Source organism: Gigantopelta aegis, chromosome 4, assembly GCF_016097555.1.
Source record: "Gigantopelta aegis isolate Gae_Host chromosome 4, Gae_host_genome, whole genome shotgun sequence".
NCBI lineage: Eukaryota > Metazoa > Mollusca > Gastropoda > Neomphalida > Peltospiridae > Gigantopelta > Gigantopelta aegis.
This window is the reverse complement of record NC_054702.1, coordinates 37,905,372-38,049,550: the sequence shown is the minus strand read 5'-3', so window position 1 is coordinate 38,049,550 and position 144,179 is coordinate 37,905,372. Positions and strand designations below refer to the sequence as shown.

At 37.6% G+C, this 144,179-nt stretch overlaps 4 protein-coding genes across 8 annotated transcripts; 2 read left to right on the top strand and 2 right to left on the bottom strand.

The window, feature by feature from the left end:
• Positions 1 to 48,394: 48,394 nt before the first annotated feature.
• Positions 48,395 to 53,500, bottom strand: LOC121370506 (frizzled-4-like). The gene has a single exon (XM_041495789.1). The coding sequence runs from the start codon at positions 53,181 to 53,183 to the stop codon at positions 51,444 to 51,446; it is 1,740 nt and encodes a 579-aa protein (XP_041351723.1). The 5' UTR covers positions 53,184 to 53,500; the 3' UTR covers positions 48,395 to 51,443.
• A 5,408-nt stretch (positions 53,501 to 58,908) lies between these two features.
• LOC121370505 (reticulocyte binding protein 2 homolog b-like) lies at positions 58,909 to 84,434 on the top strand. 2 transcript variants are annotated; one of them, XM_041495786.1, is made up of 15 exons: positions 58,909 to 59,011; positions 60,307 to 60,504; positions 61,122 to 61,220; positions 61,930 to 62,088; positions 63,709 to 63,807; positions 65,058 to 65,172; positions 66,178 to 66,210; positions 68,005 to 68,210; positions 69,736 to 69,807; positions 70,958 to 71,023; positions 73,020 to 73,129; positions 78,295 to 78,355; positions 79,170 to 79,402; positions 82,527 to 82,632; positions 83,481 to 84,434. In XM_041495786.1, the coding sequence occupies exons 1-15, from the start codon at positions 58,919 to 58,921 to the stop codon at positions 83,541 to 83,543; spliced, it is 1,713 nt and encodes a 570-aa protein (XP_041351720.1). In that variant the 5' UTR covers positions 58,909 to 58,918; the 3' UTR covers positions 83,544 to 84,434. The 2 variants fall into 2 exon arrangements, with proteins under 2 accessions (XP_041351720.1, XP_041351722.1); XM_041495788.1 differs by lacking the exon at positions 66,178 to 66,210.
• Positions 84,435 to 86,918: 2,484 nt separating this feature from the next.
• On the bottom strand, positions 86,919 to 123,860 carry LOC121370503 (testis-expressed protein 11-like). The gene is made up of 30 exons (XM_041495781.1): positions 123,759 to 123,860; positions 122,234 to 122,307; positions 120,983 to 121,119; positions 120,469 to 120,553; positions 119,838 to 119,917; positions 117,864 to 117,894; positions 116,251 to 116,300; positions 115,382 to 115,510; positions 113,376 to 113,456; positions 109,626 to 109,763; positions 106,894 to 106,989; positions 106,144 to 106,225; positions 105,285 to 105,366; positions 103,924 to 104,075; positions 102,967 to 103,052; positions 101,569 to 101,709; positions 100,382 to 100,484; positions 99,494 to 99,600; positions 99,044 to 99,180; positions 97,994 to 98,031; positions 95,157 to 95,243; positions 94,384 to 94,454; positions 93,570 to 93,686; positions 93,251 to 93,332; positions 92,381 to 92,530; positions 91,866 to 91,974; positions 91,124 to 91,247; positions 89,424 to 89,494; positions 88,330 to 88,423; positions 86,919 to 87,131 (listed from the first exon to the last, which is right to left on the bottom strand). Exons 2-30 carry the CDS (start codon positions 122,280 to 122,282, stop codon positions 87,060 to 87,062), a joined length of 2,781 nt encoding a protein of 926 aa, XP_041351715.1. The 5' UTR covers positions 122,283 to 122,307; positions 123,759 to 123,860; the 3' UTR covers positions 86,919 to 87,059.
• On the top strand, positions 123,494 to 138,157 carry LOC121370504. 4 transcript variants are annotated; one of them, XM_041495784.1, is made up of 8 exons: positions 123,524 to 123,542; positions 124,371 to 124,467; positions 125,340 to 125,493; positions 126,116 to 126,371; positions 134,199 to 134,326; positions 135,869 to 135,908; positions 137,580 to 137,619; positions 138,047 to 138,157. In XM_041495784.1, exons 2-8 carry the CDS (start codon positions 124,436 to 124,438, stop codon positions 138,150 to 138,152), a joined length of 756 nt encoding a protein of 251 aa, XP_041351718.1. In that variant the 5' UTR covers positions 123,524 to 123,542; positions 124,371 to 124,435; the 3' UTR covers positions 138,153 to 138,157. The 4 variants fall into 4 exon arrangements, with proteins under 4 accessions (XP_041351719.1, XP_041351718.1, XP_041351717.1 ...); XM_041495783.1 differs by lacking the exon at positions 123,524 to 123,542 and adding an exon at positions 123,962 to 124,088; XM_041495785.1 differs by lacking the exon at positions 124,371 to 124,467 and having other exon boundaries at positions 123,494 to 123,542.
• The last annotated feature ends 6,022 nt before the right edge of the window (positions 138,158 to 144,179 follow it).

Below are 144,179 nucleotides of genomic sequence, written 5' to 3'. Positions count from 1 at the left end.
TTGAAATTAATAGTTGGCCGCGTGTGCGTGATAAAACAAGGTGTTATAATTCACGTGCCGCCATGCTACATCGATTAATAGAACTGGTTTCCACTGTCCTGCTCACCGCACGTGTTTCCGACTTGTTTAAGATGCAAAAACCTAACAACCTAACACCGATAATCAGTGAACCTCGCTGTCACATGTTATCGTTGAATACCTGTCCTGCGCAACTACGGAATGAAAACCACGTGGAACGGAAAGGCTCATGTTTGTTTAATGGCACAACAGAACATTGTATGTAATCGACGACTATATTGTTTTTAATTTGGTATAGATAATGAGAGAAGAAACCTGCTATAGCTGCATACAGGCACAGCGGAAGCAAGTAAACGGTTAAGAAGAGAATTTTGTTTAAGTTTCTATAATTTTTTCCGGATTTTTTTCTCTCCCCCCCCCCCACCCGCTAGCTACGGCCCTGGAGAGGGGAGGAGAGCTCATTGAGAAGAAGGGCGCAAAGCAAAGTTTCCAGGGGGTTCATGGGGTATGCTCCCCCGTAAAATTATGAAAACTAGATGTCCTGAAATGCAATCGCCTTAAGATTTACTACCAATAATATTTTGGTTTTATTCAGAATTGCCTGGCTGCGTATGCCACTGTTACTGACTATCATCGAGCTAGGGTAGCACAAAGGCGGATCTAGGGGGCAGGGGCCCGCCCCCCCCCCCCAAATTTTGCGACAGTTATTCGCCTCATATTACCCCCCCCCCCCCCCCAACTTGATTTTCTGGATCCGCCACTGTAGCACATTCCGGTTTTTTGTCATTATTATTTTTATTTTTGTTTGTTTGTTATTTGATGCACCAGTCTTGAAATACTGGGATGCACAAACTGAAGCTCCTATAACAACTTAGGGTCGAATCCAGGGCATTTGTTTTGGAGGGGTGTGCACCTCCAACATCCTCGAGGGCATTTCTTACGATTATATTAATGCAATAAACTGAATTAAAACTGAACTGAATTAACCTCACGAACATTTCTTGAACATTGTTATATTAATATGCATAGGGGTAGCCAGGGTGGAGGATGAGGGACATGGTCTTCCAGGGGCGGATCCAGGAATTTTAGCAGGGGGGGTCCAGTCTTGAGCCTTTGAAGGCCCCCCCCTCGATAGGAAATTTTCATATTTGAAGATAGCTTTAGATGGATTTGAAGTATATTCCCGTTGTCAAGATTAACTCTCTGGTCACGAGCAGGGGGGGGGGGGTCCAGACCCCCTCGACCCCCCTGGATCCGCGTCTGTCTTCCTCAGTCACACACACACACACACACACACACACACACACACACACACACACACCTATACACGCGCAAAGAATGTGGGTGTCCCCTCAATATAAAACCCTCGCTATGCCAGTGCCTACGCACACCAACTCCGACTTGAACGGTCCTGATAAACATTCAAGCAATAAAACAAGCAAGCACTTACCTCTATTGATATATCCACTCGACACTGGTAGAAAACATTGCAATAGAACAGCACAATAGTTAGCTTTCGTCATTAGGAAGTATTAGATGTATGCATATATTTTACATTTATACACATTTAACATAAATATGATTATTAAATAACAAACAGCGATTCGGTTCGCACATTTCTGAAGTTAAAACAATAGTCAAATGACTGTTAACGTTTTAATGGTAACGTTTTCGGCTATTTTCGTAACTTAACGGAAAATGTCGAAATGCCATTGAAATGCACACCCCGGCACCATCCATTTTGATCGGCGCCTGATGAGGAATAAAAATAGAGCAGGGCAACATAGAGTAATCAAACATCGTCAACGGTAGCACTGATTATATGCAAAGAATATAAAGTACATAAAAATATTCGTGCATTACATTAACAGACCTTTTTTTTCTTTTCTGCCAAATTCAAATTATAGCGTCACATATTAATCTGTCGGTCATCACTATTGAGTGTTTCAATAACACAAATTCAAAACAAACAAAAAAGAAGAAAATATAAATGAAATTATTTGTATGTATTTTTGTTCACCGGCGTAGCCAGAAAGGGGCATGGGCCAATCTCCCCCACCCCAAATAACACCTCTTCCCCTCCACGGTATACATATATTTTCCTGTCATCACATAACATGACTCAAAGACAGTATGGTTGTCCCCCCCCCCCAGTTTTAGTGGCCCCCTCCTGATATAAAACCCTGGCTACGCCAATATTTCGTTTTATTGTTGTTTTTATTCCAGGGAAGGGGGGGGGGGGGTGCATGTAATTCAAGGTATAATCTTTACACGTCACAAGAAAAAATTATATTTTGGTTATTATGCAACTTTGAGACTGTTATGTCGCTTTAAGTGACTGTATTTTAAAGCTGCACTCGCGAGGTTTATATGTGTTATACAACCATTTAGAATAGACTACCAACAGTAATCTTCTTACTGTCAACAGCTAGCATTTGGCTACACTCGTTATATATCATCCTCAAACAAAATTTCTTCTCCATTATAAAACCGTTAAGCGGGCTGCCGTTTCAAGGATTTCGTCTACATCGGCGAGTGTCTATGATTTGCAATATAGAAAACAAAACCAAAACAAGATAAAAAAAAACACCACCCAAAAACAACAACCCAACAACAACATAACAACCCAAGATGGAGATCTAGCGTAATTTTAATGGGATTTTTAATTTAGGTGCTTGCTCATTTTGTTGAGCCTAGACCATTGTAACAAACAATATTTTCAGACGTTACAGCAAGCTTGAGACATTTAGGGTTTTTTCAAAAGGAGGGGTCACGGGACCCCTGTCACACCCTCTAGGATCCGCGCCTGATGGTCAATTCTTTATTCACTCAGACCACATACATGGTACATGAGGTAATATAATAATATAATATTTACAAAGTGTGCAAGCTACAAACATATACAAATAACATTTGGAGAACAATAAAGAATAATAAATAAATAATATAGTAAATACATGTACTCATGTTCATTTCTAGATCACATTCTTGTTAAATCTTGGTCCATATATATGTAAGTCAAATCTTAACCGACTGTGTAGTCAAAAGTTTATCTGTTATACAACCGATGATCGATGGTGAAATTCCAAACCATTTCCAACACTAATTACGTATCTCAAGTTCAAGTTCTTTTATTGCTTTTATTGCTGTATCTAGAACGGCATGCTTGACTACCATCTGAAAATGAGAATTAAAAATATTAAAGCAGCGGCATTTTTATTAGCTAAACATTGTTACGTTTTAACAGACTTGGCCATTAAGTAACTCTTTTTTTTTACCTCGCTACATATAATTTATACATACTAGTATAGTATAACGCGCAGTGTCAACAACTAATCATTCCCAGCAGCACTGGAAATTAGCGTAGTCCTTTCAAAAGACAAAACTACATTATACTCCGTTATCGCGTTCCCGTGTGATCGCAGAAAACATAAACCACTGCACGCCTGACTTGCTTTACAAATTAATTCCCGTACTTCTGGAGGCGATTTAAATGCTTGGAGCCTGCTTTTGACAGATCCATATTAATTAATTTTGCACAAAAGCTGCGAAAAGTAGACCGGTTTGCTGTCAGTCACACGTCCTCGTTGAAACAGCAGCAGCCGCGTAGGTAAGGGAACCAATCCATGTTGGTATGATCTGTCTTCAACGGAGCGTAGCAAAGCTGCCATCGTTATTCATCTGTGTTTTAAAAGAAGTAAATCTTTTCTGTAGACAAATATGAAAACCATTCTTGTTTAGAAGGGATCTGTGTTGTGCGAGTACACGTGATACGCGTTCGCTTGTGGTAAAACAATAATTATATATGCATGCGTTTGTCTATGTTTGTATTGATGTATGAATATCTATATATTGCATATATGTCGAGGTTGACTGTTACATACATATATATTAACGCAGTGGCGCAGGGATTAATTAAATCATTTCTGGCCTCACAAATTATCCCATACTGCTGCTGGGACTCGAACCTATGGCACCGAATCGCCCGCAACTTGCAGACTTACCACGATACCTTTTGAGCTATTGAGGCAGCCATATGTATGTATGTGTGTGTGTGTGTGTGTGTGTGTGTGTGTGTGTGTGTGTGTGTGTGTGTGTATGTGTGTGTGTGTATGTATGTGTGTGTGTGTGTATGTGTGTGTGTGTGTGTGTATGTGTGTGTGTGTGTGTGTGTATGTGTGTGTGTGTGTGTGTACACATACATGTACATATGTATTAGTTTTTGTTTTGTTTAACGACACTAGAGCACATTGATTTATTAATCATCGGCTATTGGATGTCAAACATGATAATTTTGACATATTGTCTTAGAGAGGAAACCCGCTACATTTTTAGTAGCAAGGGATCTTTTATATGCACCATAGTAGTTGTAGTCCATAATAATGACATATACGCAAAAAGATAATATTTGTGATGGGGATGAAGCAATCTAATTAAAATTAGCTCCACTATTACATGTGGGTCTAACAGCAGCCCGTTGGAGCTCATGTCCAATTAATCTTTCATTCGACCAATCAAAACCTTACTTGCAAAATCATGCCAGTAATTTGAAAAGAATTTGAATACATTCGGGATTATGCCGAGTGTATACGAAATGATTCGGGTGAATTACGAAGTATGCCGGAAACTAATTTCAATATAAAATTCGTTTCAAGACGAAGAAAAAAAACCGTGATGGTATTGCCATAAAATCTGTTTATACCAGTATACAGTCCAGAGTTTATTATTGCACTTTTCCCTCTGTTTTTTCAATGTTGAAATAGACCAACAAGTTCGCCTATTGCATAAATAGCTCGACCGATATTTTTAGAATTTTATGCTCCCGAATAACGTTATAAAAGGCGAAGTGTAATTGGTCAATATTTAAATTGTTATTTATAAATGAAATATAACCTGGGCATGGGAGTCCACGCAATGCTGTTAGATCTACTGGCGAGACCAGTAGAGCTAATTTTAATCAGATTGGGAATGAATATGCACTAATGTCACGGTTCCCTTCTGAATTAAAATCTGGGCCTGTGCTTATAAAGTCCAGACTCAATCTTTGATGACGTCACACGCGTACAATTTGTATGGCGTTGTCATGACATTAGTGTCTCAGATTCTATTAGAGTCTCGAGTCTAGACTCTAAAAGTTTTATAAGCACCCGGCCTGCTGGTCTCCCACCCACCCCCGAACCTTTTCCTGTCCTGGACGGAGGAGCCGGCGAAAGTCGACACATGCGCCCATGGCAGGCGTGTGCTACAGCATATTGTTCTGAATGTGCACTTAAAACTCTGCACGGCTATTATTAAGTCTTTAGTGGTTAGTGTTAGACTCAGACTACCAACTGCCATCACAAAGTTGGCCAACTGTATTCTGTCACGACTTCTACGACTGTCCAGTTGCTAGTATGGGTGCTCTTACAACTCGATTCTCGTCGTGTAACAAAAAAATCAAACTCCACAGAGGGGATTCGAACCACAGACTCTCAGTACGAGAGTCCAGCACTCTACAAACTGAGCTAGTAGGGAAATTCCCACTAGCTACTGCCAGCAGGAGCACTTCATACCAACATTACTACAGTCGTATAACCAATTAGTTGTTAATATGAGTGCACCCGTCGTAAGTCGGGAGTTGGGGAAATTACAACGCAACCGTCGAGTTGGCCAACTTCGGTGTAACAGTTGACAGTTTGAACCTAGCATAACGGGCAGTATTTGCTTTAATTGTTAATAGGGGCGGGACGTAGCCCAGTGGTAAAGCGTTCGACTGATGCGCGGTCGATCTCCGTCGGTGGGCCCATTGGGCTATTTCTCGCTCCAGCCAATGCACCACGACTGGTACATCAAAGGCCGTGGTATGTGCTATCCTGTCTATGGGATGGTGCATATAAAAGATATTTTGCTGCTAGTCGAAAAGAGTAGCCCATGAAGTGGCGACAGCGAGTTTCCTCTATCAATATCTGTGTGGTCCTTAACCATATGTCTGACGCCATATAACTGTAAATAAAACGTGTTGAGTCAGTCGTTAAATAAAAACATTTCCTTAATTGTTAATATTAGAGAAGAAACCCGCTTTGGACTTCTTTTTTTTATATAGACACCAAACAGCAGCAAAAAGGTGTGTTATGTGTACCTTACCATAAGCAGGACAGCACACACCGCAAGATTTAATACCATATTCGCGGATGATTGGTTGTATTAGAAATTAAGATGCCTGCAATTGAGGCCAGGTCAGAGACAATGAAGACTTGCCTGGGGAACATTAAACAACATTATGTAAGTTTGACACGAGAGGTATTCAATTCTTAACTCCAGGTTCCGCTGTTCGCAGCATTTCATAATAACGCCAACAAAGGGAAATACCTCGCCGTTATCTCGAGACACAATAACACATATCTGAAAAGTTATTTAAGGAATTCACATCCGCCTGACACGCAATCACTGTTTTGTAAGTGACAAAAGATAAGACATACTGTTTTGTCACTTATACACGCAAATTCCATTTGTCCATAATCTGTGTACGTACAGGAATTCGCAATGCGTAGTCCGTAACAATCACTTTCTATGAATATAATTTAGCTGATTCAATGTCGTGGTTAAGCCATCGGTCACAAGACTGGTAGGTACTGAGTTCGCAGCCCGGTACCGGCTCCCACCCAGAGCGAGTTTTAACGACGCAATGGGTAGGTGTACGGTCACCACACCCTCTTCTCTCTCACTAATCACTAACAACTAACCACTAACAACTAACCACTAACAACTAACCACTAACAACTAACCACCCGTGCTATTTGTGCTATTTATTCTAATGATGGCACTAATGATTCTGAGGAATGGTGCTCCCTCACATCTTTTATATTGATATCATGGGTAATTAAGTTGGAAGCCATCTGGGAGGCCATATATGGGATAAGATAAAGGGATAGATCTGAGGACATAAAGAGAAGGGATTATCCTTTGAATGGGTCAATTAGAGAATGGCTTCGTTAAGGCCTTCTCAAAGACAATGATAATTGAGACATTTAAAGAACCCATTGGATAGGTCAAGGACTCAATGACAATTAAAACTCAATTGGGTAAGTTAATTGGGAAATATTATATATAAATAAATTTTTAAAAAAATGGAATTTTAGTAAAAATGTAGTGTTTCTTTCTTTCCGTTTCTTTTTTTCCTGTTACTTTTTTTCCGTTTCTTTCTTTCCTGTTTCTTTTTTCCAAGATGGAAGCCTGTTTCTTTCTTTCCTACAACCGGACAGATAGCATAGATAGCCGAGGTGTGTGTGTCCATGACAGCGTACTTGAACCTTAATTGGATATGAGCACGAAATTAAATTAAAATGAATGAATGAAATGAATGAATCATGTATGTGTCTCTGAACGCATGTGTGTATGTGTCTGTGTATCCGATCACTCCATGCATTCGGTCGGTCTGGGATCGATCCCCGTCGGTGGGCCCATTCGGCTATTTCTCGCTCCAGCCAGTGTACCACGACTGGTACATCAAAGCCGTGGTATGTGCTATCCTGTCTGTGGGATGGTGCATATGAAAGATCTCTTGCTGCTAATCGAAAAGAGTAATCCATGGAGTGGCGACAGCGGGTTTCCTATCTTAATATCTGTGTGATCCTTAACCATATGTCCGACGCCATATAACTGTAAATAAAATGTGCTGAGTGCGTCGTTAAATAAAAACATTTCCTTCCTTCCATGCATTATGGTATATTAAAGTTCTCATCTCTACTGAAGGCAGAGTCCAAAAGACGCTTTAACACGATGCTGACGACATGCTTCCATAAATCAGGCGCTTTGAGTCTTGCTACTATTAAGATTCGCCTCTAGGAGGACTGCCACTACCAACAATGGTTGACAAATTTCAACCAGTAAAAGACATAACGGAAACCAATAAATGTATTAAAAGCTTTAATGAGATATACTAATGAATCACTGTAAAGAGATGGGTAATACTAGTTGTTAAAGGTTTTTTTAAACGACACCACTAGAGCACATTGATTTATTAATAATTGGCTATTGGATTTCAAACATTTGGTAATTTTGACATATAGTCTTAGAGAGGAAACCCGCTACATTTTTTTATTAGTACAAGGGATCGTTTTTATATGCACCATCCAAAAGACAGGATAGGACATACCACGGCCTTTGATATACTAGTGGTTGTGCACTGGCGGGCACGAGAAACAGCCAATGAGCTAACGACGGGAATCGATCCTAGACCGACCGCGCATCAGGCAAGAAATTTACCACTGGGCTACGTCCCGTCAAAGTATTACGTCACTTTCTTACACACCCCTTGGTGAGAACATCATGCGTTATTTTTAATAGCACATAGTTGTTTACACACGTATATGTGTTAACAATTTCAAGACATACGACTGGCTGCTCCTAGTTGATGGCCAGGTCACCAATGCCATACGTCCAATAAAAAAAAAACCCAGCGCGGTGGAAATCGATTACACCGTGACGTATAGTTAACCTGGCAATCATGTGTCAGTTACGCGTAAGTCAGCTACAAGTGCAACGGCTGTAAATAACTTTTAGTCAGAAAAGATGTTAAAATATGCTTAAAATCTGTTTTTTGATATGTAAGAAATAGAATAATACATTCGTGTCCGTTAGATACCATTTATCTCACCACTCATTGTTTAAAACCATATCAAACTCGCTTTCGCTCGTTAGATATATTTTAAACCAACTCATGAGATAAACTGTATCTAACGGCCACTCATGTATTTTTCTCTATATATACTCTTCAAAAGAAGAAACGCAAAACCACATTGTCGTAACATTTGGAGAATTGATTTAATTATTGAATGGTGAGTCCGATAATTACCAAATGTTGCAGGATTGTTCACAATTCACTCTAGTCCATTGTGAGTAAGTGATAGGACACACCACCAAGGTCAAGGTCATCTGGAGTCAATACCGGGTGTGGCCTCCGCGTGTGTTGACAACTGCCTGGCACCGCCTGCCCATTGAAGCAACCAGAGTACGGATGACGTCCCGGGGGATGGTGGCCCACTCGGCCTGCAAGGCTGCTGCCAGCTCGGGCAGGGTCTGGGGCTGTGGTTGTCGCTGTCGGAGGCGTCGGTCCAACTCGTCCCATAGATGCTCAATTGGGTTCAAATCCGGTGATATCGATGGCCAAGGAAGGACATTAATGTTGTTGTTCTGTAGGAAAGCCATTGTGAGACGTGCTGTGTGAGGCCTGGCGTTGTCATGTTGGAACACTGCGTTGGCGTTGGCCATAACTGGAACGATGTGTGGCCGGAGGATCTGGTCAATGTAGCCCTGTGCATTCAGGTTGCCCTGCACGTGGACCAGGTCAGTTCTGCCAGTGTGTGAGATGGCTGCCCACACCATGACACTACCCCCGCCGAATCTGTCCACTTCCTGCACGCAGTTTGCCGCATAACGTTCACCACGACGCCTATACACGCGACATCTTCCATCATGACGTCGGAGCAGAAATCGGGACTCGTCACTGAACCACACCTGTCTCCATCGCAGTTGAGGCCATTGTCGATGAATCTGGCACCACTGCAGTCGGAGTGGACGGTGTTGTGGTGTTAAGATGACACCTCGAACTGGACGTCTGGCACGAATTCCTACCTCACGTAGGCGGTTCCGTACGGTCTGGTCGGATATCCTGCGCAAACCTGGTATTGCTGCGGCTGTGGAGGTGGCAGTAGTCAATCGTTCCCGAAGGTGGCGTACCCGGATGTAGCGGTCCTGCCCGGGGGTAGTGACCCGTGGTCGACCGGATCTAGGGAGGTCACGTGTTGATCCATGTTGCTGGTAACGGTCCCACAGTCTGGAGATGGTGCTTGGGGACACATGGAATGCCCTGGCAACGGCCGTTCTGGATTCGCCTGCGTCTAGTCGGCCGATGGCATTGTTTCTCTGCGGTTCACTGAGACGTGGCATGTCCTGGATTGTCAACTGTCGGCCAGATACAGAGGCCAGGCAAGCGAACACCCTGCACTTTTATACTGTCGGTGTTCATGTTGCACGTGCAGACAACGCACGTGCAGTGGTGACATGGTTTGCACGTGGCTGCGTTTTTGCGAATATTCACATTTTGGAACTTTATTGTACAGTAGCTGCGTTTTATCGAATGTAACCGTGGGAATGTGTTTGGGACATGCAATGACCTTATATTCACAAAGCATGAACCGGTAGGAAACATAAAATCGGAGTTATAACCCATTTGTACCCTTTTGCGTTTCTTTTTTTGAAGAGTATATAATAATATTGTTACATGCACAGTTATAAATGAAAGCTTGTGTTGTTTGAACACACTTGTAGAAGAGTGGTCTAAATGAAGGGACCGCCACGGGGATAATATCTCGCTACAATTAATCAACCTCGACAGTCGATCTCAAAGTTCAAGCACGCCTGTGTTGGATACACATTCAAAGTTCCCATGAGAAGTCTGCTTAAGATATGATCTAACGACACGCTCGGTACTTTCCGATTGGGAATTCTGTACAGTGTTCAGTCTAATGGAGTTAACGCTAAACCTTTTAGTCCAGAAGATATTATGCACACAAATGACTGAATCGTGCACTTTTTATGATAAAAGCATGAAACTTGGCACACGCATTCTAGTCATCATAGTGGGCGGGATGTAGCCCAGTAGTAAAGCGTTCGCTTGATGCGCGGTCGGTCTAGGATCGATCCCCGTCGGTGGGCCCATTGGGCTATTTCTCGTCCCAGCCAGTGCACCACGACTGGTATACAAAAGGCTGTGGTATGTGCTATCCTGTCTATGGGATGGTGCATATAAAAGGATCCTTTGCTGCTAATCGAAAAGAGTAGCACATGAAGTGGCGACAGCGGGTTTCTTTTCTCAATAACTGTGTGGTCCTTAACCATATGTCAGACGCCATATAACCGTAAATAACATGTGTTGAGCGCGTCGTTAAATAAAACATTTCCTTCCTTCTAGACATCATTGAGAACATTTTAAAGATTGGAGGCATTCTCAATATGCCCTGTGGTGGCCATGGCGGTCATTTTCCAAGATGGAAGCTGTGGATATTTATTTAATAGGATTGTCAAATATTTTACTTAATGAACAACAATAACCAATCTATGGCCACAAACATTCTTTAGGTTTGAATAAATATCAATGTTTAGAAACGATAAATACTGACGTGTTAACCACGTGTTCAATTTCTTCCAGGCAGTGCACCATTACTACTGTATCAAACGCCGTGGCAGCCTATGTGCTATCCTATCTGTGGAATGATGCATATAAAAATACCTTGCTACTAAATGAAAAAATTTAGCGGGTTTTCTCTCCAAGACAATGTCAAAATAATCAAATATTTGACACCCAATAACCGATGATTAATAAATCAATGTGCTCTAGTGGCGTCGTTAAACAAAACAAACTATAAGGCATGAGCGTCAAACCGGCTTTAAAAGTGTGTGTGTGTGTGTGTGTGTGTGTGTGTGTGTGTGTGTGATAAAGGAATGTCAATGAAAATCATAAAGCTACATATTAGTGGCTACATTTTTAATTTTTGTTTGTTTTTGTTAGTTTTATTGTTGTTGCTGTTGTTGTTTTTGTTGGTGGTGGTGGTGTTGTTGCTTTTGATAAACGAAAAAGTGGGGGGGGGGGGGGGGAGACACCTATATAGATTGTCCCCCGGCGTTGAAAAGTGAGGGGGACGCGTCCCCCCTGTCCCCCACCGATCGACGCCCATGCTTTAACGTCAATTTTTTTTTTTTTTTTTAAACTATTGAATTTCAGACACCAAGACCAAGAAAGAAAAAAGAAAACAACAACATATATTATAATCTTGACACATGGTATGGCTGGTTTGCGTGTTTGAAGCTAATTTTGCAAACAAAAGATCAACAAAATGTCTCTCGCCATACAACACTAATGGGCTGGCAGAGGCAGAGGCAGACGACAGTGACGTCACCAATTCGGACCGAGGCTGCCACAGATTTGTTCCCATGAATGGACTTTTTGTTCTGTGTGTTTTAAAAAATATTCTACGTACGTGTGATTTGCGGTCGCGTACGTTTCTCAGATTGTCCATAGTTTGAGTTAGCCAGCTTTTTGTTGGGCGTGTGGGTTTCTTTTTTTTTTCTCTGTTTTTTTTTTGGGGGGGGGAGGTTCAGTGTTTGATGACTGGAGGTTATGTTTCACCGTTTCATGATTACACTATGACACTACCACGACTGGTGCTATCCTGTCTTTGGGATGATGCATATAAAAGATCCCTTGCTACTAATATATAGAGCTAGTGCTCCCTTGCACTTGCCAGTGCAGGCGTCCCTTCTCTACCCCCCCCCCCCCCCCCCCCACACACACACAGTCTTTCCTGTCCTGGACAGAGGGATCCGGCCAAGGCCGGTCCCTGTGCCCAGTATAGGCGTGCGCTACAACAGCTTGCTCTGAATGTGCACGTAAAGTCTTTCACTTCACTTAATATATAGAAAAAGACCGGCCTCGGTGGTGTTGTGGTTAAGCCATCCGACATAAGGCCGGGAGGTACTGGATTCGCAGCCCGATACCGGCTCCCACCCACTGCGAGTTTTAACGACTCAGTGAGTAGGTGTAAGACCACTACACCCTCTTCTCTCTCACTAACAACTAACCCACTGTCCTGAACAGGTAACTGAGGTGTGTGTCCAGGACAACGTGCTTGAACCTTAATTGGATATAAACACGAAAATAAGTTAAAGAAGAAGAATGCAAAAAAGTAGCGTGTTTCGCCTCTAAGACTGTCAAATTATCAAATGTTTGACATCCAATAGCCGACGATTAATAAATCAATGTGCTCTAGTGGTGTCGTTAAACAAAACTTTTAAACTATGACACGATGCTAAGTCTGGGGCGGGATCTAGCTAAGTCGATTGAGTGTTCGCCTGGGGTGCTTTGGTCGCAGGATCGAAACCTCTTTAGTAGAGCCATTCTCTGATCGGGTCCCCGACCCTCTGCATATAATAGATCCCTTGCTAATGGGAAAATGTAGAGAATTGAATGAATCATTAACAAATGTATTTCATTTATCCATCCATCCATCAACTCACCCACTCGTCCGTCCGTCTGTCCGTCCGTTCGTCCGTCCACCCAAAACCCACTCAACCATCCATAACCAAATACGGGCCCACCAGCACACCCGCCCGCTCGCCCGTCCGTCCGTCCACTCATCCATCAATCCATCCATATATCCATCTGTCCATCTATCCATTCGTCCGTTCATCCATCTATCCATCCGTCCATTTATCAATCCGTCCATCCAATCATCTATCCATCCATTTTCCCAGCTATCCACTCATTGTTCATTGAGAAAAAATATCAAGATGTCTGCTTTATTTTCATATTCCCGCTGAAAGCGACACTAATAATATATAAAAAAAATTTAAAACCCAACTTTTAAATGATCAAAATTACCAGTTATAATGATATAAACAGTTTAAAATAACTTTCTAAGTGATCTAAGTTACTAATTATGACATTATGTACCTGTTTTATTTTGATCAGTACAATGTATATGCAAATACTAAAATAATCAAAATCACACTTTGAAATTTTTTTTCTCTTTTTATTAAACATTAAATTATCCAAGACAATATATATGCATAGTATTATGTATACTGGTATGAATTATGTACATGATATGCTTTTTAAAAATAAATTTATCAAAAATCACATTGTAGTGGTAGTATTGGGGAGGGGGACCCCCCCCCCCCCCCCCCCCCCCCAACATCATAGTAAAACTTAAAAACGTTAAACCTCATAATTTATTGATTCTTGGTGGGGGGAGGGTTTTTTTTTTTTTTTTTTTTTTTCTTAAAGCAGCAATGGTGGAGAATGGAAGCGCTGCCTTGTTTGTGTTTAAAATTGACCAAAGGAAGAGGAAACTGGATGTGTGGCATTGTTCCCTCCCCGAGGTCGACCGGAGCATGCGAAACAGGCTTTGTTCTGCCGGAGGATTGTCATCCCTGTGTAGGGTGTGTAGAAAACAGCTCCATGCAAAATGTCCACCGCCGTGTTTGTTCCCAGTGTAGCATGTGTGCCTTCTGCCGTGAAGAAACAAGCTTTTCATTTCTTCCCCTTCAAAACAAATGGAACACTTTAATTCCAATGTTCTCCCGTATTTGTCGTGTAGCCGTCCTCGTACATGCCACACGAAAGAAAAAGAAGGGGGGGGGAGGGGGGAGCAGACGAACAAGAAGAAGATGAGAGAGTAAAAAAAAAAAAAAAAAAAAAAAAAAAAAAATGTTTAGCAAAAATCGTTTTGACGTTCTGCGAGTTTTCGGAGTACATTAAATTGAGAGACGAATCGTGTTATTCCGGTATCCCTGTCTTCCGTTCGGCTGCCGTGTCTAAACAGTTCGTCGGTCGATTTTGTTGACACGAATCAACAATGGGAATAAACTTGTACAAAGCCCCGTGGATCGACGGTAAATATTTTGCTCCTCAATATTTGGTGGGATCACGAGGTTTTTATACCAACACTGTCCGGCGTCAGGTTCCGTATTCGAGACAAGTGAGTGAGTATTTCTGTCTGTCGGCAGACGGATGTAGCTCGGTGGGTAGAGCGCACGCCTGAACTAGCCATCGGATTGTAAAAGGAAAGGAATGTTTGTTTTAAGGAGAGTTAACGAGTGAAAACGACAGTGGAGTAGGAAGGTGCCAAAAGGTGTGTGTGTGGGGGAGTGGGGGGGGGCACACTTTTATATTTACACACTTTTACACTATTATAAAGCAAATATAAAGCAAAATATCTGAAAAGTGTGTGTGTGTGGGGGGGGGGGGGCACATGCCCCCCTTGCCCCCTCGTTTCCTACTCCAGTGAATGTGTTCTGTTTAAGGAATACCACTAGAACACATTGATTTATTAATCATCAGCTATTGGATATCAAACATTTGGCAATTATCTTATGTCATTTTCTTACAGAGGAAACCCGCTATATGTTTTCCATTACTACTAAGGGATCATTTATATGTACTTTCTCACAAACAGGACATCACGTAGCGCGAGTACTCTGACTGTGACTGTGAGAGAGCTAGACGGACATTCGGACGGTTAGGACACTCTCGTTACAGGTGCGGTATTTAGCTCAGTCGGTTGAGTATTCGCTTGAGGTCGCAGGATCCAACCACCTCGGTGGATCCATTCAGCTGGTTGTCCCCCCCCCCCTCGTTCCAACCAGTGCATTACAACTGGTCAAAAGCCGTGGTATGTGTTTTCCTGTCTGCGGGAAAGTGCATATTAAATATCCATTGCTGCATTGGAAAACATGTAGCAGGTTTCCTGTGATGACTATGAGTCAGAATTACCAAATGTTTGACTCCAATGATTAATTAATCGATGTGCTCCAATGATGTTAAACAAAACAATCTTTAACTATCGTTACAATTGTAATGAGAGCTTCATAACCATCCAAATGGCCGTCTAGCTCTCTTACAGTCAGAGGACCGGCCTCGGTGGCGTCGTGGTTAGACCATCGGTCTACAGGCTGGTAGGTACTGGGTTCGGATCCCAGTCGAGGCATGGAATTTTTAATCCAGATACCGACTCCAAACCCTGAGTGAGTGCTCCGCAAGGCTCGATGGGTATGTGTAAACCACTTGCACCGACCAGTGATCCATAACTGGTTCAACAAAGGCCATGGTTTGTGCTATCCTGCCTGTGGGAAGCGCAAATAAAAGATCCCTTACTGCCTGTCGTAAAAGAGTAGCCTATGTGGCGACAGCGGCTTTCCTCTAAAAAAAACCAGTGTCAGAATGACCATATGTTTGACGTCCAATAGCCGATGATAAGATAAAAAAAAAATCAATGTGCTCTAGTGGCGTCGTTAAATAAAACAAACTTTACTTTACTTTACAGTCAGAGTACTCAGGCTAGATATCTCGAAATTTCCGGACATTTTAAGGCTGCGACTATCTGGGGCCTAATTCACTAAACTCTCGCAACTTTGCGATCTCGCAGTGCAATGCTTAAAAGACTTGCAAAGAGGATGCTGTGTTGTCTAGCAGAGCCTAAGAGACCTTTGCGAATTAGGCCCCTGGTATCTAACATATAGTTATTTCGAGAAACCCTGCAGCCCCCACAACATAGGGTGTTCTTACCTGGAAAACAGCAAATGATCTTTAACATACACTTTTCAATATAGGTAGTGCTAAACCAAATAACTTCCGGTTGGGTCAAAGTTCGAGGTGCACCGAAATTTTGATAGAGAAATTAACACCACAAGTCCTGTGATTGGTGGTAAATGTGAGTGTGTTGTTTGTAAAACAAAGTGGTTTCATCTCTGCCAAAAATGTATGCAATTTTATTTCATCTAGTACCACTGTGTCAAGTAGCCTTGTGCTTGAAACATTTTTACACTAGCTTGTAAAAAAAAAAGTACGCAAATTTTGTGCGAAACTAGGGGTGTTGTGAAAACATCTGGTTATACCGAAAATGAGCCACGAAAAGTACCTTTCTGCACTTTATACTTTAAGGTAGGGGTTGTAGTACTGATATTTATGGGTTATAGTTTGATTGATATATTGCATAATTATAGTGTTTTTAAACACAAACGTTAACATGGTCGCCTATGGGATTTTATATGGTATAATACAACCTAAACAGGACACACCGTGGTCTTAAATGTGTCAATTTAGGGCACTGGTTGGGACGGGGGGAAACCCGAGGTCCATGGGTTGTAAGATTCATCCGACTCAGTATCCAAATCCATATGATTTTTTCCCGTTCTAATTAGCGCCTGTCGACTGGCATACCAAATACCGTGATATACATGTGTTACACTATGGGGAAATTCAAATGAACGACATCTATATTCTGCCAATGAATACCGGCCTCGGTGGTGTCGTGTCTAAGCCATCAGATATAAGGCTGGTAGGTACTGGGTTCACAGCCCGGTACCGGCTCCCACCCAGTGCGAGTTTGAACGACTCTGTGTAAGACAACTACACCTCTCTCTCTCTCTCTCTCTCTCTCTCTCTCTCTCTCTCTCTCTCTCTCTCTCTCTCTCTCTCTCTCTCTCTCTCTCTCTCTCTCTCTCTCTCTCTCTCACTAACAACTAACCCACTGTCCTGGACAGACAGCTCAGATAACCGAGATATGTGACCAGGACAGCGAGCTTGAACCTTAATTGAATATAATAAGCACGAAAATAAATATTAAATGAAAATGAATGAATAAAAATGAATGCCAGTCAGTAAGATTGTTATGTTATATGGCGGCAACGGGTTTCTTCTCTCACTTTCTCACTCAATTGTCACAACTGCCATTAAGTCCAAGGCTTACTAATAACACGGCCGTTTTTCAGGTGTGCACCGTTCTGAACGCGGAATGCTGAAAACGGACACGGATTATGTGGTGGTTATCAGTAACATCGTTGGCGAAATTTATAAATGTAATTTGCCAGGTTTTAAACGTCCTGGTAACTGAATAACTCATGTCACAATCAAAACTGGTTCCTAGCTATATTACAATTATTATTATTATTATTATTATTATTATTGTTATTACTGTACCATGTACTAAGATTTATAATACTACTACTGCTACTACTACTACTACTACTACTAGTATTATACTACTACGACTACCATTATTGCTACCACCATTATTATTATTATTATTATTATTATTATTATTATTTGTTATTATTACTACTACTGCTGCTACTACTGCTACTACTACTACTACTACTACTACTACTACTACTACTACTACTACTACTACTACTACTACTACTGTTACAGTTATTATCAATTGATATCATATACAAGTAAATACATGTATTATGTATTAATATATGTTATTATTTCATCCTCCTGTAAACCATCTTGTCACGTGTATACTATTTATTATGTATGTTCCTCTAACGCCGTAGTGGAACGGCCTGAGTGTAATAAAGTTCTGTTCTGTGTCAAAAACCGTGCACATTGAACGCGGTTCATAGCCGTTGATTAAACTGTGCTGGGGCGTCAATAAATAACCCATTCCTTACCTCTCCGTGTCAAGGGAAGTAAGTATTCTTGTGTTTCTGTGGCCTGACAGCTTCTATCTGCATCTGGAGAGAAAAAGAAAAAAACCCCCGCGATTTATGACCTCCGAAATGACGCAGACGTATAATACAGTACACGATTTATTTGCTGCTCACCGCTTTGTGAAATAGGTTCTTGGAGGAAATGGAAGTAGGGGAAGTCATGGCATTTTTCTAGTGTTGAAGTTGGCGGAAGCAGGCACGTTTTAAAATACAAGACTCGTTTTTTAATCGAAATGAATGGTTGGGAGTTTAGCTCAGTCGACAGAGCGTTCGCCTGAGGTTCTTTGGTCGTAGGATCGAAACCCTTTAGTGGATACATTCTTTGATTGTGCTTTTCCCCGGTCTCGACCAGTGACACCCCCCCCCCCCCCCCCCCCTACATTTTTTTCCATTAATAGCAAGGGATATTTTATATGCACTATCCCATAGACAGGATTGTACATACCACGGCATTTGATGTTCCAGTTGTGGTGCACTGGATGGAGCGAGAAATAGCCCAATGACGAGAGTCGATCCCAAACCGACCGCGCATTAAGCAAGCGCTTTACCACTGGGCTACGTCTCGCCCCCCCCCCCCCCCACACACACACCCCCACCAGTGACCAACGACTGGTATACCATAGGCCGTGGTATGTACTGTCTTGTCTGTAGGAATATAAAAAGATATCTACATGCGACTGAGAAAAAAAGTAGTGGGTTTCCTTTGAAGACTGCGTGTCAGAATTACCGAAATTTAATGTTTGACAATTAATTAATTAATTAATCAGTGTGCTCTTGTGGTGTCGTTATTTTTTATTTTATTTTTTACTTTAATCGAAAGGAGTAGCCTTTGCGGCGACATTGAGTTTTACTACATACAATTAATTCAGTGGTACATGGTTTGTATGCTTGTTCGTTTTCGTGAAGACATTATTACAGCAGGTTTACATAGCAGGCTGTCAGAATTGTCAGATGAAAATAATATTGTTACAAATGTCTTGTTGGATTAAAAAAAGGAAGGAAGAAAGGAAATAGTTTATTTAACGACGCACTCAAACATTTTTATTTACGGTTACATGGCGTCAGACATATGGTTAAGGACCACACATATACTGAGAGAGGAAACCCGCTTCATGGGCTACTCTTTTCGATTAGCAGCAAGGGATCTTTTATATGCACCATCCCACAGACAGGGTAGTACATACCACGGCCTTTGATATACCAGTCGTGGTGCACCGGCTGGAATGAGAAATAGCCCAATGGACCCACCGACGGGGATCGATCACAGCCCGACAGCTTATCGAGCGGGCGCTTTACCACTGGACTACGTCCCGCCCGAGAGAGAGAGAGAGAGAGAGAGACAGAGAGAGAGAGAGAGAGAGAGAGAGAGAGAGAGAGAGAGAGAGAGAGAGAGAGAGAGAGAGAGAGAGAGAGAGAGGGGGTGGGGAGGGGAGGGAGACTACACCCGTAATCGTATTCGTGTATGAATACAAAAGAAACAACCACAATGTATCAGCAGTGTACAAACGTACCGGTAAATACATTCCTAGTGCAACACCGTGTATCAATCTATCTATCTGCCTGTGTGTCTAATGAAATTGGATAAGTTGAAATTAAATGCCCCGGGTTTCGGTTTGATAGTCTTACGGAGCCAAAGAGCACGACAGAAACATCCCTGGAGGACCACTTGTACGCCGAACATCTAAGCCGCGCACAAAGGAGCTTTTAATGATTCATCAACAAGCGACAATGGTTTTCGTTTTCAGAATAAAGAATCACAGCCTCTGGATACCGCCGGGGGCAGGAGATGAGGTTCAAAGCTTTATGTTTAGAGTCAGGACTCGCGGAAGTTCTCTATCGGTTTCCCCTGCTATCCATTACCTGGAGGAGAATTCGCCCATTGTGTGTTTGTCAGGGCGATCTCCTTGCCCCGGTCTCCAACACGCACCGGGTATACAGGACCTCGACGAGGGATCCTCCTATCCAGTAATAAGATGATCGGGCATCACAAAGGCATTCATTCCCAAGCTGGCTTCGCGATATATCTCAGCGAGATTTTCTAGAGGCGCACGTTATAGCAGTAACGAGAACCAAACAATTCCGGCCAACGTGACCGCGGCCGCGAAATGGGCGGGGCTGTAGCTCAATGGTAGAGCGATGGATTGGACCCCCCCCCCCCATCCCCCCCCCCCATTCCCCCCCCCCCCGGACCCAGTCCATAGCAGTGCCACACAACTGATATACAAAGGCTGTGGTATGTACTCTCTTGTTTATGGGGAAATACATATAAAAGATCTCTTGCTGGGGGTTTTCCCCCGGCGGATCTCCTCGCTCATTTAGGACCAGTTAACCATATGTTACACATATGTTTGTTTTGTTTAACCATAACACTAGAGCAATTGATTAATTAATAATCGAATATTGGATGTCAAACATTTGGCATGTTGGTCATAGATTAAAACGAGAAAGATATTCCTTTCCTTTCCTGAGAGCGCGACAGAAAGAGCGACCCGGCACGACAGCCATCCCGGAGCAGACAGCATCAAAGCGAAATGGCGGGAAGCGCTGAATGTTTGTATGGGCGAGACAAAATGGCACAAATTTCAGCCCGGTCTGTCAGCCGTTTGAAAGGAGATAGAATCGAAAAACAAACAGAGCCAACTGAAACGTAATCGAAAGCCAATGCACTGTTCGAACAATATTGTTTCATGTGCTGGGACGCGATTCATAAAAAAATATACACGTGGTGCAAGACCATTGTATTGGAGAAATGTGAAGGCGGGAAGGAAAATGTTGCTTTTTTTAGTCTTAAAGGTGCTATATCATATATAGTTACAAGTGCCATATTTTGCTATTTTTATATTTATTTGTCATAAATAACTACAAGTTAATCTAACCCACACAAAATCTTTACATAAATTACTTTTTAAAAATTAATAAATCTGGATTGTGTACGCCCGATAAAGAAGGAAGGAAATGTTTTATTTAACGACGCACTCAACACATTTTATTTACGGTTATATGGCGTCGGACATATGGTTAAGGACCACACAGATATTGAGGGAGGAAACACGCTGTCGAAAAGAGTAGCAGCAAGGGAACTTTTATATGCACCATTCCATAGACAGGATAGCGCTTTACCACTGGCTACGCGCTCTAGTGAAACAAAACAAAACGAAACTTTCTGATGCCTGGTGGGTACGTACATATTTCCTCTATGCATCTATGGTTTGAATAAAATATAAAAATATTTTGTTTATAAACAAAAACTAAAAAGAATAAGGCATTTGTTGTTTACAATTTAAACATGCATAAATATATTTAAGGATATGCCTACCAATAGTACCAAGAAATAAAAACAAAACTGCACATTATTTTTACCATATGCGATCAATTCTCAAGTGGTTCGAACCTGATACCGCTGTGATTCTATTGCCGTACGTACAGACGCCTACAACAAACTTCTATAACGTTCGCTGGCTTTAAAAAAAAAGTAAAATATTCCGAAGCAGTTGGTTAAAGTGTGTCAATAAAAACAAAATAATGGCACTGAATATGGCGGTGACGTGGAGTCGGACGTCCACGCTTTATATTCCCATTGACAGCGTTGTGTTCATGATCGGCCATTTTTATGACTCTTCTGTGAATTAATGCGCACCTCAGCTTGTATAAAGTGTCGTCTGTTTCGTGGGTACAGTGCGTTTAATGGCCGAGTTAGGAAAGGTTAATATCAAACATGAAATAAGCATGGAAGGGAAATGCGATAAATATTTCATCAAGATTTCTACAATTACGTGGAAGCCAGTTAAAGTGGCAACCTTGTCTTGTCGTCTGATATAATAGCATCGTCATAGGCGACTGAACGGAGGGTAACAGCAACTGGGAGGCGAGGGGTAGGTGGGGAGAAGCTATGCATATTAATTTGATTTTTAACTGAGAGGGGCGCAGTGTATTATCTTCAGAATTGGGGGGGGGGGGGTCGGACAGTCTTAGCAAAGGGTATTTTATCCTCGTCTTGTCGTCTGATATAATAGCATCATCATAGGCGACGGAACGGAGGGTAGCAGCAACTGGGAGGCGAGGGGTTGGGTGTGGGGGAGAAGCTATACATGTATATTAATTCATTTTCAACTGACAACACATACTAGTACCATGACTTTTAATATAGAAGTCGTAGAGCAGTAGTTGTAATGAAAAAAAACCCAGGGTAGCCAGTGAGAGTAATCGATAGTAGCAGACCTGTAGAAACCGGGGGGGGGGGGGGGGGGGGGGGGGGGGGGGGGGGGCTGTGTTCCCCCACTCCCACTCGAGGACGACTTTATTCGTATTCTATATAAAGGTAAAAATACGACTTGTGCTTCCATTCCCATTAGAGGATCTCACCCCAACCCCCCCCCACTAGAGATTGCCCCCCAACACACAAACACACACACACACACACACACACACACACACACACATACACACACACACCAGTTCTCGTTTCTATGGGCCTGAGTAGCGCTACTATCCATCACACCCTAAGTACACGTTTCGTTTATTGACCTACATTGCACATCTTATATTAGAGCTTATATTAAAAATATTGCATCTTTACTTTCTTTAATTTGTTTAAAAAAAAAAAAAAAATGGGGGGGGGGGGGAGGTTTGGGTTGGTTTGGGTTGGGTGCACATGCACTCATCGCGCCAAATTCAAGATACCTCTCTTTTTTTTTTTAAAGTACAAACACTTGAATGGTTTATCACGGTATGTGTAGCCTGTTTGTGTGAATGGATTAGCCGCAGTAGCGAACTCCCAAACACCAGTTCGTATTGTTACGTGACATACGCCGAGTTTCAAACGTCGAGTTCGGTAAATACTTGGATGGGTGACCATTTGGGAACAGTGTTTTAAAATCATTGGCGGGCATAGGCGCAGGTAAATACCGTAAACGCAAACGGTGGGCGCATGTGGTGAGGGTATAAGCTATATATTATTTCGCGTTTCAACTGGGGTGTAGGGTGGTACTGAATAATCGTCGGAGTTGGATAGGGCAATGATTCATATGACATTTGAAAGTCCGCAAGTTTAATCTCATGGCATCCATACCTTGGTCCTTTGCTTCTTTTTGGCAGTATCTCGTGTGGCTCAGATTTCAGGGAACACTGCTTCACAAAAAGTATATCAAAGATCGTGGAATAAAGTTTACTTTGTTTAACAACACCACTATAGCACATTGATTAATTAATCATTGGATGTCAAACATTTGGTAATTTTGACTCGTAGTTTTCAGAGGAAACCCGCTACATTTTTCCATTAGCAGTAAGGGATCGTTTATATACACCATCCGACCAGACAGGATATCATATGCCACGGCCTTTGATAATACCAGTCGTGGTGTACTGGCTGGAACGGAAAAACCCCCACCAATGTTCCACCGACGGAGATTGATTCGAGACAGACCGCACATTAAGCGAGCGTTTTCCCACTGGGCTAAGTTTGAACAATGTCATCATCATTGGAGTCGAGTGTTGCGTCATCCAATGATTGCCTTTTTTTCTTTACGTCTCCGAGTATTCCCCAGGCATCTCCACGAGGGAGATAACATAGTCAGGACCAAAACTGATAAAAGCAGTCTATTCTTTCATGGACCATATCGACGGAGTAAAGCAAAAGCTAGCAGGAATATAAAAGGCAATAAAATCTTATATTGCCTTGTCCGTCGACCGTCGACTGCACTTTACTGCCACAAGCGACGGACGCGTCTGTGAAGAATCTATACGTGTATTAGTATGGATTGCAGACACACACACACACACACACACACACACACACACGCACACACGGGCATACACACATATATTCACACCTCGCGCGCGCTCATACATCACATACATACACACAAATACATACATTCACACCTCACATATATACAGCATTTTTCAGGACAGAGACAGGGAGAGACAGACGAACAGACAGAGGTGCACAGGGACAGAGAAAGAGAGAGAAAGAGATAGAGAGACAAAGACACAGACACAGACAGAGAGAGGAAGAAAGGGGGGGGGGGGGGGGGGGGGAGAGAGAGGGAGGAGGTGTGCTGATGGCATAACCACTTAACCAGTGAATCATTAAAGCTCGCTGTGGATTGGACCCGGTTCTGGGATGCGAACCCAGCACCCACCAGCCGTAGACCCAAAATGTTAACTACATTACCACTCAGCATCTATTGCCTGGTATCGACATGTTACAGTGGTCCCTCAGTTCTGTGTAATAGCAGCCGATGAGTGTTAAGTACCTAATTAAGCAACTGTGATTGCTCGAGTAATGCTATCTCATTAGCCGGGAGTGTGTGAAGTGGCTCTCCAAGCCTCGGGTTGAAGGAGGCAATTTGTCAATATTTGGCGATACCAATCGATGCTATGCGTGACTGGAGCCGAAATCCGCTACCTCCATTGTCGAGGTAGCGGTTAGCAAAAAAACCTCCTATTCTGCCCTTCTGTGGCGTCACTGAACCGTGCCAACACGAAGGCCCTTGGTGCAGAAGGGTTTACAAAACAAGACGGCAACAAAACAGGTCCGATAGGATTGAAAGCCGATCGGCTTTGCCTTAGCAGACGACACTTTGATCGCGCTCCACGCTACCGCCACTGGAAGTACAGAAGGAAGGAGGGGGGAAAAAACACTCTGCCTGGTTGCTGGCCTGCCTGCTGGCCTGCCTGTCAAGCCTCACTGATGAATATCCCCCTTTAACCTTTAGTGGAAAGATTTATCCCCACATTCTGATTCAGAAGTGTCGGGTTATCGAGACTGGGAGACGGGCTTCGGTTGCATGTCACAATCCAGAGAAATGGCCTTGGATAAGGACGTGCAGAATCGAAACCAGCGTACTGGATGGGCTGAAGTCTGTGATTATAAAAGTTATAGAGGATCACGAGGGATGGGAGGACCGTGTGTACATCTATGTATCACTATTCAGTGCTTATAGAAGACAAGAAGAAGAAGAGTGAATTCGAGGCATATTTAGAGTTAGAATCTACGCCCAAAGCTATAGCACATTGATTGATCAGCCATTGGATGTCAAACATTTGGTAATTCTGACATATGATCTTAGAGAGGAAACCGGTTTAAAAACAATTCCATTAATAGCAAGGGATATTTTATATGTACCATCCTACAGGTGTATGTATGTGTGTATGTATTGATGTATGAATATCTATATATTGTATGTATGTCGAGGTTGACTATTACATACACAGATATTAACGCACTGGCGCAGGGGATAATTAAATCCTTTCTGGCCTCACAAATTGTCCCATGCCGTTGCTGGGACTCGAACCTGTGGCACCGATTCGCCCGCAAATTGCAAGACTAACCACGATACGCTCTGAGCTATCGAAGCTTCTATGTATGTATGTATGTATGTATGTATTTTTATATTTTGAATATCTCTATTGTATGTATGTCGGGTTTTGACTTAAACATACATATATTTAATGACGCACTGGCACAGGGCATATTAAAATCCTTTATTGCCTTCACAAATTTCCTCATGCCGTTACCGAGACCCGAACCCGTGGCACCCAATTGCCCGCAATTGTTGGGCCGGAATGCTACCAATCAGACCAACTACGTATGTATGTGTGTGTGTGTGTGTGTGTGTGTGTGTGTGTATGTATGTATGTATGTATGTATATACAATCTATATGATAATGATGAGTCCAGATTTTAAAGGTACGATGCTATTTTAGTCCAATATCAACTTTTGACTTTAAAGATGCATTGTCATAATTGCAAGTGCCATAATTCGCTATTTTTACATTTCTTTGTGATTTTTTTTGTTTTTTTTTGTGGATGGGGGAAAAAAAGAAAAAAAAAGACCCCACCCATCTAATTAATCTGACCTACATATTATAATATTTTCATAATTACTCGTGACTATTGAAGTTGTAACATGTTGTAACTCAAAGTAAATAATGGTCTCATCCAAAATCTTGGGTCATTACAGAAGAAATAAGCTGAAGAATGGCGTATAGATCTATCAAAATGGCCAACAAGTAATCTTGTTGAAGAACATGTAGTCAATCTATAGAAGTTTTGATAGATTAAAAAATTATTTGGCCGTAACTGTAAGTTGTTCAAGGTATAAAAGAAAAAATACATTATTAATAATTTTGGGCATTATGCAACTTTGAGTCATCCCCTTTTAAAATGTGACTACATAGATTTCATTGTTTAAAGTATTAATGTCTAGACACAATATATTTTTTGCTTTGTTATGTTTGTTTAGCTTGTGTGTGTGTGTGGGCGCGTGTCTCTCTCTCTCTCTCTCTCTCTCTCTCTCTCTCTCTCTCTCTCTCTCTCTCTCTCTCTCTCTCTCTCTCTCTCTCTCTCTCTCTCTCTCTCTCTCTCTCTCTCTCTCTCTCTCTCTCTCTCTCTCTCTCTCTCTCTCTCTGTCTCTGTGTATGTGTCTCTCTCATCGAGCAAGCGCTTTACCTTTGGGCCATGTCCCCGCTCCCTGTTTTTAACGAGTGTCACACGACTAGTTTGTACATTAAAATACCTTAGTAGGTAATATCCTGTCATAGGGAAAGTGCTTATAAAAGATCCATTGCTGGGTTTTTCTTCTTTTTTGGGGGGTAGTAGACCCAGTGGCAGCAGCTGCCACTTCTCTCTGTCTGTCTGTCTGTCTGTCTGCCCCCCCCCCCCTCTCTCTCTCTCTCTCTCTCTCTCTGTGTGTGTGTGTGTGTGTGTGTGTGTGTGTGTTTTATGTTTTAAGTGGTATTTTATGTGGGTTTTTATGTGGACTTTTTTTATCGTGGTTATTTTTTCATTCTTTTCTCCCCCCCCCCCCCCTTCTTTTTTGTTATTGGGTTTTGCGTTGTATAGACACAACTTTGTATATTATACAATTGAAGTGACCAGATTAATGCGTATTTTTATTATAAAGCAGAACCCTACATATTACCTAACGGTAGGCCTACCTTTTAATGTAAACTTCAATATTACAGTCTTTGTAATTCCCACCACCCAGCAAGATGGCTACATGGTTTTCCTTTCCCCGTGTTAGTTCAGTTGTATTTGCTTGTTACCAATTATTGTAAATGTTCCCGTTTGCCTTGTAGCTAGACTGTAAACGAGCAATGACTATTTCCAGTACATGTATTTACTTATTCACTGCTACCAGTTATCCTTCTGTCACACACGCACGCCTGTTAAGACGCCGAGTATAATTGCCAGGGCGTGGTTATTTCAATGAATGAATGAATGAGTGAATGTTTAACGACACCCCAGCACGAAAAATACATCGGCTATTGGGTATCAAAACTATGGTAATGCAAATAAATAAAGTGATGATCAACATCAATATAAAAATTCAAGGTTTAAACAAAAACAGTGTAAAGAACTGTGCAAAAATACAAATACAAATATCACAGAATTTTACGGACACCGAATTTTACTCTAAACTTCAATTTGTGCTGTATTGGCCATTCTCAAAGAGAATGTTACACCCCTGCACCACGGTGAGGTTACAGCACGCGCAGGGGTGGTTATTTCAAATGCTGTAAGGAGTTTAGAGGAAATATAATACACCTGGTCCTACCTGTCCCTGCTGCGTGACTCGGATATTAATGGTTGATTAATTGATGATGACGGCAATAATGCTGCTGATGGTGGTGATGATGGTGGTGTTGATGATAGTGATGATAACGATAATGCTGCTCATGGTGATCATGGTCGTGGTGATGATGATGGTGATGATGATGATGACGGTGATAATGCTGCTGATAGTAATGATGGTGATGATGATTGTGGTGGTGATGGTGGTGGTGGTGGTGGTGATGATGATGGTGATGATGATGGTGGTGGTGTTGGTGTTGGTGAGATGCTGCTGCTGCTGGTGGTGGTGGTGGTGATGGTGATGGTGATGATGATGATGATGATAATGATGACGATGGTGATGATGATGATGGTGGTGGTGATGATAATGATGATGATGGTGATGATGATGATGATGATGGCGATGATGATGATGATGATGGTGATGGTGATGATAATTATGGTGATGGTGATGATGATGATGATGATGATGGTGATGGTGATGGTGATGGTGATGGTGATGATGGTGATGGTGATGGTGTTGGCAATAATATGGTGTATAGCTCGTACATGATGATCAAGATTATGTACGATTGTGCTGGTAGTGGTAATGAGAATGATGCCAATGAAGAAGAAGACGAAGAAGATGATCATAATGATGATTATGATGATGATGCTGGTGATGATGATGATGGTGATGGTGATGGTGTGGTATAGCTCGTAGGCCTACACGGTGATGGTGCTGCTGATGGCGATGGTGATATGGTATATAACTCATACATGATAATGATGGTGATGGTGATGATGATGATGATGGTGATGGTGATGATGATGATTATAATATTAATGATGATGATATGTTATATAGCTCGTACATGAAAATGATGATGATGATGATGATTTCGATATTTGGTTTAGAATGAGAAAGGAAACCCGCTGCTACCACATAGGTTACTCCTACAAAAAGATATCATGGGATATTTTTTGTATGTATATTCATTTTCCCTTTACTGTAGCCGGCACTGGTCAGGACGGAGGCAAATTGAGCTACACACCTCCACGTAAAATGTACTGGGTACTCTGTCTAAAAAAACAAAAACATATAAAAACACAATCATGCAGTCGGTGGCATAATATATATAAGATGTATTACCTATTAAACATGCATGCATTGGATACATTTTTATATTAATGTAATATGCATGGTCTGAAAGCGCCTTTATTTACTGCGTAAAAATTGTGGTATGTGCTATCCTGTATAGGAGATAGTGAATTTGTATGTATGTATGTATGTATTGATGTATGAATATCTATATATTGTATGTGTGTCGAGGTTGACTATAACATACATAGATATTAACGCACTGGCGCAGGGGATAATTAAATCCTTTCTGGCCTCAAAAATTGTCCCATGCCGTTGCTGGGACTCGAACCTGTGGCACCGATTCGCCCGCAAATTGCAAGACTAACCACGATACGCTCTGAGCTATCGAAGCTTCCATAAAAAGGAAGTTTCTTTAACTCAACCATATGCATGGGGCCTACAATCTACGCGGTCGATCCCGCTTACGTGCATGAAACAGTGGGCAGACCTGGCACTGGCTAGTATGTATTGATGTATGAATATCTATATATTGTATGTGTGTCGAGGTTGACTATAACATACATAGATATTAACGCACTGGCGCAGGGGATAATTAAAATCCTTTCTGGCCTCAAAAATTGTCCCATGCCGTTGCTGGGACTCGAACCTGTGGCACCGATTCGCCCGCAAATTGCAAGACTAACCACGATACGCTCTGAGCTATCGAAGCTTCCATAAAAAGGAAGTTTCTTTAACTCAACCATATGCATGGGGCCTACAATCTACGCGGTCGATCCCGCTTACGTGCATGAAACAGTAGGCAGACCTGGCACTGGCTAGTATGTATTGATGTATGAATATCTATATATTGTATGTGTGTCGAGGTTGACTATAACATACATAGATATTAACGCACTGGCGCAGGGGATAATTAAATCCTTTCTGGCCTCAAAAATTGTCCCATGCCGTTGCTGGGACTCGAACCTGTGGCACCGATTCGCCCGCAAATTGCAAGACTAACCACGATACGCTCTGAGCGATACGTTTGTATGTATGTATGTATGTATGTATGTATGTATGTATGTATGTATGTATGTATGTATGTATGTATATGTATTGATGTATGAATATCTATATATTGTATGTGTGTATGTATGTATGTATGTATGTATGTATGTATGCATGTATGCATGTATGTGAGGAAAATAGAAGAGAGATATAGATATATAGATAGATAGATAATCCATTCTTTAGATGAAATTTCGCATTTAACAGGTATGTTGAACACCTAGCAGCATCTGGTTAACCAATATGCTTCGGTACACGAACACATTATACTTTCCCAACACCTTATATAAAGTGTACTGTCTGTAACATACATAATCGAACAGTCAGCTATAATACGCGATGTATCACATGTTCCGCATGTTACATTAAAATCGATCTCCCGCTGTTGTGGAAACATCTTGGTAACAATGAAAAAAAATTCTGCTAAAAAAGTTCACTCGGTACGTGTCTGCATAACATTTCTGGTATTGAGTCACTGTTCTCAGTGTGTGTGTGTGTGTGTGTGTGTGTGTGTGTGCGTGTGTGTGTGTGTGTGTGTTTTGCGTGCATTGTACCCTCAATTTATTGCCCCCCCCCCCCCACCTCGATTTAACACCAACCCTGCCTACCGCCAACTTCTTTTCAAGTACCGTTTGTATCCCTGTTTAATTCCCTCAATTTACTGCCACTCTCGCCATCCGCCATCCACCAAAGTCCTTTTTGAACCGAATTCCATTTAGTCATTATAATTCCCTCGATAATACCACCAACATGGTGGTCAGCAGTTATTCGATTAAGGTTCAAGCATGCTGTCCTGGGCCTTGACACACCCCTCAGCCATCTTGGTTGTCTGTCCAGAGATGAATGGATTGTTGTTAGTGGTTGGTGCAACCATCACTACACCTCCCGTACATATCTGTTGAAATTCGCTTTGGGTGGGATCCTCTATTGGGGTGCAAACTCAGAATCCATCAGCCTTAAGGCCGATATTTTAACCACTACACATCAACGTAAAACAAACTTAGTTTGCTTAACGTCACCACTAGAGCATATTGATTTATTAATTATCGGCTATTGGATGTCAGATATTTGGTAATTCTGAGTATTAGAGAGGAAATCCGGTTACATTTTTCCATTAGTAGCAAGGGATCTTTTATATGCACCATCCCACAGACAGGATAGCACATACCACGGCCTGTGATATACCAGTCGTGATCCTAGACCAACCGTGCATGGGGCAAGCAATTTACTACTGGGCTACGTCTTTGACTATTATAACCTTTTTGAACAACTAGAGTTCGTCGTTAAATAAAACATTCCTTCTTCTTCCTCCTCGTCTTCTTCTCCTTTAAACAACTAAAACTACGTATAAAAAGCAATAATCTTATTTTTAGTATAAGTATCCATATTATACGTATTGTTAGTCATCCGCCCAAATTGGATTTGACCTCTTACACTGGCAGCAGACTCAGAACAATGTCTTTAAAATCTGTCGTCAGTCACCGATCGACGCAGACTGACGAAGACCAAAGAATTGTTTTTATGGGAACCAGTCGCAGGCGTTTGCGGCGAATCTGACAGCAGAGGATCTTTTATATGCATTTTCCCCCACAGACATGACAGCACATACCATGATATTTTATATACTAGTCGTAGAACACTGGTTGGGACAGGGAAAACCCAAACAGAGAATGTGGGCCCATTGAGAAGATTTGATCTTTCAACTAAACCGACTGAGCTAGAAGATCGCGTCCTATGGGGCTAGTTATAATAAGGGTTCACTCGGTGCGGGTATGATATTGGAATTGATTAAATTAAGTCGGACTATTTACTCGGACGGATTTCTCCCCTATACATTGACCGGCGAGTCTTGACCGCCCCTGTTTGTCCAGTTCACACCTGATCGTTAAGCTACCAGTGTCACGGCCGACCCGAAAACTCGTGGTGAGATTATCCGGTGATTTTGTTAAATGTTCGACGTATGAAGACTGTCGACGCTAGCGTTTTGCATTCGCGCGAGAGTCAGGCCTTAAATTAATTGTCTTCGTGCCAGTCGTCGCCATCATGTCTCACGACACCGCCGCAACCCCAACACGCGTATCCCTGCGTCTACCTTCCAATCAGAGGACGGATTTAGCTCAGTCAGCCTGGATCCATTCAACTGATTTGGGTTTTTTTCTTGTTGCAACCACAACTGGTCAAATGCCGTGGTATGTGCTTTCCTGTCTGTGGGAAAGTGCATATAAAAGATCCCTTGCTGCATTAGGGAAAATGTAGCGGGTTTCCTCTGATGACTGACTACGTGTCAGAATTACCAAATGTTTGACATCCAATTAATCAATGTGCTCTGGTGGTGTCGTTAAACAAAACAAACTTTAACCTGTGGCCTTTAAGAACAGGTGGTCTACATGTACAGGTTGAAGTAATATGCAAACAGTGAATACAATCTGACAGAAGCCAAATCTCAGATCAGTTTTATCCGGGGTTTTTGGGGTTTTTTTTCTTATCCTCGCCCGCTTCCGCATAAGTGATAACCTCGTTTTGTGAACTTATTGACATTATAAATAACCACTTGACCTCCTGAAAACCCATTTTATATAGTTTAATCTTACTTATTTGTTTGTTATAAACACTTGTCACTTAACGTATGCGTGTATATGTATATATAATGTATATAATGTACTCCTCTGATGCCACCGGACGGTGTCTTTGAGTGAAATAAAGTTCTGTTCTGTTCTGTTCTGTTCTGTCACGGTTATGCCAGCGGTAGTTTGATTGGTCTATTGAAAGGTCACAATGACACGCGGTCACCTTGGCTTTGGTGAGATCTCTTAACGGAGCTTGCACATTCCCGTAGGATCGAAGTGTGTGTGTGTGTGGGGGGGGGGGGGGGGGGGGTGTTTCACAGGGGCGCACAAGCCATATTTTTACTTTTCTTTATACAGAGTACCGGTGAAAAAAACCCACGTACATTTTAGTCCTCGAGCCACCCACCCCTGGTTGCTACGAACCTGTTACAGTCTGTGAACCCGTCGGATTTTGCCCTCCCTTCAGTTAATTGTACTACACACTACACAAACAGTGATCTACGACTATTATATTAAAGACTGCCATTCAATAACCCTAACCCTGCTAACGACAGCGTAATACTAAATACAGTTACACACCTAATAACAGCGTATTAAACAATGTTCTGGGGTGATGACGTAAAACTATGCTCGTATGCTCTAGTGTGTACACATCAACTGAGCGGGTCCAGTGTTCCTGTAACTCGTCATGTATACTGTAGGACAACCCAATAGGGTCTAAGTAGGAAGGAAGGAAAATTGTTTAACGTGCACATTCAGAGCGAGCTGTTGTAGCGCACGCCTGCCCTGGGCACAAGTGCCGGCCTCAGCCGGCTCCTCCGTCCAGGACAGGAAAGGGTTGGAGTGGTGGATGAGGGACAGCCTGCACTGGCAGGTGCAACGGAGCACCAGCAGCCCGACCGTAGCCGGTAACAGGCGGAGGGTGGTATGGTGCTATGGAATTTGGAATATCCCGTAGGATTAAGCCTAAGAGAGGGTCCAAGTCAGCTCGGGTTGTCTTAAATGCAGTCTCCCGGCTTATGGCGCTGCGAGGAAGGTTACGTTAAATACTTTAGCTCTCTCATACCGCTGTAATCTGGGATCTAATGTATCTGCCTCGCAGATATTAAACTTTGCCCACTAAACTGGAGGGATGAATAGGAGTGTTCAGTGATGCACCTGGTCAGGAACGCCTATAGGATTAAACGTTCTTGAATAGGGCGGGTGTGGTGTGGTGCGTAATATTTTTGTAATGTGTAATTCGGTGGTGTTGATAAACAAGGCTCTTCACCTTATATACAAAGATAAAATGAATTACTTCAGATTTCGCTGTGGAAATTTGGAAATGATTAATCAGTGGCGGATCCAGAAAATCCATTTAGGGGGCCCCAGTGACATGAGATGGAATGCCAAGGGAACTTTGAGGGAGGTGTGGAGGGGTCATAATTTTTTTTTTTTTTTTTTAATATATAATACAATTATAACTATCCCCCCTAGATCCGCCTCTGTTAATTGTTCCTCTAACGTAGATTATGGAGAGCCATTTAAGATACATGTTGTATTACCATACTGAACGTTGATATTTAATCCTTTTGTAGTGTTAAAAAATCAAACAATCATATGCTAAGAAGAGCTAAAAATTACTCGCCTGATGCGCGATCGGTCTAGGATCAATCCTTGTCGGTGGACCCATTGGGCTATTTCTCGTCCCAGCCAATGCACCACGACTGGTGTATCAAAGGCCGTGGTATCTGCTGTCCTGTCTGTGGGGTGGCGCCTATAAGATATCCCTTGTTACTAATGGGAAAATGTAGCTGGTTTCCTTTTTAAGAATATGTCAGAATTACCCAAATGCTTGACATCCAATAGCCGATGGTTAATAAATGAATGTGCTCTAGTGGTGATGTTAAACAAAACAAACTCTTCTAGTTTCAAGGTTATGATGGGGATCCAGAGTGACAGCTCCCCTCAAACGGCGAGGTCAGGTCAGGTCAGGTCAGGTCAGGTCAGGCCAGGTCAGGTCAGGTCAGGTCAGGCCAGAGTGTTTAACGTGCACATTTAGAACAAAGCGATCACTTGATACGCGGTTGGTTTCAGATCGATCCCCGTCGGTGGGCACATTGGGCTATTTCTCGTTCCTGCCAGTGCACCATAACTGGTATATCAAATGCCGTGGTATGTGCTATTCTGTATGTGGGGTGGTGCATATAAAAGATCCCTTGCTACTAATGGAAAAATGTAGCAAGTTTTATTTACAATGTTTACACTTTATAACTTACTGGAATAAAATTAAATCGGGAGGTATATTAGTGTCAAGGATGGGTTAAGGATTACTAGTGGCCAACTATTTGTTAGTGAAATGTTACATGTGGCATCATATCGAAATAAGTTACTTGTAGGTGTTTCTTTTGTTTTCTTACAATCGGGCTAGATCAAAGTAATTTTTGGTGGCCCGGGCATCGGGCCACTGTATTCTAGAACCTCTGGGCGATCGAGGCTACTGTAAAACCTTACTGCTCCTTTCGTTGTAGGAAGGGGCCAGACGTAACCCAGTAGTAAAAGCGCTCGCTTGATATGCACGGCCGGTTTGGGATCGATCCCCGTCGGTGGGCCCATCGAGTTATTTCTCGCTCCAGCCAGTGCACCTCGACTGGTACATCAAAGGCCGTGGTATGTGCTATCCTATCTATGGGATGGTACATATAAAATATCCCTTGCTGCTAATCGAAAAGAGTAGCCCATGAAGTGGCGACAGCGGGTTTCCACCCTCAATATCTGTGTGGTCCTTAACCATATGTCCGACGCCATATAACCGTAAATAAAATGTGTTGAGTGCGTTGTTAAATAAAACAATTTTTTTTCCATATAACTGTAAAACAAATGTGTTGAGTGCGTCGTTAAATAAACTATTTCCTTTCTTTCACTGTAGAAAAGGTTTTCGTAAAACAAAGAGTCGAGAGGGTCGAATTTACGAAGCCTGTTTTTGTTAAACACACGTGTTTAATCATTGTAAATACATGTGCGTGTTGTTACACGAGTCTAAAACATGTTTCGTAAATTTGACCGGCCTCGGTGGTGTTGTGGTGAAACCATCGGACATAAGGCTGGTAGGTACTTGGTTCGCATTCCGGTACCGGCTCCATGCAGAGCGAGTTTTAACGACTCGGAGGGTAAGACCATTATACCCTCTTCTTTCTTACTAACCACTAACAACTAACTCACTGTCCTGGACAGACAGCCCAGATAGCTGAGGTGTGTACCCAGGACAGCGTGTTTGAACCTCAGTTGGATATAAGCAGGAAAAATGAAATAAAATTTAAATTTGACCATGAGTGTAGATGCTACTTTCTTCTAGCCCTGCTTGGTTATATATATATTTTGAAATAATAATTGAATAATATGTTTCAGAAAGATGTGCACTCATGAACCACTGTCAAAATCAATTTGTGAATCAGAAATACTGTATGCGATATTCCAATTATGTTTTGTCACAAACCACTTCTTCGGTGTCTCGGGTTTTCCATGGGATATTTCTTGTTTTGTTTCTGTAATGTGAGCGTTAAAAATAGTTAAAGACACCACCACCACTGCCAGTAGTACTATCATCCGAAAATCTACCCCCAAAAACAAAGAAAACATAATCCCGCCAAAACCCATGTCACCCAGTTACGGGTGGATTAACTCCCAATATTAAAGCTAAAAGCGGACAATAAACCGTTCTCTGAAAATCCCAGATGGCATTTCCCGCGTGCGCCTTTCGATCGCGATCGTCGTAAATCAGCCTCTCTCGATGTCAGGCTAATATATGAGCTCAAACATACCGTTATCGTCGAGCATTGTCTTCGATAATTTAATGGCCGAGGTGGGCTCGGGGAACGGAAGTCAAGAGAGAGAGAGAATTGCGTCGATTACAGCGCGGGGCGGACACCGTAACCACGCCGTAAACCACTCGACTAAACTCGTGTCGGACGTTACTCGGCTCTCGAGACAAAATCCCAAAATCGATTTTATTTTCTTCTTCTCTCTCTCTCTCTCTCTCTCTCTCTCTCTCTCTCTCTCTCTCTCTCTCTCTCTCTCTCTCTCTCTCTCTCTCTCTCTCTCTTTTCATCAAGAGCTATTATCCTCAAAACAAAGTTAGTGCCAGACAAGACACAGTTTGTGAGTAATTTTGTCATAGATATTTGTTTGAGTTTATTGTTTGTTTGTTTTTGCTTTGGATCTCATATGGAACGTGTGTGTGTGTGTGTGTGTGTGTGTGTGTGTGTGTGTGTGTGTGTGTGTGTGTGTGTGTGTGTGTGTGTGTGTGTGTGTGTGTGTGTGAGGGGGTGGGGTGTCTTGCAAGCCATTTTAAATGTTTCTGCCTGTCTGGCTGACTGTCTGTCTGTCTGTCTCTCTAGATGGATGGACGGATGGGTTGGTTGCTTTGTTGGTTGGTTGGTTGGTTGTTTGTTTGGTTGGATAGTTGGTTGGATGGTTGGTTGGTTGGATGGATGATTGGATGGTTGGTTGGTTGTTTGGTTGGATAGTTGGTTGGATTGACGGTTGGTTGGTTGGTTAGTTGGATGGTTGGTTAATTGGATGGATGGTTGGTTGGTTGGTTGGATGGACGGTTGGTTGGTTGGTTGGTTGGTTGGATGGTTGATTGGTTGGATGGTTGGCTGGATGGATGGATGGTTGGTTGGATGTACATGTGTGTGTGTGTAAAAACATTACTGGATTAAAATAAAATTAAAATATATGTAATTGTAAATAAGGAAGTACATGTACGTGAATTATTTAACTACGACTTCACAGCGTCAACGTCTGTGTCCATCCTTTGCTAACATGAATGCAGCGTGATGTAGATTAATGGTGCAGCACTCATCTAAGGTGTGGCGGATCATAGGATCGACTCCCCGTGGTGGACCCACTTGGATATATGTTTCCACATCACATACCGCAACCTTTGTTGTAACATAGTGTAAAACTGGATGGTAAATAATCCAGTAGGTATACCTGCTGTTTAAATATATTCGAGAGAAACTGTTTATATGCCAATAGCGGGTTTCGTTTCTAACAATTTTGATAGAGTGTCGCTTTAACTATAAATTCGACGCTGATTAAACAATATGCTGGAGTGTGTTATAGTTTTATTACCTTGATTAAGTCGCCGATCACAGACAAGTTATATAGGTTAAGCGTTAAACCGTCTCTGACTAAATATTTATGTTAATGCTTATTACGCTCGTCATTGCTTATGGAAATAAAATTCAGGGTTTGTTTATATCTATCATGCAGGGTTATAAAGACAGTCTTCAGGTCCGGAATACATCGGTCAGCAAAATGTTAAACTGTCAGCGTCTCGGCTTTTATGTGCGTGTCTGTCTGCGTGTTGATTTGATGTACGTTCAGCGCGCTTTCCTCGTGAGCGGTGGGTCCTAGTATCGAGCGCTCTCAGTGGATGCAGTTTTATTCCCCGTTTTAACCTTCTTCTTTTTTCTCTTTTTTTTTAACGACACCACTAAAGCACATTGATTATTAATCGTCGGCTATTGGATGTCAACCATTTGGTGATTTTGACATAGAGTCCTATAGAGGAAACCCGTTACATTTTTTCCATTAGTAGCAAGGGATTTTTTATATGTACTATCCCATAGACAGGATAGCACATACCACGGCCTGTGATATACCAGTCATGGTGCACTGGCTGGAACGAGAAATAGCTCAATGGGGCTCACTGACGGGGAGCGATCGCAGACCGACCGCGCATCAAGCGAGCACTTTACCAATGGGCCATGTCCGCTCCCCGTTTTTAACCAATGTCACACTACTAGTTTGTACATTAAAATACCTTAGTAGGTAATATCCTGTCATAGGGAAAGTGCTTATAAAAGATCCATTGCTGGGTTTTTTCTTCTTCTTGTTTTCCTTTTTTTTTTCGGTAGTAGACTGAGTGGCAGCGGCTGCCACTTCTCGCTGTCTGTATATATTCTAGTGGCGTCGTTAAATAAAACAAACTTTATTCTCTGTATATATGCATGCCTGACTTTGTATTTGTCCCTGTCTGTCTGTCTGTCTGTCTGTCTGTCTGTCTTCTCTCTTTCTTTCTTTCTCTCTCTCTATGTCTCTCCCTCTCTCTGTGTCTCTCTCTATGTCTGCCTCTCTCTCTCTGTCTGTCTCTCTGTCTGTCTGTCTCTCTGTCTGTCTGCCTCTCTCTCTCTCTCTCTTCTCTCTCTCTCTCTCTCTCTCTCTCTCTCTCTCTCTCTCTCTCTCTCTCTCTGTATGTCTGCCTGCCTCTCTCTGTCTCTATCTCTGTCTGTCTCTATCTCTGTCTGTCTGTATCTTTATCTGTCTGTCTCATGGGCGTACAAAGGATTTTGAAAAGGGGGGTTCCAATACATAGGATTTTGAAAAGGGGGGTTCCAAAATAGATTGCAGAGATATTGGGCATATATTTCTATGTTGAGTAAATATAATAATGTCAAATATCAAAAAAAGCGATTTCATGGGAGGTTCGGTCGAACCCATCGACCCCCCCCCCCTTATGTACGCCCATGTGTCTGTCTCTGTCTCTGTCTCTTTCTCTCTGTCTCTCTGTCTCTCTGTCTCTCTCTCTCTCTCTCTCTCTCTCTCTCTCTCGATCAAAATAACCTCACCAAATAGTAGTTTAAAATGTGATGAGGTGTATTTTCCTTTCATAACAAGTTTCAGTACGCACAGCAATCCCGGTGTCGCCTACTATAGAAAAAAGGACACACCAATCCATAAACATCCTCGCGACGTGTTTACTGACGAGTAAACAGCTACTAGTATACAAGTTACGACGGCTCTCCTTGCAGTAACGGATACCTGGTAAGACAACGCGAAGAACCGAAATAACCAGTACGCGCGCGCGCTTCACTACCAACCTGGAGTTGATTAAAAATCCATTGACATGTAATAAAGCATGCCAATTACGGTTTTACTGCCGCATATACATCCTCCCGTTAACTGTTAGTATAAGTAATGCGCTATATAATTATATGGTATGTTTTGGTTGCGACAGCCGACAGGTTTGTTTCTAAACCTTATACAGGATATGGTCTTATGAAGACCAGTAGAAGGCCACAGACCACAATTAATTTCGCTATATATTTCTATATAGCCTTAGTGGCTATAACATTTTTATTAATATCAGCAGGCCCATGGATTTTGGTGTGTACCTTTGCCTTCCTGGGAACACATACCCTGAAAAGGACAACCCCTGTTGTCCAGCTCTTTCTCCCAGCATATTGTTTTAAACAAACACACCCTCTAAACTTGGCCGGAGTACACCCATTTTACACAAAAAGCACTACTTTTGCATGGGTCGGAATTACCACAAACAAGTCTTCAATGTCAACAAGTTACATATGTTTACAAACTACATCTCTCCCCTGTCACTTCAGTCAAATAGTTACCATGAAATAATCACAGTCAAACAGCAGACTACTTGCGCGGACAAATTTCCGGGAAATGGGAAGATAACTGTGATCTGAGGCCAGAAGATTCAGTAGAGGGAGAAAAAGACCCAATGCTCAAGCATAATTATACCATTTTAAATACAATAAACAAACATCCTAGCATGCGCCCCTACATTAATTGGTCACACCAGCAGCGTGTGCAAACATTTGAGCGCTAGCGGGGTGTTAGGACTAAGGCAAGCGAAGTTTATAGGGTGGTCGAGTCCTCGGCAAATATATATATTTAAAAAAAAAAAAAAAAAAAAAAAGTCTTTGATCAGGAAGGGTTCGAGGCCTGAATCCACACATTCCGCCTGCAAACTCAATGTCTAGTCCGTGAATACATGTCTAAAACAGGACTATAGAAGTCAGATGTAACTGTGTGGTAAATATCTCGTCGCGTAATCAAGTGATCAAGTGATCAAGTGATCAAGTGATAGTGCGTTATTGAATCGTTCGCGGGAGTCATATTGAAATTAGATCTTACCACCCTCCTCAACCTTTCTGGTGGCTGATCTAACAAACGCCAACGTTATTCTTATCGAGTCGCAAGATCGTTAACTTTGTGGATCATATAAGAACGTAGTATATAATATTTATATTCTCATGACATGAAAAATGCACAAAAAAATCATGTTTTTTTTTTTTTTTTTTTTTTTTTTCTTTTTGTTTTGTTATACGTGTTGGATCCTGGGGGTTTCTGTCTTTGCCTGTCTGTCTGTCTGTCTGTCTCAGTGCTTCTCTCATGTGTTGAAAAAACCCGTTAGACAAAAAGCAGCCGAAGGTTAACATTATTTTGTTTCCCTATTGACCAATCAATTCATTGGTGACATAAAACTGCTAAAAGACTGATATTCAAAATTACAAATACATGTATATGTATGGTAATTTTTTAAGATTATAAATATTTAAAAGTCTCTCATAATTTCTGTATTTTAAATTAATTATTTATATTGGATTAATTGAGTAAATATCTTTCTGTAATCGAATGCGATATTTCTATATTAAAAAATAACGAAATTAAAATTAGTAATTTCCGTTACAATAAACCAGCACTGCTCACAGCACAATATATTTTTTTTTTTTTTTTTTTTTTTATAAATAGTTTTAAAATCCATTTTTCTTTGCAAACTGCGACGTTGGTATGTAAGAATCTGTTCATTTTCAATTTTAAAATTATGTATTGTTGATGACTGTTTTAAGCTTGACAACCTAACCGTGATCATGTAACCAATTTATCATTCCAGAAAAAAACATGGATGAAATCTCGGGTCCAATACGTATGAATATTTACATGCTGTGAGCATAACGTTGTTCTTTAGTATTTCCAAAAGCAAAATTTTATTTATTTTTTTATTTATTTATTCATGGTGATATTTGTGGGGTTTCTTAAGGTTATTTTGTAATTCCCCATGTTTTTTATGTGTTCTTTAAAAACAAATATAGGATGAAACCATTATAATCCTTAAATTTAATATATACAAGAGCGACAAATTCCAAATTAAGAGTGATTCCTGGAAAGACAATTTGGAGATGGTAATGTTGACAATAGCCATTTTACAACTTTTTTTTTCTTTTTTTTCACAGAGTTATTTAAACTATCTCCACACTGCTTCTTCGAACAATCATTTCTGAAACAGACTATAACGCTTGCATGACAAGACTGTCAAACAGAGAGTGCCCTGCACGCGCAGTTTCCAGCGTAACGCCGCAAGAATCCACAGTGGTCGAAACAAGGGGATTAAAGGCGTTAGCCACTGCCACATTCGAAGCCAGATTTTCGTATTAAATACACATTTATTTACCTGTGTTCTCCTTTTTCGCCTGCAGGGTGTTACTTTGAATTTCAGAATTAATGTGACATTAATAGTAGGTCATGGGCGGGTCAACTCCATAATCCTTGCACAATGCAGGTCTATCTACCTAAATTAACGGTAATGTAATTCTCTGTTTATATTCTCGTATGTTATGTTCTTGGATTATGAAATCCAATCCGGACTAGTTCCTACTTATAACAATAAAGTCTACATATTATTATTTAAACCATAAATATCGTAGGGTAATGCTATACAAAATAAACCCATTATATAATTATGTTTATATGCGAGAGGAATGTACCACAATGACAGATCACTTTAAATGGTTTTCAATGATTTTCAGTGCTCAACGACCGGCATACCAAAAGCAGTGATATGCGCTGTATATTAGAAATATGTAGCTGTGTACAGTATGTGTGTGAGCATGTGCGCGCGCGTGTGTGAATAAATGTATGCATATACAATGTATATGTGTATGCCACGTACGTACGTGTGTGTGTGTGTGTGTGTGTGTATATATATATATATATATATATATATATATATATATATATATATATATATAGCCTACGTATTTATAAAATCTTCCTTGCTGCTAATGGTCAACAATAACCAACGTGGTAGTAGCGAGTTTCGTTTCTCATGCATGATCTATACGTGTCACATACGGTATGTATTACACTATACATATACAATGTATATAATATGTAGGCCTATTTAAGCTAGTCACACTAAAACTGACTGTATCTCAGTGGCGGTAACCCATGTTATTGATATCAAGATGTAAAATTGCGTAATTTTGGTTGTACAATGAAATAGTAACAACAACAACAACAACAACAAAAACGACACTCGAGACTCGGATATGGTTTTACCGACCGTGGAGACCGGACTTATTTTTGTCCGGTTTTCTCCTGTGCCAGCCCGGTAAACAAGCACGAGAGAATAAACTAGTCGACTCGCTGTGTACTCCGGGTTATTCATTCCACCGCGTCCACAGTCTACCTATTTATTGTGCGCTGAACCCACAAACTTGAAATTGTAGTTTTACGACGCATTTAATGACCGAGGACTGTTTTATGACCCTGCAGTCCTTGAGAGTTTAATCATTACGAGAATTTCAAACACTGCCGCCATATCAAGGATACGTGTACAAGCGGCGGGCTCAGGGGTGTGGTTGGGGGAGGGGAGGAAGAAGGGAGAAGGAAGCTAAGCTCTACAGGCAAGGTAGGTATCTGGTGGCAAATCAGTTCGACTGTCCCCTCTATTGCTTTACTAAAACAGGACAGTTTGTTGAAACATAACATAAAAATTTTCAGCCCCTCAACGGATCCTGGGCCCCTCCGGCTTCCTCACGGCTCGCCCTATTCTCCATTGTCAAATTAGCTAACTGCTATTTTTTATTCACAGTAGCTACAAAATTTAGTGTTAGTGATTTTCTTTAAATTAACCACTTTTTAATAATTTTCAAGTAAATACTCGACACATCCGAACATTGGCTGAAACACAATTCATTCCAAAGTGAGGCATGTGCCCCATCCACATCTTGAATTAACATCCTAGAGTCTACCTCTTTAATTATTTTAAACTGTTATGTCAGTAACCCAAGAAATAAAAGTTCTTGGACACACATCACTCAGAGTTTCTACCTTGGTAGAAGTAATATAAATAAAGTAAAACAATGTGGTCATATGGCAACATCATTACTGCAAATTTGCATCAGTTTAGTCCACAAATCTTTCTTAATGAACTAAAAATACTATGGGAAATTTAAAATCCACGAAACATGCCATGTTACGGTTGAAATGTTGGAATAGGTCTACAACTTGCTACTGAATTATGACACGAGAGTCATATACACGAGTCATATACACGAGTCATATACACGAGTCATATGACACGAGTCATATACACGAGAGTCATATACACGAGTCATATACACGAGTCATATACACAAGAGTCATATACACAAGAGTCATATGACACGAGTCATATACACGAGTCGTATACACGAGTCGTATACACGAGTCATATACACGAGTCATATGACACGAGTCATATACACTAGTCATATACACGAGAGTCATATACACGAGAGTCGTATGACACAAGTCATATACACGAGAGTCATATACACGAGAGTCATATGTTCAACCAATTCCTAAATGGTTATGTTATAGTATTAACCAAATACAATGGTTTTGGTGGATGCAGGGACTGTAGGTTATTTGAATGGAGTTAGTGGATTTAAACACGATACATTCGCAAACTATTTGCTGTTGCCGTAATAACTTTTTTAAAGAGCAATAAAACATGTTTGTGTACCAAAGACTAAACAGATTTAAATTTAAATTTTCTCTGGAAGAGAGGATCCACTTTTAAAATGAACCCCAACTTCCATCGTTTCCTAATTTCCAAGATTTACTTAATTCCTAATTCTCTAGGTTATTACCGACAGGCGTTTACAAGATTCCAGTCTTTAATATACACAAAGATCTACCAGCACTGAAAATGTCTAGATGAAAACAACACTCGCTTTTCTTTCAAATACACTTTTAAAAATCTTCAGAACTTATGTATGCTAATAATTTAATTTCTGAGACGTCAAAGTTTTAAAAAGTACACTTTTCAATCTGTGTTACTCTAAAAAAAAACATATTTACTAAACAGTGTTACAAAACGAACGAAAAGAAAGCCCCTTAAGTCATTATTTGAAATCCCTGAGAATTGCAATGACCTTTCGTCGTATTGGCATTGCTATTTTCACCATCTGGGTAATGTATGGACTGGTAGAGTCTGGCTTGCATCATAAATACGGGAACAGCGCCAGCCACATGTCAGTAATAGAACGCGGCATTCCTACACACAAATATATGGCTTTGCACCGTTATTATAGTGTTGCCGGAGTTTGTGCTCTCTTTTTTTATGTAAAAGTGGAACAAGACGAGCACATCTCACCCGAGAGACCTTTTTTTAAGGCGACTTTTTTCGACATACTTAACCTTCCGAATGACAGTGCAACCTCAGAGCAAGGGTAAGGGGAGGGGTCATTTAGACGCAAGGTCCAGTGAGTGTTTACAGTTCTAGATGTTGTGAAAATAACAGGAATCGAAATGCGTGTCTTTTATTGGGATTTTCGAATTTGTGTTGTAAATAAACGGAAATTGAAGAATATTGTCGCAAGATTATATACAGTAATAATGGTCTCAGCATGTTTTCATTAAACTATTTATAACTGTACGTCTCAGTTATGTTTTCGCAAAGTAAGTTTATAAATAATGTATGTATTTATTTCGACCATTTTGCTGTGACACCTATATAAAGGCAATTTCACATTTATCTGCAATCTATACCGTGCAGTCTTATATTTCTTTATAGTCGGTGCGTTGTGAGATAATGTTCATCCGTTTCTCTAACTGTACATTGCAGCCTCACGTTTCTCAGCGATGTCACGTTTCTCTACTTGTACATTGCGATCTCACATTTCTCTAGCTATATACACTGCGATTCCACGTTCCTCTTGTTATAATTTTCAACCTCGCGTTCCTCTAGCTACACGTTGCAATCTCGCGTTTTTCTAGCTGTATATTGCAATCTCACGTTTCTCTAGCTGTACATTGCGATCTCACATATTTCTAATATACATTGCGTGCGACCTCACATTTCTCTAGCTATACAAAGCAATCTCACGTTTCTTTAGCTGTACATTGCGATCTCACATGTTTCTAATATACATTGCGTGCGACCTCACATTTCTCTAGCTATACAAAGCAATCTCACGTTTCTTTAGCTGTACATTGTGATCTCACATTCCTCTAGCTATAGCTACACACACTGAGATTCCACGTTCTTCTTGTTATACGTTACGATCTCACGTTCCTCTAGTTGAACAATGCGATCTCACGTTCCTCTAGTTGAACAATGCGATCTCACGTTCCTCTGGCTGAACAATGCGATCTCACGTTCCTCTAGCTATACATTCAGATTTTTTCTCTCTTGCTGTACCTTGCGATCTTACGTTCCTCTAGCAGTAGCTATACACTGTAATCTCACATTTATCTCGCTATATATTGCTATATGTAGTCAATACCTTGCGTTCTCACAATTTGTCAATAGTCTATATATAGCAGTCTCACATTTTGTCTACGGTCTATATCTTGTTCTACTTTAGCAGTTTCACGTCTGCTTTGGTTACAGGCGACGATGCGTTTAGTATTAATATCTGGGTACCACTGCAGAGAAACACTGCCGCGTAAACAGCCATTGTATCCATTGTTATACAACACTATCTATTTCCCTTAATCAGTATATCACAGTACAGGCTAGGTATTTGTTTAACAATATACGCAATTTAAATAAGGAGGAAGATTCAATTATATTTCGAGTAAGCGACCACCTCTGTTAAGAAAGTCGCATTACGAATTATTAAAAAATAAAATATTATATTTTCCTATCACGCCCATGGCACCCAGCACGGAACATGTAACGTTCACCCATAAAGCGACATCTAATAACTTACCACCAACATACCTGTCAACTAGAGTTACCTAACCTTATTAATCAACCGCATGACATATGTAACCTCAAGTACTGCGAAAACAAAAGATAAAACCTTGCAATTTCATATTAAAATGAACATACACACACACACACACACACACACACACACACATATATATATATACATATATATATATATATATATATATATATATATATATATATATATATATATATATATATATATATTTATATATACATTGTATATATATAATTATATTCATATTTCACCTTCATAGCTATGGATTTCATTATTTTTCACACCCTTGCCTCCTGGAAAGAAATCTTTGGCGAGGCCAGAGCTTGTGACAAAGAGTGTTCTACTCGAGACTTTCAGTGACAGGGGCGTATTTAGGTGGGGGTCAAGAGTCCCGCCACTATTTTTGTCAAGTAAATATTTTTTAGTTTGTATACAGCGAATACTATTGTTTACAAACGCCATGAAACTGCCGTACATTAGTATAACGCCCCCCCCCCCCCCCCACCACCCCATTAAAAATATTAGATTCATGCCTGACTGAGCCATGTAAGCATGCATCAAAACATTATACGAGAACGAATAAAACCTCCACAATAAAGAGTATGTTTTATGGTTGTTCAAATCGACTAAACTTCAAGTTGTTTGAGCTAATGGTAACCATTGGTAAATAGTAGTTCATATCTACATGTAGTTATTGACTGAAAACTATTAACAACATGCAGATAATTAAAGGGAATGTCCTGCGTTTGTCACTATTTTAAGTTGTTTTCGACTAACACATACATGTAAGTGTACGAGACAGGAGGCAGTCCCCCCTATCACACCTGTGCTGGAACAAATAATCAAATTCGGGAAAAAACGATAGAGAAAATCGGACAAAATACCCACACTATTATTTGTAATCCATGTAAAAATGCATAGTGATTTGTTTGCCACACTATTTAGCTGTTTGGCAGTATTGCCAATACGAATAAACGTTATCCAGTTTCGGACAATTTCGTTGAATTCGGGGAGGGGGGGGGGGGGGGGGAGATTGGCCTACCATCAGAATGAGAGCTTACGGACTACCAAACCTTTTGGCGACTACAGTTACATATTAAATATATTTTCTTGTTTAGAATGCCAGTGTCTGTGTATCCAGTGTGTTTATGGCCGTGTGCTAACGACCTAATGTTTGCAGCAGCCAATGTTCATATGGATTCGTAATATATATATTTTTAATACATACGAAATTATTGAAAGGTAAAATCCAATTTGGGCTACAACAAACAGGACAATAAACACCTTGTTTATATTTTGACACTGATATTCTAAACAAGGAAATATCTTTAATATGCAATTTTAGTTATCAAGAAAGGCTCTACTAGTCGTAAACATGTTACAATGGCACCAAACTCACTGCACATGTTTATAACCGTTAGATCTTTATCGTAAATTACTTATAAAAAAACATAAACTGTCAAATAAAAACAAACAGGTTGTTCATTTCAAGTTTCATTCATTTCAAAATATGTACACATTTTGTTGTCGGTGAAATGCCATTATTTATATTGGGACTATTTTTATGGAACAATATTTAGCACCAGGTCGCATATATATATATTAAGTCAAGAACATAGAGATCGGTAAAAACAAACTGCAATTATCTTTGGTCTCGAAAAATGATTTTTGTTCAAAGGATGTGAAGTCAGTCTAGAGCAGCGTAGTCCCGACCATTCAATTTTATGTAAGTTATAGAAATCACTAATTTCTCATTGTAAAAAGATTGTTTTGAGCTGCATTACAGCAGTAATTCTTAGACAAAAATTAAAAATAGCCTCGTTTCATATTCCAATTTCATAGCAGGTTGCATGGTGGCAGTATTCTTCAGTTTCTTTTATTTTCTGAGATTTTGAGATGTAAATTATAGTTAACTCTAGGTCTAAAATTGTTAAGATAATGGTGTTAGTGACTTTCCAATACTTTACAAACTATCGTATATATATATACACACACACACACATATATATATATATATATACATATATATATATATATATATATATACATATACATATACATATACATATACATATACACATACATATATATATATATATACATATATATATACATATACATATACATATACATATACATATACATATACACATACACATATATATATACATATACATATACATATACATATACATATACATATACATATACATATACATATACATATACACATATATATATATTAAATAAACGTGTACTTTGAAGATTAAAGGATAATAAATAGATTTTATTTTTATAACCAAAAATTAAATGGTCGGTCTACAGTATAACAAGAGTTTTGTCAAACTAATTTTAAAATTAAATACCAATTTACACAGTAAATGATATAAATCAGTTAAACATAACCCCACCCCATTTTTGTATATGTCCACCATAACAATAGTAACACAATTTTGTAATAAAGATCGGTTTCAACTGGTGCTTAATTAACACAAATGAAACAGAATATTGTAAGTGAACAACAAAAGCAACGCACATATTTTAATATATACTTTTTTTCCATGATCAAATTAATTCAGTTAATAGACCTTTCAAATGGGCTCAAGATCTTCACAAGACATTGGTGATTTTAATAGACATAAAGTCGAATGTGATTCAAGCTGAATAATTTTAAATGAATTAAAAATAAATTAACATTCGCGTTGCTTTTGTTGATCAGTATACATAAGAGAATATCAGGAGCATGTAGTTCAACGGGTGTAAGAAAACTAGGAAATACAAAATTAATATTAGATAGCATTAGTTGCAAATGTCTTTATATTAAGCCCCCAAACATTTCACAATTTCGAAACACTTTGTTTAGAAGATTTTAAAATAGAATCTCGTGTTTAAATACTGATTTTAAAATATGCTATTAAAACGTTGATAGGGTGTAGGTGCAACTGTTTTCAGTAACAGAATGAACGTGTAAGTTAAGGCTACATGTCGTAATAGCTACAGATTAAAAATAAGAAAAACATCTCGTCTCCGTTGTATGTATTCCACTTGCAACATTTGACAAATACCTAATGTCAAAACAAGAAGGAAAAAAAAGAAAGAGAAGAAAACATAGCATTTTGATTGAATGTCAGCAAATCTGATTTATGGTGACAGTTAACACATGTATCAACGTCTTGTGGGCGTTTTGTACAATAAAATAAATAAATAAATAAATATATATATATATATATATATATATATCGGTTGCTCATTGATAAGAAAAGTGTATATTCGTGTATATAGAGAAGCATTCAAGTTGACCTATATATGCTTAGAAAAGTGAAACAAAGCTAACAATAGCTTCAACAGTTTTAGATATTTAACAAAACTGTAATTAACAAGTTGCACTTGGTTTACAATAGGTGCCAACAAAACAGCTAAGAAATTAATTAAGTGCATTGCCGTTGTTTACGTTTTGTATCGGAATGTTAAGCTAGCTAGATTTCAGTTACATGTCCGTAGTTTTCTGTAATTTACAGTTTTAGATGTTTATTAAAAATGTTTTATACCTGATAAACGATAAATAAACGATACACTACACCTCCCCAAAACCTGACATTTTATCTAGTACGACGATGCTTAAAGGAGTTTCATCACTGTATATTTATCTAAATGGAATTATATTCGTTTTCAGTTTCCAACTAATTGGGGGTTTTTTTCCTCAGATTTATCTATTTTATACCATGAATTGCACTGACATAAAATATAGGAGAAATGAAAGTAATGTAAAATTAAAAGAACAAATTAAAGTAGTATGTTTAGTTTTTACATTATTAATTAATAGAATAGAATAGATGTTTAACGACACCCCAGTACACATTATTATTTAAATCGAATGAAAGTATGAACCTAGGTGCCATCTTTTTAAAAAAGAATACTGGAGAACATGTTAATAAATTCCCCAAAATGGTTATTGTCAAAAATACTAAAACTATCGCTCTTGTGTATAAAAGTATACTGTCAAAACCAGAAACAGCTAACAAATTTTGTAATTACTTTCCATTCTAGCCCCCTCCCCCACTGAAATGACCGTAACCGATTCCTGATTCAGTCCAAAAAACCTAAAACAACCAAAAAACAAAAACGAAGGCACAATTCGTAAATGAAAATTGTATTAAACCGCAAAACAGTAGATCCACGTTTAAAAGCCTCTATACACGATGTCGAAGGGACATCTTAACCACGAACACCTGAATATTGACAAAAGATTTGAAGGATTTCCAATGTTTGCAAGTGGAATACATCTCTAAGAGACGAACAACAGAAAACAGATTTAACAAAAGCATGTAACAACAAATACCCCTGACAAGATCAAAGCTCAATAACCAAGACTTCTTAGTTCCGTGGAAAAAAAAAATACAGAAAAAAAAAACGCTCGCGGCACCTTGTCTGTAACAGTAGTAGACAGGTACTATACTGTAATAGTATAAGTTAGTCTCGTCCTGAGGAAAGAATAACAAAACAAATCTGTTTTTACCCGTAAAATTTCTTTCTTTCCTTGGCAGTCCTATTGGTCCATGTTCGGTTTTTTTTTTTGGTGGTAGATTATTTTTTGGCTAATATATTTGTTTTGTTTCAAATGCAAAAAAAACCAACAACAACAACAACAAAAACTTTGGGAATAGTATTTTGCGAGTATTTGGACAACAGCAGACACGTTTTGTGCACAAGACGAAGTGGGACTGTTGAACACAGTGTTGGGACGACATTTTTTGGACGCGGGTCACTTAGACAGGTAAATCGTTGTTTGGTTTCACCTCGGTAACTGGAAACCATCCAGGGGTTTTATTACGCATCGAGCACATCTCGTTGTTTCTTGAAAGTAATCCGTTAGACAAAAAAAAAAAATGGCAACAGAAGACCTCACATACCTCGAGTTGAAAAACAGGTAGTGTGCACACTTTGTGTTTCAACGTGTAAGTAAAAAAATTAAATGCCCTCCTGTAATTCCTTTTTATTGAAGACTTCTCGCAAATAAACCGCTTCTCTATTCTCCTTTTTTATCACAAGTATTTCGGTGGTTTCATTCTCGTGTAACAACGTCCACCTTAGGGACTATCCACAACGCACAGACTGTCAACTGGACAACCAAGGTTCCCAGCTGTTCAAAATACTGACCAGTTTCTCCTGAAAGTGCTAAATATTTCTCTGAACACCGAGTTCTTTCGTACTCTTTCTCCCTTTCTCTCTCTTAATACGTTTTTGTGAGCACGACCATCATCAGAGACACAAGTTCTAATCCAGACACAAGTTCTAATCCACACCGTATCATAGACTTCCTTTCATACGACGGTCTCTGTGTCGGATTTGCTCATCGTCCGTTTGGATTTATCCATCCGTATTGTCCTGTTCGGTTTGAGGGGAATCTGGTGGTAGTGGTGCACGGGCACTGCCACATGCTCCCAGTTCTTCCTGTCCCGCCTGCGTGAACACAACTTTGTGAAGAAGTTCCTCCACGAAGCCACAGTCTTGGCCGACCACATCCACATGCCGCTCGTGATGCCGACGACGAGCGACATGAACAGTTTCAACATGAACACCTCGATATTGGGTTGACTCGTGCTTTTGGCAGCGTACCACGAAGTCCGGTTGACGTACTCGTACAACAAGCACCCGATAACACAGGTCGCCGGAACGGTGTAAAGGACAGAGAATATCCCTATCCGCACCATGAGAACCTCCAGCTTGTCCGTCTTTATTCCGTCTCCCCGCACCCTCTTCCTGATTCTGAAGAGCGCCACGAACCCGGCGATTAAGAAGGATGCACCCACCAAAAGGTACACAACATGCGGGGCTATGGCGAAGCCCATGAGAGTCTGTGTATTTTGATTACCTACATAACAAATTCCTGTGATTTCGTCGGCATCGACGTCTCTCATAACTAGAATTACAATGGTCTTGATGGCGGGGATTGCCCATGCGGCCAGATGGAAATAACTGCTGTGGAGTTGAATAGCCTCGTGTCCCCATTTGAGACCGGCCGATAGAAACCAGGTGAAAGTTAGAACGACCCACCAAAGGGAACTGGCCGTACCAAAGAAATACAGTAGCAAGAACACAATAGCACAATCTGTGTTTTCCAATCCTTCCTGAATCAGAATTTGTTTCCCACTTTGGCTGTCGGTATCGCACGCTATTGACTGTCGGCCGGCGATAAGCCGTACAATGTATGCGATGCTGTAGATGTTGTAACACATGGACAGGAATATGATGGGTCGCTCGGGGTAGCGGAAGCGCTGCGAATCGATGAGGAACGTCAGCACGGTGAACAGGGTGGCCACGAAACACAGCCCGGCCCAGATGGCCATCCAGACATCGGCGAAGAACTTGTCCTCCGTGGTGAAGGCGTCGTTCTCCTCGCATTTTAAAGCGCACCTCTCTGTCCTGTTGATGTAGGTGTATTTCGAGGGATTGCGATAGTGTTCGCAGCTGACGCCGACGTGGTGAAAACTGGCGTGCTCGCGGGGGAAGCCCGTGCTCCTGTCCAGGTTGGGGATGCGGCGGTTGTGGTTGTTGTTGGTCCCGTACTTGCCCGCCGGGTCCGTGACGGGGTCGGCCTCCTCCCCGGGGCCATCCATGCACATGTGGTTGTGGTCGTTCTTGGGAGGGAATTTCGAACAGTTGAGGGCGGCGGGCCACGGGTATCCGAACTCATTCAGAACCGGCTGACACCGGCGCCTGACACTCTCGCATATCGGGCGACACGGTCCTATGGGGGTGATCACTTTCTCCGTACACATGGGGACGTACACTGAACAAAGGAAGAACTTCAACTGCGACGAACAGCCGTACTGGATGAGTGGGGTGAACGTCTGCAGCTGAAGTCCCGCGTCTTGCTGGACCTGGTGCTTCACGAGATTCGGCATACCTGTCACGTTGTAGCCCAGTCCGCGGCACATCTCGAAACGAATGGGTTCGCACGTCCTCACCGCTTCCGACGTCTTCGCTCCCGGCACCTTGGTCAGCAGCACCGAACCCAGGAGACTGAACATGAAGGTGTAAAGAGCCGAATTACAGCCCATTTTCGCTGTTCATGAACACTGTAAACCAAATAAAAGCCTCTTCTCTGGCAGCAGTAAACACACACACATACGCATACACACTGAGAGAATGAGTTTTCTTGAGGCACGTTGTTTCTCAGGCTGGTATGCCCGCGACCTCCTCGCTTCGTTGTGACATTGTTTGGGCAGCTAGCTCCTGTGAGCTAACGTCCGAGTTTGGGTATTACATTAGTCCCGACACTAGGATCCTCTCCACGTTGATCTCGGGCGAGAAATGCACTTCCTATCCAACGTACTCTCGTAAAATCTTTGACAAAGTCATTCGGGCTTCAATTGAAAACAAGGCAGCCCTCGGCGAATTAGCCAGTGCTTCGTTTCCCATACCGCGTAGCCAATCAGAAGTGCTGTTATTCCGGACGGGCCCGCCTCTTTCACGCTCTGCGTGCACCTCCTTCTGGCATCAATCAACCTCGTTACCTGTCAATCATGGTTTGTAGACACTTATCAATGCAATCTCTTTCAGTAGGTGATCAGCTTCCAAAGCTTTGCTTTTCGGCAATAATACCCCTATTCATTCAGCTTGCTGGCGTTTTTAGGCAGCTTGTTTGGAGGTTGTATTTTCGTTCCTACTTCTTCGTGGCTTCGGGCAACTGATATAATTATGAGAACAACAGTTAAATTACGGTAAACGAACGTCCATAGTACCTCAGTGGTACTTTTTGTTCGCAGCGCGCCAACGGAATAAGAAGGCGTCACCTACAAAGGTAGATTGTTTCGGCACAGAGTACAAATAATACTTTGGTGGGTCGAACCGCGCGGGGCATGTAAGTGGAACTTGACAAAACGCCACACAAAAGCTGACACATTGGCTGCGTTATTGTCGCGGCAGTGCGTTCCCATAGAACACGGGAAGAAAGTGGCGCAATTTGCTTTTGTGCCATAATACAACATATTTTCTAAAAGTATTGTCGGACCAACTGAAAAGCAACAAAACGTTAAATTCGACGACAAGATTAATATTTAGATAAACTGTGTTTATCTTGGCTCAGCCAGAGTTGCTAATGAAATCTAATTTGCAAACTACTTGAACAGGGTATTTTCTCAGCATGAGTCAGTTTAATGATCAGGGATAATGGTTGATGTGCACGCGCGAGAAAAAGCAGACGATATAATTTGCGCGTGCAGTTAGTGGCCGCCGGTGCCCTCTGGTGAAAAAACATGTTAACATTGGGCAGAGAACTTGAACCTCGTCAGACATAAAACTGACAAAACTTCCGAATGGAGGAAAATCCAAATATTTATGCATGGGTGAGTCTTTTGAATACAACGTAGTATTACTGCGGCCGATTCGCGCAGTGTTTTGACCTCAATGTTCAGCGTCTTTACGCCAAGTCTAACACACACAACAGAAGAAATGATCTACGGCCGTTTGAAAATAGTTTTCTTCACACATAAAACCAGTCAGTTCGCGAAAGGCTATTGTCATCTGTTAAAGAGATTATCATTTTACCACGCGTGTCATTTTAAAACTTTTTGTTAAAAATCTAGTTCCTTTCATTCATTCACCTTACAGTTTACCTGAACTTTCCACAAATCTAATCTGTAAAAAAAAATAAAAATAAAAAGATGAAAAAGTAAAAGAAAAGAAAAAAAAGTGCCTACTTTTCTGGTAAGGAAACGTGTTTCTCATAAGACATATATATTATGACGAATATTAAACGGCCGTTAAGTGTCATTGATGATCGTTTTATGACGTTGGAAGTGTCAGTGCGTATCTGATATTAAACCGTGTACTCTCTAATGGACGAAAACAGGAATTTGATTAACAGACGCGGCAGTAATCTGTTTTGACACTAACTGGTGCAGTGGAAGTAGTGAACGCCAATGGCTATTTAAATGAACAACGTTTTTTTGTAAGGTGTTCGAGTAAAACACTGTAGAATTAGATGAGTTTGCTTTACAACCTCTGATATCAAGACGACTTCTATATAGCAAACGCAAAATAAACAAAATTACAGCTGTGATATATAAAATACATGTAAATAAATAATAATTAAAAGTTTTGTTACAACGATCATTGCATTAATTTGAACCACTGTACAAATATCACCATCATTATCATTACCAAGAACAGCGACATCATCATCAACATCATTAGTATTATCTAGATGTGGAAAAGGGGTGAGCTATTAAAGGGGGGTGGGGTGCATGTCTTGACCTGGATACTGGAAAAATGTTTATTATATCTTCTGCCAAAAAGTGGATGGATGACGAGTCTCCACACCCCTTGATCCGCCCTTGGTCATTTTAAAATAACCAGGAGCCAGGTGAGAGGGCAGTAAAACAAAATAATAAATAATAAAATTCAGAGCACAGTAATATAAGGGATTATATATATATATATTATGCACCGAAGATCTGCGCCGATTTAGTTTTTTCACCAACATAACACATCTAGGTCGACAGAGTTATCTCCCCTTACAATTAAATCGACAATAATTGATCATTCTGATTCAGGTTCAGCTTACTACGCTAGGCGTTTATCTAAACAGGGTGGGGTGGGGTGGGGTGGGGTGGGGTGGGGGAATCGCCATTCCACAGTAAACAAAATAAAACATTTGTTTAAAATGGGAAAATCTCTGAAAAAGAAAATCAACCGGAATCTATTATTAATAGAGTAGTATGGCTGCATGTTTAAGCAACCCCCCCCCCCACGCACGCACACACACACACACACACACACACACACACACACACACACACACGCGCGAACGCACACACACACACTCAAGTAGTTTGCGGCCTATATTTATGTTGGTTCTATTGCAGTATAAATATAACCCCTGTACGAGCTGAGTTAAAGTGATATTCACTAAGTTTATATATTTTATATATTAAGATCGACGAAGCAAAATATCGTATAATTTGTCGAAATAATAATCTAATCTATTACTGCATAATATCGATAAACAGACAGAAAGACAGACAGATAGACAGACAAAATAAACAAAAATTAATTTAAAGATGTAATTGATAAAATATTTAAGGTTCACGGGATTATCTCCCCTTAAGAATTGAAACCCGAAGATTAAAAAATATATTAGCTATTATAAATAATATTAAAAATCAAGTGAGCTGGACATAAATTCGGATTCCCATCCAAATTTGCGCCTTAGCATGGCTGGCATATGTTCGTAATAATAGTTATACTCACTAGTATAGCCAGGGTTTTATATTGGGGGGGGGGGGGGGGGGGGGATACGGTGTGTGCGTGTGTGTGTGTGTGTGTGTGTAAATGTATGATTTTATAAAATTTAATACATTTAAAAAAAAAGTTTTATTGGGGGCTACGCCGCTGGTTATACTTGAAAACTGTGCTACTTTTTCTCTGTCAGTGATGTGTGCCTCATTAACCTCAAATAGAAGTATAAACTTTAGTATGTTTTATTATTGAATTATTAAAATGACTTTAATAGCAAGGAGTCTTTTATATGCACCATCCCACAGACAGGATGGCACATACCACAGCTTTTGATATACCAGTTGTGGTACACAGGCTAGAACGAGAAATAGCCAAATGGGTCCACTGACGGGGATCGATTCTAGACTGACCGCGCATCAGGTAGACGCTTTACCACTCGGTTACGTCCTGCCCTCTGGAAACAAAAAATATCTGTGGTTATGAGCGTGAATGTGTGTTTGTGTGCGTATGTGTGCGTATGTGTGTTTGTGTGCGTATGTGTGTTTGTGTGCGTATGTGTGTTTGTGTGAGTATGTGTGTTTGTGTATATTTGTGTGGTGTGTGGGGTGTGTGTGTGTGTGCGCGCGCTGCGTAGCTTAGCGTTACCAAACGTTACACGCAGGGAGGTTACGGAAAGTAAAACTACGTAGGCCTACCCTAAAATCTTGGAAATTAATATATATATATATTTGTATAGTTTTTAGATATATGATAGTAAGAGAACAATTGTTACAAATTTATCAGTTTTAAAACATTTCAAACCGTAACCACCAAAGTTGGGGAAAGTTAGCTCCTTTTTGGTTTTATTACGTATTCACAAATAATTTTATGATAGGAAGCCTGGGATGGGAGAAAGAGGGTATGAAAAAGAAAGATTATGCGTTACGTAAAGTTTACGTACCCCCCCCCCCCCCCCCCACACACACACACATCCGCTTACTACTGTCCCAACTACTATCAGCGTTTAAAGGTACGTACATGTACTTGTGTTCCTTTAAAACATTTCTGACAACTGTTTAAAACTTACTTTCTTGCTTGGAACAGTATCTATGTTTTCATATCTAGTCAATGAACTTTATTTCTGAGCGTATGACAGTGACAGGCTCGTGTGCAAGAACAAGAATTTATGCAAGGTGGGGAAGGAGTCTAGTGTTTGACAAGCGAAATTCTTAGAGGGTGGTGGTGGGGGGCGACATATGCTGCACCGGAAAATACAGTAAGAAAAAAAGAAAAGAAAATTCGCTTGAGCAGGTGGGAAGGGTTGGACCCCATTGTACTCAAGTCTGGAATGATCACACACAATTTCGTCAAGCACTCTACCACCGAACATTTTAAAATCTTATCTGGGGACGAGTAAATTCGTATGTTCGTGATCAGCTGAAGTGTTTTGAATTGCCTCACATATTCTGACGATTCAGTATCATGCATTAAAAAAGGTTAAAGTTTGTTATTTTTAATGACACCACTAGACCACATTGATGTCAAACATTTGGTAATTTTTATTTATAGTGTCAAAGCAAGGGATCTTTTAAATGAGCCATGCCATATACAGGATAGCACATGCACGGCGTTTAATATGTCAGTCATGATGCACTGGCTCGAACGAGAAATAGCCCAGTGAGTCCACCTACGGGGATCAATCCTAGACCGACCGCGCATAAGGCGTCCCACACCTAGCTTGCAGTTGTGAAAGAATACTTACAAAAAGCCTGCATTGTCAAAATTTGCTTGTAACAATCACATCGACTTGTGTAGACATTACCACAAGCAAACACTCGTATAGAAATTAATATCTTAAGCAAAACCAAGTAAGTTTCAATCTCAGGTACTGTACAGTGATTTATGACCACGTAGCCTAACTTTAAGCTGTCGTTCGACAAACCCCTTGCTGCATTAGCGATTAGGAAAAATGTAGCGAGTTTCCTCTGATGACTACGTGTCAGATTTACCAAATATTTGGTACCCAATAGCCGACGATGAATTAATCAATGTGCTGTAATTGTTTTTTGGGTGTTTTTTTGACAAATCTCCTAGACGATACGCCTAAATAATGCCTGTCCTACTACTGCTACTGCTGCTACTACTACTGCAATCTGATTAAAATCAGCTCCACTGCTGCTGCTACTATTATCACTACTACTGCTACTACTAATACCACCACCACCACCACCACCACCACCACCACCATCACCCCTGCTGTATACACACGAGGGCCTAGTAAGTTGGCAAACTTGTGCCCAATCCTTTTGTTGTTTATGCAATAAAATATATTTTCAATCAATCAACCGCTGCTACTGCTGCTATCACTACTACTACCACTACTACTACTACTGCTGCTATTACTACTACTAACTACCATTCATAAAGTAGTACTACTTTAAATACTAAGTACTGCTAATCTTGCTACTACTACTACCACTACTACTACTGCCTGGTACTATTTTCTACCACTGCGGTGCTTTTCTCCGAAAATACACGGACATTACCGAATCGTAGTCCGGGAAACTGCGGCAACATGTCATCTGGAAGGCAACGTTCGCCAGTTGAATTTGAAGAAAACAAGGATGAAAACGACGCAGATAATAAAACGAGAAAGACCAGCGATAAAGTAATATTAAATATACGGTGCTATTAACTCAAAACACAGTATATCTGCGTGGAAACGAATCATTTAATGAATGTTTACATTTAATATATATGTTGCTAGTATGTGTTTTCGTATATCACATGTTATCGGTTTTGATAATGTTTGTTTTTAGGTATTGTGTTTAGTTTTACGTATGTGCGTGTCAGCAGTTTAAAACAGATTTTCTAATATTCTAAAATAATACATATGCTAGAGGCTATTGCTAATATCTGGTCCTTTTATAAAACAATTCTAATAGCCCAAGTACTCTGCCATTTGAGAATGTTTGACAGACATTTGAATGATTACAATCACTTTCAGCTATTAGAGACAACCCTATACTCAGGTGCTTGTGCAGAGGAGGGTTTGGGTATCTACCACCCCACTCTAAAAAAAGGATTCTTTTTTAATGTATTTTCCTGTGGAACATGACCTGATTTCCCCTTAAAAATGTCACTCACCAGCCGAGACCCCTCCCCTGCACAATTTCCTACCCACATGCCTGATAATGAAATCAAAATGAGAGACTGATTTTTGCCTACCACAGAGTATACAAAGATTAGTGCTCTTAATCCTATTACACAATAGAGATTAACAAATGTTTGGACAAATTACACTCTCAGGCATTTTATGGCAATCACTATTACAAAGGCAAAACATATATGCATGCCTTCTGCATCATGTGACAGATAGCAGCTATCAACAGTTTCTGTGAAAAATAAAGCACTAGAATGATGTGTTTGCTGTTATATAAAAAAAATATATACTCTGTGTAAACTACTACTTTTTAATAAGTTATACAATAAAAATACTGTGTGCCATCATTCCACAAATTAGTCATGCGATTTGTAGACTAACTGCTTATTAGTAGACATTTAAAAGTAATACCTTTTTCTGTCCACATAAATAAACATACAACTATTTAATTATTTCTTTGAGCAACACATGTAATTAACCTTAACATCATGGTGAGGACAACTGTGTCAGATCTATGTTGTTCATTGTTTGTTAACTGTATGACATAGGAAATGATGTTGCATTGGTGGGGTTAAAATGTATGGTACTAAAAACAATAACTGTGTGTATCTTTACTGGTTGTAATCCATAATAGGAGGGTACTCTTAGTACTGGAGTATTTTTTACCTTAAAATAATATGGAAATACTCCAATCTTTAAAACATTGGTCTCTATAGTGTGGTGGTCATAGAACCTAGGTGGTCTTTTATGTGGAGATTCCCTTTATTAACTATACACACATATTTGTCTTTTTCTGACAGGAAAATAAGGATAATGAATCTGGTTCTCAACAAAAGAGGGACAGAGATGTTCTGGATGGGAGGCTCCGATCTCTGATGGCGGAGGTACCACACACTAAGTCTTCCTTCCCAAATGTGCTTGATCAGTATGGAAAGGAGGAGAAGGAAGAAAGGAATGTGAAAAAGGACGACGTGACTGGGCACAAGGATAAGCCACATGTAAGGTTACAATAAACTTTTAACAATTTTAGCTGGCAGGGAACATTTCGTTAATATCGTGTCTCGATTCACTACACAAGTTTCAGAGATCAATACCAAATTTTAACACTTTAAACAGTAGTTGCTAATCACTTTTCAGTTCGCTAGCCACCGGCCACAATGGTGTTGTGGTTAAGCCATCAGACATAAGGCTGGTAGGTACAGAGTTCGCAGCCAGGTACCGGCTCCCACCCAGAGCGAGTTTTAACGACTCAATGGGTAGGTGTAAGACCTACTACACCCTCTTCTCCCTCACTAACAACTAACAAGTAACCCACTGTCCTGGACAGACAGCCCAGATAGCTGAGGTGTGTGCCCAGGACAGAATGCTTGAACCTTAATTGGATATAAGCTCGAGAATAAGTTGAAATGAAATGTGGCTAGTCATCCTCTTAATTCAAAACTAACTATAAACCCTAACCCTGAATAGCTGAGGCAGGTGCCCCAAACAGCATACTTGAATGTTGAATCCATATAAACACAGAAAGGAATGAAAAGAATAACATTATCCTCTTGAATGTCTTGATCACGAGATAGATGATTTTGGTTGTTTTAACTGTTGCGTTACACTGTTACAGAAATCCATGAAAAAGAAGTCAAAGAAGAAAAGTAAGAAAACTGTAGTCTTCTATGACAGTGATGAAGAGAAAGAGAAGGAAAAGGAAAGAGATGATGAGGTATTGTTTCTAGTCTTTAGAAACTGGATTCAGGTTCATGTCAGCCAGTCCATCACAGATTTCTGCTGGCTGCTTTGTATATAGTACATGGGGGCAGAAGTTAGCTCAGTGGTAAATTGCTCGCCTGATGTGTGGTCGGTCTGGGATCGATCCATGTCGGTGGTCCATTGCGCTATTTCTCGTTCCAGCCAGTACACCGCAACTGGTATATCAAAGGCTGTGGAATGCCATCCTGTTTGTGGGATGGTGCATGTAAAATATCCCTCTCTAAGACTATATGTCAAAATTACCAAAAGTTTGACATCCAATAGCCAATGGTTAATAAATCAGTGTGCGCTAAAACAAAACAAAATTTGTATACAGTTCATCTACATGGCATTACAATTAATAAATTCATAACTGTTTTGTTCGAGCCAATAGCTATCCCAGCACAGCAGCAATTACACAGAAGCTCTTAGAACCCTCTGTTTTTGGTGCATCCAACTATTCTTTACATTTTACTTTGATGACACCATCAACCCTACAGATGTTCCAGCGATTCGTTATAAAAATCCAAGATAGCTGTAGGAAATGTTGACTTTAATTGATCCTACAGTTTGAATAATGGAATAGATAATAAATATGCTGAGGTTTGGGTGGGTTTTTTTTCTGTAATTTATTGCACCTTCCTATTTGATAAATGATTTAAAACCTTTTATAATAATTTTAGAAATACCTCCAAGTGCTGAATGACTTGGAAAAACTTCGCAACTATTACTACAATAAATACAAGAGACTGCTCACCGAAAAAGTGGAAAAGCAGAGACGCAAAATCAGACAGCAGAAAGAGAAATCAGAAACCGAGGACAAACAAATGGAGAACAGTCAGGTGATTTGATCAGATTAAAAAAGCACTTGCCTGATCCTGTCTGGGATCAATCCCTGTCGGTGGGCCCCTTGGGCTATTTTTCGTTCCAGCCAGTGCACCATGACTGGTATATCAAAGGCCGTGGTATATGCTATCTTGTCTGTGGAATGGTGATATAAAAGATCCCTTGCTATTAATGGTAAAATGTTGTAGGTTTTTCTCTCTAAGACTCCAAATGTTTGACATCCAATAGCCGATGATAAATAAATCAATGTGCTCTAGTGGTGTCTTTAAACAAAACAAACCTTTTGCTTAAGAGAGCTATGTGAATATAATGAATGTTGTGGCAGCAGTGGGTTTCTTCTCGACCATGTGACTAAGTATTACTATTAGCATGTGCAATTCTTCTTCTTCTTCTGCATTCAAACACTGTTGGTTACGGCTCTTAATTTAGATCAGGATTTGTATGTTCCTGATGAATTGTGTGGTGTTGATCAATTCACATTTAGTTCCCCATAGCTTGCCTCTTACCAAATGTTTGACATCTGATAGCTGATGATGAATAAATCGGTGTGCTCTAGTGGTATTGTTAAACAAAACTAAACTTTAAAATCTCATGTACCAGTAGTAACGGACCGTTTACAGTTATCAGTATATTCACAAGGTTACATACTTCACACTGTGTTGAGAGGGTTGGGTGGGTATTCCCAGTGTACATGTACACTTCAAAAACAAGAAAATAATGCTGATAAAAATATTCCTTATGAAATCAAAATTTTTCATGTATGCTTTTCGGAGGAGGGGGGGTGAATACCAAAAATAATTATGGTTTAGATACTTTTGAAAATGTTGATATTTGTGAATGACACCTAAATGTTTTAATGTTAGCCAGTAAGTTATTGATAATAAAATTTTCCAGTATATCTTATTGAATTCTTATAGTAAATATATCAACGGCCATGGTATGTACCGTCCTGTGTATGGGAAAGTGCTTATAAAAGATCCCTTGCTGCCACATCATTATCTCTTGACCAATTATAGAAATAACAATGTTAGACACCAAATAACTATAGCTGAAATATTGGTGAGGTGTTATTAACATTTATTTTAATGTTTGTCAGCAAGTTATTAGTAATGACATTTTTTAACATCTTTCATGTTATAAATTTTAACTGAAGCCATATAGCAATACTGAATGAATCAATGAATCAGTCCGTGAATCAATCCATGAATCAATGTATCAATGAATGTTCACTGAGACCCCATCACAAAATTACACATCAGGTATTGGGTGTTATAAAAGGTAAGTATATGGAAATAGTATTATAGAAATACTGATGCATACATACCCGGTAACTCTTCATTTTGGCTGTATGAGTTTAAATAATTACCCATTTGTTTCTAATCGTAATATAAACCATTAATTACAATTTACAAAGATTTGATGATTTACTGTAACTAATTGTATAGCAGTATTCAATTTTGTTACTTTATTCCTGCAAATATGAAAAATATTGTAAAGTATTTTTTATTTTTTATTTACATTTCTTTAAAACTTAACAAAAGGATGATCACTACTAAATGTCTCAGTATTAAATGCATTAGCTATTTTCTATATTTAACAGATACTTTATTTTACAGAAAGATGCCAGTCACAAAACAAAGAGGAGGTCTGAACAACATATTCTATCTCATGATGCTGAATACATGAATGCCATCCCAAAATCAGATGTGTATATGGTAGGTTCTGTTATTTGCAAGCACAAACTATAGCCAGGGTGTGTAGATTGTGGTAGCCCCACTCCCATGGCTAGTGATATTCAATGTTGGGCAAGTAAATAACTACTATCGCCATGCCCGACGGCTAGTGAAAAAAAGAAGTTGGCATATGCTGTATTTAAGTTTATTTAGTAAATATGAATATCCTCTCCCCAAAATCTGAGGGTTTTTAAGCTCTATCTTCCTCTTTAGGTGATATATAGAGGATTCGTCACGAGTATTTTTTAATATGGAAAATATCAACCGAGTCTATGTTAATCGGTATTTGTCAAGGCTTTGCCGAGACAAATATCGCTTAACTAGACGAGGTTGATATTTTACATATTAAAAAACATGAGTAGCGAATTCTGTTTATCCTATAACACTTCTAAAATAACATTCTAATTATTTTTTTTAGTAAATCAGAGTACTAAAGTCGCCGCCATCGATAATATGACGTCATCACGATTAGCACAAATTAGTTTGACGTCACGCATTTTAAACAAATCTTTGAAAACGTTACGCTCAGGTACACGGGTCTTGTTGGCTTGTAAGTAAATGACCCATTCACAGCAACACATTACCTAGAGACCTTGCAAATTTGCATACCATTATTAACCGGGTTAATAAAGTAAATTATCACATGGGTTTATGACATGGATATCATGGGTAAGTTATAGGATAAATCTGATTATTATTATGAGTAAAGTTGTATTTACTTAAAATTAGGGCTAGTGAATTTTTAATTATGGCTAGTAAATTTTTTAAATCACCGATCCCATGGCTAGTGATTTTTATAAAAAGTCTAGAAAAGCTCTGCTATAGCATAAGTCTTTATTATAAATGTGAAACATGCATTTTTCTTTGGAAACAAATAGCTGCCCCAGTGTCATTATAAATATATATTTCTGTTTTAAATTCCATTGCAGTTATACATTATATTGACCTTCTTCAGGTATAGCAGAAGCAAGTGAACATTGGGTGGGGGTGGGTGGGTCCGGGGCACACATGCCCTTTGAGCATTGTATAATGTCAGATACATGACACACACAAAGTATGACCACATTCTTTGGTGGCCTTTATTACAAATATTTTCCGTTTTGAAGGGATAAATCCCTTAATGTCCATGTATAGACAAATGGTTGCTTACAAGATTTCCTTTAACAGATATTGAGCTGTGCCTAGATACGAAATCATTGTCATCTATGTACTTAACTGTGAGTGTGTTTTAGATAATTGGTTTGCAAGACCAGATGATCAAAGAAGGGAAGTTAAGATCACAGGCTGATTTTGACAATTTCTGGATGGAAATGAAGAAGCCATCGGTCTTCCATACCTACTTTCCAGGTGTGTTGGCGTTCTCCAAGTAAATTAGCTTTGCTGTGTTCCATTACTGTATTGCTGGGCCCAATTCTTCAAAACATGGTTTAAGCTCATCCTGGATTAGTCTTAATATTTTACGTTTTAATTAGTTTTGCATAAATTCAGATTATATATATACAATTTGGATTTGCTTACATATGGATAATTTAGGTTGTTCTAGATCAGATTTTAACACATCTTTTTAAATGCCATGTGACGTGTATTAATTTTTATGTTTCGTTTTGAAAATTGGCCTCTGATATTTGCAATTTAATGGCCATATCACAGAAATTATTTCATAGTTTGAACAATCTTCATTCATTTTAACTTATTTTCATGCTTATATCCAATTAAGGTTCATGCACGTTGTCCTGGACACATACCTCAGCTATCTGGGCTGTCTGCCCAGGAGAGTGGGTTAGTTGTTAGTTGGTTAGTGGTTAGTGAGAGAGAAGAGGGTGTAATGGTCTTACACCTTACCCATTGAGCCCTTAAGAACTCACTCTGGGTTGGAGCCGGTACCAGGCTGCGAACCCTGTACCTACTAGCCTGTAGTCCGATTGCTTAACCACTACGCCACCGAGGCCGGTAATCTTCATTATTTTGTAAGCCTCATCAAACACAGATTGCAATGAATTGTGTTGGGGGTGAGGTGAGGGGACGATGATGTAATATTTAAGCTTTTATGTTGATTAGTTGTAAGTAGCCTGCATAAAAGGTATTATAATATTCTAATATTTGGAAATATACATTAGGGTTTTTTTTTTTTGTTTTTTTTTTTTAAAAGGGTTACAATATAGTACAGGAAGTGATCAATAAAAATATCTGACTTTATGAAAAAAGAGAGCTGAAAAAACAGTAGTATAATTTTTTTTATGAGTCGGTCAGATCATGGAGAACAGTTTGTGTTACGGCTGTCAACATGTGCATGTTTATAGCTATCATTGAGATTAGATCCATAAATGATGTTTTTCATTTGTTTTCGTGTAGTAAAGATTGATAAAAATGGCAACAGCAGTGACGGTAACTATCAACAAGCATGTCATCCATATATTTCTTGTTTTTGGTATTTGCACATTCAGTTCCTTTGACTTTGATTGCACATTTAAAATGGTTTTTTACCAGGTTAACTTTGATTTATGGTTTTTTGTTTGGGTTTTGTTTTTTTGGTTGTGGCTTTTTTGGTGCTTAGTTTTTGTTAATTTGTTTTGTTTGGGTTTTTGTTTGTTTTTTTGTGCTTTTTGGTTTGGGGGGTGAAGGTGTTAAATTGGTATTGTTTTGTTATTTTTCCATTTTAAGTTTAAATATTTTAACATTTAACATCCAAAATTTGACTTTAAAAGGACAATTGTTTTATGAATTTATATTTTTGTTATATATTAAAATTGTTTCATTTTGGTTTTCACTAAATAACAGAATTTTAAAAGCACTTAAGTGGTCACATACTTGTTGTTGACTGTGATACCACATTAATTTGGATGCTTCAATCCTTTTTTATAATTTGTTTTATCAATATGCCGTATATGTTTAAAGTACATGTATATACATGTACGTATATATTGTTGGTTTATGACTTCTAATTCTACTACATATTTATCTTTGATTATCGTGTTTTGTTGTGTTGGTAAAAACAATAACAATCTTTAAGAATTTTGTTTATATATACCTTCAGGTGTTTAGCACTAATTATTAAGCTTATTAATATTACATCTGAGTTGTGCAATTCTGATATACTGAGTCATGTAATTCTTAATGTTATTTCTCTACCAAACACTATAAGATATATATGATCTGATGGTATTCCTTGAGTATAATGCCAATATATTTACAATACAGGTATTCAGTTATTTTAAGAGATTAGCCCAGTAAAGATGAAGGTGCAAAACATGTTGCTTTAAGAGAATCATGACAGTTGTACATGTAACTGTTCTGGTTCCGAATAGTATATAATTTTTTTACATCTTTTAGTTACATTTGGACTTAAGTTTTAAACATCCCTGATACAGTACTTATAAAACTATTAGAGTCTAGACTCAGAGTCTGAGACTTTAACACCATACAAAATGTATGCGTGTGACGTCTAGACTGAAAAGGTTTATAAGCACGGGCCCTGAAGCCACCTCTTAATATGACAGCAGAAAAGGTGGGTGGTATCAATTTTCTTCTGCTTTAGCAAGATTTAGTTAATTATTTCTATATTTTCAGCACATTAAAAAAAATAAAAAAATAATCGAAAACATAATTTGTATTCTTCAAACTAAGGCGGCGTGGGACGTAGCCCAGTGGTAAAGCACCTGCCTGATGCACGGCGGTCTAGAATCGATCCCTGTTTGTGGGCCCATTGGGCTATTTCTCGTTCCAGCCAGTGCACCATGACTGGTATATCAAAGGCTGTGGTATGTTCTATCCTGTCTGTGGGAGAGTGCATATAAAAGATCCCTTGCTGCATTAGAATAAAATGTACCTGGTTTCCTCCAATGACTACAGGGGTGGGATGTAGCCTAGTGGTAAAGAGTTCGCTTGATGTGCGGTCGATTTAGTATCGATCCCCATCGGTGGCCCCTTTGGACTGTTTCTCATTCCAGCCAGTGCTCCACAACTGGTGTAACAAAGGCCATGGTACGTACTATCCTGTCTGTGGGAAAGTGCATATAAAAGATCTCTTGCTGCATTAGAAAGAAATGTAGCGGGTTTCCTCTGATGACTAGCCTACATGTCAGAATTACCAAATGTTTGACATCCAATAGCCGATGATTAATTAATCAATCTGCTCTAGTGGTGTTGCTAAGCAAAACAAACTTCTTCAAACTATTTCAGGTGGTTTGTCTTCCGTGAGCATGACTGATACTACTACCTCTACACTGACACGAGCAGCTGTCACTGCAGCCTCTATGTCGGCTAAAGAAACGCCACCGCGGTTGCCCTCACGAGCCCTGAGTAACATCGAGGAGTCTAGAGAGTCAAGACCCACCACGCAGGAAGAAACCTGGGCTGTCACGCAGCAGTACAAGCATGTTCATACTGTAGGCATATAGGGCTAGCTCTGGCACTCGCCAAATCCGACAATTGCGAATTTTAAAAACTATTGGCGAATTTTATTTTCATTTAGTGAAACAATTTCATGTAATTGATATTTTGTTAGAAAATTACTGGGTTTCTGCAATTTTTGAAGTTTAATAGATAATTTGGCAAACTATTCTGCTCACCCAGAGCTAGCTCTGGCATATCACAGTTGTAATAGATTTTCTTACACATCTGTTGTTGAGAACACCATGCATTATTTTTAATAACACATGGGTTGTTAACACACGTATGTGTGTTAACAATTTCAAGACATATGACTGGCTGCTCCAGGTGATGACCAGGTCACCAGTGTAATGCAGCCAATAAAAAACAATATATATGCATATAAAAGATCCCTTGCTGCATTAGGAAAAATGTGTGTTTCCTCTGATGACTACGAGTCATAATTACCAAATGTTTGACATCCAATAGCTGATGATTAATTAATCAATGTGCTCTAGTAGTGTCATTAAAAAAAAAAAACGTCCATACAGGTGGTGGTGGTGGGAAATAATATCTTTAATCATATAGATAACTATATAATTTAATTATAAAATAACTAGTTAATGACATAGGATATTGGCTTTGTCCTCTGATGGTGAGAATTCTGTATGAACAGCAGAGCTTGATCACACTGGAACGAAATTTGATTCAGACAATTTTGAGACATGCAGAGTATATCCTTGATAATTAATAAAATGTTACTAATTTTTGTAGCCACTTTGTCTAAAAATTAGCCATTGGCTAATTTGGCAATGGACAGGGTGAGTCCTGAACAGGATAAAGCTGATATCCTTTGTCACTGAATAGTTATTATTTTTATCCTGTAATCCTTAACTGACTAGTTATTATTATCCTGTAATCCTTAAAAAAATTGATGGAAAAACTATTATTCCTGTTTATTTGTAATGAATCTGGGTCTTGAAAATAATTTTGTGGAGTGGGAAGCCATGTTTGTTTTTTTCTAAGATTTCAACATAGAAGTAAATGCTAGAAATTGAACAGGTGTTATAGAAATTAGTATCAAAATTAGACTTGAAGTTTTTTTAACAGAAAACATATAAGATTTATATACTATGCTTCTCAGGCACGTAGCAGGGGGGGTGGCCAGGGGGGCCTGGGCCCCACCAATAATTTTAGCTTCTTTTTTTTGGGGGGGGGGGGGGGATAACCTTTACATCTCGACTGAAGGTAAAAGTTGTAGCGAGACAACGGATCGAGATTAAGGTTGAGAGTTACAGTAACGGCAAATAACCTTTGAATCATGCCCCTGGACCCCCCAAATACATTGCGGTTTTGGCGATCATTCAGTTGGGCCCCTCCAATAATGTCCACCATACTACGGGCCTGCTCTTTGAAATCAAGAATTCTTGATATATCTGAAATACTGTCAAAAATAAAAAAGCAAAAGCTGTTTGTGCAAAGGTTACTTGTAAAAACAAATATCATTTGTTGTGTCATAAACTGGTTGTTTTTGTATTTTAGCCTGATGATCCATATCACCGATCAAACCTTGCCAGACAGGCTGCCGCGGATCTGGAGAAAAAATGCCCAAAGGTAATTTTATCAGTCTTTCTAATTTAAAGGGACATTCCTGAGTTTGCTGCAAATTTTAAGATGTTATTGATTAACAAAGACTTTTAAACGATTATTTAACGATTGGTAATTAATTATCAAATATATTTTTCAGTATAAAATATTAGTGGCTGTATATTAAACATGTTTCTGATCGTTCTAATATTTGTACTAGGTTAAATTTTATTTTATTTCCTAAAATATGTTTTTTTTTCATACGTTTGAAATTATTTGAAGACAAAATCCAGTTTGGGCTTCTTACAAATATTAAGACGACCAGGGCCCGTGCTTATAAAACTTAAAGTCTAGACTTTAACGTTATGCTATTTGAATGGCGTTGCCATGACGTTAAAGTCTGGACTTTATTAAAGTCTAGACTTTAAGGTTTATAAGCACGGGGCCAGAAACACATTGAATATAGAGACAGTGATATTCTAAACAAGAAATATATTTAATATGTAAGTTTAATCGTAGAAATATTTTATTAGTCGGAAACATCTTAAAATGCAGCAAACTCAGGAATGTCCCTTTAAAGTACTTTTCAGTATTGTATTGAAATTGCCATCTCAGAGTTGTATAATTGCAGCTTCCCACCACAAGGTATTTTGTTTGTTATTTTTAAATTAAAAATTGCAATTATGTTTGAAAATTTATTGTGGAACTGGCCTATTGGGTTATTTTTCGTTCCAGCCAGTGCACCACACATGGTATATGAAAGGTTGTGGTATGTGTTATCCTGTTTGTAGGATGTGCATATAAAAGATCCCTTGCTACTAATGGAAAAAATATAGGTTTCCTATCTTAGACTATGTCAGAATTACCAAATGTTTGACATCCAATAGCTGATAATTAATAAATCAATGTGCTCTAGTGGTGGCTTTAAACAAAACAGACTTTATATGTCAAAATTACAAAACAGTTGACATCCAATAGCCGATGATGAATAAATCAGTGTTCTCTAGCGGTGTCGTTAAACAAAACAAACTTTAAACTTTATTGTGGAACTGGAAATTTAGAGGTCAATGTTTCTGTTATTGTAGGTTCCATTAACATATTCTTGTGACTCATTGTCCATTTGGTTACATGTTCTCTGTACAGACATTTCAGGGTTTGTAATCTTGTATGTTTTCAGCTGGAAATGCCACAGCTACACTGTTTCAATATGGAATTAGGGAAGAAACCCCCAGATCCAGAGGAGGTAACACTAATGTTTATTGATTACGTTTTGACTAGTTTAGTTGTATATTCAATATTTGATAATTTTAGCTGTTAAAAATCCCCCCTCCCAGAAAGACTCTAGGGGCCAGTGGGGACTAAAGTATTTTTGAAGGTATTAAAATAATGTAATGTTTAAACTAATTCAGTGTAGATCATGTGAGTTGTAATAGTAGTATAGCTAAGAGCGGGACATAGCCCAGTGGGAAAACGCTCACTTGATGTGCGGTCGGTTTAGGATCGATCCCCGTCAGTGGGCCTATTGGGCTATTTCTCGCTCTAGCCAGTGCACCATGACTGGTATATCAAAGGCTGTGGGATGGTGCATATAAAATACCTCTTGCTATGTAGCTGGTTTCATCTCTATGACTGTGTCAAAATGACCAAATGTTTGACATCCAATAGCCAATGATTAATAAATCATTGTGCTCTAGTGGTGTCGTTAAACAAAACAAACTTCTTTTTTTTTAGTAGTAGTATAGTTAGTAATAGTACACTTTGTGAAAACTGATTGAATATTTAACAACACCCCAGCACAAAAACACACAACTATTGGGTGTCGAACAAAAGTAAGCACATGAATACTATTATAATTGAATATGGAATGCCAACCATTATTGTTCATCACAAGTGAATGTTGGGCTAAGAAAGATGATGATATCAGATTATGACATGTATGGAAATACTGTAATTTAACAAAGATAAAATGTAAATATGCCACAGAAATATGAACTATCTCCTTTGGTTCTTGGTCATTAGTGTTGAAAAGGAAAATATTTTTCCTACACTTAATTCAACATACGGTTCAACCAGTAGCTGTTAGGTGTCACGGGGCAGGATGTAGCCCAGTGGTAAACCACTCGCTTGATGCGCGGTCGGTTTGGGATCGATCCCCGTCAGTGGATCGATCCCTATTGGGCTATATTTTTTCCCAACCAGTGCACCACGACTGGTACATCAAAGGCTGTGGTATGTGCTATCTGGTCTGTGGGATGGTGCATATAAAAGATCCCTTGCTGCATTAGGAAAAATATAGCAGGTTTCCTCTGATGTCAGAATTACCAAATGTTTGACATCCAATAGCCGATGATTAATTAATCAGTGTGCTCCAGTGGTGTATTTGTGACACATGGTCTGGTGTTGGAGATAAAAGTTACTGTTGGCACATGCATAGAATACTCATGTAGATTAGCTGTACACTTCTCATTCCAGCCAGTGCTCCACAGCTGCTGGTGTATGTGCTATCCTGTCTGTGGGATGGTGCATATAAAAGAGCCCTAGCTGCTAATCTAAAGAGTAGCCCATGGAGTGATCCTTAATCAGCACTATATCCATAAATAAAACTGTTGATCGAGTGTATCGTTAAATAAAACGTTGATTGAGTGTGTTGTTAAATAAAACTTTGATTGAGTGTGTTGTTGAATAAAATGTTCCTCTCTCTCTTTATTATATACATTTTCCTGCATACAGGAAATCGTATGCCTTGGTATACAAGTTGGAATACACTAGTTGAAATGGGAAGAAAAGAAGGAAATGTTTTATTTAATGACGTACTCAGGACCACACAGATATTGAGAGAGGAAACCTGCTATCTCCATTCCATGGGCTACTCTTTTCTATTAGCAACAAGGGATCTTTTATATGCAATATCCCACAGACAGGATAACACATACCACGGCCTTTGATATACCAGTCGTGGTGCACTGGCTGGAACAAGAAATAGCCCAATGGGTCCACTGACAGGGATCGATCCCAGACCGACTGCGCTTCAAGTGAACACTTTACCACTGGGCTACATCCCGCCCCCTAGTTGAAATGGGAAACAACATAAAGTTGTAATGTATGGAAATTATTTGACAAGGAAATTACTATTTGTTTAAGGACACCTCGACACATTTTAAACTACAGCTATTTGGCATCTAATATATGGTTACTTTGATAACTGGGAAATTATTTGTAACTTTCTTTTATATTTGTAGGTAAGATTAAAGACAGAGTTAAAAATGCGAGAAAAGAATCGCCGAGGCTTTCTGAAGAAACTTCACAAAATGCACCATTTGGCCATGGCAAACGGAGCTGCTGCTACAAGGTACACTAGTTTATAACTTTGACTCACTGTACTTCACAGTCTCACTACAGCGGTCTGTGTTCAATAATATCCTGGTTTCCATCTTTATTCAGGGGCATATAGGCTGGGGGTTTGGACACACACACACACACATGACTACACACACACACACACACACACGATTACAGACACATACACACACGTGACTTAATAGACATACACACACACGTGACCACAGACACACACACACACACACACGACTACACAGACACACACACACAGACACACATGACTACTCACACTCACACAGACACTCACATGACTACGCACACAGACAGACACACACACTCATGTGACTACACATACAGACACACACACACATGACTACATAGACACACACACACGACTATACACACACAGACAGACACACACACACACAGACATGCACACACATGACTATACACACAGAAACACACACACATACAAACACACACATACAAACACACACACACACACACACACACACACACGTGACTACACACACACACCACTGAGGCTGACACATTCTTTTACAGTGCAATATTAGGTTATTGATAAAAGTGTCCAAGGGGAATGGAGTCAGAAGGGTCTGCTAGGTTCATATTCGATCCCCTACAGCCCTCTTCCAGGTCCAGGTTCAGGCCCCAGTTGTTGTTGATGATACCCAAGATAATAAATTGCTACATTGGGAATGGGCTAGGGTGTCTGGGTTAAACTAAGTAAATTTGATACCCTACAAATAAAATTCTAGAAAAAAAATAAAACTGTCTTCAGCCCTAGAAAGAATTTTTTTTTTTTTAAATATAAATAAAAATGGTTTTTTGGTTATGTTTTTAAAATCTCAGCTAGTCACTAAACTGAAAACCTCAGCTTAGCTTGATATGTGTTCTTTAATTTATATAAATGTCTCTGAGGGAGGGAGAGAGAGAGAGAGAGAGAGAGAGAGAGAGAGAGAGAGAGAGAGAGAGAGAGAGAGAGAGAGAGAGAGAGAGAGAGAGAGAGAGAGAGAGAGAGAGAGAGAGAGAGAGAGAGAGAAGTAAACAATTACACCCATCTTACTGGTTTGATTATCATGTTTCCCTCTGTATTTTAAAATCAGTGTTTAACAAATTATTATAACTGCATTTGAAATGGTATCACAAATTATAAGGAATAGTATGTTGTTTTTTGGTGTTATTTTAAAGTTACAGAACATGTATATTTATTTCAGCGACCTTAAGAAGCTTGGGTACCACTGTTTATTAAGTTGTGATTTAGATATTCAAGTACTGAATAGCATTAAAAACTACACACGTTCTTGAACAGTATTTTACTGTAACTGTTTATTTCTTTCTCAAGAGACATCTAATAGGCCTTACTGGAATATGTCTGTGTCTCTATCATATGTGTTAATGTCAGTGATTTTGCTTCATTTTTGGAATTATTTTGTGTGTTACCCACATAATGCACCTGTGACATGGATCTATATATCTTTTATGGCTTGGTCAAATTGACAGTTATGATGTAATAGGTCTGAAGGCTTTCATCACTGTATATTATTTATTTTTTTAAATGCACATCCATTTTGTTTTAATTATGGATACATAATAACACATGTTCACAACAACAACAAAATACCAGTTTTCTGTTGATGTGAAGTTTTTTATGCTTCTCGGTACCATAACATTCTAGTTTTTTATTTTTTATTTAATTTAATGAACTTGTAGCATTGCAGTTAATATATCCAGTAAAATAAAGTGCTTGCAAATCAATTTTAGCTTAGTTTGACTTGACATATATAGTACACAGCTGTTAACGTTAGTCATTTAATATTAAAGTTGTTGTAATTGCAGCTGTAGTTGGTGAAAACTAACTGAACAGAATACAATATCTCAATTGATTTTCATCATTTGTTATACAATGTACTTTACTCAAAGGAAATATTTCATCCTTTTGATGACTTTCTTCTGTCAGCTAGTTTGTAGAACTTATTAATATATACTGGTAAATTTATTTGTGGACAATACAAAAGTTAACATGCAAAGAACCTGATTTACATTTTCATGTCGTTACCCATAAAGACTTTTTAGAAACAGTTTTTATCCATCAATAAAATCAATGTACCAGTGAAGATCAAAGTCAAGAGATATAACATGCACGTTCTTAACAAGCTGTTGTAGCGCATGCCTTTCATAGGTGCAAATGGTGGCTTATATCAACTCTTTTGTCCAGGACAGGAAATTTGGGGGGAGGGGGGTTAGAGACAAGGCAGGATTCCCCGCACTGACAAGTGCAAGGGAGTACAGGCAGCCCGACTGGGGTTGGTGCTATGGTATTTGCTATGTGTTCCTTTAGGAATTAAGGAGCCAATTTGAAAGATTGCGCATACATTTTTTAAGGTGGTTTGGCACATAATTTGGAACAGTTCGCTGAAAAGGAAGTAGAGAGCTGGGTGGTATGCTGTATATAGCGTTCGCCATTGGTATCATCAATCTGATTAAAATCAGCTCCACTGGCCTGTACTATAGCCAGTGGCACTGATTTTAATCAGATTGTGGTATTCTGTCAATACTGATTACCATACCGAGCAATGTCAGTATTGACAATTGAAACATATTCCCACCACTATGTGTAACGGTCGGGATTTAGCTCAATTGGTTGAGTACTCGCGTCGCATGATTGAACCATCTCAGTGGATCCATTCAACTGATTGAGTTTTTTTCTCGTTTCAACCAGTTAACCATAACTGGTCAAAGGCTGTGGTATGTGGCTTTCCTGTCTGTGGGAAAGTGCATATAAAAGATCCCTTGCTGCATTAGGAAAAATGTAGCGGGTTTCCTCTGATGACTACGTGTCAGAATTACCAAATGTTTGACATCTGATAGCCAATGATCAATTAATGAAGGTGTCATTAAACAAAACAAACTATTAAAAAATGTATCTGATATTATAGTGAGAATGTGTGGACATCACATTTCCAACAAATTTACAGAAAAAACCCTGCACAAGTGTGTTTGCCGAACAGCTTAGAAAGCCCACAGGGATATACATGTAGTATAATGGAATTAATAGAACTTCAGTTATGGAATAGCACGAACAGTCTTCTTCTCTGTTAAGGTCCCCCAAAGGCACCAATAGAAACTCCTTTGTGGAGGAAATTTAACACAAAAAATCCAACATGTCAAAGTTTCACATGGACAAGGTGGTGATTATGAAATATAAACATTATGTTGGTATTCTTGAACGAAATCTAACCCTAACCTAAAACCAGGAGAAAGCCAATTGCGTGGAATTTAGATTAAAACAGCAAGTGGGTTTTAACTCTGACATGCATTTATAGCCAAAAATATCGGTCGATGTCTGTATAGGCGTCGATACCAAATACCATATCAATACTGAGGTAAATCACCACCAAAATACCAATACTGAACCTGAAATTTCAATACTGAACTAGTTTGCTTTTTGTTTCATGACATCTAATGAGCTGCCCATTGTTGGAACCTTGTTGTTTTAGCCAAGAGAGGGATGTAGTGAACAACACCTTTAAATGCTTTTTGGGTAGCCCTAAAAAGGGTTGTACTGGTATATTCATCTGGCTATCTATTTTCTTTTTCGGAAGTAGAATCTTCTGTTCCATTCATCACCAAGTAGTATTCAAACTACCTGATAGTGGTGTATAGGGCCTCCACGAGTCCAAAATATTGACCTCGAGTACTCAAGGGTCAAACTCGACCCGGACCCGAGTACCCGACAGATGATAATGAGACTAAGGAATAAAGTAAAATAGCATTATGCATCTTAATTCCAGCGCTGAACATGGATGCCAAATCATGCCATTGATACTACTGTATTCCACACATTCGACTTTTGTTTCTATTCATGTCTCATAGACCTATAGTGTAACCGGTGGAAAGCATAATGATAAAATTACATTAAAAAATATAATTAACTGAAAGTTCTTTCTTGCACGGGTACTCGAGTCTTGCTAGACTCGGCCTGTGCCCGAGTACTCATGGAGACAGACCCTAGTGGTGTAGATATTTTGTGAGCAGAAGTCGAGTGCAATAATTAATACTGGGGTCAATCTTAGTACTAGCAGTCATTCTGTTTGGCATGACCATGTGTACCTGGCTGATTACATATTAATGTAAAACACAAACATGAAATAATATTCTTTGATATTGATATTAATGGCTGATGTATTTTTCATGCTGGAGTGTTATTAAACATTCATTTAATGTAACTTCTACAACAGATATTTTATAGCATGATAGTTAAAATGGATTTTTTTTTTAATGTGCAATACAGTATGTATTCATGAAAAGATTCAACTTAAGGTAAGGTTTTAGATCAAAGAAAATTGTTTTTAGATGGCTTTAGTGATAGTATAACTTGTTTAGAATTCAGATTTATGCTAACAAAATACAGAATAAGATTAATAACATTAGTTTATTGGCCAAAAAAATAACAAATCTAGTTTTAAATCATTTTGTAAATAGGATAGAATATAGGATTACTATGAGTTTAATGTCTTCTTTCTAATAGTAAACAGAGAAACAAAAAGTTTGATGCTTCAAAAATCATAACTTAAGGATAATAACTTTCATTTAGATTTATCAGTCATTATTATCCTGAATGGAACAGTAAATCATAATTTTCTTTTTCATATAAAGTACCACCTCAGATTGATTGAATGTACCCACACTGGTTTATTAGGTCTTGGAATAGACATGTTATTGTTTTTTGGTGAAAGAGTAATTTGGAACTGTGAAATGAAACAGATTTTTTAAAACTTGAAACTCATTTTTGCATTTTATGAATCACATTCAAGTATAAATATGTCAGGTCAAGTAATGCAGTACCTGTCCAAAGTACATTTATCTACTAATATTGACTGCATAAATATTAATTTGTTTATCAGAATTTAACACACAAAACTAGTCTCATATTGTGGTGAAAATATATTTAGTGTTAATGTTGCATTTTAATAAGTCTGTAACTAAAATATGAAAGTTCATGATTCTTAACATTACTGTAGTATTTGCTGTGTGATACATATGAAACTTCAGTAGTCCTAAAATGTTGATTTCTGTTGAAATTATTCTTTATTGTCCTTTAGTTATTATTAAAATACCATGGAAGTAAACAACAGTGTTCTTGTTTTACAGAATTTTAGACCGACACAAATACTTGACATTCATTGTTGAAGGACCTAAACTTACAGATGTTGTAAGTACAGTCACACAATATATATTTAGTTCAGTCAGTACAGCCCCTTTCAATAACACTTACGTTTTACTCCCCCACCTTTTATATTTGCCTGTCACCCTATAACACAACTCAAAGACTGGGGGTGCCCCCCCCCCCCCCCCCATCCCCATCCCCCAATCCAATACAGAACTATCAAATGTTTGACATATCCTGTAGATGATGATTAAATAATTAATGTGCTCCAATGGTGTCATTAAACAAAATAAATATGCACAGAAATGAGTTTTCTGGATTTTTATTTGTCTCTTCAGTGTTTCTGTTTTCTGATGTTTGTCCAGATTTCTATATTCTTTGTCAAAAACTTATGACTGGTTTCAGCTGAAACTTTGAATACATTCTGAATGGGCCCCACCATTTTAGGCCATTGTGCAACTGTAACCATAGCGCCAATCTCAAAAACCAACCACCAATATTCAAATGTCAGTATCTTTTTCATAACCATCTTTTCTCTCTGAATAAAAAATATCTTTTTTGTAATAAGATACTTAAAGGAAGTCTCTATCATTTATATTTCTGATGGACAGTATTCCCCCGCCGCCGCCACCCCACTCCCCCCTCTCCCCCGATTTAAGGATTTTGAAAATCGACAAAACAGCCCAACCCCTCCTGTTGATACTGGGGTCATTTTGTTTAACTATTCAGCTAGAATATTTTGTTATATTTGTAATTCTGGCAAATCTTTTCACATGCTTATATAACATATTGATAAAATCATACAGCATTAAAAATTAATGTACCTGATTCTCTTTCTTCTGTTTTTTTTGTACTGTAGCTAGGAGACTACTATTGGGAAGACTCTTTAGAGTTTGGTTCTAGGTCTCCTACTGAGCTATCAATCTCATCATCTCAACCCCGATCATCGTTCCCGCGATCAACAGAGCTCCCTCAAATCACCGAACAGAGGAGATCGTCAGCACCTGTCTACAAACAGCAAGTTGTTAAACAGCAGGCTGATAAACAGTTAGCCATTAGAGAGAAACAGTCATATTCTCACCAGTCAGCAAGGTGAGATGTTTTAACATGAGTGGATCAAGGAATTATTTCTCCTCTTCTTTTTTTTTTTTTGGGGGGGGGGGGGGGGGGGGGGGGGTACCAAGGGGAAAGTGGCACATGAACCAAATTGTGAAAGGGCAACCCATTGAAATAAAAAAAAAAAAAGACAGAAAAAAGGCACTAGAATATATTTAGGAGGGGGATGGATCTCATGTCCTCCCCCATCCACCTCTGTCTTTATACATCAGGTTCCACATTGTAACTCAGTGGCTAATAAAATATTGCTAATAACTGAATAATTTACACAGAGCACAGAACCAAATTCCATTTTTGCATGTAGGCCTAGACCTAAAATGTGTCTTCTAATCAAATAATTTTGTAGGCAGAATTTGTGTATTTGAATAGTAAAAAATGCCCATGACCATTTACAATAAAGTTTTTTTTTTTTTTAAAGAAATTTAATAAAATGTGGTTTTACTCTACAGCAATAACATGTCAAGATCAAAAGGGCCCAAATATTTGTGTGAACAAAAAATAGGGTACACGAACTTTAAAATTTGTGCAATCAAAACACATTAATGAAATAAGTTCTTGCAAATTTCAGAGGCCTGTATATTTTTGGTTAGCTTATCATTTGTGTAATCCTTTAATATGAACTAAAGTCCAAACCACATTGTTATCAACTATGATAAATTATTCTCCTACTTTTAATTACATTTTGTCCGGACAGAAATCATGGAAAAACCATTACAATGACTCAGATTCCACATCTCAAATTATAACCATGTTACCAATATATTGATTTTGCTGATAGATGATAGATAGATAGATAGATAGATAACAATTTAACGTGTCCATATACCACTAGGGTTTCAAACACGCCCATCCAGAGTCCGACCTCCGATAAGATCGGTGGCCTGACTCGGGATGAGGGGAGGATAGAGTTGAAAATGGGCAGAATTTTGAAAATAGCTATTAGTAAAAAAGTTAATAGAATTAAAAAAATAAAAATAAATAAAAAGTTACAAGCCAAAAATAAAAAGAATTGACTGCTCGGCCGAATATTTATATAATTTGGAGCATTTTAGATGGACAGTCCAAAAATAAATAAGAGAAAGAAGACAGGATCGGACTATTTAATAATATTTAAAAAAAGAGAATAATTTCGACATATAATTTTGAACGGAGGTCTAAAAGTTTAAAGTCCGATCTAAATGGTCCGGGGTCCGGGGGGGGGGGGGGGCAGGCGTGTGAGTTTAAGGGGGGGCTGAATTTGGAATACGAATTTAGTAGTTAGGTCAAAGACCTAAAGCCAAAATGAGCTCAATCATACAACTCATGTCTGGACAAAAATTTAAGTCCAAAGAACAAAATTAGACTGCTCGACCGAAAGGGTTTTAAAGTGATTTGAGCAATTTAGACGGGCTGCCAAAATAAAGTGCGTCGGACTGTTTACAAAAAAAAAAAATAATAATAATAATAATAATTAAAGTCCAACTAAGCCCTTGGAACGGTTGGCGACTACGGGGACAAGATGAAGTGCTTGGCGTTGAACTGTGCACCAGTTTCCTCCAATGGTGGGCTAGCAAGGTCTTAGCTAGCTCGACGTAATGGGCACCGGCGATGATCTTCAGTACTCTGTGGATGGTGTAGTTGTCCATGTCTTCGAAGAGTATTCCCTGTCTGTAGAGATCATCTCGGCGCGACGTCACCACAAGTCCAAACTTCCCGTCTCGTAGTTCCATGGCGTGGATGGCACACTCAACTCCGTCAGGAAACTTCTTAAAGTTGCCCTCAAGAATGCCTCCTGGCAGTGAGCTGGTGTCCGAGGTGTCCCCGACCAAGTATCGAGCGTACTGGCCCTTGATCTTGGAGATGGCTAGGCTCCAGGCGGCGTCCCTGCCCTGGGCGGTCGCGGAAGGCCGGGCCTTGGCTGGCTGGTCACTACTCGGTGGGGTGACGCCTTCCGCTTAGCAGCAGCGCCATCCATAGGGGTCTTGGCGGAGCCCCCCGGGGGTGGGGGACTTGACGCCGACCGCCTCAAAGGGGTTGGAATGGGAGACGCATGCCGTGGAGTTTTGCAGATCGCTGTGTCCAACAGCGGCGTCGACTGGTCCGCTGGCTCAGTCTGTTCAGAGGTATCTGCATCAGCTGGCACTGGTTGATCGGGTCCCGGGGGGGGGGGGGGGGCGGCGACGCAGACAGGACCGCCGCTAGCGGTTGAGCCGCTTGTTTAGATCCCCCCTGAGCCGTCCCTGGTGCAGGTTTCCTCTTCCTCCTTCCTCTTCCCTTCCTCTTCGTCGTGTTCGTTACCGCGTCGCCATACACTAAAGTCACAGTTGCCCGTGAGCCAATGTAAGCGACGCGGTACTCTAACAAAGAGCCGTAGCTTGCAATAAGTCCCCCCCCCCAGGTGGGGGGGGGCAACTCGAGAGAGCAGAGCGACACATCTTTCCTCATCGAAGGCATAGTCGGAGTAGATTTTGCTAAGATCTCCAAGGACAAAAAGCATGTAAATCTAATGGTAATTAAATGTAGGAGAGTAATTTATTGCAGTTGTTAACAAAGTGGTTGGGACTCTATTTTCTTGACAAATATCCAAATGACTCTTTAAAATGTATGTCCAGTACATTCTGTAGATGCATGCAGCATTAACATCTGGAAACACCCATTCCTGTTCGAAATAAGCACTTGTCCGTTTGTCCTGACAAGTGAAAATCTACTCAGACAAACAAAATGTACCTTGGTGGTTGTTCAGTGGACAAGTAAAAAATTTTCAATGAAGTTTCATTTTGAGCAATGAAAAACATCGCCCTTGTACTTGAATAAAACAAACTATTTATTTGGATAAGTGAAAATATTGTCGGACAAGTCAATTTCTAGATGTGTTTGACTAGTGAAAAATTATGCTTATTTCTGTTACTGATAATACACAACAATGGTTCATATGATAACGACAAAATTTAATGTAGTTTGTTAAAGTTATTATCAGTATAATTTATGTGCATTGAAGCTAAACATGTATGTAATAACAAATATACATGTATGCCATACCAGTTTTATGTTATTTGTTCTATTTGAAGTTCAATTCTTGTAATGTTTTCATGTTTAATTTTTTGTTTTCAAATCATAACAGAAGAACTGATAGCAGCATGGATTCAGGCAAACAACTTGTACCATACACACCTCCGAAGCCTGAGCCTCTCAGCGTAAATGATATACTGGAAAAGGCGAAAATAATGGTACGAGACAATATTATTATTACTTTTTTGAGGATTTACTAATTACAATTTAGGGGGCAGGATTTAGTTCAGTTGGTAGAATGAATGAATGTTTAACGATACCCCAGCACGAAAAATACATCGGCTATTGGGTGTCAAACTATGGTAATGGAAACAAATAAGGTGATGATCAACATCAATAGAAAAATTCAAGATACATGTATAAATAAAAACAGTGTAAAGAACTGTGCAAAAATACAAATACAAATATCACAGACAGATACTGACTTTTACTCTAAATTTCAATTTGTGCTGTATTGGCCATTCCCAAAGAGAATGTTACACCTCTGCACCACGGTGAGGTTACAGCAGGCGCAGGGGTCAGTTGGTAGAGTGCTTGCCTTAGGATCAAACCTCCTATACAGATCCATTTGCTCCCCGTCCCAACCAGTGTTTCACAACTGGTATGTCAAAAATGCAGATGTTTCATCACTGTTCTTTTGTTTGTCTGTCCTACATATAATTTTCCAGACATTTTTTTCCCACAATACCTCAAGATATTGAACTGAAGGTTTGTTGTTTGTGTACAGCTTTATCATATAAAATTACATATCGAGTTTGATTTTCATTGGGTATGTGTGTACCTATACCAGCCTTATGTCTGATGGCTTAACCACGACACTGTTAATTAAGTTTCTTGATAGTAGATTAAACTGTATTTGTTTTTAAAAATGGTATTTGAGACCAACAAGTTTAAGGTAGAGGTAACAAATTGGTCTTGCAATAATGTTTCTAAAAGTTGTAAAGTAATGTGACAGTAATACTAAAGATACATTTAACAGATTTTTCTTTTCTTTTTTTTTATACAGGAAGCTAAGTGCTTAAGTACCAACTGGATAAATTATGCCAAGGCAGAAAAAGTGTGTTTTTGACACTACAGACTTCCATCATCTGCTATCATCCGACCTGAACCACTTCCAAACATGAGATTAAATTGTGAACATAATTATATATTCTACACAATCCAAATCGGTCCCCTTCATTTATGCATATATTTTACGAAAGTGCATACATGTGTTGTTACAAACAAGGAGAAATTTTTTATTGTTATATATACAACTGAGGACATTTTAGGGTTTTGGGGGATGTTGCATTATAGTGACCTGCCACATGACATTGAAAGTAAACAAACTGATGACTTGATGCATTTAGTTTGTGGTCTCTAGACACGTGTTGTTGGAGGTTTTTTTAACAGGAAGGCCACAATGTGTTACCAACTATTTGAATTGGTTTTTGATGGAGATTATAAAATTACAGGTTTAAACTATACTACATATTGACCAAATTGGACATGTGAAACAAAACCTACTGTAAGCATTGTTATTCATATTTTCAGTCAGTGGCAGAAATGGGTCTTTGAAAGGATTTTAAAGCCCACCTTCCATCAATTTTGTGTGCAATTTATTATGCATGTTTCTGTGCATGGAAATGTGCTTTTTCATATCTGTTTTTGTCGAAGTGTACTTTAAGCTGAGCATAAATACTTTGCGTTATGATGTCGTCACCTGTCTGAAAAAACTTGCATGCCAAAAAATTGCTCATTGCTAGGTTTTTTTCCAGCACTCTGAATGCTGGCACACGGAATCATACATACAGAAAAGGTACTGTGTGTGCACTGTATCGCAGTGCTGCCACTTTGCATTTTGAAAAAAAAAGGTATGGAATCTTGACAAATAAAAGTATCAAAATGGTCTAAAAAAAGGATTAAATAAAAGAAAGAAAGAAAGAAAGAAATGTTTTATTTAACGACGCACTCAACACATTTTGTTTGTGGTTATGTGGCGTCAGACATATGGTTAAGGACCACACAGATTTTGAGAGGAAACCCGCTGTCGCCACTACATGGGCTACTTTTTCCGATTAGCAGCAAGGGATCTTTTATTTGCGCTTCCCACAGGCAGGATAGCACAAACCATGGCCTTTGTTGAACCAGTTATGGATCACTGGTCGGTGCAAGTGGTTTACACCTACCCATTGAGCCTTGCGGAGCACTCTCTCAGGGTTTGGAGTCGGTATCTGGCTTAAAAATCCCATGCCTCGACTGGGATCCGAACCCAGTATAATTTTTAATCAACTTACTCTGATAAGGTTATATTCTTCTTCTTCTCATCTGGTTTCATATGCTCACTAAACCCTGAGATGTGCTGCATCAATGAACTGGATCGTCAGTTGGAGCTCACCAGGGCTGCCCCATAGCTTTTCTTTGACATTTGCTACCGTTGTTCTAATGCTTGCTGCTTACATGACCAACCTCAAGGAATGGTGGTGTACCATGTTGTGAGGATTTGTGATTGTTGAACACTCTGTTCTGCATATTTCAGTACCCTGTCACTTGGTCACTGAGAGCAGCAGAATCAGAGAGCTCTACAAACACTCCACTCAACAAAGAACAAACCACTCCTGAAAAAAAGACTACCAAATCACAAATCTTAGGATGGTCTAATTTGAAATTGGATTTCTTAAGTTATTTTTTGCAGGAGAAAAGTATTTAAAAAAGTATTTTTATGTGAAAAAAAGTATTTAAGAAGTATAAAAAGTAGTATTTCCAAGAAAAAAGTATAATACTTTTTTAAAAGTATAAAGTGGCAGTACTGGTATCGATAAACTCAAACATGAAATCACGTTAATGGAAAGCAAGTCTACGAGTATTTTATCGAAACAAAAAGCAAACTTAAAATATATAAACAATAAGATACTGTAAATGATGTTAGTGAAACAGGTTTTGTTTTAATATGGCATTGGTAGACAGACTGTAAATTAGGAGTGTCAACATAAAATACATTGATTTGTTACATGTATTTATAGCCAGTTATACAATACCACAGGGTGGTATAAAATCAATTTGTTTTATTTCATTACATTAATTGATGGATTGTTAGATGTGTCATAAAATTTGGCAGTTTTTAAATATCATTCACATGATAGCTGTGTGTACAGTGGTGTAAAACTAAATAAACATTATCATTCATTTGATATGAGGTAGGATATAGCCATTTTGTATGAAAGTGTGATTGTTAATTGGATGGAATAGTTGTGTATTAATGTCAATGCATAATGGAAGATTGCTTTTCTCCCATCACCTAATGCACCATTTCTTCACTATCATAAAAACTACTTTTCATTTCATATTACATGTATATTAAAAACTATTATTCAATCTGAAAGGCGAGTTGAATGTTTTGGTATTGCTATATATGATCGGTGTTTTTAGTCTACCAAAATGCAGGTCATAAACCCACTTAGTGGATTCTTCTTGAGTACTTTTGATAGCCTTGTTTAGGGAAACATTTCATTATAATCATGTGGTGGAAAATAAGATATACTTTGACTTTCATGTTGTAATTGGATGGTGTAAGTGGGGAAATAGGTTGATGACTTTTTGTCTGTGATATTTTTGAATATTGTTGTTCAGATATTTTTTGGGGTATTGCAAGATTTTTTTTTAAAATAAAAGAACCTACATTTATTAGAATATAAAGGACCTCATTATTAATTCTGTGTCTGTTATTTATCTAGTCTTAAGCATCCTAAAAATTACAAATGTATTAATACAGTTTTACATAAAACATTAAATCCATTTCATTATAATTACAAACTTTCTGCTTTTAAACGATTTTCTCAATTCTGATTGGATGTTCCACGTGCTTATGCATACATTTTAGAAGAAGGTGTGGGGCTAAACTGTGGCTAGCGAAATTTATGAGTGGTTAAAGCATGCTTCATGGAAAAGTATTGAAAAAAGACAAAATAACTCACCCTTTGCACAAGCTCCTGTCTTTGTAATTATCTAAAATCTGTTTGTCATTTTTTAAATGAATTTATCGATGTACAACTGTCACAAACTGCATAAAATTATGTAGCGTAGTGAAGGATTTTAAACTAAACACCTCAGAAAATGACGTCAGATGGGATATCATTACGTAAAGCAGATCATGGGAAGAACGTTAGAAACTGATTTATGAATTATACATGTAATTTATGAATTATACATGTACATATGTAGTTTTAACTAAATAAGTTGTGCTGTTTGTAATTATAAAAATTGTTTGTTTATTTTTTGCAAATTTATTGATGTATGAGTCACAAATTTAGTATAAAATCATGTAGCGTAGCAAAGCAATTTTATACAATTTGTGACTGTTATACATCAATAAATTCACAAAAAATTACAAACAATTCTTATATAAAATAACCATGTGAAATCAAGTCATCCTCAAAACTAAAAATACACCACAGAATAATAAAAGAATAATAAATTAAGTTTATTTTTGATTCAAAGAATGTGATAACAACTGTCTAAAACTAAAACATGATCCATCAAGATAGGTGTGGAAGATTAGTACCCAATCTCAGTATGTTCAGGTGGTGTATAATTGTTCTTTTTTCTTCTATTCTTCCAAGGACCTTTGACCTTTGGATTTATCAATTCCAGATAACACCTGACTGTATACTGAATTCATCTATAAAAAAAAAAATGTTTTTAAAGTGTTAAAAGAAGGCTAGCATCTATAGTATATGCAAAACTTGAATGTTTTTAGTTTTTAATGTTGCTAACAGGTCAGGTCCTAGGGTTAATGTACATATTCAGAGCAAGCTGTTGTTACTTGTAGCTCACACCTGTCATGGGCGCAAGTGTCGACCCATGACGGCTTCTTCATCCAGGACAGGAAATGGTTTGGGGTGTGTAGGAGGAGGGACGGCCTGTGCTGGAAAGTGCAAGAGAACACCAGCAGCCCGACCAGGGTCGGTAGCAGGCTTGGACATTTGTGGTGCTACTGGATTTTGAGTGTCTTGTAGGATTAAGTCCGAAATATAAAAGATTGCTTAGTTATCCTGAGGTAATATAGCGCATAATTTGGAACGATTTCAACGAAAAGGAATGGAGCCATTTTAGTAATTTTGACTTATTTTGCCAAATTGTAGCTCATACCTCATGCTAACGGCTTGTCTTTTGATTTGTACTGTTAGAAGCCGCCTTTGTACTTACCCAATGCCACATTCTGCAAGGATCTTTTTGCACTCTGGTCCAGTCGACTACCATGCTCACATTGTTCTAAATATTACATACAAAGATGAATTCCATAAATACAACCATTGTGGAGGCTGCCATCTTTGTTACTTCGGCATATGAGTGCTGGCTATCTATACGGCGGTCATATTTTTGGATGAAAACCCACTGTAAGGCCCCCATACCCCATCTAAACTTTCCCATGCATGGCACGAGTTACATCTAGATTGAATTTGTTATTTTGGACACTCGGCATTTAATGATGATTTGTTGAATTGCTGTTTGACTATTTTCCAACTGAACACCCTGTATTTCAATGATAATGTACTCCACAGACAAGACAGTTGGAGGTTAATTCATGCAACAGGGATGGGAATTGGTGAACTGTAAAAGAGGAAATCTAGAGGGATCTGGGAAATTCTTGAAATCCTAGGTTAAAATCTGTACCATCTGACACATTTTGGAGAAAAGGACGATTAAAATGCGAGGAAATGCAATGTTCCATGAGAGGAAAACAGCTGATCCGAGGAGAATTCCCACTCCTGATGCACAAATACTGAAACGTTTTCTCCTACCTGTTCCTGACGCCATATAACCGTAAATAAAATGTGTTCGGTGCGTCGTTAAATAAAATATTTCCTTCTTCCTACCTGTTCTTCATAATTACTCCTCATTGTTGGCAGATATTTCAGCATACTCATGCTCAATCCACACCATTTTTCAGCTTCATCATAGTTCGCAGAACTGAAGCAAGATTGTAATAATTTACATATTTACTAATTTGTAACCAACATTTATGCTCATGCAATTTATCAAATATATGTTTACTTTTGTTTGTCACCCCATACCAGTTTAATTTTCCATGCTGCGGTGTCATTAAAAAGATTTTTGTTTTTTTGTAGCCGTTGTGATTGTGTCCTGCAATAATTAACATCTTGCCCAACTTCGTATTTAACTGAGCCTTGGCTGCACAGTTTTAAGGTTGATGACAGACAGTTTCTGCACCATCATTTAGGCAGCATAGAAAATAAATACAAGATATTTGAACTAATTTCACTTCAAATCCATATTTCGTAAATGGTACAAATGGCATTTTTTGTTTTGTTTCTTCAAACACAGTTTAATGGATTAGTAATTTTCATTGGTGTCATTAAACAAAACAAACTAACTTTTAGTAATCTTCCAAAAATATTTTCACTTATAGCAATTTTTCGTTGAATGTTTTCCAGCATTCTGAAAACGAAAGTGTCATGCACCCAGTTTATTGTTATAATTGTAGAGGGATACAAAGTGATTTCATTCAAATACTGGCATCATTTAAACTCAAAAATAGGTATATTATTACTATGTTTTGCCACAAAACAAAAAAAACCCTGGTCCACTAACTTTCACCCTGTCAAAACAGTTTTGTCTGTATGTTTGTAATTTTCATAATTGTACACAAAATATTAAAGTTAAATATAGTATAAAACATTATTGTTGACAATGACATTATGTTATATTTATTGTGTATGAAGCCAAAACGATGGTATGGAATGTTGTCAACCTTAGTTCATATTTAATAAAGGAGATCTTTCCTTTGTATTAATATAACACCCTAACAATGGCCTATGTTCTGTGTTTTGTATGTGTGGATGGATCCAACAAATATTAAGATGACTTGACTTTCTTGGAGTTTCAAATGTAATGTAACAGAACTTCTAAAAGGTAATATTAAAGGAAACGATAAAGAATGTTTATTTACCTGTAAAACTGTATACCACAATTCCAAGCTTTTGTCATTAACCACAAAATTTCAATTTCTGGGAACTGACCCTGAAAGATTGTAATAATATTACATGTTTTGAAATTTGTTGATGCAATAAATCATATTGAATTTACAAGTGATACAAAAAATAAAGAAGTGGATCAGCAGTAAAAAAAAATACATTTCCGGGTATTGATCCTGAAAAGTTGGAATAATGATATAATTACTTATACATGTACTGACATGTTTTAATGCAATGAGAAATACTCAATTTACAAGACTTGGTGATAAAAAAATATAAATAAGTGTAACAGCTGTAAAAAAAAAAGAGAAAAAAGTTCAATCAACTGGTATTTAATACTACTTTCTGTCACCAAACATTACAAGTGTTTTCATTAGGAATTCTTTTGAAGGTACAAAATCTAATTGTATCCAAACAGCCCAAAAGGAAAGCAAAGTCATTTCATGTTTTACAATGAAGTTACAAATCTTCGATCAGGAGGTGTATACCTAAGCAAATGAGACAGGTTGTGGGGGGGGGGAGGGAATGGGGGAAATGGGTGCAGCAACTCTTCAAATTTAGGAGAAAAAAACCAAATGAGATATTCGGGCAAATTGTGCTAATTTGAGACCTCTTTACTATGGTATGTATTTCCATCATTTTACCCTCAAAATTAGTTGTAATCCATGTAAAAATGTGTAGTGATTCATTTGCAAACCTATTATAGCTGTTTGGTTTTAATGCTAACATGAAAAAATGTTATCCAGATTTGGGCATTTTCGTTTAATTTGGGCAAAACCCAGCCTGCTCACCTACAAAATGGGAGCGTATGTGTGTCTTAAGGGGCATACTAATAAATAAAAAAGGAAAGCATTTCACTTTTGTCTGTCACTGTGTTTTTGAAATGTTTAAATTATTATACTGCTTAACTCTTATGCATCCAGCTTTACAAGCGAGAAATGTCATCACTGACTCAAGTTTCTAACAAGAAATGTGTCATTTTGAACATACAGTTTTAAACATCAAATTGCAAGAAACAACTAATGTAACACTCTCTTGAAGTATGTAATATATTTGGGGATATCTTAGTAGTTCAAATTAACTAAATAAAATTTACAGAAGAACTTAATTAATATTTTTCAAATATTTATTTTAAAAACCTACAAACACGATCCTTGATGTCAATGTTTATGTCACTTTCACAAAGTTTATTTTCACTTTCATTTGTCATCTTCTTGAAAGTCTGTATCGTCAGTTATTTTCGGCAAATATATCTTTAAAAAATCTTTAACATTCATTAAATAATGTCCAGTACATTTTTAAAGGGAATATTTTACAAATATCTCGAAATCGAACCCACGTGTGCCTTACATAATCAATAACGTGTACACAAATTGAGACCGTTTTTGGGGTGGGGTTTTTTTATATTGCGATAACAACTTAAATATTAATACCAGCATTCACAGAATCAAGATAGATAACTCCCATTAATTTTGACAGCTGTGTTTAGGAAGACTGATCGCGTCCTGACTACAGCCGAGAATGTTTTTTTACGTTAGTTTTGTACGTCTTGACTATGGTCAAGAATGGGAGGGAAACAGTTAACCTTTCTAAAGAAAAGGTACAATTTTGAGGATACATATTTTTACCAATTTTCCCAGCTGGAAAAATATCCCTGCAACTATGAAGTATTTACCATTGCTTTATTGGCAATGATTTCAACAGTTTCCTTGAAATAACTTAATGTCTCCTCCTTGTTAAGAAATTCTCTGTTCCCAACTCCTGACAGGGACAACTGGATAAGACTGTGTATATCTTTGCTGAAAATATACAAATAACTTTCAATCAGATTTGGGAGAATCATCGAAACAAAATGAAAGTATCAAAAAATCTTGAACCATTTTCATTTTTAAAAAAAGGAATATTTATTAATGAAATCTCGACACATTCTGTAATCGGCAGCTATTAAATGTCCAACATGGTATTTTGAATTCTTGGTTCCCATTTATCCTGCAATCACTATATTTATTGTCAAGATGTGATGACTAGATTATAGATAAATTGTTATATTTTTTTGTCACTGATCCAGGGCCATACCCTCCGGGGGGCAGTTGCCCCGCTGAGAATCTCACTTAACTCAGGGTTTAATTTGTATAGTGTTTCATTTGTTTATAAAAATTAGTGTCCCCCCACTAGGAATTTGATCAGGGTAGAACCATTTTGTTTTGGTGTATAAATATAGGAGACAAGGCATTCAACAGCTGTAAACATAATACTTCAAAAAACGGTAAAGTTGTGAAATAAAACGGTTCATTTGATTAATTTTTCATTTTACGTGGATTGCAGGATAAATAATATATCTAGTTACTGTCTTAAGAACTTGGTTTTTTGCTGCTTACGATGAATGGTGAATGACGATAAATAGATCTATTGCGTACCTGCATCTCTGAAAATCTGGGGTTTCTTTCTGAAGGTGAGTCCTTATAGCAACTTTCAGGGCACGCACACATAGACTTTTGTTGTCTGCTGGAGGTTCAATAGCCAAAGCTTAAAACAAAAGTTAAACAAAAAATGTACTAGGTCCTATGTTAAATGGACTGTCCTGAGTTGATTTATTGAGGACATGTTCCAGACTAACAAACATATTTATGACTACAGTTGCATATTAAATTTAATTAAAAAAAAATCTGCATAAAAATATCAGTGGCTGTATATTAAATGTGTTTCTGATTGCATTAGTGTTCGTAATAGGTCAAATTTCACATTATTTCCTCAATTTCAGATATTTTAAACAAGAAACTATATTTATTATGTAATTTTTGTCATTAAAATATTTTATTAGTCGCAAATGTCTTACAGTTTCTACTTCTGGTTCTTAATATGGAGTTTTAAATGAACATTTCCCCCATCAAAATTTGAACAAAATGAGACGGGCAAATACTGCTATATATACCTGCTAGAGATTCAAACATTTTTGGTTCTGGTTGAGGCATTGTCAAGGCTTTTTCAAGAATATTCTCGGCACAGGAGTCATTCAGTTTAACGCAAGCCTCAAACTCATACAGTAGTAACAATATATCCGATGTGTCTGGTTTTTGATTTACTGAAAATAAGATTTAAAACAAATAATTATGAAATTTGTATGACCATTCCATGTTTCATGGGGTTGAGTTAGGGAGTTTCTCCAATATACACCCCTCATAAAATCCTCCAAAACACTTTCATTATTTGCAGAAATATTTTACATTGGACCAGTCTTTGCATTGATAAAAATTAAATAGTTGTAAGTGATAGAAAATCATCATACACAAAACTAAATTGACCAAGATATTCTGGATACAAAAGATAACACAATATTTTTATTCTGCTTCTTCATGTAATTTCTTGTGGGGGTTTTCATCTGTATTTGACAACCCATAAAGTCTTTGAATTATTCTTAGATTCATTCATTTCAACTTATTTTCGTGCTTATATCCAATTAAGGTTCAAACATGCTGTCCTGGGCACACACCTCAGCTATCTGTTCAGGACAGTGGGTTAGTTGTTAGTTGGTTAGTGGTTAGTGAGAGAGAAGAGGGTGTAGTGGCCTTACATCTACCCACTGAGCCCTTAAGAACTCGCTCTGGGTTGGAGCCAGTGCCGGGCTGCAAACCCTGTACCTACCAGCCTGTAATTCAATGGCTTAACCACTGCGCCACCAAGAAGAAAGCAGAAAGTAGTTGGATGAAGAAAAACACAAAACAAGAAATTACCCAAAGGTACAGAATAAAAAGGCACTCTATAGCAATATCTGAAGGATAATTGATTTTAAATGTCCGTGTACCTGTCCAAATTCTGCTCTCTCCACTATGAACAAGAGACCTGTAATTTTGAATGTGATGGAGAACTTCTTCAAAAGCTTCTTTCTGAAAGTATTTTTAATATGATAACCTCATAAATTATACATCTTTGGTTTTCGGATCTCAAATTTGGCTTTACTGCTCAAAATATGCACCTTAAACAGAATTTTTACATGCTTGTAACAGCAGTTAACAATTTGTAGCAAAAAAAACATTTCGTGTTGTGAACATCTAAATTTTATAAGTGGTCAGAAACAAAACAAAATTAAACTTTTTTTCTACAACACGGTTAATAATGTAAACCTTGTGGACTTCTTCATTGGTCTGTCTAGCTATCTGGAGACACCCTGCAGCTGACATTAGTGTACAGGTCTGCTGTCGACTTGCACTGCTGGTATCCGACGGACTCAGAGACAGGAGCTAGCAAAAATAAAACAAAATTAATTTATTCAACAAATATTACATAATTAAGATTCTATTAAAAAAAAAAAAAAAAAAAAAAAAAAAATGGTACAAAGACTATGAAGGATGATCTCATCAAAAATGTTTTTTTTGTTTTTAAATTCATTTAAATTTATTAATACATTCAGTTTTCACTCAGAAAGAGAAAGTAAAGCAGAAATAACTATTTTAGGCTTATTTCAGTGATGAAACCTTTAAAAGTAATTATGATAGATCTTGACACCTATTCAACATCATCCATATTAATCATTACTGCTTGCTATTTCTTACAACTATACATTTTTAGTGTTAATTAAAAATGATCTCCTTTTATAATGTTTTTGTAGTGTGACATAGATTGCCCAAATTATGTTATTCTTCCATATACCCTCTATTTGTATGTGTCTGTGTGGTCCTTAACCATATGTTCGGATGCCATATAACCGTAAATAAAATGTGTTGAGTGCGTCGTTAAATAAACCATTTCCTTCCTTCCTATTTGTATGTGTGCAGTATTTTATAAAAATTATATTCAAAATGGCATCTATTCAGTTTAGAATGTCAAAAATGGATACGAATTGAGTTAAGTCTAGCTTCATCATTAAATTCTAGAAATGCAGCAATAAATTTAATTTTTACCTTGTAATCTTCAACTTTAAATTTTGACCTCACTTACTTGGAAACAGAGTGTGAAGAACTCCTTCATACAGAATGGATCATCCTCACATTTAACAGCCAGGTTCCAAGCTAGAAATATAATATTTTTAGTCAAATTTTAAAATAAAGCATAAAAATCTTGGTATTTTGTTTTGATTTTTTTTTTTTTTAGTTAAGAAAGAAAAAAAAAATGGAAAAAAAAAAAAAATGAAGGCTGCAAACTGGAGTTGTCTTTATAAGTTGGTTAGATTACAGCTCTAAGATTTTGTTTTAATATTTAACCTCATCATTCATTTCAACTTATTTTCGTGCTTATATCCAATTGAGGTTCAAGCATGCTGTTCTGGGCACACACATCAGCTATCTGGACTGTCTGTTCATGACAGTGGGTTAATTGTTAGTGGTTAGTGAGAGACAAGAGGTGTAGTGGTTTTACACCTACCCACAGAGTCGTTAAAACTCGTATGGGAGCCGGTACTGGGCTACAAACTCTCTACCTACCAGCCTTATGTCCAATGGCAACACCAAGGCCGATTTCAAATGTGGTTAGTGAGAGAGAAGAGGGTGTAGTAGCCTTACACCTACCCACTGAGCTCTTAAGACCTCGCTCTGGATTGGAGCTGGTACTGGGCTGTGTACCCTGTACATACCAGCCTGTAGTCCGATGGATTAACCACTGCGCCACTATTTTCAAATTTGTTTTAAGACTAAAGAAAACATGTCCCTCAGTTGTTTCATTTCTTCTTCATCAGCATCCTACTAACAACCATTTTTAAAACGTTTTGGTCTTACCAATTTTCATAAACCATGTGGCTTCTTCCTGTACACGAATTTGAGAAGACTCTTCTGTGTCACAAATCACAAGCAGTTTATTGTATGCTGAAACATAATTTGATCAATATTCATACACATACATGTATTTAATACTCAGATATTTATTTCAGGATTCTTTACTAAATTAGATTTAAGATGGTTGTCATGGCTTATTAACAAAAACACCCTCTTTTTTCAGTCAAAAATAGAACAAACAAAAAACAAACACTCTAAAAACTGTGAAATATAGGCTGTATCATTTTCATTAAATTTAATAATTTATGAAGTACAATGTTCTCCAACCCCAGTAAGCGGCTTGTACACCCGCCAAGCTGAGAATTTGCGCCGCCAAGCTGAAGATTTTCGCAGACGGGACCGCCAAGCTGATAAAAAATGCCGCCAAGTCGAAAATCAATCCGCTATGACGAAAAAAACTTCCGTCAGTTCTATTCACCTATCGCTATATTTAGCCTGTACTTGGACTTGGAGTATATAATAATAATATTCTAATTCAACACATTTGTAAGAATGAATCTGATTGGATCCCTGCTAAACATTTCAGGTGGTAAAATCACCGATATACCGGTCGCAAATTTTCTGGCAGAAATACGTCATAGGTTAAGCCAGGAACAGGGTTGTTTTGTAATGACGTCATAAAGACAATTTCTGTAGCGTTCATATTACGTACAGAAGTCGTTAAATACTGAGAAGTTTTTATGTCAGAAATGAACATATTATTCTTTATTAGTCGTTATCTAATCATGAGAGCAGATTAAATATGTCAAATTACACATCTATGTTCGAGCCGCTAACTGTCCGACCACCCATCGTCTGTTAATGGGCTACCTAATGACGTCACCAGCTGGTGACGTTTATAGGCTTATTCTTACTACAAATGTGACAATTTCCTATTTAAAATCAACCAGCAAACATTTTAATTAGAATAGGGATAACCCTACTGTGTTTTCCGATTTGCTAACGCGTCGCCAATAAAACTAAATTTGCGACAGTAAAACCACCGATATACGTCCGCAAATCGGAAAATACAGTAGGGTTATCCCCTAAATAACGTTAGAAAATTTATTGCATGAAGTTAGACATCAAAGGACCTATTGAAGAAACCAAAGGACCTACTGAAGAAACCAAAGGACCTACTGAAGAAAGCTCGGGCTTCATGTCTGAATGCTCGTAGTGTATTGTTTGTACTGCGATTAGCGTCGTGCACCCTCCTCTAATTACTCCAAGGCCTATACGATCCCTGGTTTGTTTCGTCAGCATGCAGTTTACCGCGATATGACGTCACGACCACTCCCTATAAAATCCTGCACAGGCTAGCGCATTTCGTCCTGATCGTTTATACCGACGTAATATTTAATCATGGCAGGGAAGAAAGATTTGTCCGCTTTCGGATTTATCCGTAGGCCTACATGTACCAACGATAACGCTTCAAGGCCCCTCCCTAATACCGGCACTAAACGACCTTCGTCAGAAGACCCCACAGTCAGCAAACATCGGACAACATTTTCAGATGTCTACCGTAAGAAGTACCCCTGGATAGATTATAAAGGCAATGATGAAGCCTAGGCCCTATTTAAAATATTTTTATTTCGAATTCGATACCAAACGTAATTTATTGATTTTATAACATAGATATTAATCGCCGATTTAACCGATTTCTGTGATGGTTCTACCCTTCGTGTGAAATTTGACGTAGGTCTAGTTTAATAAAGCCCAGCCCTCAAAGTACCACGTGCAGCATGAGCATTTTGGCGCGTGGCCACTGACCTGCTGACCTTTCTCACTGCATCCAATCTGATGCGGTTGTCAATGGAGGCGGTTCCACACTGAATTTAAAAATGAGTTCCGTATATTGGTGAATTGTGGGCATGTACATAAAAAATTACATTCATCCTCATTTCTTTTATTTTGACATCGGCCGATAGATGCACTTTCATCATGGAAACACTGGCGGGTATGGTGGATGGTTGAACCACTGCTAAAATTAACTTTATAAGCCAGAGGTCAGGTTATCTTTTACCAAAGTAAGCTCCGCTTGGATATTTTGTTGATAAATTAACTGAGTCGCGCTCAAATGCCATTCATCATTGGGTTTTCTTGATTGATGTTTAGATTTTTAAAGCCTCCAGAACTGTTATCAAAATCATGGCAATCGGTAATTAACAAGTTTCATTAGTGTCACTGTGCTCAACAATTGTTAATTACCCCCTGCTAAGGTTTATTTGCATCAGGTTGCTGGCTGGCCAATCTCGCAGGACAGGTCATTGCATACTATGATTTTTAGTAAATCTTAGTCCTTGCGAGTAATTGATAAGGTTCCGGACAAATTTCATGCAGGGGAATTGTCTATTGCTGGCTGTTGGCATGTTGAAAACCATAAATCGAGAATAATATTTTATGCAATGAAAGACTTCAAAATACTATCCCCAGATGCCAGGAAATCGCATCTATATGAGCTTTTATTTTCAAAATTTTCCAGGTGAGATTAGCCCACTGGCCGCACACATTTAGGCTTATGATCATCTAGGCCCTACTACTTCAGCGGTGCGGCAGATCATGAGATAGATTATGGTTAACTTTATTTAAATCAACTATTAAATGCCAGAAAAAAAGCACCTTTTGTGACTTAAGATTTACAAAATTTTCCGGTGCGAGAGGGGGCGAACCCCTCTCGAGTTCATCCACTCATTTGTCCGCCAACCTGGTCGCATAAAAGTTGGAGAACACTGGAAGTATGTCAGTTACTGAAATATTTCCAAAAATTAATCTGAGACCATGTAAACTGTGTGAAAACTAACCTGTCCTTACATGTGGAATAATCATGGCCATTGAGTTCCTGTCAAAAAATATAGAATTACTTTATACATATGAATACAACACAAGATACCAAATGTATGGCATTACTTTATTTTTCAAGACAGTTTCACAAAACGCAGTATAACTTGTGAAGACCTCAAGAGTAAAAATGGCCTGTTAAAGACAGGTGACTGCTTTATGCAGGTCTGTTTGTACTGTTAGATGATTTGGAAATCTACAGTGGGCACTAAAACAAGTGACTATTAAGTAGATTTAACTTTACTTGCATTATCACACCTTTGAATAACCATTTGAAGTGAAAGTAATATGCTGGTAATATGTAATGGCTCAAAGCGAGTAACACTGGTATTTCTGCCATGCATCCTTGTTGTTATCATAACTATGATGATTAATTTTAATATTAATCAATTTGTTTAACTATGTAATAAAATGTTTCTATTTATATCCACTTTATCAACTCATTTCAAAAGGTCAGTTAGCAACGTTTGCAAGACATAAATTTGCATCATTATGTCATGAAATTGTGTTAAAACCCTCTATGGGCCGAATTTACGAAGCCTGTTTTTCTCAAATGCAGGTGTTTAAGCATTGTAAATGTAGGTAGTTACACGTGTCAAGTCTAAAACAGGCTTTGTAAATTTGGCCCTATAACTTGTACAGTGACTCGCAATACGATAACCTAACTAATTTTTATCTCCACTTAAGTATTAAACTCCAGTACAAAAGCAATGCTTCAGGTTAGACAAATTCACTGGCCTCAGTGGGATAGTGGTGTAGTGGTTAAGACATGAGAAATAAGGCTGGTAGGAACCGTGTTCACATCCAGGTACCAACTCCCATCAATGGGTAGATGTATGACCACTACAGGACTTCTCTCTCACTAACCACTAACAATTAAACACTAACCCACTGTCCTGAACACACAGCCCAAATAGCTGAGGTGTGTTACCAGGACAGCTTGCTTGAATATTATTTGGATATAAACACAGAAGTACACATGAATGAATAGACAAATGCACAGTAAATATTACTCTTGAGCATCCCCCGAATCGACTGCACCGATCCTCAACCGTACAAGACATCTGAGAGCTGTCAACACTTGTTGGCTGTTTGTACTGTGGTTCACCAAATATTCCAAGGCAATACATGCCGTACTGTTGCTGTTTTGCTGAAAATGGAAAACAAGAGTTGCATCATTATAGTTGCAGAAGCTTCGATCAATGCTGTTAAATTATCATGTACAAATTAGACAGCAAAAAGACTGATTTACAATCACCATCAAACTTAGTAATCTTGATTTTGAATAGCTAACCAGCTTCACATATTGGTAGTTCGAGACAAGCATAAGTTTTTAGCAAAAATTAATTGAATGTTTCCACCAAACACTTGTTATTGTAATAATGAATCCAATTTTTTCTTTAAAAAACCCAAACATGTGAATGATTTGTATTAATAAAAATTTGAAAATTAAAACTACATACCTCTAGAGCAAGTTGTGCGGCAAGACAGATTAATCCATAATTACTGGACTTGTCAAAACATTCCACATTCTTAATACCAGACAACATTTTTTCAAGACTTGAAATTGCTACAAGAAAACATTTTGTACTCGTGTATTGCACAAAATAAATGTTTAAAGCAAGTTTATTTTCAGCATATTTTAGGCCATTCTGAATTAGAAAGAAGCAGTATAACTGAATTATGAACAAGAAGTAGCCAGGTAAATGACAATGCATTTGGCTTTGGCCATATCTGTCACTTCGGTCAAAGTTAGTAAAACAGACAGTAAGAGCTTGTACAGAAGTGACTAGAGGAGACCATAATTATTTTATGTCTGATGGTACTGCTGAAAGGTTTTGCACTAGAAATACATAATTTAAAACCATTTTTAAATCATATTTTGCAGGTGGGTGAATATACAAAACACTTGCCTTTTCCCTGCCATGTGATCAAATTTTGGAATAGCTCTAAGTTCATTCCAAGGATTACTTTTTTTAAGACGTATAAAAAAAACCATATACAAAAGAACTGTCACAAATGGCTGTTCAACATGGTTTGACATAATAAACCAAAATGTATTTTAAAATCACATTTTGTACTGAGAATTTGAACTCACAGCTGACCCAATGAGGTTTATTCATTCACAACTGGTCGTTTGGTGGTATGTGCTGTCCTGCTTGTGGGAAAGTGCATATAACTTTGCTGCAAATGGAAAAATGCGGGTTTCCTTTGAAGACCATGTGAAAGAATTACAAAATGTCTGACATTCAATAGCCAATGATTAATTATCCATGTACTCTTGTGGTGTTGTTACACAACAAACGTTTTGTAGTTTTTTTGTTTACAGTTTGGCTAAGCTATACTCTTACCTTTCTGTCCATCAGATTCCATTAAGGCCAACTTGTATATGATGTAATGAGTATGAGCAGCAGATGTATCACATTTCAGAGCTTCTTCAATGGCCTCTTTTGCCTAGTAACAAAACACAGATTCTGAGTGATCCAAGTTTTAAACTGTAAAAAAGAATCCTTTAATTTGTATGAAATGGTAATGTTTTATTTAACGACGCACTCAACACATTTTATTTACGGTTATATGGTGTCAGACATATGTTTAAGGACCACACAGATATATAGAGAGGAAACCCGCTGTTGCCACTTCATGGGCTACTCTTTTCGATTAGCAGCAAGGGATCTTTTATATGCACCATCCCACAAACAGGATAGTACATACCATGGCCTTTGTTACATCAGTTGTGGAGCACTGGCTGGAACAAGAAATAGCCCAATGGGCCTACTGACGGGGATCGATCATAAATCGACCGCGCATCGAGAGAGCTCTTTACCACTGGGCTACCTCCTGCCCTCAATTTGTAATGAAGAAGAAATAGATACACTGATTGTGAGATATTTGTTGCCAACACACTATGTCAGCTATTAATTAATGTTTGCTATTAATTTTCAAATAAAAATGCATAACTTAAAATAAAATAATGGACCAGTTTAAAAAAAACATAATGTAACATTTATTTATTTGAAAAACACCTAAATTTTCCATAATCCAAAAATTAATACCCAGTCTAATTTGTTCACTTTAAAATATTAATCTCAGAACATGTCATTGAATAGTTCAAGGTTGAATAGTAACCAGAGAGTAATGTTAAGAGCTAATAATAATGGTTTTAAACCAAGACAAATGTCATCTTGACAGTCCAACTGTGAAAATTATGTGTACTATAGCCTAAAAATTAATAATTTTCTCTCTTTTTTTAGTTTAGGAAAGCTGGAACTTGTCAGCAGAGATCAGTATACAAATTTAAAAACATTTCTTAGACCTTTCTTTGGTGTTTAATTACTGATACTCAGTCTGGCTAGTAAACCTGTGGAGGCATTGCCAAACTATTTTCTTGATATCAATCTCGCCTGAAAATACAAGGATTGGGATGTGGAGTTGACAATGAAAAGCTTATATAGGAGATGCTGTAAGAATTAATGAAAATTTCAACTAAAAGGTGAAAATGTAAAAGATTTATTTGTGTTAATGATGATAATAAAACCTGTGGGATCAATTGTTGCTGAAGATAGCATGACGCTCTGTTTCTCTGTAGTTTTGCCATGTTCATGCTGAGAGACTCGCTTGGGGAAAATAGACTCAGTGAGTAATTGTACCATTCTAGAGCTTCAGAATATTCCTTATGCTGAAATGAATAATGAATGAATCAATCAATGTCTGTAACACCTCAGAACAAAAGATACATCAGCTGTTGGGTATTATACACAACCTGAAAATAAGAATGCTGGAATGATACACACAATAGAGGGTTCTCCATCTTCTGACTTGTCCCAATAAATCACCAGATATTTCATAAGCCCTACCTCACAATTAAATCCATACAATGAATGAATGAATGAATCAATCAATCAATCAATTAATCAATGTCTGTGAAATCAATCAATCAATCAATCAATGTCTGTGACATCGCAGAATAAAAAGTACATCGTCTATTGGGTATCACACAACCTTAAAGTAAGAATGCTGAAATGATACACACAATAGAGGGTTCACTGTTTTGTGACATCTCCCAATAAATCACCAGATATTTGATAAGCCCTACTTCACAATTAAATCTTACACTGATTAAAATAATTTGTTTTAAGTGTTATAATCTGCACTGACATGAAACTGACTTTATTTTATCATGTAAGCTACAAAGTATGTGGGATTGATGTTCCAGTGATTGATAATTAATCAAAAATTGATTGATTAGGCTCTACTAATGTGATTATTGATTATAAAATTCCATAATCAATTGGTGCAGAAAATGTTAACTGCAATTTATTATTTTACCCTCTGGTTTAGATGATTGAATTGATGTACCACAAATATGTTGAGGTTGGTTTTGTTTTCATCGGGGGTGGGAATTGGTGAACGGTGAAAAAGAGGAAATCTAGAGGGGTCCCGGAAATTCTTAAAATCCTAGGTTAAAATCTGTGCCATCTGACATATTTGGGAGGAAAGGATGATTAAAATGTGAAGAAACGCAATGTTCCATGAGAGGAAAACAGCTGATCCAAGGAGAATTCCCACCCCTGTTTCATAAAGAAAAAAGGAATTAAAAAGTGTAATGGAAAATAAAATTAGTGATTTGTAGTGTCTATCCTGGGGTACCAACATAGTAAGTGCACAGTCCTTGTAATTCAAATTCTTATGTTCATATAATTCTAACTGATTCTAATTAATTGTAAAAGCAAAAGTTAATTGATTGGTGCATACCAGATATAACAGATAACTAGTGTATGGTATGAAAGAAAATAACAGAACAGTCCAATGACTATATAATTACATGTATGTAATGGAGAAATAGTTTATTTAAAAACAGTATTTCCCAATGGTTGTAGTTTGATGGTCCAGCAATGTATTAGTTCTATTTCATTTTTTAGCTATATATAATTACCTCAAAGCAAAGAGCTGCTTGCTCCCAAAATGCCACATGGAACAGCTTTTTTGTAGTAGCATCCAAGGGCTTGCCTGTGTTGTGTGCTGAAATACAGAACATTCTGTCAGTCATTCTGTATCACTGGTCTGCATAAATAATTAATGTAAGTAGTATAATCTAAAAATAATACGATCCACTGTGATATACACTGTTAAATTGAATTGTTTGAATAAGGTATATATTAATGACAAAATTCTGTTTATTAAGACATATTTATTTTTTATTAGGCCATTCAAAATTAACTGCATATTTTAGGTGGCCAAAAATTACACACAAATCAGTTTTTAACAGGAATACTTTTGATACAAATTTGTGAAAATATTATTGAGTTAATCAATGCTTTAATGCATATTTGTACATTGAGTTAATCAATGCTTTAATGCATATTTGTACGTTGAGTTTATCAATGCTTTAATGCATATTTGTACGTTGAGTTAATCAATGCTTTAATGCATGTTTGTTTGAAACCAAAACGATATGGCCTCAAAGGAACTATCCTAAGTTTGTAGTCATTTTAAAGGTTTTCAACAAGTAAAATATTTTTACATTATTAAAATTATAGTTTACTTACATTTACTTGCTATGAATATCTCTATAACCAATGCATTTCCAGACATCGTAATGTTTTGTAGTCTCTCAATTTTGAATTTTGTCTAAAATACTTTTGTACATACGAATATATTATTTCTTCCAAAGGCCAAATGAAATTTGAAATAATTTGGTAAAAGGTCATTCCGAATGTATTTATCCCTATAATGCTTTAAATTTAAAACATGTTAAGGTAAGACAGTGCTTTAAAATTGGAAAAAGCAGGATGTGTGTTCATTTTGTTGGGGAGAACAAACAGAAGTCTTGCTAGGGATGAAAACTCAGGATAGTCCCTTTAATACATTTGCCTTATCATGTATGATATACCTGTAATACACTCCTCTGCAAACTGCTTTGCCCCGTTTAAGTTGTGACACTGTAGCAATGTCTCCAGCTGGAATACTAAGATTCTGCCGAGGTCGGGAGATTTCTCAAACCTCTGAACAAGCTTTGACGGAAAGTCTCCAGCACTCTCGTACCTGAACAGTTTGAAATATCCAAGATGAAATAACTCATGAATGTAAATACTGTGGACTGGGTCTAAATCACAATGGAAGATTTCCAGTTGTTAATGTAAATATAGTGGACTGTCTAAATCAGTGGGTGGGATGTAGCCCAGTGGTAAAGCATTCATCTGATCCATCGTTCGGTCTAGGATCAATCCCCATCAGTGGACCCAATGGGCTATTTCTTGTTCCAGTCAGTGTACTACAATTGGTATATCAAAGACCATGGTATGTGCTATCCTGTGGGATGATGCATATAAAAGATTCCTTGCTTCTTATAGAAAAAGGTTGCAGGTGTCACTCTCCAAGACTATATGTAAAAATTACAAAATATTTGATATCCAATAGCTGATGATTAATATATCAATGTGCTCTAGTGGTGTCGTTAAACAAGGGGCGGGATTTAGTTCAGTCGGTTGAGTGCTCGCTTGAGGTGCTTGCATCACAGGATCGAACCAACTCGATGGATCCATTCAGCTGATTGGGGTTTTTTTCTCGTTCCAACCAGTGCACCTTAACTGGACAAAGGCCATGGTATGTGCTTTCCTGTCTGTGGAAAAGTGCATATAAAAGATCCCTTGCTGCATTACGAAAAATGTAGCGGATTTCCTCTGTTGACTATGAGTCATAATTACCACTTGTTTGACATCCAATGGCTGATGATAATTAATCAATGTGCTCTAGTGGTGTTGTTAAACAAAACAAACTTCTTCGTTAAAAAAACCCAAACTTTAAATCATAATGGAAGATTTTCAGTAGTGAATGTAAATACAGTGCACTGTGTCTAAATCATACTGGAAGATTTTCTGTGATGAATGCCAATACAGTGGATTGAGTCTAAATCATAGTGGAAGATTTTCAGTAGTGAATGTAAAAACAGTGGTTTGAGTCTAAATCACAGTGCAAGATTTTCAGTAGTGAATGTAAATACATTGCATTCCATTTCATGGGTTTATCACTTAGGATCCGAGCTTCAGCAAATTTGTTTGTTCGACGTACACTTAGCCCCTGTTATTACAAAAAGAAAACCGTTAACCTGCCTTAAATATTCTTGTATGAAAAAACAGACAATATTTTACCCTTAGACTTCCAAATAAAATTAAAACAGAACTAATAATAAGATTAAAGTTATAACATGCAGACTTTTCACAAAACATTTCTATCTTAAGAAGAATGACTCACCCATTGTGTTCTTTAAGAAGCTGCAGCACACTGAGACCCAGATCTATGCTTGTGTCAGCATGTCTTATCACCTCATCCAGACCTGAAATAAGGCAGATAAATCAAACATCAAACAAAGTGATCAACGCTAATCAGGTTTTCTGCCAGAGGGTACAAAGGGTAAAATTATGTATCCTGAAATCTTTCAAATTAATGGATACATTTTTATAATTTTTAGAAAGATTATAGCAAAAGCGCTGCTGTTTAAACTTTGTCAAAGTACATAAAATGCAGCATCTAAATCATAGGCATTCTGAAAAACAAAACATCTGGAAAACCATATGTGGGACAAACGGACGGCCGGACAGACAGGGTTAGGGGTTAGACAGACTGACAGACAGAAGGATGGAGATGAAACCCATAGTTCCCTCTGGTTGGACCGGTAGGGAACTAATAAGCAACCTCTTACAATGAATAAGCCATCTCCTACTTTGACTCATAATAACTCAGTGTATGTAATGTAACACGAAGATTTGTTTTAGGTAGCCCAGTGGCACAGCGCTCGCATGATGCACGGTCGGTTTGGGATCGATCCCCGTCAGTGGGCCCATTGCGCTATTTCTCGCTCCAGCCAGTGCTCCACAACTGGTGTAACAAAGGCTGTGGTATGTACTATCCTGTCTGTGGAATAGTGCATATAAAAGATCCCTTGCTGCTAATCGAAAAGAGTAGCCCATGAAGTGGCGACAGTGGGTTTCCTCTCTCAATATTTGTGTGGTCCTTTACCATACACATGTATGTGTTGAGTGCGTCGTTAAATAAAACAATTCCTTCCTTCCTTCCAATTGCTGCGGTATGGTTGAGTCCAATACAATAATACCTGAGTGAATGGCAGAACCTCTTTCCCCAGTGGCCAAGAGAATTTTCAGCTTCAGAAACAGACCTGCTGGATGAAGGTGCTCCTGCAAGAACAGGGAAAGAAATCTTTGTTTGACAACACCCCAGCATGTATTAATTGATGCACATCATACAAGCATTTTCAACAAATTTTCAACATGCAAAAGAACCTGTAAAATAATCCTTTCACTCTATCTTTATTTAGAGATTTGAATGAATGAATGGATGGATGAATGAATGAATGAATGAATGAATGAATGAATGAATGAATGAATGAATGAATGAATGAATGAATGAATGAATGAATGAATGAATGAATGAATGTTTAAAGACACCTCAACACAATGCACATCAGCTTTTCGGTGTCAAGTATAAGAATATGATTAAATTAAAAATTATTTCGAGAGTTAAACACTGGATACATATAAATCAAGCAAGATCGATCACATCTATCTACTCCACAGACAAGTCCATTTAATTGCACAGAAAGCACAAAGAAATATGACACACACACTAATTTTGTTTTAAAAATACGAATAAACTCTTTACCCCTAAAACCAAACAAATAAACTCTTTAACCCTCAAACAATTACTATTTGAAACAAAATAATTGTCAGACAAATGTTAAGTTTGTAATGTTTTAACATTTTTTAAAATAACATAGAAGCAATTAAAGTGGTTCACCCCCCCCCCCCCCCCCCCCCCCACCACCACCACCACACACTATTCTTACAGTGTTTGCCAGTGTCACAGCATTCAAAGCTTTATCCAGGTTCTGTGTCGGATTCCACTCTAAGTAGGCATTGGCCAGAAGTCTCAAAGTGCGAGCCTGGAAAAACATGTAACACAATTTTGACCTGATAACCCAATTAAATTTCCGTCATATTCATTACTTAGAGAATAACTAACGAGCTACGAGGAATTATGAATTATCTGTCCCAAGTGAATGAATGTTGTAAACCCGAGCCTTTGGCGAGGGTTTTACAACATTCATTCACGAGGGACAGATAATTCGTAACTCCTCGTAGCGAGTTGGTTATTCTCTTTATTACCCATTGTCAATTTTAACTGATTTTTAATGTAAAAATTCCTCTGCAGTCTACAACAAAGCCATCAGCCATTACGTCATATAATCTTACGCACATTACATGACGTAATGTAAGTGACGTCATAGCATAACGGCGTTCTTTTTACAGCCAAATGTTTACAGTACAAAATAATATGACTGTATTTGCATTTGAAAATAATTATTTTTATATATTACTAAAGCCGCTGCTTATGAAAATATACCATTTCATGTTTACGAAACAAGTGAGTCCATTTGTTTTTGTAAATCTTTGTATATCGTATAACGTATGTGTAATCTGACTCATGAATGGAAACATTATATGAATGAAAGTGAAGTTCCGGCCATGACAAGCAACCAACCAAACATCGTGATTTTTAAGCCAGCCAATCAGTGGCTGTAGAAGCAATCTGCACACTGTGCAGAGATCGAAAAAATATTACCCCGTATATTTGAGCCCATATGGGTAATAAAATATAATGTCATCCATTTGGTCAAACCGTAGCAATTACGCGAGTTTGTTCATTTTACAATGAAGGTCATATCTGATGAAGTTACTTTATACTGAATAATTCAAAATAAATGATGAACTTTTTTGTGTTATTATTAGTATGTTTTAAATTGAATTATAAGGATTGTTGTCATTTCTTTTACATTAATGAATAAAAACTAATCTGCAAACTTATGTGAAATAACAGACAATCCTTAAATAATGTTTTTAAAATGTTAATGAATTTTTGTTGACATGCATATCGGATTTCTCATGAGTTCACAGACACGCATGCACACATTCACACAAGCACGCATACACACACACACACACACACACACACACACACACAAAATCATTAACCAGAGTATGACAAATATTTTAAAAAGTCACTAGCCACAGGGCTAGTGGGTTTGTGAAAACCACTAGCCCACCAAGATAAAGCACTAGCCCAAATTCCTGATCAATTATAACTGGATTTTTATATAATTTTTGTAACATTACACATTTACGAGTATAACAGTAAAATAAAACAAACACTTAAAAGTTAAATCATGTTGTAACTTTCAGTTTTTTGTCGTATCGTACGTTTTGTCTTTTGTCAAGTGTGATCCATCGTCATTGTCCCGCTTTCATTTTTGCCCTCCCCCGGGGAAAAATAATTGAGTAAAACTCTTGGTTGGTATCTAAACACACTATCAAAATAATTAAATTTAAATGAGGGTACGACAGTGTGACACACGGTACTAGATGGTTCAGTGTATTTGGTAGTTGGTTATATATTTATGGCCTACTATTTATGTCGCCAGGAACGGTGATGCCAAATACAGGGCATTATCCCGTGTCAGACCGATATCAAAAGAATATAATGGCGACATCTAATCCGTTGTTAATTGATGAACAAAAAAGGTATTATCTTGTATCGGCAGCTGTGACGTATTATCCAAACCGCTACACGTAATAGGCCAAGCCGAGTGGCGAGTCATTGCATATGCGGTTACCATTAAAGTAAATTGTTTTCCTGATTGCCGATAACCACATGTTAGCGAAGTGTTAAATTAGAAAACAATAGGTAAATAAAACAAACACTGAAATTCAAAGCACGGCTGGGGTTTACTTGATTGAGATTAACCTGTCGTCGCGATTGGTGATTTCCAAGTTCTTAGCCTAAAACATATGTGCGAGATTAACTACCACGTGACGTGTCTAACCAATAAAAACACGCATGTCATTAGACTTTATTTCCTGTGCCAGAAACTTGAAAGGGAAAGGTAAACAATGCATGCTGTACCGGTAACTGTAACGATGTAGAGATAGCATGTTACTGCAGTTTGCAGACCTAGCTCAAGTGGATTATTATTATATACTGATTGCATTGTTGATATTATTCGATGACAAACGTCACAATCAAATTTATTAAACGAAATTTCAGCCGAGAGAAAAAGAAAGAAAGAAAGAAAAAAAAAAACTATCGAGCGATGACGAGAGGAGGGGGGAAACCACTAGCCCGCAGGGGCTAGTGGTTTTGCGTTTCTCACTAGCCCGAACTTAAAAACCACTAGCCACGGGCGTCGGGCTAGCGGATTTGTCAAACTCTGCATTAACTTTAAAAATAAATGTGTACCTCACATGATATACATGTATTTATTCAGATACTTCAATGAGACTACTTCTACTGAACTCCAACCTACAATTAAAAGGTTCAGCCTATTAATCTTATTTATCTGAACAATAGAATTAATTTAGTGTTTCTGGGTTAAAAATAACTGTGAACTAAAAATCAGGAAGTCTTAATAGGTAAAGATTTCCTGTGAGAATTTTGTCAAAGAATATAGACAGGAAGTGTTCGGGGAGTAATAAAACAAGGAATTTGAAGGTTTTTAACCCTGGTATATTAGTGAAATCTAACATGGTTTTTAGCTCCAACGTCTTGTCGCCCTTTGCCCAGATCAAAACTTTTCCTCAGCCATGAGATACTCTCTTCATACTGTCTCCTGTTGAAGGTATCCACTCCAAAGTTGTAGCACAGCATGCTCAGAAATGCTCCCTGAGGGGGAAAAACATTTAGAAAAATTAAATACATAAAATATTCTTATAACATTAGCTCTGTTGTTTAATACTTCTTACAGTCAGTCAGATGAGTGCTTGCTTGAAGTGCTTGCATCGCAGGATCGAACCACTTCTATGGACCTATTCAACTGATTGGGGGTTTTCTCATTCCAACCAGTGCACCACAACTGGTCAAAGGCCGTGGTATGTGCTTTTCTGTGGAAAAGTGCATATAAAAGATCCCTTGTTGCATTAGGAAAAATGTAGCAGGTATCGTCCGATGACTACGTGTCAGAATTACCAATGTTTCACATCCAATAGCCGATGATTAATTAATGTGTTCTAGTGGTGTTGTTAAACAAAACAAACTTAACTTTCATGCAGTTTACATCACATATCTTGCATAACAAAGAAATGACCACCAGTAGAAGGGGCGTATGGTAGGTGGCTAAAGGTGCCTCTTAACAAGGATAGGAAAGTACCGTATATCTTCGCCTATAAGTCAAATTTTTTTCACCCAAAAATTATTTTATAACTTGGGGGGTCAACTTATAAGAGGGTAAAAAAAATTCACCAAAAAATATTAGTTTTGGGGATTATTTTACAAGTTTTATTGTTGAAGTATGCCATGTATTTATACTCAAATATGTTAATTTGACGCATTTATTTTTTATAACATTTTTTTGGGCATTAGAACGGTTTTGGTTATGCGAAAAGGCCAAGACAACAGTCCACTTAGTTAAATTAACAGTCATCACTAATAGTAAAAATGTAAACAATACTAACTACCTGTTGCCTGGATTTATTTTGAAATCTGGTCACTGGCATTAATGGTTGTTCAAACAATGTTTTGTCGGTGATTAACTTCATGAATATTACTGAACTTTCCCTTAAAATAGACTGATCTCTGCAGTTCACTAGAGCAATAGGGACACACACCATTTGGTACAAAAACGGATCGTAGTCATAACGGCCCCAGTACTAAACAGCCGTAACAATAATTGGTCAAAACGGCCAAAGTGAAAAAGTCAAAACGGCCCTTAACAAAAGTCAAAACGGCCAAAGTGAAAAAGTCATAACCGCCCTTGAAAAAAGTCAAGACGGCCTTAGTTATAATACTTTAAAAATGTATTTCATCTACACAAGTGTCAAGAAAGATAACTGTGCAGACAGTTTTTATAGTACGGTCTCACTACACGGATATTATCTGCGTCTTATTTATGTTTGAATAAACAAAGAGTTTAAAATCTACATATGTGGTTAGTGTACTACCGGTAGTACATCTGTGTTAATATGTAGATTTTAAGTACAGGTAAGTTTTGGAGAAACATGAATAGTTATTATTATAACCTTTCCAAACACATCTCCCAAGCCATTATACAAGAGATTGCACCAAGCAAACCCCAACCCTACCTCAAAGCCCATTGAGCTTATAATGAACTTATAATGAGCTGTTGTGTGTGTATATTATTTTCATTATTATTTAAGAATTGAATGTTATATTTCTGACGTTCATGCGATGATAAACACCAAAACAGTTTTACACACTGCCGTTCATACATAAATGTGTAGGCTAAAACGGTTTTGGTGTTTATTATCGCATGAACGTCAAAAATATAACGTTCAATTGTTATAATTCTTTTCAAATACAAGGTTAATTGGTTGTCTTAATTATATTAGTAAATTGGGGGACAGGCCCGTTGTGTTCCTCGGGTGAGCAGCGCCACTAGGAACTCGTTCAGACGATACACACTCACCCGGAAAACCTAGATGGTCCACTAACCCTCCACCCCTTTCTGTGATTGAATTCAGTGTTGTTAAATAAAATGTTAATTGGTGGTCTTAATTACAATAGTATATTGTGTTGTGTAGGCTAATAAATTGTTACCAGTGATTCCATTGTTTTGGTTGTTTTTATATGTATGTTTATATAGGCTATATTGATTACTAATTATTACTAATGGGAATTAATTTAACGTGATAGTACCTATTGGCCGTTCTGACCATTTCTTTTGGCCGTTTTGACTTTTTCTTTGGCCGTTTTGACCATTTTCTTTGGCCGTTTTAACTTTTTTCTTTGGCCGTTTTGACTTTTTTCTTTGGCTGTTTTGACTTACATGTTCAGGGCCGTTTCATCATGAGGCCGTTTTGACTGCATACCACAAAAACCAGTGTACTTTCCAGAGTTATCCTCCTTACATGTATTAATATGGCGGCAAAACGTGATACTTTCAGTTTTATCGTAGTGATCTGTTGTCAGTGTTTATAAATAAAGTTGTTGTCTATGCACAAAACCATCTGTACAGTACCATACAGTAACAGTCAAACAGCTTTCACTCTCTACTAAGGGAATATTTCGTCTTGATGCTATGTAATAATGATAGTTTGATTGGAATAGTCTGATTATATTGCGATGTACAAAACATGAAAACCGAAGTTTGTAAAATAGTTTTTTTTGTTCAAATATTGTACATTATTGTTCTCATGTGCTCAAAATAAGAAATATTTCAATATTTATAAGTTGTTTTTCATGGGTCGACTTATAAACGGGTCAATAATTTTTTTTTATGTTTTCAGGGCTTGAAATTAGGGACTCGACTTATAGCCGAGATAGACTTACAGGCGAAGATATACGGTAATATTTGTTTAACGACACCTCCGCACCAGGGTTCGATATAAGCACTTATCCATTTGTCCTGAGAAGTGATAATCTGCTGGGACAAGCAAAATGTACCTTAGTGGTTGTCCAGTAGACAAGTAAAAAGTTATAATGCTGTTTCATTCTGAGCAATCAAAAACATTGTCTTTGCTCTTGAATAAAACTAACAACTTATCTGGACAAGTAAAAATATTGATGGACATGTAGATTTGCAGATGTACTTGTCTGGTAGACTAGTGAAAAATTCTGCTTATTTCTATCACTGTGCACATTTTTAAACTATGGGTATTCAATGTTTAGCTAATATGTGGTTGTTTCAACTAAAGATTGACAGAAAGAGAAAGGAAAAAGGCTGCTGTCATATAGGCTACTCCTAATAATAAAGCAGCAATGGATTTTCCTAGTCTGAACAGTATATACCATGCCCTTTGATGTGCCAGTCATAGACCATTGGTTGGGATGGCAAAACAAAAAGAAGAGTCCATTGATCGCGATTAAACTTCCGACACATAACACCAATGAGTTGTGCCACCCCACCTCTTGATGCCAGAAATGACTGCTGAAAACTACAAGGTAGTTAAAGAACAGGTGAAAGTTAAAAGATAGCTGTTAGATTGAAAGGAAATTATTTTTATTTTATTTTTTTAAAGTATGCATTCTAATTTGACATTAACTGAAGAGCAAAAAATTTGATTTTTTTTTATGTCTGCTTAATATGAATGTGATAAGATGGAAACCAGTCAAATCATTATCATGTTCTTGTGACCAAACCTATTATAACAATATCATAAAATAAATTCCATATTTATTTTATTAACCTCTTTTTTTCTTTGTTTTTTCTTTTTAACTTTTTCCACATAAACATTCATACAAACATATAAATAAATATTCATACAAACATACAAACCTATACTAAAGTTATATGTGTACAGCATATAAAATTCTGGTTACCTCTTTGGGAAATCTTTCCATCATCTCCTCTGCTATCTGCACTGCTGTCAAAGCTTCCATGTTCTTTGACTGAGCGACTGCCTGAAAAATATTAATAAAGAATACATATTATTTTTAATGTACATGTAGGCCTACCTTTGTAGAGATATCACATTGTGGCTTTTAGTCTTAACTGCACTCTAACTGTAAGAACTTCTTATTTTCAAAAATATCCAAATAAACCTTTCCCACCAAAAAGCATACATCAGTACAAGTGTTTGTTACCGTTAATGTACAGTTATTAGTATTTTATCCTGCAACCACTGTTTTATTGACAAATTATTGTGACCATTGCTTTTATCAAATGTCACATGACTTGTCAGACTTTGAAACTCATTTACTTTTACTAAATATTCAATTTCATGTTCTTTACATTATTAATTTCAAATGAAAACAACGCTTTGTCCTATAGCTGGGGTTGATACATGCTCCCCCAGAAAATGTACTGAAAGAAAAAACATTTGCTTGAGTTGGGCTTGAGGTGGGGTGGCTTTGACTCCCCAAACCACCCCCTGCACATGCACCTGAAATAATAGAGCAAAAAAATGCATATTTAATATATTAAATGAGAAATTATGAGTTTCAAAACTGAGGGTTTTTTTTTCGGATGACAAATCTTACAAGACTGATGTCAAGAATTGTGTATACCATACTACAAAAAGCTTGCCTGTTAAGTTTGAGATGTCGAAAGTTAAAAATAAATATGATTTTCTCACTCTGATTGTCAAGTTGCAGGATAAAAACAGTAACAGGTTAATGACATAGTTTATAGGCTTTATCCTGTTTAGGACAAAGTTCTACATTCGTACTTTCACTTATCCTGTTATTTTCTATATATTTTTTAGTGTACTGCCGTTACATCAGCTGGTTATTACATGTATAAAACCAAGACTGTCAAATACTAAGTAATCCACTCCTGTCTGCAGACTTCCTGTATCACCAAGTTTTTTAAATTTGCAAACATTTAATAATGTATCTTATCTAAGCAACAATCTACATAACAAAAGTAAAACATTTTTGAAAACATTGTAGGAGGTGTGCAGTTGGACATTTTACTTCTTCATTGGGTTGAGAGCTAGATGGATATTTTAGGGTCATGATCGCTCTCTCAGGCAGAGTTTACTCTATAGCAAAAATGTGGAATGGCAGACTATCACACCTACGTATTTAACTGGAACATTATTGCAAGGGGGTGCTGTCGGGTTTCATCATGTAGTGTGTGTATTAGTGGTTTAATTACTATGTAAAATATTTGTTATTGGCCAACTCAAAAATGATCAATGTAAAGGTATTTAGCATCAAACATAGAATTTGTGTTGTATTAGAGTGGGAATCTTTGTCTACCATGTGGTAGTCGTCCATTCCATGTTTGATTATAGAATAACCTCCGAGCAGGGTTTATGCCAGAGAGTAAAACGGTTACGACACCATACCCAAAATCTTTTGCAGATTTTTTTTTTTTTTAAGTTAAGCTTTTGACAAAATTAATGACTCTTATCATTACTGTACGATTTTCTTAACCCTAACCCTAACCCTAAACATAACCCATTTTCTTTCTGGGGGAGGTCCCCCATACCCCCATACCCCCTGTCGACTGTTGTTGCATTTAATTCCATAGCGCCAAACCAAAAATTTCTTTCTGGAAGAAACACTTCTGAGAGAGCGATCATAGCTGGACAAAAGTCCCTCTAGCTCTCGAACAGCAGAGTATACTCGGGCTAGGAAGCCCGCCGACTAAACAACCAGTTTCCCATTTGACTGATCCCATAATACAATGACTCTTAAAACCGGGTTACAAATTAAGTTAAAAAGTTTGTTTTGTTTAACGACACTACTAGAGCACATTGATTTATTAATCATCGGCTATTGGATGTCAAAGATATGGTCATTTTGTGGGTTACAAATTAAGAGTGTGAACAGTGTATAACTTTGTTTAATTTTGAGGAGATAATAAACTGAAAACTAACAACTTCTGCTTTATAACAGAGCAGCTTGAACATGTCTTTCTCTATCGACAGTTTTTCACCATCGATACCATCAGTTCCACCAGACTGGTTCTTTCTGTCCACCACAATACCATGAAGATGCTGAGCACACTGTAAGAGAGAAACAAAACAAACATTGCATAAAGAGTTTAATGGCTTTGTCAAAATAATCCCTTGGACTTTGTCTTACACAGGTATACATGTGAACTCTATAGTTAATGGTGAATGTAAAAATATTTGGTTCCACCACCCTGTAATGTTCTGGCACAACACTTTAAAATATAATCAAAGTAGATTTATTGAAACCTGATCTTGCTGGCCATGCTATTTGCATCCCGCTTCTGACACCATGTTATCTTTTGTAACATAACTTTTTATTGTGATTTTTTTTATTTTAATTGATGACATTGAATGTCCACAACTCATTTATTCTAACACGGGGCACTATGACCCAGAACGAGGCTCACTCATATGTCACACGACACAGATCATAGTTATATTAAAGGTGCATTATACATAACATTAAACTGAGCACCTATTATTCGACTTCCAGTAGCAGAATCTAAACTCTAATAGTTTCTATACCACTACTGCCATTTAAATAGTACACTTGATTCGACTCGAAACAATTTGTACGTGCCCACATTCTTTCAAGGTTTAGAAATGACCCTCCTGGCATGGTCAGTGACTTGGTCGAGGGTTGAATATATAACATACATTTACATACTCCAACTTATATATGATTTTATAACCAACAATGTGATTACATCTGAAACAGCTCGAATGCTTTGAAAGACAATACAGAACTTGTATCAGGTCAAAGTGAACTCTCTCCTAATACACAAATGTACCTTATTTGTAATAGTCAGTACTCTGTCAGCAGCTTCCGGTTGGCAGCAGTCTGAAACAAAGGAACTGAAACAATTAACAGCCAATAATTATAAATCCAAACAGACATTTGGATGAATAGCCTTAGTGCTACAGTGGTTGAACTATTGGTCTTAAAGCTGGTAGGTGATGGGTTCATATCCCAGTAACAGACCTAACACAGAGTCAGTCTTAACAGAGAGGAAGGAAGGAAGAAAATATACACACTCAACACATTTTATTAATGGTTATATGGCGTCGGACATATGGTTAAGGACCACACAGATGTTGAGAGAGGAAACCCACTGTCACCACTTCATGGGCTACTCTTTTCGATTGGCAGAAAGGGATATCTTTTATATGCACCATCTCACAGACAGGATAGTACGTAACACGGCCTTTGTTACACCAGCTATGGAGCACTGGCTGGAACAAGAAATAGCCCAATGGGCCCACCAACTGGAATCGATCCTAGATCAATCGTGCATCAGGCGATCGCTGTACCACTGAGCTTCTAATCATCGGCTTCTGGATGTCAACCATTTGGTCACTGTGACACATAGTCAGAGGAAATCTACTAAACCTTTTCATTAGCAGCAAGGGATCTTTATATTGGCACTTTCCCAGACAGGACAGCACATACCACTGTCAACCACTAAACCGACTTCTCTCTCACTAATAACTAACTAACCAACTAACCATTAACCGAGTGTATTTGAGTCCAGATAGCTGAAGTGTGTGCACAGGGTATTCTGCTTGAACCAGAAATGGATATAAGCATGAAAATAATCTTTTTTTTGTTTTGTTTTTAAATGATTCAGAAAATGATAGGTAGCTATTAAAGATGCATGCATTAAAATAACATTAAATATAAGATATTTTTAAAAGCATTTTTCAATTAAATAAGTTACTAGTAATGTATTTATAATAAGGAAGGACGGAAATGTTTTATTTAATGATGCACTCAACACATTTTATTTACGGTTATATGGCGTCAGACATATGGTTAAGGACCACAGATATTGAGAGAGGAAACCTGCTGTCGCCACTTCATGGGCTACTCTTTTCAATTAGCAGTAAGGGATCTTTTATATGCACTATCCCACAGACAGGATAGTATATACTACAGCCTTTGGTACACCAGTTGTGGAGCACTGGCTGGAACGAGAAATAGCCCAATGTATTATATAATAAACAATAGTTGCTAAACATAATTATTCTGATTGCTGAAATTGTAATTCAAGACAAATAAATTGGTACAAACATGAATATAAACAACAAAGCAAATGTAAATCTATTTTGCAGTTGTAATATTAGTTTTTTTATTTAACACATACTGTTTTGTATTAGTTTAAAAAAATATTATGAATTTTGTGATTGTCCATAATCTGAAAGCAGACACAACTAATTGAAACGAACATAACTAGGCTTTCAAACAACAACCCATAAAATAATGGGGATGTGGACTATGCAACAATCAAAAAAAAAAAAAAAAAAAAAAAAAAAAAAAATCACATGCACTTATTCTAATAGATAAATATTTAACATATTTTCCATTACAAAAGTAACAGTCAAATGAAAATATTTTTGTAATTACCTATCCATGCCCTTCCTGTTTTCATTCCCATCTGATGAAAAAAAAAAAAAAATATGATGTACCAATGAAATATTTTCTTTTAAAACAACTAAATTAAAGCTGCACACCCTAGTTCCATCCAGCGAAAATAAATTATAATTTGGTTAATCTACAAAACTGTAACACACTTAGATCACGTTTTTATCAAATGGAGTGAAAAAGCAGGTTTTATATCGATAAATACCATGGGAATCCCCATGTCCCAATTGCTTGAAATAATTTTGAAAATTTGTATTCTGATGTCACCGGTAGATGTCGCTCGAAGCACAACAATGCCTACATCACGACAAATTTCACAGACTTGGGGTGCATTCTTTTCACCTCTCCTGGACATGTTCCAACTGTTCTGTCCTGGTTGTATCCCCTCTCCAGATATCGTAGGACTTAGCAAAATTATTGGTTTTAAGGGTTTGTAACGTTTTGTATTGAGATACTTACTTGTCTGAACTTTATTGTTACTGAAAATGTTCACGAACTGTGAAGAAAAATCTCACAAATGAACAACAACAAATCGGATGTTGATTGCGCGAACCGTGCACGAGAAAACAAACCGAACCAAAATGATAATGGTCACGTGGTATACCAACGTCTGTGACATTGAAATGGAAATATCCCGTCTAAAAATAGATTAGACCTTGTCTGCTCAACGTTTTTTTCTCAAACGTGCCTCCGTTTTTCAGAAATACGAAAAATGCATTTTGTGGTATTACAAACACCAGGATTACCAGGATTACAAAAAAACACTTCAGGTGAATGGAAATGTATATTCTAAATAATAAACGGTAAGTACATTGCAATTTTATTTGTGAAAAAATGGGTTTAATAGCGAAAAACAACGCCGTAATGGTTAACAACTAGCCGTAACTAGGGTGTGTCCATTTAAAGCACTTTAATATTCTGAAGAAACATTCCTGTTTGCCAGGTCAAGTGGTATACATTTTGCACACTATAAACAAATGCAGTAAATAACATGGGGAAATCAATTGGTATGTGGTTCTATATTTATTATGATTGACAAAAGTTTAATTAAATAACATAACTTACTCCACCTGGAAAGCAAGCTGAATTTTGTTGAAATGACACTGAGCGTCCCTGTCTAGGAAACTATGCATGCAAGATTTTGTATTACACATATAATCAATAAAATATTTTTTATTGCATGGTCAGGTCAGAATGGTCTTTATTACTATAGTAAGAATAAATGGGTATGTAATAAAAAAAATTAAATTACAAATTACAAACATGTTTAAAATAATAATAATAAATTGCAGCCATTTACAAACTATAGTTGGTTTCATACCATTTTATTTGGTGAACAGGAAGCTAAGTGTATATTTAAATACTCAGACTCTTATAACAAATATATTACAAGTTACAAATATATTAAAAAAAAGCACCCAACATAATCTTTATGAGATATAGGGGAATAAGTTACATCATATATTATAAATACATAATCATTATGTTATGTATATAAATAGAGGATACTCCCCGAGTGTCTTGTGATATCATAATTTATCAGTACGAGTTGATAAAAGTATGAAATCTGAGGCTTGATATCACAAGACATGAGGGGATATATTTTTTTTATCATCCATTATCATTCTTTTCATTTGCAACAATTGTAAACAATGTCAGTAATGTTGGCTGAATGTCACTATACATGTATTTGGCAGCGGTAGACTCGTTAACTAGCAGAACAGCAGTGGCGTGACGTCACTAATGATAGGTTTAGCGCTTAAACATACACAGTGGCATAACAAAAAGAAGCGATATCTCCTAGGAGAATATCGCAGGAGATATCGCAAATTATAGTGCCAGCAATATCTCCTACAAAAGCCTTTAATGGATGATAAATTACATACATATTTAAATTTAAAAAAATAATAATTCTTTATATTATTGGGGAATAAAATACGCCATATAACTGCTTACTATGATCTGTTTCTTTAAGTTGATTTCATCTACAGATCCATCATTGGCATATGTAACCATAAGAAATGCCACATTTCGCACTGTTGAAAAATGACAAGTACATTGTATGTATGTACGTATGTCTTGTATTACATATATAGGACTAATACAAGAGCAATAATTCTATTTCTTAATGAAGATATGTCACTTATACATGTAAAATAAACTATTGTTTTTGTTATTTATTTTCATATTATTCAAATTTAATTTTATATATCAAAATAAACTATTGTTTTTGTTATTTATTTTCATATTATTCAAATTTAATTTTATATATCAAGACTAATGTATACATGTAATATTAATTCTTCTTTAATACCTGAATGTTAAAATTCATCAATATCTTCCAAAGTTTGGAAATACAAAACCTTATACATACATCATAGTGTACAAAGAATATATGTTAATGACTTCAAGCATATACTGTGGTTATCAAAATTTTATAAATATTAGCATAGTTTTAAGATATGAAATTTAATTAACAAAAAAAACAAAAAAATAAAACTAATTTTTTTAAAAATGAAAAGAAAGAAATAAAACAGAAAAGAGAGCCATGATTAAAATACAATGTAAATACATGTTGTATACAAACACTTTGCATTGGATAATTTAGACAAAGCTCCCTTGGTTTTCATAGCAACAGCATAATTCCACAGTGTTACTGCCATGTTTTCTAACTAAAAGAAATAATCAAGAAAATATATATGGTAAATAAATGTTTAATTAGTAATGGAAATGATATAGAAAATAACATTTAATATTGAGGCACCATGTCATATAAATCTTAACATCATCTAATCATCAAACCAAATGCCACCCCAAATCAGTATAAAATGTCAGACTGGACTATAAAAAGAAGTGTATGATATAATAATAAAACTTGTATCAAATTAGTCACAATATTGTTTTGGCAAGCTTCAGTCTTACACCACTACCACAGCAATCAGTTCCACAAGAAAGAGAAAACATTTAAAAACCATATTGTTGATGAGTTTTTTTTGTATTTTTTTTAAGGGGATGTTTTTAGCATTATATTTCTATTACTAGAATCAGTTAATAAATATACATATATTCTAAATTGCTATATATATTATTATGTAGTCTACCTTAATGCAGTTGGTTTTATTTAGCATTCCCAGTCCGACATTCTGCAAGTCGATAATAAGACTGGATGCTTTTTCTAAAAGTCCTTGCCAGTCACCAGTTTGATGAGATCCATCTCGACATAGTTCATTAATAATGCCTGAAAAAAACCCAGCAACTAATAACATTGTATAAAAACACAAAGTGTATAACAGTATGCCAAATAGCACCTAACTGGGTCTGTCATAAGTGTCCTTATCTTTAAATTCAGTATTAAATATATTGCCACATCTGCTATTGGTGACATATGTAACACAATTTGTTGTTATAGTATTGTTTCATTTAACCAATATGTTCTTGGAATTTGATTTGATCTAGCATAAATAAGAATACCCCTCCAAAAAAATCCTGAAAATTATTTTGACTTAAAGGTATGGTAAGTAAAATCACCGAGTTGACCCAATTGTGAAATGTCCCAGGGAACAAAATCTGGATAAAGCTGGATGATTATCATCTATAAACTGGTATGGATGTAGAGGTATCACATACCATTGTGCTTAAAATGTGCATGGTGCCACTAAAATTAGGATTACAATTTGTATGCATTAGTTAAAAACAAAAGATTCCATGCTGCTATTTGGAAGAATTTAGTAGTAGGGTTATTTTTCTAATATTACAACCCTAGAAACTAACCACAGCAATTAGAATGCCGTTGAGATTGCCATGGTGTTTTCAATTTTCCTCGTTATTTATTTAATTTTCTATGTCACATTTCTTAATTAATATTCTATTTTGTGCAATATTGATAAATTAAAGACCTCTTTTATGTACATTAACTGAAAAATGTCATGTAAACTATTTTTCCACAGCCAGGGATTTATCCAGGATTTTTCTCCATGGTCCCATGGCTGATGGGATTGGGAAATTTAGCTCTTGGTATATATTTTTGAGCTCAATGAATGATGCAGTACCCAACTGTTAAACTAATTTATTAGAACAGACATAATTAAATATATATATTGGGAATTTTTAGCATAGAAATTGGGAATTTTCAGTGCCACTGTCTTTTGAGAAGGGGCCTGTGTTTGGACCCATAGAACACTTGGCAGCATATTTTTGTAGTGACCTTTTCTTTTCAGGTTGTATTATACACCAAGAGTTACAGTTACCATGGTGCATGCTTAATAACTAATGATTAAATATCTTAATACAAATATTCCTTTCTTATTTTAAAAAAAAAAAGGATAACTATATTAAAGTGATTTACTGCAAACCTTGTAATTGATCAATATGGCAAGAACTGTTGCTTGGTGTGGTTTCCATGGCAGTTATTTGAAATCAAAGCTATCTGAAAAGTTAAATTTAATCATGATTTATATGCAGGCCTCAAGGAACAATATCTGAAGTTGGGGGGCGGGCACAATCTTTAGTGGAGGAGTAAAAAAACCAACATACATTTTCGTTCTCAAGTGGGGGGACTGTGAACCCCCACCCCCTACACACACTCCCTGCCAGTTCCTATAGGCCTGATATATCATTTACTTAAAAAATAAACAATAAAAATGCGAGGAAAGAATGTAATTATTTCTATTAAATATTGGTAACCAGACTGATTAAATTCCAGCTATCTGAAAAGTTAAATTTAATCATGATTTATATGCAGGCCTCAAGGAACAATATCTGAAGTTGGGGGGCGGGCACAATCTTTAGTGGAGGAGTAAAAAAAACCAACATACATTTTCGTTCTCAAGTGGGGGGGCTGTGCACCCCCACCCCCTACACACACTCCCTGCCAGTTCCTATAGGCCTGATATATCAGTTAATTAAAAAATAAACAATAAAAATGTGAGGAAAGAATGTAATTATTTCTATTAAATATTGGTAACCAGACTGATTAAATTCCAGTAAATGTGATCAAATAGTTTTAGGAAAGTACAAATTACAAATTACAAATTAGCTAGCCAAATGCAGGTATAAAAATTACAAGGACTAGTTAAACAACATAACCACCAGTCAAAGAGGCGACATCATTATTCTGATGTAGTGTGCAAGTTAAAACGTTTATTTTATTTTTAATAATTGAAACGATCGAATGCTTGACCACAACAATAGAGGCAGCCATGTTGTTGAAGTAACTTCCTGTTCCAAAATCGTTCCTTTCGCTGTCCAGGACAGAACAGTTGGAACATGTCCAGGAGAGGTGAAAGGAATGCACCCTTGTTTACTGGTGGACAGGTCAAAACTTGAAAAACAGTATCATAATTTGTGGCAGTCAAAACATTGCTATTGCTCTTAAATAAATAGTTTTAAAAAGTTAAAAGTTTGAATAAAAGAAAAAAAATAAGAAAGGAAGAAAGAAAGAAAATTTAAAACATATTTTTATACAACTTTAAAAACATGTTATTGCATTTTGGGCCATAATGATAATGGTGCACCCTATTATTAGTACCTTTCACAATAACTGATGACGTTTTAATCAGCTATTACGTTTACCACCCTATACATAAGATTAAAGTCGTCTGCTTAGACGAATAGAAACAAATGGTTTGTCCATCAAAAATATTAATTAAGATATATGTAACAGTATGTATTATTTTGTTTTTATTTAATTATTTCAAAGGTAATATTAGTAATGCTTTAATAATTATTTCTGCGATATGCTAACGTAAGATGTGCGATAATCTCTGCCCCTGCTGGAGCTCCAAAGATATATTTAATAAAACACGTTTTTTTTTTAATGTTTTGATTTTGGCACTGCACTGACCGCCGACATTATACATGCATACAAAACCAACTTACAAAAATTAACTTCAGTATAATAACTGGTTGAGGTTTTTGTTTGTTTTTATCTGTGCAAATCAGACGATAGTTATATTTGCCGCCATTTTACTTAGATTTGTAGATCATCGTAAGTTCTCGTAATTCTGTTGATTGGCTAGTTAACATTCGTAACCCCATCGATAGTTTCCGGCTATGGATATCGGCATTCTAACGAATGGCTTTTTAAGTGTAGGCCTACATTACGTATTTACGATAATACTGTTTTTAATAATATTTGGATTTTATATCCTTAACTTCTTTTTTTCAGGAGATTTATTGGATGTATTTAATTAACAACGATATCTAACAGTAATGATATGGTGGTTTTGTGATTAATATTTTAATTTAACGATATTTTATCGACAACTGGCCGTGATTTTTATGCCAGACGGTGACACTTCCGTGACTTCGCTGGGTTGACCTGCTTTATTTATTTATTTTTTATTTACTTTTTAAATTTAATTTACCCCCAAATTTATTGTTGTTAGTAGTAGTAGTAGTATAATTAGTTGTTGTTGCATTTCTCTGCACAGTACTGTACATTTTTTGGACTGAGTATGTATATTCGTAATCGTAATTGTATTTTTATAGACAAGCCGCAATATGGAACTCATTAAAAAGAGAGATCTATCCATTTCTGTTTGAAGTTCAGTAAAATGCCTCACGTTGCAGATAAAGATTTCATGGGGTAAATTTCAAATTATTTTAAAATATTAATGCAAAATTATATTTTTAACAACCTTGGCTGTTCTGCAATTAAGTAATGCCCTAAAAATAGTAGGGGGTACGTTGTAATTTCTGCTACGTGGGGCAATAAACGCAGCAGTTAACTCGAGACTCAAAAACGTTTAACACAATTGAACCCCCCCCCCCCCCCCACCCCATTTTTTCCATATAATAATACTGGTAATAATAATACCACCACATTTTGAATTATTTACTTGTTGAACAGCCTCTAATCAATGCTATTTTTCATCAGTGACATTTAAGATTAAACCCAGAGCTATTTAACTTTTTCTAATTATCATACTTGAAATAATTTTCCTAGAAATCAGATGTGTGCTACATATACATGTGCTGTTTCTATATTTGTTTATATTTAGAGCAACTGAAGATACCATTATAGTTAAATTTGTTTTGTTTAAGAACATTACTAGAGCACATTGATTAGCCAACAGTAATTAATCATTGGCTATTGGATGTCAACCCTTTGGTAATTCTGACATGTAGTTTGCAGATGAAAGTTGGTACATTTTCCCATTAGCATCAAGGGATCTAAGTTTATAAGAACAAACCAGGGCCTTTAATATACCATTGTGGGGTACTGGTTAGAATGAGTAGAAAAAAAACTAATGGGTTTGAGTCTTTTGAAATAATGATTGATAGTATTGATCACCTTGCAACAAACTTTTGTAATTTTATTGGAAACTTCATGTGATTGCTTGCCTGGCAGTACTTCAGGAGAGTGATCTTCATCTTGCAGTGACTTTGCTCATGGCAAAGACTGATATAGGTAATAAAACATTTTATTGTGTCACAACATGTTTTTCTTTCTTTCAGTCCACGTTCGGCAGAAATGGTCGGCGATGCTCATGTGTATGAAGCAGCAATGCCAGTTGCTGCAGCGATGACACCATCCCCAATACAAAATACAGATGTTGCACCAACATTTTCAAATATTAAAAGGCACTGTGGTTCTTATTCAGAACACATGGTAAGATACGGTCAGGAAGGTTTTATTTCCATGAGTTTCTGGATTACAAAATGTCTTAGCAGTATTCTCAGATTCAGGGCTGTAGCTAGGATTATTGGGGGGTGGGGGGTGGGGGCAGATGATTTTTTGGAATGAACAAGCATGGAAGGTGCACTTGGGGATCCGGGGGCATGCCCCCAAGGACATTTTTAAATCTCTGAAATACTTTTTTGCAGTCATTTCTGAGAGGTTACATACTTAAAACATCAATATTGATATCAATAAAACCAGTAAAAATAATGGGTTGTGGGGGGGCATTAGCTATGGCCCTGAGATTGGATATAACCTATATAAATTTGCGTGCATGCATGCACAAAATATAGGTAAATGAGTTGTTCTAGAAGGGGAATGCAAATATTTAAATATCTTACTACAGAATAAATAGTTTTATTTATATCTTGACTGTTTTTACAATTTGCTTGCTAAAATATAGCAATTTATCACCAAAACACTTAATTTTTTTTGTTATTGATATGAATTATAGAGTAAAATAATAGTTCACTAGTGTTAATTATTCAATGTGTTGTTATTTGAAAATTAACTCGACTTGCCCTCAAGTAAATCTGTATTGTAATTCATTCAGAATAGAGTGGAACAAGAGAATGTTGATTGCGTGGTTCCATCTGGAGAGACGGAGAATGATACGGGTTATGTCAGTCATGACAGTCGAGACGACAGTTCTGAACACTCTGTGTACATGCAGTCGTCAGAGACTGTGGCATTGAGAACAGATCAGCAGTTGACGCAAAGCATGGCGGATGACTGGTTGGAGGTCATTACAGAAGACAACGTCTCCGTTCAAAGCATGGACAATATGGACGACTTGCTCTATCATTTTGGTGGGTTCATTCACATGTTTGAAGGGCAGTCAAAACGTTTGTAGAACTAGATGCCAAAGTGTGGTTTGAGTTTGTTCCGAAAACTTGTTCTTTCATATACAACTGTCCTATAACATAACTCTTCTTGTTTGTATATTTACATATTTTACTTGATCATAAAGCTTATATTTGATTCATTCATCAAATGGTTAAAGCATGCAATGCTTGCTTGATGAACTTAATGAATGGGAGCTCTGCTAATTAAAACATAACTTAAAAATACACACCCTTTTTGTCCTGAATTCGCATGACTTATCAAAGGAAGAGAAAATCATTTTCATTATCTTCTTCTGTTAATTGCTTTTGGGGATAAAACAGGTACCATGTAGTAGTACTGACTTACTGACTTAATATGTCAGTGTCTGTTAAGCAATGCAATGTAGAATGAAAAGAATTTGTTTAAACTTATTGTAACAAAATACTTTATAAGACTGAGTCACCATAACTGGTAACGTGCAGGTTTTTTTGGGGGTTCCCCCCCCCCCCCCTCCACCATGGTTTTTTTTCAACAATATACTAATATTTTTTTAATGTAAAATTCCCATATTTATCAAGTTTTTATTTCTATTGGTTTGACCTGGGCTTGAGAGGTTGTTGCATTGTGTTCTTAAATATTTTAGTACTGCATTTTTATCTAGAATAACCTATCCAGAAAGAAAGGCATCTGATCTTACTATACTTTTGTCACTGGTAGTGTAGGAATAGATAAACATCTATTATTTACATGCCATATATTTGTTTTCTCATGTACAAGTAATGCTTACATGTCTTAATAACAGGTTGCAGATTTATTTATTAAGTAGCTTAACAACTTTTTTTTTTTTTTTTTTTTTTTTTTCCACATATGGTTATGTTGATAAAACCAAGATTTTACTGGTCAGCTCACAGTATATAATATTCTACAGTGACAATCCCAAGAAATGCACTCTGTGGGCCTCTTCCGTCACCATTATTGTTTTGTTTTCTCAAAAGTTAATTTATGCACATGGTTTAAAAAGACTGAGTCACCTGTTTTAACATGTGATAGCCGCTGCCAGCCAGTCCAATGTTTAGTTGATGCAAGAGCAGAGATTGAAATATTATGTAGCGATTCAGGGACCAATTGGCCATCCAGATAAGTCAAGTTAGGGGCCAGTTATAAGCCATAGGCATTATCAATATTTTTTTTATATAGGCACCTACTCAGGAATGTGATTGAAGGCAACTGCCAGTGTCTGTGGCAAAAAGATACCTTTGTTAGCCTTTTTGAGTGTTTTTGTGTATTTTAAATATGAACAAAATACCAAGCAATTTCAAATTGAATCTATTACATAGAGAATAACTATTAACTGGTTATCGGCTTTATTCTGTGAAGATTAGAATGGTAAATGCTGTGAGGCTTTGCTAAGTTGCATTTGCCATTTGATCTGAGTACATTATTATTTCAAATTATTTCTTATTTTTAATTTAAAAAATTGTCTTAAAAACATTTTATAAAAATCAAAACAATCAAATGGGGGGGGGGGGGGTGGAGGAATGAGCAACTTTGAACAGTATAACATTCCTTTCATGATCATAACAGTTAAACTAATGTAAACGTTCCATAGTTTCCGTTCCAGAAACCTATAATTTTGGTAAGTGAAATTTATGTAGTCATCATATCTTGACAATACATATTGTGATTGCAGTATAAAAAAAAAACATGTTTTATTTACACATTCAGGGTTTCTGCCAGAAGAGTAAAATTAGGTACCTTGAGATCTTGGAGTTTTAATACATATGTTTTTGTAATGTTTAGAAAGATTATATTAAGAGAACTGCTGTTTAAATTTTGTCCAAGTACATTGTCCAATTTTAAAAGATCTCAAACCCATAAACACCTAGTAAGGGTACTAAAAATCTGGGTTTTTTTTTATACATACCCTCAGACAGAAAGCCTGAAAATACTTCTGTTAAAACCTGGTACAGACATGGGGCGGGACGTAGCCCAGTGGTACAGCGTTTGTTCGATGCACGGTCAGTGTGGGATCAATCCCCGTCGGTGAGCCCATTGGGCTATTTCTCATTCCAGCCAGTGCACCATGACTGGTATATCAAAGGATAGCGGTATGTACTACCCTGTCTGTGGGATGGTGCATATAAAAGATCCCTTGCTGTTAATCGGAAAGAGTAGCCCATGAAGTGGCGACAGCGGGTTTCCTCTCTCAATATCTGTATGGTCCTGAACCATATGTCTGACGCCATACAACCGTAAATAAAATGTGTTGAGTGTGTCATTAAATAAAACATTTCCTTCCTTCCTTCCATAAACCCATAATTAAAATGTGTTGAGTGTGTCATTAAATAAAACATTCCTTCCTTAGTCTGGTCTTATGTCGTAGGCATAATCAGTGTCTACTGATTAAGTCTAATTGATTTTATTTGAAATAAGGAGTTTGAGTTTATTTATGATACACTAAAACATTTTAGGCAGCGCTGGTGATTGTGTCGTTAAATAAAATATTTCTTTCTTTGGTACAGACACCAACATGTTGGAATATCTGATGCTGTTCACTGTACAGGTTCTTGGTGAAACTTGTGAGAACAGTGTCATTGCTTGTGCGGACATTCACCGGTCTGGCCTTGTATCATTTAGTCATCATCTGGTCTTTGCAGGGGCGGGATGTAGCTCAGTGATGCATGGTCAGTCTAGGATAGATCTCTATAGGTGGGCCCATTGGGCTATTTCTTGTTCCAACCAGTTCTCCACAGCTGGTGTAACAAAGTCCATGGTATGTACTATCCACTTTGTGGGATGCTGCATGTAAAAGATCCCTTGCTGCTAATCGGAAAGAGTAGCCCATTGCGTGACTGCAGTGGGTTTCCTCTTTCATTATCTGTGTGGTTCTGACACCATAAACCCATAATTAAAATGTGTTGAGTGTGTCATTAAATAAAACATTCCTTCCTTCGTCTGGTCTTTTTACAGCAATGAATTAGGACACAAAACTGGGACAGGGCCCTTTTATATATTTCTAGCTGGTTCATGTCCCCTCAGTCAGTAATGTTTTTTCATATTGTGGCTGCAACAATTCTGTGTTATGGAAAACAAAAACTTCTTTATAGCAGTAAAAATATAATTAGACATTAGTTTGCTTATACAGTGTACAAATATAACGGTGTTACCTCTTTTTATTTATGTAATTGTAATGTGTCAATAATATTTATAAAATCAAATCGCACAAGTATGAGATAACAAACAATTTTTTTTTAATAAAAATTGTATTTACTTTCACTTGAATTTATTGATCATGATCAGACTACATACATTGGTTACATTCATGTTCAACATGGACCACTGAAGACAAAGGACAAGTACTATCTAAAATAAAACAAAGACAATACAGGGGTAGAAATAAAGTCTTTCAAATTATCTCTTTGGAGATTAGTAGCCGAAAAAGTTACCCAATACCATGAAAAATCACACTAGTCCACCCCTATTATTGGCTGAAACTAATGCTGCGTTCATTAGAAGCTGTGCAAATCGTGTTTCCAATTCACAAGTTGTGAGGAGCATTCGTGACTTGTGAACTGGGGTAGGATTTTCTGTCACAATCTTATAGATGAAATGTTTGTTGTTAAATGTTAACTTAGTGATGTGTCATTCAATATGTCGTAATTTAAAAGGAAAAAACCCAGTGTACCACTATTTGAATGAAATAATACGGAAGGATTTTGAAGTGTTTAACCTATTATTTATCACAATAATATAACAGTTGCCTGCTAACAGAGACATGAGTAATTTTTTCACTTCAATATTGCATAATCATTTACTAACATTTGAATACAATGATCATGGAAGATGTTTACAAAGGACACTAAAATGAATGATGTAGACAATTCACAAGAAAACTTTTTTTTAAAACCCAACTAAACAGCAATAAAAGAAGACAATTAACAAATGGAACACAATATTATACCATCAGAAAGAAAGAAAGAAATGTTTTAGTTAACGACACACTCAACACATTTTATTTACGGTTATATGGCGTCAGACATATGGTTAAGGACCACACAGATTTTGAGAGGAAACCCGCTGTTGCCACTACATGAGCTACTCTTCCGATTAGCAGCAAGGGATCTTTTATTTGTGCTTCCCACAGGCAGGATAGCACAAACCATGGCCTTTGTTGAACCAGTTATGGATCACTGGTCAGTGCAAATGGTTTACACTTACCCATTGAGCCTTGCGGAGCACTCACTCAGGGTTTGGAGTCGGTATCTGGATTAAAAATCCCATGGCTCGACTGGGATCCGAACCCAGTACCTACCAGCCTGTAGACCGATGGCCTACCACGACACCACCGAGGCCGGTACCATCAGAAAGACCAAAACTTACAATGTATATGAAATAAGTAATGTTTCACTATTACAACACCCTAAGATTCTTTGATTGTCTTTTCACAAAGATGATGAACACATCATAAAAATAGTTTGCAACAAGTTATTAAACAGTTGTGTGCTTCGGGCGTAATATAATAATAACTGTTAAATTGCCAATAGAATTTTTTTTACTGTCAGTGAAAATTAAAAAAAAAAGTGTTCATATTCAAAGATGATTCACGTAAGTTTAAAGTTAAAGTTTGTTTTTGTTTAATGACACCACTAGAGAGTATATATATTAATAAAAAGGTATAATTAGAGATTACTTAACGAGCTACAAGGCAATACCTTTTATCCTGCACAAGTAAATTGATGTTGTCCTTACCGAGCCAGAGGACAACATCAGTTAACAAGAGAAAAATAAACAGTATTTCTGAGTAGCGAGTTGGGTATTCTGTTTATTACCCATTATCAATCTTTATTATTTTAAGGAAGATTTTTAAATGATACTGTTATTGAAAACAAGTTTGCAAGTTGAGAACAAGAGACAGCATTGCGTCATAGCTGTGACGTACGTATCGTTAGTTGTTGACATGACTGCCACCATGGAAACTATTCTTACATTTAATAAAAATTAGTTGCCTAATAGTCGTGACATCAAAACCTATAGTGAAGTACTGATTATGATGTCAAAACGTATCTAGGGCAAGAAATGGGGGTTTTCTTTTCCTAGGGAAACAATTTTTCTTTCCCCACTTCTCTCTGCCCATATGGATAATAATAGTCAAGCAAAGCAATTTTATGTTTTCAGATATATACCAAGTCTGTTAACAGGCATATAACTAGATCTAAATTTATTATAAAGATGGCACAAGGTTTTTGTCAAGGGGTGAGAGGGTATTGATGATAACCCTTCACCTTGTATACAAATAAATATATACACTGTATATTGTTGTTAATTTTCAGTGTTTAATTGTTCAATTTTAATTTTTGGGAAATGTTTTTGACTCATTTCTAATGCCTGACATTCTACACGTAGCCTACAGTCAACCCTCTTTATAACAGCCATATTGGTGCTATGCAGGTCTTGCTATTATATTGAATTTGCCATTATAACGATTGAGAAGAGTATTTTGACAAAAACTTTTTTAATTTTGTTGAATATGCACACACTATATTGTATTTATTAAACTACTAACTAGCAATTTCATCCTGTGTATGTTTAGGGTGACTTTCTTTGAAATTGGTTACTTCTTGATTTTCTCTAAGGAAATTTGTGTACGGTATGGCATCGTTTCACCATAGACTGTGACACTTGCCCTAAATAGATCATAAATCAATGAAAAATAGTGGGTAACTGACAACTAACAAGAACTGACAAGAGTAACTCAACTTAAACAACATAATGTGAGATGTTTTATTACTTTCCCACTCTGGTTCCAAGACGCAGAGTTGCAGCTATTTGACAAGGGGCAGAATTTAGCTCAGTCAGGCGAATGCTCGCTTGAGGTTCTTGCGTCGCAGGATTGAACCACCCCGATGGATCCATTCAGTTGATTGGGTTTTTTTTTTTTTCCGTTCCAACCAATACACCACAACTGGTCAAAGGCCGTGGTATGTGCTTTCCTGTCTGTGGGAAAGTGCATATAAAAGATCCCTTGCTGCATTAAGAAAGATGTAGCGGGTTTCCTCTGATGACTACGAGTCAGAAATGCCCAATGTTTGACATCCAATAGCCGATGATTAAGTAATCAATGTGCTCTAGTGGTGTTGTTAAACAAAACAAATAAACTATTTGACAAAAGATCTTTGCTAATTATGAGATATACACTTGGCAGTAAATCCCTGTGCCATTTTAAACAACAAACAATGCATTAAAAATACATGTTTGTTATGAAAAAAATTACCGCCGGTACCAGAGTTCAAATATTCCGTTGTTAACAATCAAACTGAAACAGATGCGCATTGTTTCCAGTAGACATTTGCCGGAACCCGAATATTCCGTTATATCGAATACCATTATAACAAAGATCTGCCTGTGAAAGAAAACCAGAAAAATGCTAAGCAACTGTATGGTAACGGTGCCAAGTGTTAATATAGGTTCCAGAGGACTGGTCAAGATAGGACAATGTCCAACACGATATGAACATTTTAACATCAGAAAAATAAGTTGCAATTTAGTTCAGAATGTTGAAGCCGTAATTTGTGAAGATTTAAATGAAATGTTTAGAAATACCAGAGAAATAATGTCGACAAAAGTTATGACTGCTGGGAATTAATATCCATTATCAACATCAACAGATATAAAGCCATGAATGAGGGGGAAAAAAACAACTGCCATCATGTTAGCTCAGTAGTAAAGCATTCATCTGAGGCACGGTCAGTATTGGATCGATCCCCGTTGGTGGGCCCATTGGGCTATTTCTCATTCCAGCCAGTGCTCCACAACTGATGTAACAAAGGCTGTGGTATGTACTATCCTGTCTGGATATTCTGCATGTAAAAGATTCCCTGTAGCTATTACGAAAGTGTAGTCCATTGCATGGCATCAGCAAGTTTTCTCTATCATTATCTGTCCTTAACCATATAACCATAATTCAAATGTGCCGAGTGTATCATTAAATAGAACATTCCTTCATTCATTTTAGCCTAACGCAAACTGTTTAAAATGTTTGCATAATGACTTACAAAAGAGTCTTTGCTTTAGAAGGGTGGGGATTTAGCTCAGTCAGTTGAATGCTTGCACGAGGTGCTTGCTTCGCAGGATTGAACCACCTCAGTGGATCCATTCAAGTGATTGGGTTTTTTCTTGTTCCAACCTTTGCACCACAACTGGTCAAAGACCATGGTATGTGTTGTCCTGTCTGTGGGAGAGTGCATATAAAAGATCCCTTTCTGCTAATAGAAAAATGAAGCAGGTTTCCTCAGATGACTACAAGTCATAAGGAAGAAGGAAATGTTTTATTTATTGACGCACTCAACACATTTTATTTACAGTTATATGGCATCAGACATATGGTTAAGGACCACACAGATATCGAGAAAGGAAACCCGCTGTCGCCACTTCATGGGCTACTCTTTTCAATTAGCAGCAAGGGATCTTTTATATTCACCATCCCACAGACAGGACAGCACATACCACGGCCTTTGATGTACCAGTCGTGGTGCACTGGCTGTAGCGAGAAATAGTGCAATGAGCCCACTGACGGGGATCAATCCCAAACCGACCGCGCATCAAGCAGGTGCTGTACCACAGGGACAAGTCATAATTACCAAATGTTTGACATCCAATAGGCAATAATTTATTAATCAATGTGCTCTAGTGAGGTCGTAAAACAAAACAAGCTTTAGACAAACATTTTAAATTGTGTAATCTGTGCAGTTCTGCCTGTAGTAGATCCGTTACTGTGATTCTGCTTGAATATTTGTCTGTTTGGTTTTTTTAAGATAAATTTTTCCGAGACCGATTTGACAGTGAGTTGTTTCGTTTCAAGAGCGCCATGTACGAGATGCTATCCGAACAGCAGCTTCACATGAGACAGATCATACATTCAGTTGAAATGATGCCAGAAGAGGTAACACATGTTATACTGTACATGGCCATCTAACAGTTAAATACATTAGGAAAAAACAATTCTCACTACATTTGTTATTGTAAAAAAATGCATATGTTTATAACAACCTCGACCCAGATTTTCGAAGCTATTTTAGCGCTACGATATCGTAAAACTGTCGTAGGCTGTGACATGCATTTTGTGACATCATAGCTTACAATGGCTTTACAATACTGCAGTTAAGATATCTTCGAAAATATCTGGTCAACTTATTTTATTGTATGTAATACACGCAAACACACATACACACCCACAAGTTATTCAAATTATGAGGTAATCTCTTCTAATTACAAATAATATAATAATACAATATCTGCAATTAGTTATCAGTATACCCCATGTCGACGTCTTTTTAAGTTAATTTTAAGGGCTATCTCTTCCACTCACCAAATTCGCCATTTGCGAATTTTAAGAACTGGTAAATTTTATTTTATTTTGGTAAAACAAATTTGTGTAATGATTGATATTTTGTTAAAAAATAACTAAGTTTAAAAAAATTTACGTAATTTGGAGAAAATTCTGATCACTCAGAGCTAGCCTTGAATTATTGTTTGTTTAAATGGTTACATTAAAATGTTTAAATAGTCGATTTCAAGATTTATGTTTGAATTTGTTGAGGACATTTATTTTTTTAAAGGAAAGATTTTTACTGTTGTAGCCATATCAATTCAGTAGTATTTTAGTGGGAGTGAAAATATTGATTTTGTACAGTAGTAAATGGGTAATGCACAGTGAAAGATAAGCTGTCAAATTCAAGCGCACACCTCTGTAACCATTGGGCTGGGATCTAGCTTCTTCGGAAGAGTGTGAAGGAAGGAAGGAAGGAAATATTTATTTAACGACGCACTCATCACATTTTATTTATGGTTAAATGGCCTCAGACATATCATTAAGGACCACACAGATATTGAGAGAAGAAACCCGCTGTCGCCACCTCATGGGCTACTCTTTTCGATCAGCAGCAAGGGATCTTTTATATGCACCATCCCACAGACAGAATAGTACATGCCATGGCCTTTGATACACCAGTTGTGGAGCACTGGCTGGAATGAGAAATAGCCCAATGGGTCCACCGACGGGGATCAGTCCTAGACCTACCGCGCATTAAGTGAATGTTTTACCACTGGGCTACGTCCCGCCTCACGGAAGTGTACACCTGGGGAGCTTGGGTCGAAAGATCCAACCACTCGGTGGACCCATTCACTGGGTTTTTATCCCATCCCTACCAATGCCCCACGGCTGATATATCAAAGGCTGTGGTATATGCTGCCTTGTCTCTGAGAAAATGCATATAAACAATGCCTTGCTGCTAATGGAAAAAGTAGCTGGTTTCCTCTAAAGATTATATGTATCAGAATTACCAAATATTTGACATTCAACAGCTGATGTGCTCTAGTGGTTTCATTAAACAAAACAAGCTTTAACTGTAGTCTCCTTACTCTGCTTCTCTATTAGTGTGACCGTAATAATTTCAGAACTAACTAATGATACCCATTCTTTTAGAATGATGTCATATTTCCAGACAGTGGGTCATCTGTTCCAGGTTAGTATTTTCTTTATCTGCAAATCATTTTTTGTGCTTATTTCCAATTAAGGTTCAAGCACACTGTCCAGGGCACACACCTTAGCTATCTGAGCTGTGTGTCCAGACTAGGGATTAATAGTTGTTGTTATTAGTTAGTCAGAGAGAAATATTTGTAGTGGTCTTATATAAGCCATTGAAAGTCACTCCAAAGAAAGCCGGTACTGCATGGGATATAAACTTGGTACCTTCCGGTCTTGAGGCTGAAGGCTTAACTATCATGCCACTGAAGCCAGTATTAAATGTTTTAAATTAGTTTTTTAAAGCAAGGATAGTCCAGTATTATATCATTGATTATGTGGTATCGGTGACTTATGTTCAGAAATCAGTTTTCCCATTTAATTTGTCTGAATAGCCCTTAGTAAGTGGAGTAAACCCATAGGTGTAGTCTTGTACAGTATACTTATCTATGTTGATATTAATCAAGCATTGTGATATTAAATGTTATCTCATTGACATTTTTATTTCATTTTACTTCCTTATTTTATAAAGTAATAAATATTTTCAAACTATCCAATTTTAAATTTTTAAAAACTTACTCAATATTAAGTTGTACCATGAAGGCTTCTCTTGTCCATAGTGAGTGAACCATCAGGGAACATTTTGTTTTTAAAATCTTGATTAACAGTATTTCTAGTCAAGTAAAAATTGATTAATAATTACTGGTTAATGTTTTAAAATTGTGTAGCGATCCCTAAAACTTGCATAGCGAATCGCGACACAATACAGAACAAAATGTTCCTTGACCTTGGGTCATTTTTATCATGAAGTGGCCATTTTGTATTAGAATTGTATGTTTCCTATGTTAAACACAGTGATGGTACATTTTAATGCCCATGAAAGTTGAAAATCGCAGATATAGAACAAATTTATTTAAACAAAAATATGCCACTCGTGTTGGTCAAAACCCCAACCCTGCTTCCCCACTGGCTTATATGCCAACAATAAATTCTTATAGAGTAACTACCGTAAATCCTCGAGTAGAAGACTAGGCTTCTATCTTTATTGCGATGCTGTGAGACCTGGACTCTTATCAAGGCAGGCTTCTGTTTTGTTCTAAATCTTTTTCCTGTCCTGCTGTTCTTACCATGTGGTTAAAAATTTGCCATCATGCAACAGACTCATTTCAACCAGTGCACCACAACTGGACAAAGGCCATGGTATGTGCTTTCCTGTTTGTGGGAAAGTGCATATAAAAGATCCCTTGCTTCATTAGGAAAAATGTTGCAGGTCTCCTCTAATGACTACGAGTCAGAATTACCAAATGTTTGATATCCAATAGCTGATGATTAATTAATCAATGTGCTCCAGTGGTGTTGTTAAACAAAACAAACTTCTTCTTCTTCATGCAGCGGAAGTGACGAGTATAACGCGGTCATTAACCTGACAAAGCTAGAATAGCAGAAACAGGCTGGCTTCTGTTCAAGGCAGGCTTCTATTGTTTTTGTGATGCTCTGAGACCCGCCTCTAATCGAGGCAGGCTTATATTCAAGGCAGGCTTCTATTCAAGGCAGGCTTAATTTATATTCAAGGATTTACGGTATTCCTTATATTAGGTAATACCAATAAACTGTGTATGGTAGTAGTTTTGAAAATTAAACCGTCTCACCATAGTATTTATGTTATTTTCAGATAATGAAGAAAACGTTTCTCAAAGCAAGTTAATACAGGGGTTCGTATTACATACTTGGAATATTTATAAAATAAGATGGTAAGAGTAACAGAAATTGTTTATAAAAAGTTTTCTACAAAATGTTTGAGGTAGCAATCCCACAATGACAGCTTTTTTTTTTTAAAGTAGCCATGGTGGCATTAAAAGGAAGACTGTATAATAGCTATAGGTTATCTGATGTTCGTGTCAACGTATTACACCAGTTTAACATTATATTTATAGAACCTGGTAACAGATTTTTAACAACATACTTAGGTAGATTTCAATAAGCACTCATTTGTTTAGTATATTAAAAAAAATGTATTTGTATACATGAAATGTTTTGTATCATTTTGTAGGATGAATTTATAACATTTATAGTCATTACTTTTTCAGTTCTATCAAAATATTTGTTTCGATGTTTAAATTTATTTTTTATTTATTTCAGGAATGCCATGTGCAAGGAAAAAACAAAAAGTCGTGCTCTTCTAGAATTGATGTCGTTGTCGTGTGGTGTGACTGCATTGTTGAATGAAACCAAATATAGATTATAGTACGGTTCCGTTTTTCTTTGATTCATGTCAGCAGCATGCAGCATTTTTTTTTTTTTAATTTACTAGCAGACACCGAGTACTGTAATGTGGGTTATAACATTTTAACAACCTCAACATAGCAAAAATAAATAAATGACTTGATGGCAACATCAAAATGTCATCAGATTAGCTGATTATGATACTAACTAGTCACTTTATGTAACAATCATCATCTGGTTTGACATGCTAAGTTTACTAATACTTTATGATGTACAGCTCAGGGGTGCTACTGATTTGTAGATAATAATAATAAAAAGATTTTAATATTACGTCCTCCAAAATCATGTAATTACTATTCATGTTTTACCCGGACGTGTATATTTCCCTACTTCCTTATTTCATATATTTGTAAAAGTAGCTTAATGGTAAAGCTGATTAAATGCCAAGAACAATACTTAATAATTGTCAGAATTGCATTTCTTGTTAATACTGGAAATTAAGAAAAGGGGGCAGGGGACACAGTTGTGATTGGTTTGGAAACTATTTAGATACATCATGAACATTTTAGTCTGTTAGACAACTACAAATATACTGGTATTCATGAAATGGTTTGTTACTGTTTTAATAGTGATTAATGCATCAGCAAATAGTTTGTGAAAGTGGTACCGGCCTCAGTGGCGCAGTGGTTAAGCCATCGGACTACGGGCTGGTAGGTACAGGGTTTGCAGCCCGGTACCAGCTCCAACCCAGAGCGAATTCTTAAGGCCACTACCCCCTCTTCTCTCTCACTAACCACTAACAAACTAACAACTAACCCACTGTCCTGGATAGACAGCCCAGATAGCTCAAGTGTGTGCCCAGGACAGTGTGCTTGAACCTTAATTGGATATAGGCATGAAAATAAATTGAAATAAAATGAAAGTGAAGGTGGTGCAATATTTGTTGAAAACCTTTGTCAGCACTGAACACCAAGGGTGTCCTACCCTACATCTTGAAGCAGCCAGTGATACAGTTACCCCACCACCAACACCAACAACAATTTTATAAACTGTTACTTTGGTCTTACCAAATGTGAGATCTGATTCCATGCTTTACATGACTCATATTTTTGACACATGACATAACATACGCAGGCCATCACAAGGCTTGTAATATGAGATTTACGATTTGGATGTTGAGGTCAATTTTCATCTATCTTTATGCACTGCTGGTTTATTCCGATAAGTTAATGTTAGAGTCTTGTAAGTGATACCACTGAATGTTGCCCCACATTTGCAATGGTGCCATTGAAAGACCAGCTATTAGCATGTGGATTATCTAAAGTATGTGTCAAAAAGTTTCTGTGTCTGGTTGTTCCATGCATCAACCATTTGCTGCTGTTTTTTGGAGGTTGAAATTGATTAAATTGTGGATGTAAGCTAGGTTTATGCTTGACATAGCATTAAAGAAAAAAAAAGTAAAGTTTGTTTTATTTAACGACGCCACTAGAGCACATTGATTTTTAATCTTATCATCGGCTATTGGACGTCAAACATATGGTCATTCTGACACTGTTTTTAGAGGAAACCCGCTGTCGCCACATAGGCTACTCTTTTTTACGACAGGCAGCAAGGGATCTTTTATTTGCACTTCCCACAGGCAGGATAGCACAAACCATGGCCTTTGTTGAACCAGTTATGGATCACTGGTCGGTGCAAGTGGTTTACACCTACCCATTGAGCCTTGCGGAGCACTCACTCAGGGTTTGGAGTCGGTATCTGGATTAAAAATCCCATGCCTCGACTGGGATCCGAACCCAGTACCTACCAGCCTCCACGACGCCACCGAGGCCGGTCTAGCATTAAAGATGTAAAATATTATATCGTTCCTGGTTTCATCTATCATTTTACCGTATTTTGCTTTGTATGTTTGGTTTTTCGTTTGTTTGTTGTTGTTTTTTATACCAAGGTATAATTTGTCCACATAATATTTCATCTTCTTTTATATTTGTAAACTGTATTTTCAATCTTACTTTAAATCCCCACTCCACCCCACCCCATGCCCCAGGTCCAAATGTGACTTCTATAGCCCAGTGGTAAAGCACTGGCTTGATGTGTGGTCAGTCTGAGATCAGTCCCAGTTAGTGGCTCATTGGGCTATTTCTCATTCCAGCCAGTTCACTACAACTATACAAAGGTGGTACTGCGTATGTGTTATTCTGTCTTCAAAATCAATGGAAAAATATAACGGGTTTCCACTCTAAGAATACACGTCAAAATTATCAAACGTTTGTATGATTAATAAATCAATGTGCTCTAGTGGTGTCATTAAACAATTTAACTGTCTATATAATTATGAATAGTCATTAATTTGGTGATAGAAGAGAGATGATTGTCTTGTGATCAGCAAAGTAAAATTATTTTAATCTCTAGATGTCGATGACCTCGACCGCTAGTAAATTATTGTTATGTGACCACAAAATATAGTATAACAACTTTTGTGTAGAGCTGTTGAAGTCTGGTCAGGTCAGGTCAGGTCAGAGTGTTTAACATGCACATTCAGAGCAAGCTGTTGTAGTACACATCTGTCCTGGGCACAGGTGCCGGCCTTGGCCAACTCCTCCATCCATTACAGGAAAGCAATGGGGTGAGTTGGAGGGGGGACCGCCTGCACTGGCAGGTGCAAGGTAGCACCAGTAGTCTGACTGGGGCCAGTAACAGGTGGAGGGTGGTTTGGTGCTATGGAATTTGGAATGTCCTGTAGGATTATAGCCAAAAAGAAATGAAGGGATACTGGCCTCGGTGGCGTCATGGCAGGCCATCGGTCTACAGGCTGGTAGGTACTGGGTTCGGATCCCAGTCGAGGCATGGGATTTTTAATCCAGATACCGACTCCAAACCCTGAGTGAGTGCTCCGCAAGGCTCAATGGGTAGGTTTAAACCACTTGCACCGACCAGTGATCCATAACTGGTTCAACAAAGGCCATGGTTTGTGCTATCCTGCCTGTGGAAAGCGCAAATAAAAGATCCCTTGCTGCTAATCGGAAGAGTAGCCCATGTAGTAGCGACAGCGGGTTTCCTCTCAAAATCTGTGTGGTCCTTAACCATATGTCTGACGCCATATAACCGTAAATAAAATATGTTGAGTGCGTCGTTAAATAAAACACTTCTTTCTTTCTTTCTATGAAGGAAGTTAATTGCAATTTTGAGCGGTCCATCAAAAACTAAAGAAGGGAGCTACATATAAGTTGAAGTCTAAAATGCTTCCTGTTATGTCCCTATTATTATGTGGTTTATTGAAAGGCTCAGGTGTTGTAGCATTTTTATATAGTTGCATGCAAGTAGCATTAGCAGCAGCAATAGTGATTTTATCAATGTGTATTGCATACACTATATCATTACTGTTAATAAATAAAATATTTTCCACAGTTCAAATTAACAATAGATATAATGTATATTTGTTCAACATGTACATGGGGTTTTGGGGTGTTTTTTGCTTTATTTTTGGGGTGGTTTGTTGGGGGGGGGGTGTTTGGGGGGTGTCTTTATTTTGCATCAGAGGTGCAATTCATATCTTGAAACATAAATTCTAACTTACTAGGTCTTTGGGTTTTTTATATAAAAAGTTTATTGTTTATATTCCACTTTTTACCCTTGTGTGGGGATGTTGTCAGGCCTGTTCTGGAATTGATCACCCGGGGGAGTCGAAAGGCACCACAATTATTAATATATGCCTGGTAGGTCTGCTTCAGGGTTTTTTCTCTTATGCATACTTGATTTAAAAATATTTTAAATATTATGTGAGTAGTGTGTATACAAAAACAAAATTAACTCTCAATCCTCCATGTGATAAGTTCAGGAACAGCCCTCTGTACTAAAAGTTGTGCACCATAATATTATGTAGCTAGACTCAAAACTATAGGATACTTGAAACAGGTAGTATATTATTCATATTCATGCGTATCATCAAGCAGTATAAAAGGAAGGAAATGTTTTTATTTAACGACACACTCAACACATTTTATTTACAGTTATATGGCGTCAGACATATGGTTAATGACCACACAGATATTGAGTGAGGAAACCCGCTGTCACCATTTCATGGGCTACTCTTTTCGATTAGCAGCAAGGGATCTTTTATATGCACCATCCCACAGACAGGGTTGTACATACCATGACCTTTGATATACCAGTCGTGGAGCACTGGCTGGAGTGAGAAATGGCCCAATTAGCCCACTGATGGGGATCGATCCCAGACCGACCACGCATCAAGTGAATGCTTTACCACTGGGCTATGTCCCTCCCCTGCATGTTGGATTATCTATTTGCTATTTAGCACTAGATTCTGTTACATTTTAAATTCCATAATACTCTAAAATACATCTCGGAGGTCCAAATTTTCCACACATTGTCCTAAACACTTCCATAACCCATGCTGTCTTATTTCTAGTGGAGCATATATTTTTTTTTAGCAAGACATTTTGAGGGGTGGGGGCTGCTATTTTAAAAAAAAGGGGGGGAAAAGAAGAAAAGGTCATATTTTACTTCCTATTTTTGAGCCCTGCAGAGTGCTATATTAGACTGTGATTGTTCTGGTATAATCAGAACTGATTAAGCCTAAAATATGGGTCTGGTGAATACTGTGCTGTCAAAATAATAGTGCATATTCTATGTCATTTACTGTCAGATCTGTAGTTTGTACCACCAGAAGAGTGTTTTTTCACATTCAATTCAAAGTTTGTTTTATTTAATGACACCACAAGAACACATTGATTTATCAGTCATCTGCTACATTTTTCCATTAGTAGAAAGGGATATTTTATATACACCATGCCACAGACAGAATAACACATACCACTGCCTTTGATGGTAGGATCGAGAAATATCTCAGTGGGCCCATCAATGCGGTTCGATCCTAGACCGAGTCTCATGTCATGACACAGGCACTTGACACAGATTAGTATACATAAATAAAATTCAAAATTTGTTGTATATCGGTAAATTTGATATATTTTTGCAATATTTTGCTCATACTCTCTTCATACATGACAAATTTATTGCCACTTAATACTTGCATGAACCAAAAAATAATTGCGGTCAATTCTCAAATAAAAATATGTATGTGTGTATATGTGTGTGTATATGTGTGTGTATATGTGTGTGTGTATGTGTATGTGTATGTGTATGTGTATGTGTATGTGTATGTATATGTATATGTATATATGCGATGTACTGCATCCCACCCACCCCCGTTACCTACGGGGTGCGCAACTCGGCACCCTCCCACTTGCTCCAGGCTGGTCCAGTCCAGTGATGTTTTTATAGCTTCTGTAATTGCGGCTGGTGATATCCGTTAGACAAGTGGTTCACACCTAATTACAACTAGGTACCAGTAACAAATGATTAGAGTCTGCGGCTGACAGACCCAGTGCTAATTAAGCCGAAACACGCAGGTAATGAGTCGTGACATGGAGAATCGCCAAAAACGGACAGTCATTTAAAATTTCGATAGGCGCCTTTTCAGCTTTTGTGTGCCTGTTACGTTTTTGCACCACATTAAACAAAGTAGTAAAATGCCGTGTTTGCACATGCAAACGAACATTAAAATTACCCATACTACGATTACTACTACTATTAAATTACTACTCACAGTGGCGGATCAAACGGGGGGGGGGGGGGGGGGGTGCAGGGGCGCGGGATCCCTAAATTTTGCGAGTTATATTGTAATTTAATTTGTTTCATGTTTTATGTTGGAAAATCCGAGGAAACACTTCGGGAACGTTTGTGGCCAAGTCACGTATCATTTCCCCCCACCCCCCGACCTCAATTGATTTTTTACATTCGCCACTAATAGTTTGGGGTTTTTTTTTTAATTATTCGATCAGTGTTCCATAAACAATATACATGTATTATAATTCGCATACTGAACAGTAATACTAATTAATCTTAATGTGTTAAATACTAGATTGACATTATTCGGTTTGAATAATCGATCACGTGAAAGGTGGGAGGCATATTCCTCCCCCAACCCCCAGTACCGACCATCCACAAAATAGGTTGGCTTTCAATC

What these genes read in the sequence shown, in the direction of transcription:
- LOC121370506 (XM_041495789.1), bottom strand. Translation starts at nt 53,183, where the DNA reads ATGGGCTGTAATTCGGCTCTTTACACCTTCATGTTCAGTCTCCTGGGT.
- LOC121370505 (XM_041495786.1), top strand. Translation starts at nt 58,919, where the DNA reads ATGTCATCTGGAAGGCAACGTTCGCCAGTTGAATTTGAAGAAAACAAG. An exon ending in TGGAGAAAAAATGCCCAAAG is followed by an intron (nt 69,808 to 70,957) that starts GTAATTTTATCA and finishes GTATGTTTTCAG; the next exon opens with CTGGAAATGCCACAGCTACA. An exon ending in TGGAAAAGGCGAAAATAATG is followed by an intron (nt 82,633 to 83,480) that starts GTACGAGACAAT and finishes TTTTTTATACAG; the next exon opens with GAAGCTAAGTGCTTAAGTAC.
- LOC121370503 (XM_041495781.1), bottom strand. Translation starts at nt 122,282, where the DNA reads ATGGAAACCACACCAAGCAACAGTTCTTGCCATATTGATCAATTACAA. An exon ending in GATTCGGGGGATGCTCAAGA is followed by an intron (nt 98,032 to 99,043) that starts GTAATATTTACT and finishes ATTTTTTGACAG; the next exon opens with GAACTCAATGGCCATGATTA. An exon ending in AATGTTTGAATCTCTAGCAG is followed by an intron (nt 91,975 to 92,380) that starts GTATATATAGCA and finishes TTTTGTTTTAAG; the next exon opens with CTTTGGCTATTGAACCTCCA.
- LOC121370504 (XM_041495784.1), top strand. Translation starts at nt 124,436, where the DNA reads ATGCCTCACGTTGCAGATAAAGATTTCATGGG. An exon ending in TTGAAATGATGCCAGAAGAG is followed by an intron (nt 134,327 to 135,868) that starts GTAACACATGTT and finishes CCATTCTTTTAG; the next exon opens with AATGATGTCATATTTCCAGA. An exon ending in CAGTGGGTCATCTGTTCCAG is followed by an intron (nt 135,909 to 137,579) that starts GTTAGTATTTTC and finishes TGTTATTTTCAG; the next exon opens with ATAATGAAGAAAACGTTTCT.